Source organism: Musa acuminata, chromosome BXJ3-6 (assembly GCF_036884655.1).
Source record: "Musa acuminata AAA Group cultivar baxijiao chromosome BXJ3-6, Cavendish_Baxijiao_AAA, whole genome shotgun sequence".
NCBI lineage: Eukaryota > Viridiplantae > Streptophyta > Magnoliopsida > Zingiberales > Musaceae > Musa > Musa acuminata.
The window spans coordinates 5,127,644-5,237,106 of record NC_088354.1 but is presented as its reverse complement, the minus strand read 5'-3'; the positions used below and the strand labels follow the sequence as shown (position 1 = coordinate 5,237,106).

At 39.4% G+C, this 109,463-nt stretch overlaps 15 protein-coding genes and 1 long non-coding RNA gene across 38 annotated transcripts; 6 read left to right on the top strand and 10 right to left on the bottom strand.

Moving 5' to 3' along the window:
* Nucleotides 1-268: 268 nt before the first annotated feature.
* Nucleotides 269-2,347, bottom strand: LOC135640612 (WRKY transcription factor 6-like). Its single transcript, XM_065155244.1, has 5 exons — nucleotides 2,024-2,347; nucleotides 1,797-1,928; nucleotides 1,377-1,703; nucleotides 1,170-1,283; nucleotides 269-1,092 (listed from the first exon to the last, which is right to left on the bottom strand). Exons 1-5 carry the CDS (start codon nucleotides 2,240-2,242, stop codon nucleotides 388-390), a joined length of 1,497 nt encoding a protein of 498 aa, XP_065011316.1. The 5' UTR covers nucleotides 2,243-2,347; the 3' UTR covers nucleotides 269-387.
* A 4,187-nt stretch (nucleotides 2,348-6,534) lies between these two features.
* LOC135639354 (apoptosis inhibitor 5-like protein API5) lies at nucleotides 6,535-18,105 on the bottom strand. Its single transcript, XM_065153079.1, has 16 exons — nucleotides 17,789-18,105; nucleotides 17,503-17,667; nucleotides 13,902-14,001; nucleotides 13,746-13,811; nucleotides 12,669-12,751; nucleotides 12,520-12,594; nucleotides 12,247-12,396; nucleotides 10,384-10,449; nucleotides 10,232-10,297; nucleotides 9,653-9,763; nucleotides 9,289-9,375; nucleotides 9,102-9,208; nucleotides 7,340-7,454; nucleotides 7,190-7,255; nucleotides 7,011-7,111; nucleotides 6,535-6,918 (listed from the first exon to the last, which is right to left on the bottom strand). The coding sequence occupies exons 1-16, from the start codon at nucleotides 17,876-17,878 to the stop codon at nucleotides 6,720-6,722; spliced, it is 1,647 nt and encodes a 548-aa protein (XP_065009151.1). The 5' UTR covers nucleotides 17,879-18,105; the 3' UTR covers nucleotides 6,535-6,719.
* A 5,963-nt stretch (nucleotides 18,106-24,068) lies between these two features.
* Nucleotides 24,069-28,880, top strand: LOC103988251 (acyl-coenzyme A oxidase 3, peroxisomal-like). Its single transcript, XM_009406805.3, has 13 exons — nucleotides 24,069-24,575; nucleotides 26,005-26,122; nucleotides 26,230-26,337; nucleotides 26,526-26,698; nucleotides 26,784-26,883; nucleotides 27,025-27,099; nucleotides 27,213-27,343; nucleotides 27,479-27,614; nucleotides 27,699-27,818; nucleotides 27,899-28,045; nucleotides 28,125-28,229; nucleotides 28,312-28,413; nucleotides 28,504-28,880. The coding sequence occupies exons 1-13, from the start codon at nucleotides 24,091-24,093 to the stop codon at nucleotides 28,753-28,755; spliced, it is 2,052 nt and encodes a 683-aa protein (XP_009405080.2). The 5' UTR covers nucleotides 24,069-24,090; the 3' UTR covers nucleotides 28,756-28,880.
* A 2,702-nt stretch (nucleotides 28,881-31,582) lies between these two features.
* Nucleotides 31,583-34,576, top strand: LOC135640079 (probable transcription factor GLK1). Of its 2 annotated transcripts, XM_065154210.1 has the most exons (6): nucleotides 31,583-32,317; nucleotides 32,804-32,944; nucleotides 33,335-33,607; nucleotides 33,682-33,750; nucleotides 33,836-33,961; nucleotides 34,226-34,576. In XM_065154210.1, exons 1-6 carry the CDS (start codon nucleotides 31,883-31,885, stop codon nucleotides 34,373-34,375), a joined length of 1,194 nt encoding a protein of 397 aa, XP_065010282.1. In that variant the 5' UTR covers nucleotides 31,583-31,882; the 3' UTR covers nucleotides 34,376-34,576. The 2 variants fall into 2 exon arrangements, with proteins under 2 accessions (XP_065010282.1, XP_065010283.1); XM_065154211.1 differs by lacking the exon at nucleotides 32,804-32,944 and having other exon boundaries at nucleotides 31,738-32,317.
* A 612-nt stretch (nucleotides 34,577-35,188) lies between these two features.
* On the bottom strand, nucleotides 35,189-38,530 carry LOC135640080 (reticulon-like protein B17). The gene is made up of 9 exons (XM_065154212.1): nucleotides 38,136-38,530; nucleotides 37,849-37,993; nucleotides 37,681-37,755; nucleotides 37,474-37,615; nucleotides 37,316-37,385; nucleotides 37,151-37,216; nucleotides 36,888-37,010; nucleotides 36,124-36,284; nucleotides 35,189-35,328 (listed from the first exon to the last, which is right to left on the bottom strand). Exons 1-8 carry the CDS (start codon nucleotides 38,461-38,463, stop codon nucleotides 36,157-36,159), a joined length of 1,077 nt encoding a protein of 358 aa, XP_065010284.1. The 5' UTR covers nucleotides 38,464-38,530; the 3' UTR covers nucleotides 35,189-35,328; nucleotides 36,124-36,156.
* A 1,867-nt stretch (nucleotides 38,531-40,397) lies between these two features.
* LOC103987069 (beta-amylase 3, chloroplastic) lies at nucleotides 40,398-46,641 on the bottom strand. The gene is made up of 4 exons (XM_009405260.3): nucleotides 46,021-46,641; nucleotides 41,805-42,015; nucleotides 41,596-41,712; nucleotides 40,398-41,471 (listed from the first exon to the last, which is right to left on the bottom strand). Exons 1-4 carry the CDS (start codon nucleotides 46,554-46,556, stop codon nucleotides 40,707-40,709), a joined length of 1,629 nt encoding a protein of 542 aa, XP_009403535.2. The 5' UTR covers nucleotides 46,557-46,641; the 3' UTR covers nucleotides 40,398-40,706.
* A 1,706-nt stretch (nucleotides 46,642-48,347) lies between these two features.
* Nucleotides 48,348-49,501, bottom strand: LOC135639937 (probable aquaporin TIP2-2). The gene is made up of 3 exons (XM_065153960.1): nucleotides 49,278-49,501; nucleotides 48,954-49,201; nucleotides 48,348-48,888 (listed from the first exon to the last, which is right to left on the bottom strand). The coding sequence occupies exons 1-3, from the start codon at nucleotides 49,402-49,404 to the stop codon at nucleotides 48,526-48,528; spliced, it is 738 nt and encodes a 245-aa protein (XP_065010032.1). The 5' UTR covers nucleotides 49,405-49,501; the 3' UTR covers nucleotides 48,348-48,525.
* A 1,605-nt stretch (nucleotides 49,502-51,106) lies between these two features.
* On the top strand, nucleotides 51,107-55,456 carry LOC135639606 (probable lactoylglutathione lyase, chloroplastic). The gene is made up of 9 exons (XM_065153442.1): nucleotides 51,107-51,330; nucleotides 52,268-52,469; nucleotides 52,572-52,696; nucleotides 52,889-52,953; nucleotides 53,583-53,795; nucleotides 53,910-53,957; nucleotides 54,453-54,560; nucleotides 54,699-54,839; nucleotides 55,168-55,456. Exons 1-9 carry the CDS (start codon nucleotides 51,177-51,179, stop codon nucleotides 55,207-55,209), a joined length of 1,098 nt encoding a protein of 365 aa, XP_065009514.1. The 5' UTR covers nucleotides 51,107-51,176; the 3' UTR covers nucleotides 55,210-55,456.
* Nucleotides 55,457-57,089: 1,633 nt separating this feature from the next.
* On the top strand, nucleotides 57,090-61,324 carry LOC135639402 (eukaryotic translation initiation factor 2 subunit alpha homolog). The gene is made up of 6 exons (XM_065153143.1): nucleotides 57,090-57,576; nucleotides 57,691-57,777; nucleotides 57,851-57,997; nucleotides 58,153-58,257; nucleotides 60,736-60,834; nucleotides 60,920-61,324. Exons 1-6 carry the CDS (start codon nucleotides 57,148-57,150, stop codon nucleotides 61,073-61,075), a joined length of 1,023 nt encoding a protein of 340 aa, XP_065009215.1. The 5' UTR covers nucleotides 57,090-57,147; the 3' UTR covers nucleotides 61,076-61,324.
* A 267-nt stretch (nucleotides 61,325-61,591) lies between these two features.
* On the bottom strand, nucleotides 61,592-64,940 carry LOC135586414 (cytochrome c-type biogenesis CcmH-like mitochondrial protein). 4 transcript variants are annotated; one of them, XM_065153376.1, is made up of 5 exons: nucleotides 64,668-64,931; nucleotides 64,456-64,577; nucleotides 63,612-63,772; nucleotides 62,397-62,528; nucleotides 61,592-61,894 (listed from the first exon to the last, which is right to left on the bottom strand). In XM_065153376.1, the coding sequence occupies exons 2-5, from the start codon at nucleotides 64,523-64,525 to the stop codon at nucleotides 61,715-61,717; spliced, it is 543 nt and encodes a 180-aa protein (XP_065009448.1). In that variant the 5' UTR covers nucleotides 64,526-64,577; nucleotides 64,668-64,931; the 3' UTR covers nucleotides 61,592-61,714. The 4 variants fall into 4 exon arrangements, with proteins under 4 accessions (XP_065009448.1, XP_065009450.1, XP_065009449.1 ...); XM_065153378.1 differs by having other exon boundaries at nucleotides 64,509-64,577; nucleotides 64,668-64,929; XM_065153379.1 differs by having other exon boundaries at nucleotides 61,760-61,899; nucleotides 64,668-64,940.
* Nucleotides 64,941-67,193: 2,253 nt separating this feature from the next.
* On the bottom strand, nucleotides 67,194-71,222 carry LOC135639890 (sulfite exporter TauE/SafE family protein 3-like). 2 transcript variants are annotated; one of them, XM_065153882.1, is made up of 12 exons: nucleotides 70,789-71,222; nucleotides 70,519-70,678; nucleotides 70,008-70,208; nucleotides 69,852-69,916; nucleotides 69,732-69,759; nucleotides 69,572-69,648; nucleotides 69,406-69,492; nucleotides 69,260-69,313; nucleotides 68,940-69,161; nucleotides 68,017-68,110; nucleotides 67,797-67,937; nucleotides 67,194-67,638 (listed from the first exon to the last, which is right to left on the bottom strand). In XM_065153882.1, exons 1-12 carry the CDS (start codon nucleotides 70,999-71,001, stop codon nucleotides 67,553-67,555), a joined length of 1,428 nt encoding a protein of 475 aa, XP_065009954.1. In that variant the 5' UTR covers nucleotides 71,002-71,222; the 3' UTR covers nucleotides 67,194-67,552. The 2 variants fall into 2 exon arrangements, with proteins under 2 accessions (XP_065009954.1, XP_065009955.1); XM_065153883.1 differs by having other exon boundaries at nucleotides 69,572-69,645.
* Nucleotides 71,223-80,228: 9,006 nt separating this feature from the next.
* LOC103987062 (subtilisin-like protease SBT6.1) lies at nucleotides 80,229-91,827 on the top strand. 2 transcript variants are annotated; one of them, XM_009405251.3, is made up of 10 exons: nucleotides 80,229-80,936; nucleotides 83,790-83,918; nucleotides 84,942-85,094; nucleotides 86,942-87,058; nucleotides 87,892-88,076; nucleotides 88,445-88,708; nucleotides 88,789-89,860; nucleotides 90,294-90,818; nucleotides 91,217-91,277; nucleotides 91,351-91,827. In XM_009405251.3, the coding sequence occupies exons 1-10, from the start codon at nucleotides 80,388-80,390 to the stop codon at nucleotides 91,440-91,442; spliced, it is 3,147 nt and encodes a 1,048-aa protein (XP_009403526.2). In that variant the 5' UTR covers nucleotides 80,229-80,387; the 3' UTR covers nucleotides 91,443-91,827. The 2 variants fall into 2 exon arrangements, with proteins under 2 accessions (XP_009403526.2, XP_065012430.1); XM_065156358.1 differs by having other exon boundaries at nucleotides 80,796-80,936; nucleotides 83,825-83,918.
* Nucleotides 91,828-93,461: 1,634 nt separating this feature from the next.
* LOC135582052 (large ribosomal subunit protein eL37x-like) lies at nucleotides 93,462-95,126 on the bottom strand. 2 transcript variants are annotated; one of them, XM_065153543.1, is made up of 5 exons: nucleotides 94,994-95,126; nucleotides 94,751-94,886; nucleotides 94,555-94,656; nucleotides 94,404-94,454; nucleotides 93,462-93,690 (listed from the first exon to the last, which is right to left on the bottom strand). In XM_065153543.1, exons 1-4 carry the CDS (start codon nucleotides 94,994-94,996, stop codon nucleotides 94,411-94,413), a joined length of 285 nt encoding a protein of 94 aa, XP_065009615.1. In that variant the 5' UTR covers nucleotides 94,997-95,126; the 3' UTR covers nucleotides 93,462-93,690; nucleotides 94,404-94,410. The 2 variants fall into 2 exon arrangements, with proteins under 2 accessions (XP_065009615.1, XP_065009614.1); XM_065153542.1 differs by lacking the exon at nucleotides 93,462-93,690 and having other exon boundaries at nucleotides 94,243-94,454.
* A 214-nt stretch (nucleotides 95,127-95,340) lies between these two features.
* Nucleotides 95,341-97,534, bottom strand: LOC103987060 (ABC transporter G family member 4-like). The gene has a single exon (XM_009405248.3). It carries the CDS (start codon nucleotides 97,360-97,362, stop codon nucleotides 95,539-95,541), a length of 1,824 nt encoding a protein of 607 aa, XP_009403523.2. The 5' UTR covers nucleotides 97,363-97,534; the 3' UTR covers nucleotides 95,341-95,538.
* A 246-nt stretch (nucleotides 97,535-97,780) lies between these two features.
* On the bottom strand, nucleotides 97,781-98,616 carry LOC135639677 (RING-H2 finger protein ATL67-like). The gene has a single exon (XM_065153541.1). It carries the CDS (start codon nucleotides 98,548-98,550, stop codon nucleotides 97,915-97,917), a length of 636 nt encoding a protein of 211 aa, XP_065009613.1. The 5' UTR covers nucleotides 98,551-98,616; the 3' UTR covers nucleotides 97,781-97,914.
* A 1,890-nt stretch (nucleotides 98,617-100,506) lies between these two features.
* LOC108953049 (uncharacterized) lies at nucleotides 100,507-104,806 on the top strand. 16 transcript variants are annotated; one of them, XR_010497234.1, is made up of 5 exons: nucleotides 100,507-100,742; nucleotides 101,089-101,167; nucleotides 101,294-103,829; nucleotides 103,913-104,086; nucleotides 104,200-104,595. It is a non-coding gene; the product is annotated as an uncharacterized LOC108953049 (long non-coding RNA). The 16 variants fall into 16 exon arrangements; XR_010497232.1 differs by having other exon boundaries at nucleotides 100,507-102,758; nucleotides 102,886-102,960; nucleotides 103,119-103,829; XR_010497236.1 differs by having other exon boundaries at nucleotides 100,507-102,960; nucleotides 103,119-103,198; nucleotides 103,296-103,829.
* Nucleotides 104,807-109,463: the final 4,657 nt, after the last annotated feature.

Genomic DNA, 109,463 nt, shown 5'->3' with positions numbered 1-109,463 from the left:
TCGAGGGGACGCCCATCATGGGTCACGTGCATGGTCGAGATCCTCCACCTTCCACCGACTGCAACGCTCCCAAGGGTTTCCAACCGGATGAGATGGCTGTCGACTTTGATTGGTCGTACGAGCCATCACGATGGATATGGTCTAACGCATCCTTTCTAAGTCCAACTAACTCTCAAAAGTTTGAGCCGAATCATCAGGTATTCGATCTAAAAGTTCGATCCGTCGTCGTTCCTAAGGGATGGGCAGATGCAGATATTTGAGATCGCCGTGGGAAGAAGCACAAGCGAGTTTACTTTGTCCAATTACATAGTAAAATACAAGAAATAATTTACATGCATGAGGAGAAAAGAATCGGTGAAAGCTTGGAATGATTATGATCGAGTATTACTATTTGGTCGCCGTAAAATTGGTATCGGACGGGTTGATGTCTTTGCTGCTGGTGGTGGCGTTGTTATCGTCCTCGTTAATGGTTCTACTGGCAGTGCTCCTGTTGTCATGGTTGTCGCTTGCGGTCGCCGGATGATTCCCGTTGATGATCGACGATATGGCCGCCGCGAGCGCGGCGGTGAAGTTGGGGTCTGCTGTTATGGCCGCCGTAGCAGCGGTCACGGTGTCGGCCAGGGAGGGCGGAAGCGCCGCGTGCTCCTTCGGATGAGGGAACTCCGAAGCCTCCATCGCCGCAGACAACTGCAACCCTGAGAACCTTGACTGGTTGATATGAGTCTGGCCAGAGGCATTCGGCACCGGAAAGTAGCCGGCAGCGGCGGCGGCGGGAAACGGGAACTGGAACTGGGCCGGTGCCGGTCTCTGCAGCTGCGTGGCGTCCGGGCGGTGAGTGAGGTCCAACATCACGGTCGGGAACGGAGCCGACGCCGATATGGTCGCCATGCTCGACGAGAAAGGCAGGACGGTCCTCGCCATGAAGCTGGGATTCATCAGCCCTTCCGGGCTGGACATCGACCCCGAGAGCAACATCGACACAGCGGCCGAAGTCGTCGACGCCATCGCCATGGCGGCCGGGGGGAGCGGGTGGTTGTGCGTGCCCTCGTACGTCGTCGTCAAGATGGAGCGGTCGTCAGCGCACCTCTGCACCTATCGGAGGGCAAAACAATGGATGATCAGCCGAAGGTTGACCTACGAACACGTGATCTGCGCTTCCTGCTCATTACCTGTTTGCGAACGGGGCAGCCGGCGGCCATGGTGCATCTGTAGTAAGCCCGGGGGCAGGGGTTCCCTTTGGCCATCTTCTGCCCGTACTTCCTCCATTGACATCCATCAGCGATCTAAGAAGACATCAACACAAGCAATCGAATCCGTTCACGTAAATTGATCGATACATACAGCAAGCTCTGCGTTTGTACTGAGATCTTAATTACCATGGGTGCATCAGAACGAGCTCGAACGGACACACGGGCTTTCCTCATGATGGCTTCATGAGCTTGCTCGGTGCTACTCTCTTCCCTGTTAGAGTTTGGGTGATCAGGCGGTGGGACAATCTCCTTGTCGGTGCTCCTCTTGCGTCGCTCGGAGTCCATCGATCTGACCCCGCCATTGTCCGGCGGGGGAGAAGGGCGGTCGCGGGTAGCCGTCGACGAGTGGGATGGTTCATCGGCATCCCCAGCTGGGCCGAGATCCATGAACTGTCTTGGCACGAGGACCTCTCCATGTTCATCGTTCTTGGCCCCGACTCTTCCATCAACAACCTGGAGGATCGATCGATCATCCGTCATCCATGGATCAATCAATTCCTTCGATTTATTCAGTTGTTAGTGTATGATCTATCTATTGCATCTTACATCGTGTTGCTGCCTCAGCGCGGTGAGATGCATCTGGAGGGCGTTGTAGTTGCTGATCGCTTGGTTCAGCATCTCCCTCAGCTTCTGGTTCTCCTCTTTCACGCGCGCCAGCTCGTCTCGCATGGCCGCCAGCTGAATCAAGCAGGTGCAGAGTGCAACCGGTATCAGACCAATTAATCGACAATCAAACGAATTCATGTCGGCAAAGATCTCCTTCTTCCGATCACCTCGCTCTTGCTCTCTTTGCGGTCGTCGGCCGGCAACACCGCGTCGTCCACCGTGGACAGGTCGCTGCGGGCGTTACCGATCAGAAGGTTCAACCCGGCGATGGTGAGATCCTCCTTCTTGATGCAAGAACTCGGCACCTTTGGGCCGAGATCGGCCTCCACCCTGCCGACGGCCTTCCTCCTCTCAGCCGAGAAGAAATCCACCTCGTTCACTTCCATGCGACCGTCGCCGCCGCTCAGGGTACGACCGCCTTTGCCTAAGTAACTGAAGTCGAAGCAGAAGAAAGAGAAAGGCGGAAGTCTTACAACAGGTGGGATGGGGTGGACGAATAAAGAGGGAGAGAGAAGGGAGACGACACGGCCGTGGGCATCAGAGTGACATAAGATGATGCGTCAGGAAGGGGCAGGTGGAGAGGAGCGAGGCTCCGCTCACACGGGCTCATGAAAGAGAGAGACAGAGACGGGTAGAACTACCGCCTTCCAATTGGGCCGGTCGATTCGATGCGGCAGAACTGGTCAACAGCGTTGACCAATAAAAGAAGGACGATTTTTTTGGGGATCATTTCCTTGACTATTAAGTCCAGCAATACATCGTGTCAGCTGTTAATACAAGTAATTCTATAAATATCGAGAGATTTTGATGCTTGTGATCATATTCAAATCATCCAAGACGACATATATTATTGAGAAAGAAGACAACTGCGTTTATATGTTTCGATCAATGTGAAAACAATGAAGAAAAATAAATAATATTACAGAATATCTGACAAGATAGAAATATTAGAATATAATACCCTCCTCCCTTGCGAATGCATGCATGACACAACGACACACTAAAACTAGCCATCCACCGGTCAACCCTATTTGGTTGACTAATTGTTTATGTTGTGATAGCAGTCCTCCGATGGCATCACGGATTCAGTAGTTTACTCCGAGACGATGAATCATTCAAGCTCTTGCAACACACATCTCTGATGTCCTATCCTGTGAGAAGAGGAGACCAAGAACAAACCCTAGAATAGTGCACCCTCCGTTGGAGGATGTGATCATGCCACATTAGGGTTTTAAGGCAGAAAATGAATTGCACAAGAGCCATCAACATACTCCACACTGATTTTATTTAGGTTACAGTCTGAATTGCATGTTCGATGGACATCAAGAACAATGATGCTCCTGAGAAAGCATTTAGCTTGGTTAAGTTGATTCTCCCTCCGTGGAAGAACCAACAGATGTTTGCAATTTAGCCATTTTTTGATCTGTAGAAGAAGAAAAAAATAAAAAGTAAAATGAAACTTGATTTCATCCACGAAGATTCCAAGTAAATAAAGTCTGCGGACAACACACGGAGCAGAAGAAGAAGAAGAAGAGATAGAGACCCAGTTGGAATGTGAACTGGGTGTGTTCTTGCGGACTGCAGTTGGGTCGACGTTCAAAGACCTCGGAAGAAAAGTCTGACTGCAGAATAATAAATATACACTCGAGTTGTTTTCATGGCACAAGAACAATTAATGGTGCAGATTTTAGGTCATACAGCTCATGGAGAAGAGGTGGAAGGAGACAGAGAAGAGAGAAGAGAGACCCAAGGCGTTGACTGGGTTGTCGATTACGTGCAGGTGATGCCGCCCCCGACGCTGAGTGGCTACGCACACCGCCGATCTTAGACTGAGCTCAACTCGGTCCGTCGAACGTACGTGGCTACGCACACTGCCACATCTTCATCATGATCGTGTATCAAATCCGACATATCGTCCTGATTCATTCAAGTCGATATATATATATGTATATATATAATAATATTATTTATAAAATAAATACAAGAGATAAAAAAGAAATGATAAAAATAAAAATATTAGTAAAAAATAATAAGATGATAATAGAAGAGAGAGAGAGAGGATAGCGAAAATGATTATAGAACGATTGATTAAAGGAATGAGAGAAAGATGAAAATAATAATATATATATTTCTCTTTCACAATTGTACTTAAAATATTTAAATACCTTTTGAAATAAAGGATCGATATCAATTTTCTTTCGAGGCTCAAACGGTCTTAAATTAGTGAGCGAGACCCAAATCTCAATTTCTTTGATGTGATTCGAAACTCATTAAATTCCAGAAAATTGAAATCGAATCGAATCAACATCGAGAGGTCGAAAGTCCTAAATCAGTGTTAGTATGGGCTAATGGAGTTCTTTGGATCAAAGCTCTTCTCGAAGGGAGGAGGAAAAGGAAGGCGACGTGCTTTCCCGTGCACCATCCTCGACGATTGTCCGATGCTCGAAACGCAATGCGACGTCGTTTTTGGCCATCGCATCCTTCCTGTTTAACACCCTCTTCGCCCCGTCAAAGTCACGCAGCTAAGGAGAAATAGTGGCGTCTGGTCCCATCAGAAGGGAGGTCAGCATGCCGCAATTCCCACGCGCCTATCTTCCCCATTCATATCGCTCTCTCCCCGTTCTGTCGCAAAACCTCCCCACCCTCCTCTCTCTCTCTCTCTCTCTCTCTCTCTCTCTCTCTCTCTATATATATATATATATATATATATATATATATATATATATATATATATATATATATATATATATATATATATATATATATATATATATATATATATATATATATATAAAATTTTAAAAATTCTTGCAAAACATCTATATTGTAAAAAAAAATTATAATAAAAATTTTTCTCTCTCTACATCGCATCGATGGAAACCTTTACGCATAGGGCCCTCTACTCTCTTCTACCATTGATGACGGTGACCCACGCATCTTCACCCTCGTCGTCTTTACTCATAATCCCCTCATTTTTAATCTATTATTTTTGGTCTACTGCCTTTATAATTATCATTGATCGATTGTCTTCGTTACTATTACACCTCTTTTTATTAGTTCTTTTTGAGCAAGAGCTACGATCTATCTCTATGATCTAATTTTAAAATTTAAAAAAATCAAAATCATCGATTTTAAAATTGAGGTAAAATCTATCGAATATGATTTTTTTACCACGACCAACGTTCAGACCTGGGTTTCTTTTGTTCCTCATCGATCTATTCACTCGATCGTCCGTGAATTAGTACCATCAAGAACGAAAAGCATGCTGATATACTAATTCCTCTTTCCTTGTTGTTGTAAGAGGCGCCGAGCTGAGGTTGGCACCTCCCCCATCTTTTTATGGCCATCCTCCGGTCTTTATCATGTTAGTAATCCACATCGTTTTTGCCGTCAATCGAGGCCTTATGTTACAGCCTATCGTGTGCCAAAAGAACGATAAACTAGTTGGAGTACCTATGTCGAAAAAGCGGGTTAATTATATATTAACTTTATAGTTAGTTATTTTTAATATATAGATCATTATATTTTAAAAAATTATATTAATATTTTTATAATTATAAAAGTAAAATATATAGGTCCATTTATCCTAACACCTTCGGAACTGATGCAACGATTCTTTCATTGCTCTTTATCTACATCAGTATTAATGTAGATATTGAGCGGTTTTTTCGTCGCTCGATAACTGCATTGACATTGACACAAATGGTGGTGGTCGTCGATGTGTCTATAGCAAAGATGGTGACTATCTCACCAATAACTCGTTGGGCAGATTGCTCGGCACGAAGTTAGGATCGTCAAAGCTCTTGTCACTCTTGCATCAATTTCGACATGGGCATAAAAAAGGAGAGATGAGGGGCTCGTCGTTGGAGTTATATTCGTTGCGATTATCGTTGACAAGGAAAAGAAGCTCTAGAAGGTGAGTGGTTATCAAGCTCCCGAAGGACATATCTGATGACAGTAGAAACGTATCAGTCTTGGAATTCAACATTGAGTACATTGTTGTATGCGTCGCCAATGAACTTATCGAGCAGCCCTCATCTCTCACCACCGCTCTCTTCATCTACAACAATCACTCGCAACCCCAACGATGCCACCATCTGTCACCACCAATCAAAATATTAAAATGATCTTTTTATCCTTTTGTTTTCGTGTTTCCATTGATAAATCCGATAATATTATGATAAATGAACTTAAATATTTTATTTTCGTAAGATATCGGTATAACTTCTTAAAATATAACAATCAAAATGCTAAAATTAATTACCTAGAACAAATAATCAATAATTAGCCCTCAAATAGCATAGTCAAATCTCTCTACCTGTTGCAGCTATGAGCCTTGGGAAATGAACGCACAATGACCAGATACGGAATCTTAGACGATGGTGATGCAACATTTTAGTCTGATTAACTAATACAGTTGGAAGTTAAGGTTTGTGATATGACACTGAATTCATATACAAGGATAATGACATAACATGGCAGAAACAGAAACAGAAACAGAAACAGAAACAGAAACAAATCATTCAAAAGCTACATTACTTGAAACCAGTAGAAGAAGGGGTAGTTGTTGATGAAAAGCTACGAGAATACAACTCGAAGCAAACAGCCAAAAACTGGGGTTTCTCGTAGGTTACAACACTCGCATGAATCGATAAACAAAATCCCACTCGCACCGGCGTTAATAATTATAGCTGCCAATAAATAAACAAATGTTAGGTTACACAGTGGAATATGCTAACTGTTGTTACAGAGAAGTGCCTTCCGTGCCACATTAAACATTCTGCTACAGCCATGCAAGTGCCTGATCTCGAGAAAAGCCATGGTTGTGTCAAGTACTGTCACTAGTGGGTGATCCATTTGAACTTAACGGAAACCCCTTCCTCTTCCTCGTCCTCGTCCTCCCCAACCCCTTCCGGCCCTTCCGCTTCTCCTACCACCCTGAGATAAACCATCTAATGCTCTGTTAACAAGCTGGTTTTGCATGATTCCCTCGCCTCGAGCCTTCTTGTTGACTGCAGTGCTTGCGCTCGACCCGTTGAGAGAAGCTGTGTTTCTCTTACCCCTGTATGTCAAGTGCCCAAGACAGTCTTTAGGAAGAAAAGGGGGCAGGAAAAACAAGAACAGCAGTACAACGAAGGGATGCCTTTGACACACCCTGCAGCAGCTGTTGAAGCTAGTGATTGTTTCACTGGTTCCTTCCAGGATAGGTTGATTTTGCCATCTCCGATAAATGAAGGTGCTTTCGCATGTAATGGCTGATAAAGAGTACGGGAGCATCAAGTTATGTTTAAGTCAAATAATGTCCCTCTCACAAGGAAGAACCATAGACTAACCTGAGTCATTGCCAGTATATTGTTGCAGATGCGCAATGCTGTTGTAGTTTTCTGCTGCTCTGCTTTCTGCATAGTATGAATTGTCGCCCCAAGGTCAAACCAAATACTCCGTTAAAATCGATCAAAGTCAGCAGCAAGGGGGGAACTCACAATCTTAGACTTAGCCTCTTCAGTCTTTGCAGCAGCCATTGCTTTGTTGTGATCAGCCATCCCTTGGGTTAATTTCTTCATGGCATTCCTCACAACTTCCTCTGTAGAGCTCAGTCTGCCCCACCAAACCAATGTTGTCATTAGCATGTATAACTTTACCATAAACAACAGAAGAAATAGAGATCCTATTCTGCATGACAATATCAAAATACATAGCCTTCCAATAAGTATAAGCTGAAAGTTTAGTAATTTAGGACTTAAAATCATGCTACTTGCAGTCTCTTAACAATGCATAAACCACACTGCTGCTCTAGTATTAGGGATATGAGTTCTTTTGGAAATGCATAATAAACCAAACATTTCTTGCCACCAACAGGAACAATTTCCTTCCAGTCAGGATCTGCGAGAACAATTAAGATTAATGACATCTCAACTCTTACTGTCAATGGAGAGTTCAAACTTTTGGAAGAAGCAGAGAGAAAGGCGATAAAGGTCAATCATCTTCAGATAATTACCCATGAGAGAATCTATGGAGAAAAACATATATCTCGTATCTGATATTCAGGAACTAGGAAGGGAAGAAGCAACAATCAGCAATTTATTTATTAAAAAAACTTTAATACTGCAGTCTTTAAGCAATATTATATGTGAAGTTGTATGACCGTAACCAACATAATCAAAGCCCCCCTTATGATGATGTTTGGACCTGGATGCCTGATGTTCATGGGATTCCCTCATCTCACAACACCTACTGTTTCTTGAGGGACACTATAATTTCTCTCTATAAATTAGACTCTTATTTGGAAGCCTGCCTAAGGTAAATTCTCCACTTATGAATTTTAAGGGACAAACACCAAATCCCTCGTGATAACCGTTGTGCCAGGTACAGAATGACACTCAAAGCTTGTGATAATATCTTCTTGAGATGCCTAATTCAAAGGATCTGGGATCATTTACACAATTATCTTCAAATCTCTCTTGATCTATCTGATGTCTAAATACAATGGCTGGATTCTTAAAGGAGATAATCTAGTCATGGACAGAAACAATGTGCAGTCACCCTTATAGCTGTCATTATATGGACTATATGGAAATCTATAAATCAGGCCCAATTCTCCTGAATCTGGTTCAATGAGGTATGTCTTTCCATGCTAACTGACTACTGACAGTAAGCCACTTACCGAAGGGAGAGAAAAAGTCCATAGTGAGGCTTTCAAGTAGTTCCCTTGTGACCCGTGCTCGTTTGACCTGAAACTCCAATGGATCATTACCAACCAGGATGAAATTGGAGGGGAGGGCCTAATCAGATAAACTAACAAAAAGCCTTGTTTTGCAGGGATGGTAAATAGGAGATTCATTTCTGTTCTGTAAGCAGAGGCATGGACTTCAGAGGAAAGCTAAATCAGGGCAAGATAAGAGGAAATCAGATATCCAGGTAGAGAGGCAGACTCAGTTCAAGTCTGACTCTCATTAACAACCATAAAGTTCAATTGAGGCTTAGAAATATTTTTGACATCACCTTTTGTAATTTGGAAGCTTTTGAAATGCATAGGATACATACGACTGCAAGGAATCAAACATGGTACCGACTGGTTGGCCGACTAGGGCATAAATCATACAGATGACATTTTGTGGCCATGATCATACCGCAGAACCAGCAAACATTATGGACTCAGGCTATTAGAACTTATCTACCTAATTATCCAACTTAATGAAATGATTTCCCTTTTTCAAAAAGAAGGTACCTAATGGTATAACTCACCTCTCAGTGAAATCTTTATAATTCTCCGAAAAATCCTCTCCAAGCCTGTCTGATGGTTGGCCAGTCACAATCTTGTACCCACAAAGGCTATTTGTAGAATTTGGAGTCTGCATAACACAGATATCAGAAAACGCAAGAATCTGCAAGCCAAGTCAAAAACGGTAACAGCAGAAGCCTGTCTAATAACCTTATGTGCTAAATGGTGAAATGAGTACAGTGAGCATTCAAGATAATTATATTTAGGCTCCTCTGTCCTTCTCCGTGACATGTACTTCTGCAAACAACAAAAACAAAAGATCAAAGACCAAAAATTCATGAGAAGGTAGTCGCTGCAGATGTGAAAAAACAAGCTAATAACAGATGAATGACAACATAACAGTCATCCATATAGAAACAAGATCCAATGTTTAGAAAGAAAATAGCATGCAGGGGGTAGCGATGCAAGTATAACAAAATATTTGCAAAGCAGTGTAGGAACTATTATTCCTTTAAAAGAGAAATAAAACTAGTCCTATGTGCTTTCTTGGAACTACTGGTGCAAAATTTTGTACCTTTAAAAGTGTAACAATAGATGGAAGAAGCTGACGTGATTCCTGGGCAGCTGCATAAGGTGAACTTCCAGCAAGATTCTTGAGCAAATCTAACTTCCTCTCTTCAGGTAGCTGAGAAGACCGGAGGATCAATGCACCATCAGAAGGGCAATGTAACATTATACAGCATAGGTATGGATGGTCAACTCCAAAACACACCACGTAGGTAAAAGTAACCCTAAAAACTATAAACAAATATCAACAGCCATATGATACACGCAAAATGATGTGCTTAACTCAAGATAAAATCACATGCATATGCAATCATACAACACATCCATGCAGAGTATGCTGAACAATTAACTCTAATAAACTAAGCACGTAAGAAAGCAATTAAATATTTTGTTTTAGTGTCCAAGAGCTCCAGCATGAAACTACCTACACAGATGTAAGTTATAAAACATTTTAAAGGAGAAAATTGTAATATTCTTTACTCAACAACATCCATTAAGGTTAAAAAAATAGGGAGAATATCCAGCTACCATGATCTAAAAGATAACCACAAAGGAATCATCACAGTCAGCAAAATAAAAAAGGTACCTTATCAAATACAGGCAATATGTGTTTGTTGATGTAGTTGAGAAACTTGCTGCTTGAAGCACCTCTCTGATACAATAAAATATCTTCATATCTGGTGAAATCTTTTAGTTGCCATAAAATGACAAAAACTTAAGCATAACCCTGTCACTTACAGCAAAAAATGGAAGAGCCATGCACATGCATGAAATCAACCTATCTATATGATCAATGTCTTCAACCTGAAGCAGTAGAAAAAAACATTGGCCAGTGAAGTCTGAAAATTCAATGCTGGATTTAGCAAAATTATGGATTTCTAAAGGAAAATTAAACAACAATGCTTGAAAGACTAGCCAATAAATCTGAAACACAAGAAAATGTCAGATGCTTTTTTTTCTTCCAAGAAAAAAAACTCAAATTAAATCAAATGGAAAAATTCTCAGACTAGTAATATCACTGTAACTTTTCACATAAGCGATACTAAATAATTTCTAAATGTTCAGTAAAAATAAAATATGAATCCAGAGTTTATTGTGCATGATAACCAAAGATGAAAAACCCTGAACCAAAAAGACTCAGACTCAAGAAACAAAGGGAATTTTTTTATTTTTTGCCACTTAATGTTTCAACACCTCAAAGGAGACAAACTTTAAACAGTTTGATAATCTAGTTTCCTTTTGAGTCAATAGATATGTCAACAAAATCAGGCACATGAAGCTAAAGATTGCCATAAATGATGAAATGGCAATGGTCCTCGAATCTGGCTTTGGATTATGGTAATGCTTCACAGATAATTTATCACTTAAAAACATCAGCCTAATATGCAGAAGACAAAAACACTTTTTGCACAACTCTTGGAGCCAAACATATAATGATAGGACAAAGCACCTATATGCAAATTGATCCTAGTGGCTCCAACTGTGCAGAATTAGGCTGTTTGTGAATAACACCTTAAATGCCAGCATTTATCCCCATACCAGAATTAATGCATGTGGACCATTTAAAAAACACAATGCAGTAGTTCATGGTACTTTGATAAGAAAATGCCTGATAAATGATATGTTGAGTATGGCTGGTTCACAGGCTACCAGTATATTATTGGACTAGTATTGTACTGTCTATATAGTGTGAAATTTTAAACTATGCTTTTGAGAGGATTGACAACTGAGTTTTTCATCTACATATTTGGACATGAAGAACATAGTGGTTTAATAAGTTGACCTGTTGAAATCTCATATCTTCTTTGGTAACATTTCTGCGTAAAATGTTTTATAAGGACATATGTAATACAGTAGAAGAATCAAACATTAGCCAATGTTCACAAGCTTGGACGGTTGATACATTTGGGTCTCTTTCAAGGGGTTGTGATTCAAATCCAATTGTGGCGCATTGAGCCTGTTCCCTCCTCTCCTAGGTGATGAATGACTAGCCTGTATGGGGCTTGTTTGTGCCATATGCACAACAAAGAAAAATGTAAATTTGAATATTTTCCAAATAAATTTCTGAGGTAAATATGCGATGAACTTAAAGGTGAAATGGAGTAAAGTGCCATGGTCATTAATCTACCTTTTTTATTAATAATATATTTTTCATTCAGGCAAGGCATGTAGTCATATGCATCACAGGGCAGCACATGACATGGAGCAAAAGTAGATAATAAAGTTTTAAATTAAGAATGCATAAAGAATAAGGAGTGACGAGATATTTATATAGCTGAAGGCATGGAACTATTGAAATTTTAAGTTACGAACACATACCAAGTATTTAAGTGCTACTTCATATGCAAAATCATAAAAGGAATAAGGAGTTTGGTGAACTACAATACATGATAGGCAACCTGACAAGATGTTACTACAACAAAAAGATATGAAATGCATTACAGCAAGAATTTGTCTTCATAAGCCTCCACTGAAATGGAGGGACACGTATCCTACTATTTCAGAAGGGAAAAATTGTAGAACTTGTTCTACTGTGCATCAAGAAGGAAAATATTTGAGTTACATCACATGCACACCCTTGATGCCTATAGTTTTACTCACATTAAATTGTGCATCCAGGTCAGCCTGTCCTTCTACAATTTCAATTAGTTCCTGAATACGTTCTGGAGGTACACCATCACCAAATATGCTAAAACTCCTTAGGAAGTCCATGAATAACTTGAATTCAGCCCCAGTCACATCTTGTAAACTCTGGATACCAAATACAAAAAATCATGAAATGACAAATTGCCGACCGAACATCCAAAATATACCATAACTTCTAGGCCAAAGAAAAATCAAATACTATCCAACAAAATAAGATAAAATACCTACCTTTTTCACCAAGTCGGTTACATGTCTTTCCATTTCCTCTTGAGGCTTTAATAGTTCAGCTTTGAGAGGAAACACCTGATAAGGCACCTTTTAGATTCAGAGTAAAAAAAATCTTCAATAGAAAAATAAGAAGATTAATGCAAGATTACCTTATCCTTAAGAAAACAAATGACCTTTTCACGAACATTCTCCATTCCTATCTCAACATGCTTAAACAAAGCTGTCAAAGAAGCTGAAAAACCAGAACCATCAATCAGGCACATGAAGCATAACATTAAAGGACCAACCACACAAAAATTCCTTCTCAAGAAGCCCTATTTTTGTTAAAGTACATAGATGACAAGTTCATTACTTTCAGGAAATAAATAAATAAATAACTAGTAAAGTAAAATGCATTTCCTCTAACTAAATCAGTGCTGCAAGATGCTTGTGCAAAATCGGACAAAAGCGGTTTACTCATAGATATATTAAATGACAAAGATAAATATACCACCAGGTCTATTTAACAAAAGCAGTTTACTTGTAGAAATATCAAATGATAAAGATAAATATACCACCAGGTATACTATTACCATGCTGGTCTTACCAATCATCGAAACTGGTATCGTACTAGTACTTAAGCCTCGGGTCAAACACAGCCTACAGGTGTCTATAAGTGCAATTCAAGAGAGGAGACCAAACACTTTGCGATTATGAGTTACAAAAACCATCTAGGTTCGGAAAAGATTCCAAACAACAATTATTAATTTCCAGTTCTTATTTTGAAAACTTAAAAAGTTTTTTTTCAAGTTTCTTAATACCAAAATTCATTGTTCTTTTTCTTTTTAAATGTCAAGTTTCGTGTTGCTTGGTTTATCAGTAAGTTCAAGAGACCTAAGTGAACATTTTTCCAACCATCTACCAATCTGCACCGACTTGCAGAGCATAAATCTGCATGCCGAAACAATTTTGAGTTAAATTCCGATAAAAAAGAGAGGAAAAAGCTAACTATATAAGAAGATGTCAAATGCATAGTATGTTAAACATCTGAAGACGAATGAATCCATCTAGGGTATTGCAAAGATAACCACCATTACCAAAAAAAATTAAACAAGCATTAACAAAAAGAGTAGCATTGAGTTATGTGCTACTGAACTACATGTTACCACAAAGCTGTTAAACACACATAGAAAGAAGAGATCAGCTTCGTAGGGGGATTGCCACTAATATTGATCATTTTAGATTACCTTTTATATCCTGTCTTAGAAGAGACATTAGGGCTTTATGCACCGCATCACGCTCCACATTTTCCTCTAAGAAATATAGTGAGCGATTAGAATGAAGAGAAGAATAATGCTTAAACATTTAAAACCATACTCCGGTTTTCAAATATTAATATGTACCATATGTTAAGAGTTGTCCAAGAACATCAACAATTTTAGATACATATTCTGGTGTATCTTTGCAGAGAAGAGGAAGGCCACGAATAGCTTGTACTCTGATCTGTTGGCATATAAAGACAAAAGTAAGCATTTACTGTAGAAAACGCAGGAAAAAATCATCTTCACCATGAAATTGAATGAGAAACAACAGGAATACGGAAATGTAAATGTTACAGCCAACAACTAGTAGCAAGATATGAACAAGTGTAAGTTTCATCATGATCGATCATCGCAAAATATAATCGAAGGAAAGGGTTTCTCTCTATGTCAAAAAATGAGGATGCTACTACAACAAGCTTTAGGGTCCCATCTATTTTGGAGTCAGCTACATGGATTGGCACTTCCTCTGCCATTGAGTTCTATCAAGGGAAACATCACTAGTTGATCTAAGTCATCAAATCTCCTTTTATTTTCCGAATATAAGTTCCTCTTTTGTGCAATAGGGGGTCTAAGGGTGAGAAGCTTTATTCACTTATCAAAAGTGAGATACAAACATATAAATTAGTCTTTGTCGATAGGCCGAGACAGAAAAACCAACTAATAACAACCTCCACATAGCTCCCAGTACAAAATGGATTCTCTTAATATCATAAAGATAAAACAAAAGAGAACTCCATGAAATCTATGAAATCTCAAAGTACAATAATACCACCACCAAAACAAACAGCACAGAAACATGAAATCTAGTATTTGTAGCAAGTCCTTGGTAGCACCAGGGGTCAAAAATATTTCATCTCCCATACCTCTATACTCCTTATAACAATGATAGAATCAATAAATTATGTATCTTGAAAAAACCTACAGTTGCATTTCATCCACAAAAACTAGACAGAAGCAGCAAGAAAGCATTGGTGAAATCAAACCCGATGACATGACTTGCTATGAGTTTGAAACTATTTAATCTCCTGTTCAATGATCTATCCAGTTGGATTAATCCTACTAAACCAGCTTTTATCAAATCATGTTTGTTCCTTGAAAGCTGAAGAATAATATGATTTATATTCACAAAACCATTCTGGCAGAAGATACAGAGAGATGGACAAAAATGCCTCTCCTAACTAGGTTGTCTGGGATCAAGAGTCACCTTTGATGGCAAGCCACAAAACAAACACATGCCTGGGAATTCTGTCTTAATGCCAAACCAGATACCTGCATTGTAGTTACACCTGTATCATCCCTAACACCATAGTATAGGGCAGCATTAGGCAACATCCATGGTCTATATATACTGTTTAAATGATCCGGATTTGTTTCCAAGATGGTGGACAACCAAGATTGTTGAGAAATGGATTTAAGTGAAGTTTCAGCCTTTAAAAAGAATCTGGATGCATTGAGAGTATTATATTTGTAATTCACCAACTAAACCTCTAACTAATATTAAAAATAGGTTTGTGGATCTCCCTTCAACAACAATAGACCCACAAACCATAAAGCAATAATATGTGTATAATCAGCCAAAGAAAGCAAGAGACAGGGCTCCTTAGTCTCCAACAATTGGAACCCATATAGCTGAGTTAAAATCACACGCAAAAAAAAAAAAATTGTTGTCCCACAAACTAATGCATTAGAAAATCTTGGTTTTCTGTTTAGTGAATCCTAACTTTCTGAAATCCCACTTGCAAGCAGCCAATTCATGGACTTGGTGCTCCTTGCAGTAATGTAATAGTAGAGAAACAATTTTTAAATTCATGGACTGCATGATAAAATCAAATGGGTGGTTCATGAAAATTGTCACTAGCTGAAAAAATGTCAACCTAGAAGTGGTCAAATTCGGTTGGAAGATGGACACATCTGTTCCCATTGACTTGTTCACATGCATAAAATCACTCTTGCCTTAGAAACCTCTCAGACGGTTGAAAGAGGCAATAAGTCAAAAAAAGGTTGATCAGTGCTTCACATGCAATGGTCAGGGACCCAGATAAGATTGTCATAATGGAAAAGGTAAAAAGCTCCTTGACAATTTATCCTCACATATGGACAATAAACACCCTTTGAAGAATTTGCTCCCACATATGGACAATAAACAATCCTGCTGATCAAATTCAATCATTTAAAAAAGTGTAGGTAGCAAGTAAGGAGTCTAATGATCTATATTTTGAGAGCAAAACTTTATGAATCAGACAAGGTCATGATAACAAGGTATGAAGCTAATCTGAGGTAGAGAAATTAGAAAGTGTTTATCATTAGTAGGGAGTTTATAATTTAAATTTAACGTAAACATCTATAACCAGAAGAGATCATGACAATCGGGTATAAATCTAGTATAAGGCTTGAGATTCAAGGAAAGTTACTAAAACAGGGAATTTGATCATTCAGAAGAGCTAGCAAGCTGCACCTACAAATTGGACAATCATGGAAAGCCCCCGTCTAAGCTGCCGATAATGCAAAATAAGAATCTCCAAACCAAGAAATCAGAGAAAGCAAGTTTTCTATTGTAGGAGTTTTTTGATAGTCAAACTCATTATACAAAATTGCCACAACAGGCAACTTGTGCCTATAGAGGAGGTTGCAAAGCTAGTATAATAACAACAAAGTCATAGACTATAAGTCTCAACTATTTTGGATCGGCTACATGGATCTTTTGCTGTCATTAAGATATAAAAAAATCATATATTTAATTAAGTTTAGAGTATTTAAACTTTTACTTATAGTTTCTATTAAAGTTTTTTTAGGTCTTCCTCTATCTCTCCTAAAAGGACTTTAATAAAAACTATAAATAAAGATTGTAAAGCTGGTAGATGGAGAAAAGCAATATTCTCTGATAGAGATAGAACATAGATGAATAGAGTTGACCCAACAGGCATATTATGCCGACAGAGGAAGTTCTAAAGCTAACAGCGGTATAAAAACAACACTATAAAATAGAAATAGAGGACCATGAAGATGAAGAGGAACATTTTTATATTAATCCAAACTCTCAAACTTGAAATTAGAAGGTAAAAGCAAGCAATGTCTTCAAGAAAAATACAGCATATTAAGTGAAAACTTGTAAGGTGATCATAGATCAAGGCAACTACAAAAACATGGTATACCTGGAGATTGTAGAGAAGCCAAACTTTAAGATTGGAGGCAGAAACACGTGAATTGTAGTTAGTTCATGGCCAAATTAACATAAGTTGTTGCTTGGTACCGTTTTCTTTATAAATGACACACAAAGATCTGATTCCATAAATTTGGTTTCTTTGGAACAAAAATTAACTCTTAACTACCAGACATTATATTGCAAACTAGAAATCAATGGCAGGAAAAGGGCATCATTTTGTCAAAGTGCCACTTCCAAGAACCACCCAGTATTTGCTCCAATGTCCCAAAATTTTATTGCCATAGCATGCAGCAGGCATACAATAGGTTTAACTAAAACTTTCATGCAATGTGGTTTCTGTTACCTTAAAGATGTGTCACTTTCTTCGCGGCAACTAGTAAAACCAAGATATATGTTTGCCAGCTAGTTTTATCAATGGCTTACTTTTGCTTTGTGCTTAAATGGAGAAACCTCACAGAGAATCTTACTTTTGCTAATGAAGCGAAATTAAAAGGGAAAAATATTACAATGGAAACTGACCCCGAGCTCATCTTCCTCGACCAAATCGAACTGCGCCGTCATGGCCTTGCTGGCGAGGGTGGGGAAGGACTTGAAGAACCGCGGGATGAGCTGGGCCGCCAGCTGCTTCGCCTTCACGCTCTGCCCCTTCACCGCCGCTATGATCCCCTCGTAGTCACTCACATGCTGCAAAGACCCAAGGTGCAGGAAAGAAAATAACACAATCAAAGCCACTCCCACGCAAACCCTAAAGTAGAGGACTCCTGATCGAAGGGCAGAGGAAAAGATGGAGAGGAAGGGCAGGCACCTTAGACTTGTCCTTCGCCTCGTTCAGCCGCTCGCCGAACTCGTACAGCTTCTCGACCTCGGCGGCATCGGCAGCGGAATCGGAGGCCATGGCGCCCGGAGAGGAGAGAGGCGATTCTTTCTTCGGCGTGGATGGGTGGAATATTGGATCTCGGAGGCGGAGGAGGATGAGGAGCTGCGGGGGGTGGCCGGAAGAAAGGGGTTCACTCGTTCTTCTGGGGTTTAGAGACAGGCGGCGGCGGAGTTTGCGCTCCGACCCAAGCAAGCGATGATGGTTTTAAGCCGCTTGACAGGGTGGCGGTGAGTAAACCGAGACGGATAAGGAGGTGACCCGAGCGCAAGCGGGTTCGGATTAGGCTAAATACGAGAAATGTTTTTGTATTTCATACGATTTGGAGATGTTTTAGAAAAATAAAAATACTTTTCAACGACGACAACAGTAAGTCATAATTAAATTACACGTAATATAAATATTCCTAATAAAAATTAAGAAAATAGATTAAAATCAGTTTCTATTTTATTCGCTTTAGTTTTTAACTGAATCGATCTTACCTGCTTTATAATCGATTGGGGTGCTCGGATGGGTCCCGCTTGCAGTCTTGTGTCCACCTCCAATTAGAAGACAGGTAGATCGGGGGATATAAAAAATGGGGGATATAAAGTTGTAGAAATATTATTTTTCAATGTATGTGAAATCAAAAGAAACAAAATGAAAAAAAACTATATAATATTAAAACTTTTGTTCTTTGAGTAATGATAGAATATTGTCAATCAATCGTCCTACGTGGCATTTGTGAGATGTCCATACTGAAAAGGGAAAACGAATTTCACCTTTCATCTCTCTGCCTACATGAAGAAAGGTCCAAGGCAGGGGTTATAAGCTCTCTTTGTCTTATTATGCATATGAATAAAAAGCCAAGGAGAGGTTGTTAAAGACGGTTAAGGATTGTCTATTTACATAGTATTTCATATAATATTCTACTCTTGATGATCAAATATAAAACCTCATCTTAAACACAATTGAAAGAGATCACTTTGGCCACTCATGTTTACACTTTCCTATCTGAGGTTACTAATTTGGGTATTGGATGGATCAAGTTGGGAAATCTCTCCCGACCTCAATCAGGTGATACCTCAAGAGTTTAATGTTTTTACCTTGGAGGCACCTTAGGCATACCATATACATACTGGTCCAAACCACGGCAAGCTAACTACGATGTCAACGACCTAGATGTCTCACCCCCAGGGATGACCCTTAGCAACTAACTAATCCATATCAAGATGTTCTTAAACCTCACTCAACAATTGCATATGCTAATAGGCATGATACAAGTCGTCACTTCACTTTTGCCTTAATTAATCCAACAGGTGGTGCCACTAACTTAGTCGTGGTCCTCAACTCAACCGCCATGGCACCCATCGAGGTTTTCTTACCCAACGTGGTGTCGAAATCCTAGGAGCACCTGAGACCTATTAAACTGCAAGCCGAGAGGGTACTTTGATCTCCAACCATAATATTTAGTGGACCACATCACCACTTTGCCTTGCTTGACTCGAAGATAGATCGACATTTGGAGAAGATGTGACGAGAGCTCCAACAGTTAAAGTGGGGAAGCGTTGGTCGATCTCACCTCCGGTCGATCACTGTTCACCTAGAAAATTCAAGAGGAATCAATCATAGCAAACTTTTACCTCTTGTCCCTAGAGGCATTCGATGATAGTGTCGATTTGATGGAATACATTATAGCTTTTTATGCTCAAATGTATACTTCGGATATCCTGATATGTTATACCTTTCTGACCATATTAAGGGGCTCAATACAAGAATGGTACACCTACCTAAAGTTGTTTTTGATCAGTTCTTTTGCCTAGCTTGCAAGAGAGTTTGAATTTCAATTAGGAATATACGCTCATGGCTTTCAATGACAACACTCTATAAACTTGAGTAAAACGAGGAAGACTCATTTGCAAACTTTATTATTCACTTCACAAATGAGATATGAGGTATGGTAGATACTTATCTGTCACTCATAATATAAACTTTTATGATAAAGCTCATGCCCTCTCGCTTTTTTTGGTCATCGATAAAGAACCCATCGTTGATTATACTTGAGACAATTCAAATGACCAATCAATACATTATCATCGAAACAATGGCCTCGGACAAGCATGAGAAGTCACACAAAAGGCTAAGGTGGGAGTGACCAAAAAATCATCCCCAACTCTACAGTCATCATGATGGAAGAGAAATAAACAACTCAAATTACCTTGTTCAAGGTCCGAGCTGACCCCTTTAGACAGGATTAGAACTAAAGTTTTTCTTTAGATAAAAGATATGAGCTTTTAAAAGACCCTTACTTGATAAAGACCTTATTGGTGGAAAGAGATAGGCCAAAGTACTATTAGTTCAAGATTATAATTACAACATGAAAAATTATCATAACTTGAAAGAGTAAATCGAGAAGCTCATATATCAAAGACACCTTAAGTAGTTTGTTCACAAGCACCAAAAACTCTCATCATGACCTTAGAGGTCGATGGAGAAATAGATTGGTATTCTCATCGGTGGACCTACATCGGGATCGTAAAACTGTATATCACATTCAGAGATAAGCTTGCTCCAAAATAATACTGGCTAAGTTCATGGTGGTGGATATCCCTCGATAAACAACTACGATCATAGACCGACCCACATCAAATAAACTAAGAGTGATGGTGTCAATATATCACATGATGATGAAGTTCTTGATGAGAATCGGTATTAGAGAGTTGAGAAGCAAAACTCAATGGAGTCACGCTAGTGCTAATTGATGACGGTCTAATTCAAGACCTAAAAAATTGATTTGCTACGAAGAAAGACCTGTTAGCGAGGAACAACCTGTTATCGAGGTCATCGATTCAAGGTGTAAGTTGAGCACCCCAAATCCGATCGACGTTGGTGAGTAGATATAGTATATTATTTTGAACCCGGGTGTTTTTAATGTTTTTGAGAGTACCAAAATTAGAAGCCATAAAAAAAAAGTTTAATTATATGAAGAAAAAAAAAAGGTTCGGTCCCGTCAATCACATATGTTATGGATTTAAAAAAACATCGTAGATATCAAAACCATCAATCGGATCGAGGCTCACTACATGTTGTAATTTCTAACGTGGGATAAAGATGAGTCCGAGTAGAATATGTTTCTTTCCAAGTTTGGCTCACCTAAATAAATCGGATTCGCGTACATTTATTTGTAATTGAGTTCTCGTTCTAGAAAACGAGTTGGGATCAGCACATCACTAGTCGCTAAAATCCTATAACATATGCTACTATTGTTGGAACTTTTCAGGGCGTATGGGTTGCATGCAAATTGTCACGTAAAAAAGTTTTGATTTATTGAAAATATTTTTTTATTATTTAAGTAATGAATACGATGTTATTTCGATGTTTTTATAAACTAGCTAAATTAGTACAATTCAAAATATGTTGAATCTGAATCGTCAATATTTGATAAATAGGTCTAATTTTATTTATTTATTTTATGATCTTCATCTTTTGGATAATTCATTTTCCTATTTGTTTACTGTATTGATACTTGAATATCTTCCACGTAGATGTGTGAAAAGATCGATTATAACTTGGGGTGTCTTCCTTAGACCAACACTAGCAAAGGATCGAGGAACGATTTTTGTCTTAATTTTTATATTTATTACATGTTTAAAACATAAATCTAAATTGGATTTGTCATATATGTAGTTGATTGGTTATTGGCCCGTTGACTTCGTGGCCGTTCGATAATCCATAATTATTCGATCGTCGATTCATCGGTGATCGGTCAACGATAACTCCGATTGACTAACTTGCCGTCACAAACCACTGTATATTCGATCGACCAGCATTTATGTCCGACGAAGGAGTCATCGTTCGGTCATCAATTGCAAAGTCAACGTCAATTAATATCCAATTCATTGTATATATATTAAAAACACTCTATCATTAATATTTTAATATTTGTAGGATGTTAATATATTTTTAAACTTTTAAAAATATCCTATAATTTTATCTAAAATTATAAAATTATTAAATGATTTAGTGAGAAACCAAAAGATTTCTATTTTCTATGAAGGTAAAATTTATTTTATTTATTTTTAAATATTATATATATGATTATATTTTTATTTATTATATATATGGGTCATATGAAATTTTTATAAGATTACATGCATGCATTCATTTACTTATTTTATTTTTATACTTATTCATTTAAAATAAAAAAAACTATATATTTATTTTAAATAAATATTAAAATATTAGAAGGATAAATTTATCATAAAATATTCAATAGACTTTTGAAATATAATTTTATCAAATAAATATTTAAGATAATTCATATTTAAAATATAGTCTTTATTTTATTATTTATTAAATATTAAAATATTTCATAATGGTACATTCATTCAAATGTATATTATAAATATTAATGTGTTCCAAACACAACTTGAATATAGTTTCGTTTAATATTAATAATAAATACTTCGTTACAATCTTATCCGATGACCCCACCTTCCCATGAGTACATCATCGATCGGCCTTGGCACGTTTTAATCGCATGACAATGCGAACACAAAATATTGAGATTGCTTGGGTTTTGAATTTGATTTGGGATAATTTATTTTGAAAATTTCACATTGATTTTTGAGCAATTATTGAGAATATATATTTTTAAAATGAATAAACAGGTATATCCTTATTCTTTTGGTTGTCATTTTAGTTAACAACTATTAATTATGTAGTGAAGTGTGTATTTTAGTTCAAAATGGAGTTTTTTTTTTTGTTTGGAAGTTTGTCTAAAACATCTCTATTAAGACATGATATTAAGACATTTTCTGATTTTTTTACTTTTTTAAGGATTTTATATTTATATTCATTGAATTTGATAGGTTTATGTGTGTATTTGAGTATAAATCAAATGTACTTTGATGAACTTTGTTTAAGAGGATCTTAAAAATATTTATTTTTTAAATTGATATATTTCAATAAGAATTATGAGTCTTAGTGAACTCTATCTCAAACACATTAGGGTTTTACATCTATATTCATATGATCGTAACACTCATTCATTTTTTTATTTTTTTTTAAATAAAACTATTATTTATTAGCTTTTAGAAGTATTGTTTGAGAAGGAGACGAAGAAGAAGAGAATAAAAAATTAAAGAGGTTCGACGGAGGATTAGGGTTTGAAGAATTCTTAATGGATTCATTGTTTCTAACGGAGTTTAACGAATTTAAAATAAAAATTATTATTTAGATTAGAAGGATATAATTAAAATTTTAAAAATATATCATCAGATAATTTTTGAATAGAGCAATGCTTTATCATAAAAAGTGATTATGAGTTTTTCTCTATAAATTACCCATTAAAGTTTTCCTTAGATAAATTACATCCGTTACAAAAGATTCATGCATCAAAGATTAAATTAGAAGGATATAGTTAAAAACTTAATTAAAATAATTAAGAGTTTTTTTTTCTATAAATTATCCTTTACAATATTTCTTGGTTAAATTACCCTTTTAATCATAAAGTAATCTAAAACGAGACTAATTATCCTTATACTTTAAAATATTACATTAGTATCTTTATAATTATTAAAATAAAATATCTAGATCCATTCATCAGAAAATATAAAAATAAAAAAAATAATTTTAATGTTCAAATCAATGATAACGAATGGTGGCACCGATGCTAATACAATTGTTGAACGACGTCGCTCGACACATACATTGGCGTCGATGCAGTTGTCGATCGATGAAATAGTTATTGTATAACTACGTTAACATCGATGTAGATGTAAAACAGTCCTCACTTCTTATCGTCACTCTCCTCGTCTACAACAGTTATCCATAACTTTCAATATCATCGTTCTTCATCACCATCGATATCGTATATCATCATCAACTCAAATATTAAATTTTTTTTATTGATAAAAATCGATGATATTAAAATAAATAGATCTAAATGTTTAACTTTTATACTTATAATAATACTAATATAATAATATTAATATATTTATTTAATATGTAAAAATCGAAATATTAAGTCGTAGTTAACTACTACTACATGGGTTAATTAACCCTCTTAAAATGAAGCTATTTTCTAACAGGTTCATGCATCAAGCAGACCCGTTCAACGTATGCTTGCCTCCAAATCTATCTTACACGCTGCCTCCGTCGTCGCAAACTATATAAACCCTCGTCTTGTCCGCCTTCGCTCGTCCCTTTTCTGCACGTTGAGTTCCTGAACCTTATTCCTCATCGGCGAGCCGATGGATCCCCACTCCTCCGCCGCGCGCCGCACCGCCGTTCTCGCCGGCCACCTCCTCCGTGGCTCCGCCCCCGCCGACGGCCTCTCCTCCGCCTTGATCGAGCCCGCCGCCTGCCTCCACTACTCCCCTCCCGAGCTCTCCGAGCAGCCCCCGTCCTTCGACACTGCATCGCTGCGTCGCGTCCTCGATGGCCACGACACCGAGGGGCGGGACTGGCTGTTCCGGCTAATGGAGGAGAGCTCGCTCTTCTGCCCCCGCCGCCGCGGCAACAGGACCTTCGTCGCGCCGGACTACAACCAGACCATGGAGCAGCAGCGGGCGGTCACGATGCAGCGGATTGAGTACCTGCTCGCTCACGGCGTGTTCGAGGGCTGGCTCACGGGGAGCGGCCCGGAGGCGTTGATGAGGAAGTTCGCCTTCTTCGAGTGCATTGGAATATTCGATCACTCCCTCGCGATCAAATTAGGTGTTCATTTCTTTCTCTGGTGAGCCTTTGACCCCCTTTTTTCCCCCTTCTTTATTTCCATTTCTTGAGTAAATGCCACGGAACGTTGGAGAAGATGTGATTTTGATTGAAATTTTGGAGGTTATTCGAGGATGTTGGAGAAGGTGTAATTTTGACTGCAAATTTGGGGGGTTGATGATTCGAACGATAGGATTTAATCTGAACAAATTTAGGATTGACTTAAGCTGTAAAGTAAGTAGAAATGGAGTTTATGTAAGTGCTCAACAGTTAGAAAGGGTAGACGATGAGGAATGTACAAGATGATAAATTAAGGAAATTACGGAGAAATACGAGGATAATATAGAGCGTTCCAGTAAAAGATGGTTCTTCTCAAACCAAGTATTGGAACCCTTAGGACTCTCAGTTCAAGTTGAAATGAAGTTTGCCGGACACAGACTAAAACTTGGACTACATTTATGGTTCATGGTACGCTAGATGTCATCCCTCGCTCATATAAGTTAACCCAAGGCAATCAAATTAGTGATAGAATTCCAATTAACTTGAGCTGCACCATATGCCTTATCTGTCAAATTTTCTGATAGAATGAATTGTTAATTGTAAATTTGATCTGCTGAGGGTTCTTAGGTCGAGTCAATTGGCATTCTAATGTGGACACATCAACTTCTTTTTTTTGTCTGAGATAATGGCAAATCATGTGCATCTTGGATGACTGTTTTCTTCTTATGGTTTTGGCTTCATGACCTTCCAAGAGGAAGAAGCATAAGTTGATGTATCTATCTTTTGTCCTTAAAACATGCTTCTTCAGACATGCATCGACGGTCATCATATTCTTTTTTTTTTGCCCTTCCAAGCCAATTACGGGCACCTTCTTCCCTTGAACCAAAATTTTGACATCTCCTTTTTGTTCTTCAAGAAGACTTGGTTTTCATGATTTATTAGATATGTTTCTAAATCAACAAATCAATCACCATTTTTAATTGAAAAGTCCTCAAATTGGAGCAATTCGCCCGGTCTCATCATCATTGATGGTCATGCTAGAAATCGAGGGATTAGTCTGACCAACTTATGATTGGTTAGACTTGGGATTAACCTGGAAAGTAAAGCTTAATAGTTCAAAGAGGAGAGGCAAGGGGGAAAGGGGGAGGGTGGGGAGTGGGGGAGATAGACCAGACAAGCCAAAAGATAATTTACTTCTACTCAAGATGAATATTATTTGCTTCTTTTACTAGTTGATGGGACCTGTATTAGTTTGATTTGGATCTCTCCATAATTTATGCATGTTGTTAGTCCCTATTACCTTATCTATGTTGTAATTGTGTAGCTGCTTTTGCATGAAAGCATGATGGGCCTTTTGCCAGCAATAACCTGTGTCACTGGTGCCATAAGATCTGTCGTACTTAAAAGTCTTAAATAAGTAGTTAATGTTCTCAAATTTTGATGGATCACAGGGGGGGGGCAGTCCAAATTTTTGGCACAAAGCATCATCATGACAAATGGCTGAAGGCTGCTGAGAATTATCAGGTTCAGGGCTGTTTTGTGATGACCGAGTTGGGGCATGGAAGTAATGTATGTTTCTGTATCTTAGTTGAAGTTGTTTATTGGAACTTGGAACATTTATTTATGTTGTTTCTGTTATTACATCTTTACACTTGAAATCTCTTAAATATTTCAAGGTCAGAGGACTTGAGACTATCGCGACTTATGATGCAAACGCAGGAGAGTTTGTGATAAACACTCCCTGTGAATCAGCACAGAAGTATTGGATAGGAGGAGCTGCTAATGTAAGAAGAATTTTCTTATAGATTATATATGTTGATGGTAGATCACGACGTGGTCTATGGTCACAAGAAACTTCTATTTCACATGTTGTATACGACTTCCATATTAGTTATATTGTACTCATTGGACATGCACATAGCTATATGTAGCTCCATCTTGCACTGAACTTGTAACTCTGTCTGTGTCTCAGGATGCAACACATGCAGTAATCTTCTCTCAGCTCCTTATAAATGGGACCAACCAAGGGGTGCATGTATTTATAGCACAAATCAGAGATGCAGAAGGAAATGTTTGTCCCAATGTTCGCGTCGCTGATTGTGGTCATAAAATTGGCTTGAATGGTGTTGATAATGGCCGGATCTGGTGAGGGCATTGGTTTTCGATGCTAGTGTTTGTTATTATGCTTCAGAATTGCCATTCGATGCATTTGTTATTATTACTTGTGCAGGTTTGATAATTTCAGAGTCCCTCGGGAGAACTTGCTAAACTCAGTTGCTGATGTATTGCCTGATGGGCGATATGTGAGCCCAATAAAAGACCCAGATCAGGTTCCTAAAGTCGCTAAGATCAGCATATTTGTTTATCACAGTTTGTTTAAATTCTGTGAAGATAGTATATGATGATTTCAATCGAACAATCTTCTTGACATTTCCTGTTGTCTGCCTGAATAATATACATTTGTATTGCAGAGGTTCGCAGCTCTTCTTGCGCCGCTATCATCTGGGCGTGTGAATATTGCAGCACTTGCTGTTTGTATATCAAAGGTATCTTGCACTTGCTTTCGATGCTTAATATGCTTTTCAGCTTGTTAATAATTATAATGTGCCATGGAAATTGAGCAAATTTGTTTGGTAATTCATTTTTGAACTGTTGTCAGGTGGGTTTATCAATTGCTGTGAGATATGCTTTGACAAGGCGGGCTTTTTCCATATCAGCTAGTGTTCCTGAAGTTCTGTTGCTGGATTATCCTTCTCATCAACGGCGCCTCTTACCGCTGATTGCAAAGACGTAATTGCGCTAATTATCTCGATCATAAATTTTAATTTGATTAATCATGCCTAGTATTTTCAGATTTTCATATCAACTACCTGAGGAAAAATGATTCTCTTATGTTTTGTTTTGCTCTTTCCTCCCTGTATGCAGTTGCGCTATGAGTTCCACGACCAACTTTTTGAAAAGATTATTCACTAAGAGGACTCCAGAAAGCAACAAGAGTATTCACATATACTGCAGTGCTTTCAAAGCTACACTCTCATGGCATACCATGAGAGTACTTCAGGTTCATGCATCTTAGCTGAAATGTTTCATTTTTTGTTGTCAAGGATTCCTTTTGCTCAAGTTAGGATGTTGATGCGTTTTTCAGGAGTGTCGTGAAGCCTGCGGTGGCCAAGGCTTGAAAACAGAGAACCGTGTTGGTATCTTAAAAGGTGAATATGATGTTCAGTCTACCTTTGAGGGAGATAACAACGTATTGATGCAACAGGTACTGTGCAATTGTTTCTTTGATGGGATCTTTTATTAGACGCGAGCACATTGAGATAAGATTAACTACACATGAACCAGGTGAGCAAAGCACTTCTTGCAGAATATATAGCAGCACATAAGAGGAAGAGTCCATTCAAAGGCTTGGGATTGGAACACATGAATGATCCTTGCCCGATCATTCCATCTAATCTAAATAGCTGTACCCTTAGAAGCAGCAAGTTCCAGGTAGCAAGTCAGCTTCATTTTTTCTACCTCACTTTATCAACTTTTAAGCTGAAGACATATAATCGTTTCAATCGTTCAGCTCGACCTGTTCTGCTTGAGGGAAAGAGATTTGTTTGGTCGATATGCTAATGAAGTGTCTCAATATCAAGCTCAGGGAGAAACCAAAGAAAAAGCAGTTCTCCTGGTAGACACTCGGCACCTGAATTGTTTTGTTTCTTTCATCGCGTTCCTTTTGTTGATACTATTGAACTTGTTGAATGTATCAGAGCTATCAACTCGCCGGCGATTTGGCAAGGGCCTTCGCTGAACGCTCAATATTGCAAATTTTCATTGATGATGAGATGGCCCAGCCTGCTGGACCACTAAAGGTATATACATGCAATATATATATACCTTTTCTACCGAGTTTCTTGGGTAAATTTATGCATCATCATTGTATAATATAAATCTCTTTTCAGGATATATTAGGGTTGTTGAGATCGATGTATGCCTTGATCTGTACGGAAGAAGATGCATCTTTTCTTCGTTATGGGTACTTATCGCTTGACAATGCTGCTGTTGCAAGGAAAGAAGTCATGAAGCTGTGTTATGAGTTGAGGCCGCATGCACTTTCTGTGGTTAGCTCCTTCGGGATCCCTGACGCCTTCCTGAGCCCCATTGCTTTCGACTGGATTCAAGCCAATTCTTGGTCTTCCCTCAACGAGGAATAAGATTGCAGTCATCCTCTTGTAGCATAAACTGGCAATAATCTAGGGATGAATAATGTAGCATAAATATTGGTTAAGGAAACCCTGATGCTAAAGAAAGTGATTAATCTGTATTCGGCAACTATATAGTTTTTTTATTGGAGGCCATTGGTTTAGATTCTTTCTGAAGTATACCTTTATGATGTTTTTGATGATATTAACATAAATATCATATTCCTGACTAGTTTCCATCCTAGTGAGAAGATCCTTTATATCTTGTTGTCATGAAAGAACAATAATGGGGATGGATAAGAGCTACTAATCCTGTCCTTGTAATACTTTGATACGGGTTAAAACTTGAATGAATTTATGAGCGCCAGTTGAATCTATTACTACTAATATTTTTGTGATAAATGATATTAGAGTCGGTCTAACAACTCAAGTAGGAAAATATTGTGCCTCCAGCATTGTTACTTTAAAGAAATTAGAGTGCTCAAAGTAAACCCACGCTCTGGATACATTAGCATGGGATAACATCACAGGATTTCGATCCTATTGTGGTGGCCTTCGGGATCGGAGTAATGATTAAGAGGGATAGTCGGGGGCGTTCGTATTTCTCAGAGGTGAAATTTTTGGATTTATGAAAGACGAACCATTGCGAAAGCATTTGCCAAGGAGGGAAGGTGCTGCCCCTTGCTTCGCTCGCTATCCGTCGCTCGCTGCTCACTTGCATAGTAAAAAATAGTCAGTTTTGTTCTGTTTTTGGGCTGTTTTGACCTGTTTTTGATTGTTCTTGAGTGCCGCAACAATCGTCGTAAGCGGAGCAAAACGTCAGCCATCTCAGTACCCTGGAACCCCCCGGGTGACACAGGACTGGATGAGGCTTTCGTATAATAGGAACGGTGCTGCCTCTCGCTTCGCTCGCTATCCGTCGACTTCGAACGAGTTAAAACTTATTGAGTTTACGTTTAAGTATTTTTTATCAGTGGATTGATAGCGGATAAGGACATGAGCGTACCTTATCTCAGGAAGCTCTCTGTTCCTGAGTGATGATTATACAACTTAAATCAAGAAGAAAACAACAGCTTGGATTCAATGATCTCAAGTTCATGCATAACCCTCTTGAAAATGCTCACTTCATCTCCCCCTCCATTTCTTGTGTGTGTCAAGAGTTGACCAGCCACCAACAGACAAACAATTGGTCCAACCAAACCCATCGACAGCTCCCCTGTTTCGGTCCACACGGGGTTCAGACTTTTCCACCAACGAAAAGAGAGTTGACTCCATCGGTCAATGGCCGCAAGCGTGGGAAGACCCTGAACCCTGTCGGATTCGGAACATCAGCTCCCCGACGTTGTCTCATTCCAACAGTCGACTGAGTACCCTCCTCCGTACCGGTGTTGCGACGATGGATTTGAGATGACACAACGCCAGTGGGTGAGTCGTACCGCTATGCGTCCTGCTGTTTCCCTGTGGCTCTTTGTCATTGGCTTGTGGATGAGAGCCACACAATTAATGGAGCGGCTACAGTGGTCGAGATAATCCCCGGATTCTCTGTCCGCCTATGGCTGGGAATCATTTGTATTGTTCTGTGAGAGAGAGAGAGAGGAAAATGGAGGGATGATGTCTTCTGTCTCGTGGCATCTCTCTTCCAAATGAGCCTTTCTCTCTCTGTCTCTCTCTTCTTCCTTTCTGCACCGGACAAAGGACAAACAGCGAGAGAAAGATGGGTGATGAGACAATGAAGACCTACATTGGCTGAGACAAATACAAATTTAACAGCCATAAAAGCTTTGTAGAAAGATAGAAACATCTGTATGTGGATGAGAAATGGCACAACATCGATGCTTGCGATAGCAGACGAAGCACGCATCGGTAAACATCGCTGTTGATCGATCATGATTATTGACTCCATTTTGTGAGGGGCAAAAAAATCACTTTACCGATACAACAATGCAAACAATTAATAATAAGGGTATAAATTTCAAAATAATTAATATGAATTTCTCATTATCTATTTAAATGGATAAGAAAAAAATTACTGTACGAGAATAATAAAAAATGTGTATTCATAGAATATATACATATATAAGTAAATTTAATGGGAATATTAACATTGATACATTCATAAGTAACTATAGATTAGTTCAGGGATAAATTAAAAAAAAAAGATTCTAGTTTTGATAAATTCCTAGATAGCATTTTTTTTCAGAAAAGATAATTTTACTCTCGTGTCTTCACTATTGGTCGCCTACGCCTGAGCCCTTGGTCGTCGCCCATTGCCCAGGTTCGTCTCTAGCAACGATTGAGGTTCTCAGTCGACATGGGTTCTCGATTGAAGAGGTCATTAGCTAGTGATCAATTCTCGACGATCCTTTTTCGTCTTCTTCGACCACTACAATCATAATGAGCGAAGGTGTGGGGAAACGTGCACAGAGACAATCAAGAACGAAGACGATGGTCGGTCTAATGAATGCAGGAGTAAAATAATCTTTTTACATAAAAAAAATGAGGGTAATCAACAAGAATTTTTTTGAAATGAGAGCATAGGGAATTTTTGGAAGCTAAAACTAAAGATATATTTTTTTTCTTAAGGGAATTTGCCCTTACTTCAGTTCTTCGACTTTTAATATGGTCTTACATAAATCATATACATACTTAGTGCTTTAATATTCGCGTCTCTATCCACAACGGGTATTTTGAGAACCCTTTGCTCTCATCCTCGCTGCGTTGCCTAATCCATCTCTCGCCAAAACAAATGGCCACGATATCGGAAAGAGACACTGCTGCTGCCACAAGTACCCCATTTGCATGCGGCCACTGTTGTCTCTGTCGCTCCCCTTTGCTCTTCTTCTAACCTTCTTCTGTCCCCTCTTCCTCTCAATCACATGTTTGATTTCCAAAGCACATCAGTTTTACTCTTCACCAATGCTTTCTGAATTATTTAGAAAGCGACTGACAAGTCTGCCGAATCCCCTAAAGAGAAATCTCGCGGAAGAGTTTGTGGTGGACGTGCAACCTCTCCCAGGTTTAATGCTCCCAAGGGTCGAGCTGAGACCATTCCCTTGTCGATCTGCTACTAATCTCATGCAGCCGTAGCTAGCATTTTGCTACAGAACGTCGAGCTTTGTCCACGTATTGGAGCTTGGATATGCTGGCGGTCGAACCCTTGAGAGGCTCCAATGGAGATGAACGAGAAGGGGCGATGGGGAGCCTCGCTGTCGTCGATGACTTCGTCGATGGGAGCTTGTTCGAGGACATCAGCTTCGGCGACCTGTTCGTGGGAATGGATGACGGCGACGTCCTGCCGGACCTCGAGCTGGATCCGGCTGAGATTCTTGTGGAGTTCTCGGGCGCGGCGGAAGGCCTGTTTCGCGTAGATGGCGCAACGCAGGATGTGGTAGAGGAGGCGGAGGAGAGGAACGCAAGTCATGGCGTGGCGGTCGCGAGTGGGATGGCGGAGGAGGATCCGATATTGGTCACAGCGACTGAAGTGTGGTCTGCTTCACCGGAGGGAGATAGAGGTCGGAAGTCCTCAGCCGCCGCGGCGTCCATGAAGGGCTCACAGGGGAAGCGCAAAGCAAAAGTAAGTATAGCTTTAGTAACCCTAACAGCAATCTTAGGTCATCCTCATCTCTCTCTCTCTCTCTCTCTCTATATATATATATATACACACACATATGACTTCACATAAGTTTCTGTAAAGGCATCAGAAGAGTCACGAATGCAGAGGAAGATTTAGAGAGTAGAAAATAATGATTTGTTCTAAGGTTTATCTGAAAGATATGAATCAAAGTCTTCATAGGCATCCTCATTGAGTCCTGCTATAAAAGTGGAAAGAACACTAGAAAGATGAGCATTATTGAACTTGCGGACAAGAAAGCTTGAAACAGATCTATGTAAAAAGGAAAGGAATCACGGGCTAAAAACAGAGAGAGAGAGAGAGAGAGAAGTTGGATCTTATCTTTTAGCCGTACTTTCTTTGTATGGTTGCTCACAAAAAGTTGCAGCTTTATCTCCTTTCCATGTCACTCAAGGGTGGGTGTGTGTGTGTGTGTGTGTGGTGGGGTAGGTGGAATGGACGCCGGAGCTGCACCGGCGATTTGTTCAGGCGGTGGAGCAGCTGGGGATCGACAAAGCAGTGCCCTCAAGGATTTTAGAGCTGATGGGAATCGACTGCCTCACTCGGCACAACATTGCCAGCCATCTGCAAGTACTACTACTTTTGCTTCCCACCTAAATCTCTCTTCTTTCTTGTTCAGGGAAAAGGAAGATTAAGCCTGTGGCATCCATCCGAGAATGCTACGTATGCTTGTCTGTGTTCCTTCTTGTCCTTGTCTTCCCAGTGGAATCAATAATGCAATCATGTCATGTACTTTTGCTCTCTCCTGAAACGCTGGGAAGAACAAACACATGCTTTCAATATTCTTTCCCATGCATCTCATCTAGCTTTGCATCATTCTCTTCTATTTGATGGATTGAGTAACCCATTCATGGCAGATAGATATACTCCTATACTATTCTTTGTAGTGCAGCCATGGCGTCATCCATTGGCAAGCGTGAATAGAGTACCACTTACAAGGAGACTTTTACTTGGGTGCAGAAGTATCGATCGCACCGGAAGAGTTTGCTTACGAGGCAGGCGGAGGCAGCGAGCTGGAGTCAACGCCGGCAGATGTACGCGGCAGGCACGGGCGCGAAGAGGGGCGCCAACCCGTGGCTCGCTCCTACCGTCGTCCTCCCTCCTCCTCCAGCCCAGGCTTTTAGGCCTCTGCATGTCTGGGGCCACCCTGCCGCGGCGGAACCACCGTTAGTCCACATGTGGCCTTTTCCGCCACCGCCTGACCCCCCTTATTGGCACCACCATTTCCAAAGGGTACACACATCTCTCTCTCTCTCTCTCTCTCTCTTGGCGAGTCTTTAAGAACTGTTTCAGCATTCTCCATGCAGGGAAGTAGAGAAGGATGGGTCACCATGACGCAGGGAACTCCTTGCTTGCCTCAGCCAATGGCGGCAGCGGTAATCCACACTTGGCTTTGCGGCAGTCCGATGATGACGTTCACCTGATATAATAAGTGTGATGACAAAAGTATTAATGTTGCAGGGGTTTGCGGCTCCACATCTCGCCGGCATTGTTCCACATCCCATGTACAGACCAGTTCCTCCACCTCCTCCCATGTCGAAGCAGCAGGAATCCACCTCACAGCTTCAGCTTGATGCTGCTCATCCAGTGAGTCCCTCTCCATCCTCTCTCTTAAAACTTAATTCTGTCGTAGGTTTTTCCGTAAGAAATGATTTCTACTGCAGTATTTTTCTATGCACAAACTTTCAGAGCTCATCTGCTGACTTCAATTTTAGATCCAATTAAAGAGTATCCAAACCCAATTAAAACAAGTTTGATCGGCATAAAGTTCCAATTAGAAACCAAGATATTGTTCTTGATCGTCTCTAGTATTTCTGACAAAAAGTTTTCTCTATCTGGTCACTGCTTCAGACAAAAGAATGCATTGATGCAGCTATCGGAGATGTTTTGGCCAAGCCATGGCTACCATTGCCACTCAGACTGAAGCCTCCTTCACTGGACAGTGTGTTGGCAGAGCTACAGAAGCAAGGGGTATCAAAAGTGCCACCTGCTTCTGGTTGATCTCGCCACAACACTAAAGAAGAAGAGAAGTCATCTGTCGACACCTCATTCTAGTTTGCATTCTTACAGACTAATTCTTTTCTTCTTCCTTTGAAATCAAATTACCACAGCAATTGCATATGCTATGTTGTATCTTTTAAAACTTATTGATTTGATTATTAGATATTAGCTTATTATGAAGAGAGAAAATTTCTTTTTGTAGATGATGGTAGTGCACTGAGCAAAAAGAAAGGAAAAGAAAGGTAATAAACCTGCCGTGGTATGTTCGTCACAGCCACAAAAAAAAATGTTGATCAGCTGCACCTGAAACAGAGAACTGACATCTACAAATTGAGTTGAAAGTGAAACTGCTAGAATTGGACTCAGAAAATAAGTGTGTTAATTAACTATTTCATGATCAAAGAAAAAGGAAGTACATATGAGGAAGGAAAAGAAGTCGATCATGCATACACCAGACAGAGAACTGATATCTAAAAATAAGATTGGGTTGAGTGTAGCAAACCATTGGTAACTTAAACGACACGACTCCTTCGCATCATCAGAACAGGAAGAGAAACCAAAAATAGTTTTTTGGTTGATTTTGGTCGATGAATTCCTTTACCCAATCGCCACACGAATTGAGAAGCAGCTTCTGCTGCATGAGATGCAGACCCAAAGGAACCTTCGCACCAACACGAGAGTTAAAATTTGAAACAAAACAAACCATATCATAGAATAGTTCCTCAATATTTGAAGCATTGATTGCAAATCTAGCATCAAGCACTTCACTGGTATGAAAACTTGTGTTTTGTCCTGGTGTTTCAATCGACAGAGGTACAAAAGCCGCAGCACCTTCATCACCAGGTTCGAGTGTATTCACACACCTAGCTCGAAACCAGTCCTCATATATTGACGACCAAATCAGTTGCTAGGAGAATCAAAGTATGATTTATGGCCAGCCTCTTAATCTATACCTGCAGAGAATGCCAAATGTATTTTGCATTAACCATCTGTCGTTCACAAGAAGTTTCAAGATTTAATTCTAGTATAATTTCTACAATATATATTCATTCATATATGCATGCATGTATATCAAAATTAAGGTTTCAAATACCATATCGATTGATACATCTTCATAGAAATTTACTGATCCCACAAGGATCGATACCGGACCACATAGCTTGATATTGTTTCTTCATTACTTTTCAGTTATCTCAGACTTCAACATGCCATCTGGAGTACCGATATCACACCAGTCAAACAAGATATTGAGACTTGTACCGCACTGAGATTCTAAACTTCAAGACTTTCTTACTTCCCAATTTCATCACTTAGGTACTGTTGAGCATGGCCTCATGGGTCAGTGCAGAGGAATAAAAAAGTAACCTTCCATATCCATTGGCCAATGCATCAAATTCAAAAAATTGACGGTGTCAATAAAACTAGTACACAAATTGTTTATCTTCAGAGCTGTTTCAGAGCAATTTCAGAGCTGTTTATCTTCATCTATATATCTTAAACCACATGTATAAGAAAAGAAAACCAAGCTGACTGGGAGGTTCTAGACTTATGGACCAAGACCTTATAACACAATATGGAGTCGGAAGGTTAGTGTACTTAACCTAACCCTTGTTCAAGTAGAAAGACGATTCCATGACTCTATGTATCCTAGTTCAACTCTACGTGTACAAAGGAATTTCACAAAAAATTTCTTGAATGATTTTAGCAAGAAAGTAAGTTATCGTACATACTGAGCATAAGTGGATTACTTTGTCTTGCAGGATCTACTCAATCGAGCTGCATCATATACGGCTTTTTTCAGATACCACTGTTCCTTTCTGCTTCTCTTCTTCCTTGCTCTCTTTACCACTTTTGTCTTCCACTACACGTCGTTCATGGCGATAGCAAAGCATCACTAAAAAGATAAATGCTGCATAAAGAATTGACTTTGTGTCAGTAAAGGAAAATCTTCTCAAAGCTTATCAACTTCATATAATACCCTCTTGCTTATTTAAAATTCTAAAAAATATTTGTTAGATAAACCAAGAATAGCCTATGCCCACTGGAATTTGATTAAATCATGCAATTAGAATTTAGAAATACTACCATAATGATAATTTTCTTTTCTTCTCTCTGGAAGATTACTGCACATAGGTTTGCTATCCTACTTTTCTGTTACTACCATCAAAAGGAAGATTCGGAAGATGATATATATGTTTAAAGCCAAGACATAACAGATGGAAATATTAAGATCAGCAAAATTCAAAATAAATTCTTACTAGTGTAGATATTGCATAGTGAAACCTACAAGGGAAACTTTTTCTTTTGGACTCTAGGATGAGCACATCAACATTAGATGTCACCAACTTGTAAATATACCTTTGCTAAAAACTTCCAAAATAGTTGCCAAACTATTCTTCAGTAATAAAAAGGCATGATGCATTTATTGAAATAAGTATCGATGCTAGGATGCAATCAATATATGCTTATACAGCAAAAAAAATATTTTTAGCTGCAGTTTCATTCAAATTACCGGTAAAGATGCGTGTCCTTAAGCTAAACACGTTCCAGAAAATTGTGGCTGCTGATGCGGCAACTAATCTCTTGAAACGGCAAGATATCCATGATTCTTGAACCCAGTGCATTGCATTCTCAGCTGAGAAATGAAGCATCCCAGACATACGATCCAAGAAGAAAGCTTGAGAACCCATCTTTGACAATCGTCATAATTAATATGATAATAATTACTATTGAAATATGGTCCCAGTATTATGGTTTATACTATAATGTCAGTACCCGTTCTATGTATCTGCTGTGAGTAGGAAAGGTAGAGTTTGGGTACAGTGAAGCTCACAAAAAAGCCTGCACAGATGCACAAAATCAGTCTTACATAGAGTCACAGAATGACTAGTAGCATTTTACCAAATGTGAAAGGGAGAACAATATCTTATTAATCTATACCAGTTACCAGGAGCCTCCACAAGGTTATTAGGTGGCCGTAGTTGGCCCCAAACAAGAGAATTGGTGCCACCTGACATAGTAAGTGAAAATACATGAGTTGAGAAGTCTCCAAAGCCTCACTGTTGAACAGGAATAGATGAACCAAGTCTGAAATTTGCCTTAAGAGTTATCGATGCATCGCCAGAGAATACATCCTGGATATTCGTTAGAGCTTCATTGACAACAGGCAAAACAATCCGTGCGGCATGAAGGATGTCGTCTTCTGTCAATTGCAATTTCCATCTCAAGTTGTGTTGCTTCCTACCAATATTCCAAATCATTCATTCAATTTCTCAAACATAGGCTGAATGGACAAAAACAATCACCTTCGAGTGACCGTATTCTTGACGAAGGCTGTGCCCAAAACCAACAGACCCATGTGAGACATGGCCGAAATGATGCTGCAAAGATCAAATCCACAAAGAGACAATACATGATCCACAGTATGATAGAATATGCCTTCTTAAGGAGATAATTATGAGGATTAGACGTACCTGAAGTTCGATTCCCTTGAAAAACAAGAGGATAAGAAGAACGTCGAACCAAACCCAAACAACAAGGTTGATTTTGCTACATTTTTCCACATAATCAAATCGATGATCTGCTCCAATGAAGCACGTCGATCGTTCACGGAGATTTCTGCACCTCAAGATTCCAAAACGATTTGATTAGCATCGGAACACGCAGAAAATGGATTACTATCTCAAGAATCGACACGTCAAAGCGCACGCAATCAGATTTCAAGAACATAAGGACGAGAAGGTGGAACGACGCGGAACACCTGAAGGCGGCGGAGGGTTGGACGAGAGCACGAGAGACGCCGATGTCTGCTTCTCGGCGGAAGCGCCCCTATGATTGACCCGCTTCCTCTTCCTTATCCTATCAAGATCATCGTCGGGAGGACCGATCTCCTCCTGCGCCTCCTCCGGTTTTCGACGAGTCCTCCGAGTATTCCTCGAGGCCGCCGCAACGGCTCTACTCCTCGCTTTCCTAGGCGGGGCCTCATCCGGGCGCGCTTCGACGATCTCTTCGACGACGACTGGTCTCCTCCTCGTCCTCCGTCGGGGCGATGTCGACGGCGGAGGAGCGGAAAGCGGTGACGAGTCCATTGGAGCGTAGCAGGGCAAGACTGCAGCCTTTGGGAACGAGGCGGCAATTCACCACTAATTCTGAAGTTTGGGCAAATTCCAATTGGATATCTAAAGTTTAATTTGTGCCGATGAATTTTTTGAATTTTAATTAAACATATAAATGATATGAACATATCATCCAATTTATTTTATAAGCACATAATACATAAAATTTAATTTTTCTTGATTTGCCAATAGTGTGACAGATAATTAATGTAAGTTGGCGAGTAAGGACTAGATTAATTTTCTTTCAAATTTTAAGAATGAATGTTGATGAAATGTTAATTAAAATATCTAATTAGAATCCACCGGTCTTCGTACTTCAAAATTAGCGGGCTAATTATAAATTATTCCTATGTAGTTAATTATTTTTAATTATTTGATTTTTATACTTTAAAAGTTACATCAGTATAGTTACAGGTGGCTATTGTGGATGAAGAAAATGGTAACGAAATGTGAAGGCCACTTGGCAACTGCGTCGACGATGGGTATGATGATATACTCGATGCTGTATTCTAGGGCTCATATTTTTCTATTGTCACCGAATACATTCATCGGGAGCTCAACAACCACTCACGTGTTACCCGTCCAGAGCTTCTTTTCTAGTCGATGACAACCATGACGAATAAAACCCCTCCTTCAACGAGCCCTCCATCCCCTTATCTTCATGCCCATGCTAGAATTGACATGGCAGCGAGGGGAGCGATAGGAGCTTCGACAACCCCAACTTCGGGTCCAGCGATCTACCCAATGTATCAGCAGTGAGGCGACCACCATATGCATCAATGTTGATGCAGTTGTCAAGCGACGAAAGGGCCGCTCGACATTTGCATTAACGCCCTTTTGTCGCTTGGTAAGTGCGTTGGTGTCGACGTAGATGGTGGTGGCCACTGCGGGGTCTACGATGAAGATGGTGGTTACTTTACCGTTGACCCATTGGGTAGATCGCTCGACCCAAAACTGGGGTTGCTAGAGCTCCTACTGCTCCACCCACTGCCACGTTAGTTTTGACCGAGAAATGAAGCTCTAAAAGGTTGTTAGGCAAGCAATTGTCGAGCTCTCGGTAGACGTATTCGGTGACGATAGAAAAATGTGGGTCTCGAAATTTGACGTCAAGTACGTCATCGTACAAGTTGTCGATGTAGTTGTCGAGCGACCCTCACCTATTGTTGCCACTCTCCTCATCCATAATAGCTACAACCCTTAATGGTGTCATCGTTTGCTAGTACCAACGCCACCTGCTACCATCAACTAAGATATTAAAATTATATTTTTACTCTTTATTTTTAGGGATTTGAATAATAAAAATTTAAGAATGGAACAAGGGAACTTCTACGCATGTCATTTCTCTACCAATTGGGCTAGGAAACGTAAAATGTTACAAGTATTAATAGGGCCCTTAAGAACTATTTCAAATTTAATTATAATTTTTCTTGTTACTAGAATGTTAATTTTGAGATCAGAAACAATTTATTTCAGGAATCCTCCCTATATGATATAAATTGATAATTTCCCTCGTGAAAGGATCAACCTTTCATTCTTAAATTTTCCTATACATGAGAGCATATCATGCTGGATGAAAAGAGAATTTATCTGATCAACACAAAAAATCTCGCCGTAAAACACCTATCTGGTTGGTCTTTGTTTTCAGTCTTATTATAAACTTGGAATTTGTTAAATACTTTATCCTTTATCCTCAATAAAGAAATATATATCATTTTTCAATTATTTCTCCATGGTATAAAGTATTTATGAATTATGACCCATCAAGAAGTACCATTTGTCGTTGCAATTGTATGCGCACACATAGCTACTTAATAAAAACAATAATGTTCAATATTTCTATAATTCAGAAGGAACTGTTTGGAAGCCAAGACTATAATATAAATTTCATGCATACTGAAAGATTCGCATAGACGGCAAATCCCAAATAATTTTGAATGACGGGAGTATCAGAATACTATATTCTAAATTTTTACAAAGCAGTTGAATCAGATAAAATACAGGTTTTGAAGGAAAAGAAAAATACAGAAACCATAAGAAGAAGCAGTGATATAAACATAAAACCTACATAGATGAATATGTGGGAAAGCATACACTTTTTTTTTTCCTGTGGCATAAAAAGGCGCCATGAGTGTTCAATTATCTGTGCTCCATTGATATTTGATGCTGCTCGCTTCTCAGAACAGTTTAAATGAATAGGTGCTATAAGAAAATCCCTCTCAGAGAGCAGAGATAGAAGAAAGAAATGATTCACTTCCTCTAGAATCTAATCTGGCCTGAAATGTTTGGTTATTCGACATCCGCCTCATGAATCTAGTAAAGCGATTCCAGTTATGAGAGTCGAATAGGTTTCTGTTCATTCTGACATAGTTAAAAGACAATGAAGTCTCATAAGCACCGCCATAGTAAAGCCTGGAGTTATAAATAACCTGATTCAGAGATGCATCATCCAGCCTAGCAAAAGAGTTTTCACCGGTAAGTGGCAGGTTGCACATCCTAGCAGCACAAAGAAGCTGTCTGAGAAATGTTTCTGGACTGCTCCTTGAATTATTCTTTTCCTCAGAATCTAACAAATCAAAACATGTGCAGCACAGCGTCATTCTATGCCGAGCGAACATGCGGAGTATTGGAAGATAACCATCTCTAATGACAGTATTGTAGTAACCAGTGGTGGTTGCTTCAGTGGGATGTGAGTTTGTGCCATACTGCCAGTGCATACCACCAACTTTTGCAGAAATCTTAACACCAGTACCCAAGAAAATTGCACCAGTCGTGATGCATAACCTCTCTCCATGATGAAGAAGCAAACCCGAGTACCACTCGAGGAAAAATGGGCCATAAGGTGTGTTCCAAGATCCATCACTTCTGAAGAAACCTGTTTCCACAGGGTTCTTCAGAAAGTCACTAGCGTCAAGAGGGGTACCATATCCCCACACACGCATGCCAATATTTCGTGCACAAGCACTGAGTGATGCCAGCATGTACTGTTAATAGAAAAGATAAGTCATCACAAAACCATATCCCCGACATCAGTATGAAAAACATTGATGTACATATGCAACAAATATTGAATACTAGCCTTAATGAAAACTGAATCTGCTCTCTGACCTTATCATAACACTGAAATTCTCCAAGTTCAGCTGCAGTGCTTGCTCGTATCAGCTTCTCAGTGGGGCAAAAAGGATACGTAAGTTCGCCTGCAGGACCCATTCCAACTTGAATTTCCTGCGAAGCACAGAAATAAGATGAACTGAACTATAAATCTATTGAGAAAATGTCTAGAAGTAAGCACATACAATTCAAAGTTGGAACCTTACCGTTACTACAACTCCTAGGAAGTCCTTGAAAGTATCCCTGAAACTCCTCATAAAATCTGAATAAGCCTGGATTGGAGATCGTCCCCTTAGAACAGGAAGAACATCACATCCCAAAGAAATATATTCCTTATTCCTTCTACCAAACCTGTCAGAGAAAGCCAAATCTGGCTCTTTGTCCATTTCTTTAAGCACCCATTGTGGGAGAGGTATCCTTTATAAAAAAACAAATTTTAGTAATTTAACAGAAAATAAGGTTGATTTTGATTAGAAAATATGTAAAAATGCTAATTAACAACAGATTCATCAGAATCTTTGAAGAAAATACAGTCACACGTCAGTTTCACTTCGTATATAGTCTTTCACCATTCGTGCAACTTCAAATGAAACAAATGTTATATATCTCATCTGTGTTTTTTTACTCTCCTCCACCTTATATAATATATATAACCTATTACCATCCCATTTAAAATTATGGTAGTTCAGCAAAGAGTTATACAAGACCTTGAAAACAATTCATTTGACATTGCCCAATTTAAGCAAAAATTTCTCCAAGACAGAGACAAGCAACTCTGAGCAAAAACTCCCCCAACTAGGGGCACAGCTCCAAAACATGTTGCTAAAACTGCATTTTATATAATAATAATAATCAGATCATTGTCCAATGAGATAAGAAGACTTGGCTCCAAAGAATCTAACACATGCGTATTAATTTTCAGTCTAATTCTTTTTGTCTGGCCAAGCTATATTTTATAGGTGGAAGCATGACTCAGTAACATATTTCTATATATTTTATTCAATAATAAGTTCTTAGACTGCCATGAGCAGTTTTAATTGTGTATGACAGATAGCTTGATAGACCTCCCAAGTTTAACTTAGTAGAAACGCCACAAGTCAAACATGCACAGCTCACTTGCGTAAGGATGATTTAAGCTCAAAACACTTGAATGTAATGAAACAACATCTGCAAATATAAAATCAGCCATCAAACATATCTAACTTTCTTTTTTGATTTTCTTTAGATTTAAAATGGAAAAATATCTACACAAAAAAATGAAGTCTCACCTGTACTTAAAGTTATCTAATCTTCTTTATCAAGACATAGTTTCAGTCAAAGGGATAGAGTTGGCCAGTCGAGTGCAGAACAGGAATTGGCCGTCTCAAACACAAGCTGAATCATGTACCCAATTGTCATGATGAATACAACAGTGAGGCACAAACATAACCTATTAAAATCATGTGCTATGGAGAAGGGCGAAAAGACATCCTCGTTAAAAAGTTTACTCTATTGATAGCAAAAGTTATGGAAAATTATTGGGTAACCATGATTCCCATGTCACATTACTATAGGGTAGTCTTGGCCATATTCAAGGCTTTTCAAGTATCACTTTCATGAGTAATTCTATTCAACAACAACAAAGCGGTATTACATAAGCAATTCTATTAATGACTTCAACTGAAATTTGTCTCTATTACATAAGTATGACAAGCATATTATAGAAAAGAAATTACATCAGGTGCATAAATAACTAGTCAGTATCTGATTTTAGAGGCATATACAATAGAATCAAAGAGAAGTACAAGTCCTAGACTCCTTATATTGAAATGTACTTATACCATTGACAACTTCCACAAGATATTGCAGTACTTATATATGGATATATAGCCCCTTGTACATTTTCCAATCTTAACACTACCCCCTCTAACTTTAGTGCAAAATTTCAGGCATCAACAGGGTTTTCTTTCCTCCAAGAGAGAAGTTCAATCTACAATCAGAGCTTGCTAAAGCATAATTAACAAGACTAGAGTGGTTACATGTCAAAAATTACTAAATTAATGAAAAGCAAAGAGAAAATGTCTTTTGTATCCATGTCACTAAATAGGCCATATCCAAATTACATTCAAAACCTCTAGGAACCTCATGCCTGGAACTTTGCAATTTCTCTATAGAAACGTACATCAACAGAAGGTATGATATCTGACTCCCAGAATACAGCAAGAAAAGTCATTCAAGAGTTGTTCATAATCATGTATCATGCACAACAATGCACAGGGTCCCATCTCCGTGACAACCCATTTTTAACCTATGTTAGCCTATTCTCACTCGGCTCCTTAATTGCCTTGTTAAACACCAAAGACCCTTCAACATTTATTCAGTCTAGCATCCCATCAGATATGATGATAATTGTTGCTGATAAAATATCCAATTTTTTAATACATTCAAATCACAAGTTTTCCGATATCATTGAAACCCGTTACTAATGAGAACCTCAGACATAATCTTGAAAGCTTTTCATTTACTAGGTAGCATTACTAGAAGTTTTTCTCAAGTAAACGTAAAATTCACCTTGTATTTGCTTTGCCAATTGTACTAAAATAAATTCTCGAGAATTGAAATTTCTAGAAACTAGGACTGGGATGAACCAAAATGACAGCCTAAAGTTAAAGAACTGTTGAAATCAAATTTCTGGAACAGTAAATTTATTTTTTACATTTGCATCACAGGTTTATTGTTGCATTTTAAATTATTTTCCCCACGTACAATGTAGTTATACTGCTTGGTTTCAACTCATGTGAAACAAAATCCACTTAGTGATGCTTGATCAATAACTTTGAACATCTTCCCATTGTTTGCCATTACAATAGCATACAATTGAAATTATTGATCATCTGCTTTAGATCTTAAGAGACAAACCATGTAAGTGAGGTTTTCAATAGCTAAGAAGGGAGATAAAGGAAACTTAAGGGTTTTTTTTTAATTATTAGATCATAGTCTACATGCATGTATGTGATGAATGACCTAAGTATTGAAGAAGACTAATTATAAGTAAATTCTCAACAAAAGAATTGCAATTTGTCCCGCCTCACCATTAAGAAGTCTAACATTATTATTATATCATAAATGCACACACAGATGTGCATACTTATAAAGGTTCACCATACTTAAAAATGAGATTAATTATATATTACCCTTATAGTTAAACCTCTTTAGCATCCCAGTCCCTAGACTTAAAAAATTTATATTAGAATCTCAATAGTTATGAAAGTAAAATATTTAACTTCATTTACCCTAACGCCATCAGTTGTACCGACGGAAGCACAAAAACAATAGGCAAAAAAGTAATTTCAATATCTTAGTTATGTTTTTTGTGGTGGCAGATGACGACGCCGTTGGGGGCCGTTAGTGATTATTGTGGATGAGGAGGGAGAGTGACAACGAGGGGTGAGGTAAAGGGAGAAGAGAAAGAGGACGACATAGATGCCAACGTTCTACATCTGCATCGGTGCCAATACAAATGTAGAGTGGCGAAAGGGTCACTCGGCATCTGCATTAGCGCCGACACAGATGTAGATGTAGAGCGGTGCCACTTTGCATCTAAGCAGTGTCGACACAAATATAGAGCAACGCCGCTCTGCATTGTCCTCTTCCTCCTCTCTCTTTGACTCACATCTCGTCACCGCTCTCCTTCCCCTTCCACAACAGTCACCCACAGCTCCTAATGGCGTCGCCATCCACCATCATTGAAAACGTAACTGAGATATTGAAATTACATTTTTGCATATTGTTTTCATGCTTTCGTCGATAAAACCAATGGTGTTAGGATAAATGGAGCTAGATGTTTCACTTTCATAACTATAGAAATTCCAATATAAATTTTTGAACTCTAGAGACTGGGATGCTAAAGAGGTCTAACTACGGGAATAATCTATAATTAGCCCCTAAAAATGAGACAAATATATTACACCTTTTCTATAAAGTACAAAATAGGCTTTCACCACCAGCTTAAGCTTTTTTCTGCCTTTTGAAGAAGAAGGAACACTTGAATTACGTTAAAGCAGGTTCACACAAAAAGTTAGGAGCTACTTCTCCAGGCCAAAAAACAGGAGATCTATCCTCTCTGGCCCTCTTGGCCAAACTATGAGCTATAGTATTGAGGCATCGGAGTAGATTAAGCATATCAACTAGCATTAAATACATGAAAATAAACACCAAATATATTAAATGCAATAAACACATACCACTACTGCTCGATTGCACAACAAAGACCACTAGGTTTCTAATAGCAACTAATTTGATCAGTTCAATGGATTCAATTTTACTTGTATATATGTCATCACACCTCCGCGTCTAATTGATGTTTCTAAATACCATGTAAAGAAGCAAACAATTGGGAGGCGAGACCATGATTCCAAGAAAATAGGATTGAAGGAGATATACCAGCAGGGGTCTCCAGGGCCCGTCCCCCACTGATGGAACGCAATGATCGCGCGCACCTTGAGCCCGCATCTCCGCGCCATCATCACCAAATCCATGTACCCGCCCCAGTCGTACACCCCCGGTGCCTCCCTCTCGACGATCCCCCACCAGCACTCCACCGTGATCCCCTCCACACCGGCCGTAGCGAGCGCCATGAAGGACGCCCCCATCGTCTTCCTCCGCGTCATCCGCCCCGACGGCGTTACGGCGTCCGCGGGGAGCGTGACGAACACCGGCACCCCTCTGCCGGATCGCGTCGGCGGGGGGACGGCGGGGTGGAGCGTGCCGCCAATTCCGGGGCAAGAGGACGAGCCATCGAGTGACTCGTCGGCGCCGGAGGAAGACTTGGAGGAGTAGAGGCGGGAAGAGACGGAGCGGTGGCGGCGGAAGGGCAGGCGGAGGGCCGGCAAGACGGAGACGGAGGCAGGGGCGGGCCAGGCGCAGGATGCTGGGACGACGGCGGCAACGCTCGACGGAGGAGCGGCGATCGCTGCCATTCGAGTTGGTTCTCGAGGGAGAGGAGCAATGATCTGGCAAGAGTTCTTTTCGCCCCCCTCTCTCTCTCTCTCCCTATCTCTCTCCAACTTCACATTTCTGTTGTCCTCATCGACGGAGAGACATTTATAGCCGCCTTTTTTGTCTTATTTTTTTCTCTTTAAAAAGTTTTCTTGGTTAATTTAGAAAAATCCATGTGGCACTCATCATACAGCGTTTACATTGGTCCAGTTAAATTGTTCTCTGTCACGCACAGACAGGGAACAGGGTCCTTCGCAACGAGGAAAATAAAATACTTATTTGATGTTATACGTGTCAGAATATTAGTCGCATTGTCAGCGGTCCAACCCTGAACTTTGGGCATATTAGGACAGGAAATCCCTCGCTTGCACGTCGTCTCCTACGTTACTCCACCAAGCTGGGAAGGCACCCCATGGTCACCACATCGGTCGATATGGGGAGTCAACCGCGTTGCTCTGCTTCATAAGACGACAGTGTGGCTTTGAGATCCACAGTTCGGCTGATGCAGTGTCCAGTACTCAAAATGGAAGTTTCTTATTCTTCTTCTTCTTCTTCTTCTTCTCCGCTTACAAGGACTGAGTCCATGTTATTGCTTGCATGCATCTAAAACTGTTCTTCAATTATCCCAGATGTAGTTGGTCAATCCGAGCTCATCTCAAATGAGTCAAAACACATTGTGTTTCATTGTATTTGTAAGCAAATGTAAGTTCTTCAGAGAAAGCATCAAACATAAGAGATCAAATTTGACGGAGAGGTGTCTAGAAGAATGTCCCTCAGAAATCTTCTTCAGCAGTCAGTGGGTTGAGAGTGACATTTGGAAGACCACCGGTTGATGGACTTCCAAACAAGTCGTTCTCTCTCTCATGCAGTTCTGAAGTGACAGATCAGTACAAATCATAGTTAAAATGAGGCTTCTCTAAAATAGTCTTTAGGTTGAAGAACGATGAGATAAGTATGAGAAAAATGGGGATGGCCACTCTCTTGATTCTCTTTATCCATAGCGTTGTTTTGTCATGTATCTACGTTGTTTCTTCCATCATATAATAGAACACATTATTATCTGCTCACAACTTAAAAATCATGTTTATAATACATGACAGTGAGATGAAGATTTTTTTAAAAAATAAATTGTTTGACACGATTTGAGTTGATCGTTAAAATGGCCGATCATGATTGACCTCGACAAAGATTGAGGTTAGATAGATTTTTCGACTTTGTCTCTCTGATACTCAAGTCAATCTCGAGGAGAATGAAACAAATTTAATAAAAAAATTTAATCTTAATTATCATATTTAGGTATCTTTTTATAGTGGGTTAATAAAAAAGAATATTCTATGAAATATTCATGGACAAAATATTTCTTAAACCCAAATTATCGATAAGTATGTCTTCTCATTGTTGATTGTACTATCATATGTATCACTATGAGTTGAGAGGAGGAAGAAGGAAAGACTAGCTAAGGCTGGAGAACGACGACGTGGGCTCCAAGCTCGACCTACATTGAACCCAACGTGAACTTTGACCGCATAATATTTGATCTGGTCCAATCCTACCGAGAACCCGACGCACCCGATCTCGAATTTTGAACGCACACGTTTCTTGATCTGATCCAACCCCACCCAAAAACCCGACCTACACGATACGAAACCCGACAGGAATTCCAGATTCGTGCGTGAGTTAGGTTCAATCGGATCAACTCAGACCCGATTGGATCGGGCGAAACTGGTCTGGTTTAGATCTGCTATGTTCATCTAAAGTGGACACTTCCTTCATGAAGAACATGCAAACCTACTTGACAAAACATTGACTTCAAAGAAGAAAACAGTGGAGATACTAAAAAGACTCGATGCAATACACAAGGAAATGAGCTTCGAACGTCAAAGAGACAAAGCAAGTCACACCATCGCAACAAGACGACGCTGTTCACTCTTATTCTGCAGGGCTTACGAGTCACTGCGGAAGTGGCTGGTGGTCGTGTAACAAGTAGGCGTAGGTGTACACCAACCCTGCGAGGCCGCCGCCAATCAGGGGGCCGACAAAGTAGATCCAGAGGTCGGAGAAGTCCCCGCTAGCGACGGCGGGCCCGAAGGAGCGAGCCGGGTTCATCGACCCGCCGGAGAAGGGGCCGGCGGCGAGGATGTTGGCGCCGACGATGAAGCCGATGGCGATCGGGGCAATGGTGCCGAGGGAGCCCTTCTTCGGGTCGGCTGCCGTCGCGTACACCGTGTACACCAGGGCGAAGGTGATGATGATCTCCATCACCACCCCTTCTCCTGCTCCCACTCCTGCTCCCAGTCCATGGGTGGGGGTGTCCTGCAAGATCAGAAGAGGATTTAGCTTCTGTCTCGTGTTTGATGGCTGTGTGCGTCAGCCTTTACCAGTCCGGTTGAGAACTTGAGGAGGAAAGCTCCGACAACAGCTCCAAGCAGCTGGGCGATCCAGTAGAAGATGCCAGTGAGGATGGTGATCTGCCCTCCAAGAGCCAACCCGAAGGTGACCGCCGGATTCACGTGGCCGCCGGAGATGTTGAAGCCCACCGATACCGCCACGAAGAGCGCAAACCCATGGCAGACGGCGATGGCGACGAGCCCCGCAGGATCCAGAGCTGCGCTCGACGTCAACTTGTCTGCAAAAGACACATAAATACTTATAGATCGAGACATAAGAATCGACATAGAAGGTTAATGAACGAGGATGTTAACTGTAAGCTATAGCTGATCCGACGCCAGCGAAGACGAAGAGGAGCGTGGAGATGAACTCGGCGAGGTAGGCCTTCAGTGAGCCGACACTGAAAGAGTCATCGAAGCGGCCGAAGGCGATTCCAGCCATGGTCGAGAAATGGGGATGGAGAGAGGATTAACTACACAAGATGAAGGGTGGTATGCATGTATATATACAGACACTCACACACACACACACACACGATCAGGGTTGCGGGTGGTGAAAGAGAGAGGAGGATGAGGAACGAGGACTATAGCTTATCAAATGCCAACATGCCAACTGTAATCAACATGCAATGAGGAAATGTCGAGAAGCTCATCAATGATTTGAGGAGACCCTGTGGCCGACCAACCTTTGGTGCTTCTGCATGGTGGGGCACAACCTTGTCTGGGAGGAGGAAGAGAACAGAAGTGTGTGACAAAAATTGTGACTGTGTGCATGGTATTGTGGTTGTTCATTTACATTTTGGACTGTGGGATTAGGTTACTCTCTCAAAAACCTTCATACATGATGAAGACCACAATTTTCATTTGGATCCATGTTGATCGGGTGAAGGAAACAGTGACTGAAACGATCTGGAAAGAACGCCATTGCCACATGATATTGTCGACCACAAGGGACTGGTAGAGGATGAGAGGGAATCGTCTCTTCTGAGGGTGGGGCAGCAGCTGAGAGGCCAAAGGAGTCGATCATCTCCACTCAACAATACATGTCTATTTTTCCTACACAGTTTCTTGAATTAAAAGTATCTCCTCCCTGTAATGACTTGTTCTTTTGGGATTTGAGATGCCAAAAGAACACGACCAAATACTGTTCTTAAGAACACAACCTTGAAGGAGCTGGAAATGATCCATTCCACTGGTGCTGAGCTCAGAATTAAAACAGTGATGCATGCCTGGCACTCACATGGTGAGAAAGAAATGTAGAGGATTGTAACATGCCAACCACTCAGCAATGAGTGGGTTTGCCGCTGACATGAACATGAACTTAAGGTGAAGATAATCTTGATTACTCTGGATGAGTTCTGACATGTTTCTGCATGGTTTTGCTGCTTCTCTAAAAATATATATTGTTTTCCTTTCATATTTTAGGAAAGAAGATAAGGCTGGTGATCTGGAAGCAAGAGTACTAGATTTATGCATGCACCAGCGAAGCTGATCTCTTCAAGCATTTGAATCCATTCTTAGAACAGGAAGCTGTTGATTCCAAGTTCAGAAACAATGCAATAATTTCTGAAACAGTTTGCTAGACATGTTCTTTTCTTTCATTGTTCTCGCCAACACTGAAATTTGTGGTTGCATCTGAGTGGGACAATCAGTAATGTTAGATACTGCAGTAGTTTATAAAGTGAAGCTTTCAATCAAAAACTATATATATATATATATATATATCACGTCATATAATGTGCATTATTTCTGCAGCAGTGTATGCACGTATTTATGCGGACGTACGCGTGTTCGTTGTGTGTACGAACGTGTCATTGACTTCACGTGCGTGTATCAGGGGAGAACTGCTTTGAAATGTGTGCGTCAAGCAACGAGGAAGAATCTCTACCGTTAATCTGCAGCGGACACGAGATCGGAGTCGGGATCCTCTCCGACTCGTGCGGATCAAATTCTCATCTCCAGCGGTCCCATCTCAACCGTCCACTTGAACTCGTGTAGGTTATGAACCGTCCACCTGTACGGCCCAGTCTCTCCGATGAATGGGCGGTCTAAATGAAGAGTTTCAGCGGAGCCGGATTCGCACCAGTTGTAGAGGATCCGACCCGCACTTCAGCACGTGACTAACCGGTTGTTGTCAGGTGCTCAGATAGAAGCGGATTCGAGCTAAGGGCGAAACGTCCACGAGAGCGAGAGGGGGATTTCGTCCGCCGGCCGATGGCGAGGATCGTTCCCATGTTCAACGCCACCTCCTTCTCCTCCAATTCCGTCCGACTTGCGGCCCTCCACGCGCCGCTCTCCTCCTCCGCCGTCGCTCCCGCTGCCCGGTTCGCCCCCAGCCCTCGGTCCGGCCTCTGCTCCGCCCCTCGCGGTATGCTATCTCCCTTGGGTGCCAGCTGCGTCGAGCTTTCGATTTATGTCTTCATTACGTTTTTATTGATATTATCGTAAATCCCGATGTCCTTTCTTTTGTCTTTGTTGAGATTTAATCTATTACTGTTCATCGCAAACCGCTGTAATCAGAGTTCTGGTTGAAGTGTAAGATTTGGGAATAGTGCTGGAGTGCTACTATCTGGTCAACTACTTCATGACACCCATTATATTCTCTTCAAGATTACGTCTTTTTGCTAAGAAAACACATATATTAGTAGCCAGCATGGTAGCCTGGTAGATGGAGTTAATTATGTCGTGCTTTCTCTTTTTGCTTTGCGGCCAACGGACTGTTACAGTTTCTTTGGAGCTATACATTTATTTATTAAATTAGGTATTTCACTTATTTTTAGCCTGGTAGAATGACTTAATTGCAGTTACTGATTTCTGTTCAAGATTACATCTTTTTGCGAAGCGTATCTTTTTTATTTGGTTTGGGGATTTATGTTATTCTTTTAGTGGAAAGCATCACTATCAGGTGGAGATAGCTCGGCCCTGTTTTTTTTTTTTTTATGTTCATTATCTGAATGATAATTCCTCTGAAGTGGTTTTTGTTAAATTTGACATATTTCATTTGCTGCGTCTATCTTTTAATTTGATTCTAATGGACCTGCTCACTCAGTTTAATAGAGGTTGCGGGCTTGTTTAAGTGACTGAGAAGTCTTTTTTTAAGCTTATACACCACTTGTGGCATCACAACTAATTATTATTTTAAATCTAATCTGATATGTTGTTGATACTGGAAGTTTAGTTTTTCTCATTTTCTCATGCTACTTCCCGACTATGTCCATGGTAAAATGTGAACAACTCGAGTCTTTGTATAATCTTATTTTATAGACTCTAACTCTCCTGGCTCTTTTTTGTCTGTTATTCCTCAGCTATACATCATGAGCAGTTATTTGGAATAAAAACTTCTAGATTGATGAGAAAAGCAAATTGTATAAAGGCCAGTGCTTCCGGCAACATGGCACAAGCTAGCACAACTATTAGTAAAGAAGAGGCGTTTGAGTGGGTGAAAAAGGATAATCGGAGAATGCTTCATGTTGTTTATCGTGTTGGTGACTTGGAAAGGACGATCAAGTATTATGTCCTCTTTATTTATATTTCAGCTTTAGTTGGAAGATCTGTTTTAGACATTATAACACATGCCTTTGTCTGAGTTTGTTTACATGATTGGTGAAGATTTTACACGGAGTGCTTGGGAATGAAGTTGCTGCGGAAGCGTGACATTCCTGAGGAAAAATATACAAATGCTTTCCTTGGATATGGACCCGAAGACTCACATTTTGTCGTTGAACTTACTTATAGTAAGTTACATGGATAATTTTTTCACGATGTCAGTGAAGCATTTATCCTAGACTTTTTTGCACATGTTCTAATACTACATCTCTTGCTAGTTGGGGATTTAAAAATTCACTATAGTTTTGTTTGTTTGGTAGGGCAAAGTTTTTTTCTCCTACTTATCTGAATCTAACTCTGTATTTTGCAATTGTTGCCAGACTATGGAGTTGACCAGTACGACATTGGAGCTGGATTTGGACACTTCGGTATAGCAGTTGAAGACGTAAGATCTCTTTTCATGTATCATCAGTTTATGCAATCTTCTGCTGAGCGGGAGCATCAGTTGCACACATTCTTCCATGTGTGTATGTGTATGTGGTACTTGTGGTGATTGAGACTTGTTTTTGGTGACATATAGACTAAGTCTCCTCACACATTACTAGATTTTTGTTGAATCTGGATGTTAATTTCTTGAAACAATCCGTAGTCATTTTATTTGTTTGCTTAGCCTGAGATTATGCCGCCTTGAGATCATTCTCTTTATACTGCATGAATAAAATCTAGTGTCTGAAAAATGGATAAACATTGTGTGTCATTATTTGATGTTTCCTCTCACATAAATAAACTGGAACATAATTTATTGTGTATTAACTATGCAATTTACTGTGTTAATGGACAGATACTATTTCAATTTTCAAATGCTTGCTTTCTTACAGTATGCAAGAATCAGAAATAATCCTACAATGGTCCAGTGAGGTCACCCTCTTTCCTGAATGAATAGGCTTTTGATAAAATCTTCAATTTGTAAAAATTGCTGTGATTCGAGTAGCATGCCACCAGCTTTCATCTAAATATTATCATACTTATAAGATGTGTTGCTTGAATGATAATTTCTTAATTTGTTGGAAAAAGGTTGCCAAGACAGTGGATCTTATAAAAGCCAAAGGAGGAAAAGTGACCAGGGAACCTGGTCCTGTAAAAGGTGGCAAAACTGTAATTGCCTTTATCGAAGATCCTGATGGTTATAAGTTTGAACTTCTGGAAAGGGGCCCGACACCAGAGCCCTTGTGTCAAGTGATGCTTCGTGTAGGAGATCTCGACCGTTCTATAAATTTCCATGAAAAGGTAGTTCTCGTTGAAACGATAGATTATTTTATATCATTTTTCTACTTTCATTTAATGAAAATGGTTTTCCGTCATTCTTTGTGTTCTAAATTTAATTTAATTGCTTGTAATAAGGCATTTGGTATGGAACTTCTCCGCAAACGAGATAATCCTGAATACAAGGTACTTGTCACATCTGAATACATATTTTTAAAGTTGTTTAATGCAGATATACATTCCAGTTTCACTTTCTTTCAGCTGTAACAACATTTCTGTTGTTTACTCTCCCATTGGTGGGAAAATGGCCATCCTTGATAAGGAATTGTGTAGTTTCATAAATCTTTGAGTTCTATTTTCTTGGCATCATGCTTGCAAATTATGAACAAAGCCATCTTGGAAACTTCTATTTGTAGAAGGCCAAGATGCATGCCTTATCGAACCTCTGCTGCTATGATACAATTGGTATATCCTAGAATGCAGTGTATCTCCAATTTTCCTGTTCTTATGTGATTGATACTTGGGAGGGGCGTAGTTCAACAGAATACATAACTTTGTAAATTCTTGTTGTAAAGGCTTTGTTCGAGGACTACGCTTCTTCTTGTCCTTATTTGTGTGTGAATATTTTGACATCACACGCCTGTCATGCATACTGTTACTAATGTGTAAGTTCATTTTTAGTACACTGTGGCAATGATGGGATATGGCCCTGAAGATAAGAACACTGTATTGGAGTTAACCTACAATTATGGAGTCACAGAATATGACAAAGGGAATGCCTATGCACAGGTAGTTTTTATTAGTCTATCTATTATTCTATTTAGTATGTCAGTGATTATACTTGTCATGGATGATCTATGCATTAATGTGCTTTTCCTATTAAGATCATTTGGAGTTGATAGGAATTACCACTTTCTATTATTATAGATTGCCATTGGCACGGATGATGTTTATAAGACAGCAGAGGCTATAAAACTGCATGGAGGAAAGATTACTCGTGAACCAGGCCCCTTACCTGGCATTAATACCAAGATCACTGCATGCTTGGATCCAGATGGTTGGAAAACTGTATGTATCTGCATCTGACCTTTGATAATGTCTTGAATTTGCTTCAAGATTCTTGCAGACTTTAATTATGATGTGCATATCTATGATGAACGACATGTTTACAATCCTCAATCCTTCCATAAGCTCATCATTCTTGTAGGACGATGATAAATTACATTCTGTAGAAGTTATATGCTCCAAATCTACTGAAAGCTACAGGCATCATAATGCTACTGATCTATGCAGAGTGGAAATTTGCTAAACTATGGAAATTTCCACTCTGCCTAAAAAAGTCACATCATGCTATGCTTATTAATTTTCATCATTCTACGGCATGCTCTTTTTGCAGGTATTTGTTGACAATATAGATTTTGCTAAAGAGCTGGAGTAATCAAGCATAAGTTACCTTCTGCTCAAAGTGGCCTTTGCCTGACTAATCTTATAAGATGCCTGATCAGATCTCAGTTTGTACATAGGCCAGTTTTGCCTGCCATTTTAGTGGAAGTATGTAACATGTGTCCTCCACACTGGTGTAGTTTTAATATTTTTTAAAATTTGTTTTGAAGTAATATCAAATCAATCCTGTATTTTTCGGCATTGACATTTTTGCTTATACAAGTACTATATTTTTCGTATCAGCTTCTCTAGCATTTGTCAGAATCTTTTTTATAATCTTTCTTTTTTTGCATTATCTTGCCATCTAATTTGTAATGTTTGAATGTCGTGTGATGATTGGACGCAGAAAATAGTTAAACTTCTGTTGTTTTGCTCATCAAGAGAAGCATTGCTTTTGAAATTGAGTTTCTTTTCAAGTTTGTTGGTAGAGGAACTTTGTGTTGTTGTTTGTTCTTTTTTCAAGTACTGAGTTGCATGTGGAGGAAAACTAATAACTCCACATATATCTTTATGAAAGGTTCTGTATCTTCCTCTTTATCTGGTTCTCTTGGTGATGCTGTACTACCCAGAGCTTCATCATTTGTATTTGCTAGTGATGACAAATCCATGAATTCTTTTCTTGTGCTTCCCTAAACATCTCAGCTGAATTAGATGAAGATGACAGAAAGAGAAACTGTCATTTAATCTAGTGAGGCATGAAATGATATATGAAATCCAATGTGAGTCAATCACCTTATTACAGAAATCTTATATTGCTCATTGAGATCAAAATACACAACCTTACCATATCAACATCAATAAATTTACATGGTTAACATCATTCGTATCCCAAAAATATCCCCAAAAAAAAGGACGGAACTTTGTCTCCATTTAGAATTCCATGCATCGATTTCAATGAGAATGCACATAAATTATATATATATATATATATATCAAAATCATACATGTACGTGGAAATCATAGCATTCCAAATTTTAATATTGAATTTTATAATTTAAAGTCAATGCTAAATTAACTAGATAATTTTTCAAACATGAGTGTTATTTTAAGTTAGTCCTTAATATTTTTTTTTTCAAAATTGATAATTTAAGTATTGAATTAGTAGCCATTAGAACTTGTTTTGTCATATTCCAGCAATATCGATAATAAAAACATGAGTTATAATATTTCTTTATGAATTTATATTATCTCCTCATTTAATTTCTCTCCCAAAAAATAAAGTTAATCATTTTTAGGCGTGATTTACATATTTTACAAAATATATAAAAGACAAACTACTTAAAAAGCTCTTTTAAATGATATATATAGGATAAACTCTGAAAAATAACATCATAGTTTTGAAAATTTATCATAAAACACTCTATTTAAAAAAAAATCGACAACATCCCTTTTTTCATAAATAATAAATTTGTCTTTAAATGAGACATCTATGTCTATACTTTTGTTGACCCTTAATTGTTTCCATCGTCGATCGTTTATATTACGGGTGAGAACGATAAGGATAAGGTATCGTTGGTCACCTGTGTTTTCATCGTTGTTAACTTATATCATGGAGGATGATAAGAGGCTAGACATACAATTATAAGTTAGCAGGAGTCGAAATTATTGACTAACGAGAGCCCATATAAGTAGGGTGAGGGGCAGGAGTCGAAATTATTGACTAACGAGAGCCCATATAAGTAGGGTGAGGGGTAGAGGCGATAACGGGTCAATGAAACGAAGATACAGAAAAAATAATTTTAAGGAGTGGAGCTCTATAAAACAAATATTTTATAATTTTTTAAAAAACTAGGTTTTTTTTTCCCCGGAGAATTTAACTATATATTAAATAAATATAATGTAATTTTGTGACCTATAAATGTGATAGAGCGCTGCCTCCACGAAACCGTATCCCAGGAAGAACCCTAATTGTGGATCTGCGTAGTCACCGAAGATGCCGAACTTGGAGTGCCGGATGTACGAGGCCAAGTACCCGGAGGTGGACATGGCGGTGATGATCCAGGTGAAGAACATCGCCGACATGGGAGCCTACGTCTCTCTTTTGGAGTACAACAACATCGAGGGCATGATCCTCTTCTCCGAGCTGTCCCGCCGCCGTATTCGCTCCATCTCCTCCCTCATCAAGGTCGGCCGCCAGGAGCCGGTCATGGTCCTCCGCGTCGACCGCGACAAGGGTTACATCGACCTCTCCAAGCGCCGCGTCTCCGAGGAGGACATCCAGGCCTGCGAGGAGCGCTACAACAAGAGCAAGCTCGTACACTCCATCATGCGCCACGTCGCGGAGACACTGGACATCGACCTCGAGGAGCTCTACGTCCACATCGGCTGGCCCCTCTACCGCAAGTACGGCCACGCCTTCGAGGTGTCATTCAGCGGAACAGACCATTCGATTCTAGTTCTTCGTTAATTTCTCTGCTTGGTTCTTGGCTGTGCATTTCCGTTGAATAAAGATCGGTTTCTTGGTGATCTTCTTTAGGCTTTCAAGGTAGTTGTGACGGATCCAGACTCGGTTCTCGATTCGCTGACTCGGGTGGTGAAAGAAGTTGGGGCTGATGGGCAAGAGGTCATCTTCTGGTTTCCTAGTTATTGAACTTTCTATGATGACTTGTTGAGGTTATTAATCAGGTTGGCTGCAGGTGACAAAGGTGGTGCCTGCGGTGACACCCGAGGTGAAGGATGCGCTGGTCAAAAACATTAGGAGAAGGATGACGCCACAGCCGCTGAAGATACGAGCTGATATTGAAATGAAGTGCTTTCAGTTTGATGGAGTACTTCACATCAAGGTATTGAGTCCTAAATTTTGTTCATTTTTTTATTTTCTTGTTCTTACATAGACATTACTTATTTGAAGTGCTACTTTGATGTCAAATAAGCTTTGTGATGTAAAAAATGATGGAGGCATTTAACTTGAAGTAATTTGGAACCATTTGTGGTGCAGGAAGCTATGAGGAAATCTGAAGCTGCAGGAAATGATGATTGTCCTGTGAAGATCAAGTTGGTTGCCCCTCCACTCTACGTTCTCACCACACAGACTCTCGATAAGGTGCTTGACAGCCCATTGCTCTTTCTAACATAACTTGCTTAGGGTTCTTCATAACTTATCGAGCACAAGTAAATTTCTTCTTGCAAGCGTTGCCTGAAATGCTTTCTCAACTCATCAAGATGGCATTCCTGTAAGAAGATGTGTTTTAAGCTTTCTTTTCCTCTATTTCTTTTTTTATGAAGAGGTTTTACTAGTTAAAGAGGGGCCAATTGAATGAAAGAACTTTTCTTGATGGTGTAATCTGATAGCTTATGTTTTACTTGGTTGTTTTTTGTTTGCTTCTTTGTTATATTTCTTTTTTAAATAATGTAAAGGGTGGAGTAATAGTGTGGTTTTTTATTTGAGCTATGATTTTCTATACTCTATGACATCTTTTACTAAGACACTTATGAATTATGTTGCCTACCGCATTTGTGTGCATCAGTTTAGATTGAGTATCTTTAATTTTGCTGGCTTATTCTTAGATTTACTTTGTTTTGTTGTGAATAAATTGTTGTGTTTAATGAGAATATGTACATGCCAAGTAGCCATATAATTTTGCTGTAAATAAATTGTTATTGTACTTCTATTGATTGTTGCATTTACTCAGATTATGTACATGCCAAGTAGCCATATGATATTTTTGTCTGGGACTAATTTCTTTACTCTCCATGCATTCTACTATGTGATGGTCGCTACCACATGACATCCTCACCGAGTGCGATAATTCGTATAGTGTTCCAGTCTTCTATGTGCACGTGTGGCTTCCAAGCACTTTACTAATTGATTTTCAGTTCTTATCGTGGTTGTCTTGTTAATTTTGAACATAGTTCAGGCTTAATTGAGATATGTGCTAGTGTAGAACTCCTATATTTTGTAAACAAGCAGAATCAAAATCTAATTATCATCCTAGGCTGACATCCCTTTTCCTTAGAAGGTCCCTTATCAGTAGGGTGAAGGAACCAAAGGGATCTTTTGTACCTTCTCTCATGCAGAACATATTCACCTTGCTTTTTCTCTGTCTGGGATTGCAACTTTGACATTCCACTTTATAGAGCCTCCGTGAATTTAGTCTCTATGCTAGAGGATCTCATTTATGTGGAAGTCTATAGATCCTACCTTACTCTTGGAGGTCCTATACTTGGGTTCTGCATCATGAATTGATGAAATTAAGTCCAATGTCATACAAATATTCCATTTATTATGTATAAGCATACTAAAACAAATTAATTTAGACATTGCACCAAAAGACTATACTACAACACAATGACAACAGGCCATAATGTATTTGAGATTGGCTATATGGATCTTTTCCTGCAATGGTGTTTTGTATCACAATAACTCTAAATTATATTACATTTTTGACAAAAAAATAACTGCCACTTTGAAAATAATCTGAAAAAAATAAAGGATTTAAATCTCTTATTTTTATATGAATTAAAATTTGTATATTTTTGAAAATTGACATAACAACAACAATTTGGAGTTGGCTATAAGGATCTTTACCCTCCATTGAGATTGAGTTCTATCGATGGCAAAATATTTTGTTTGTTCTGAAAGGTATAGTTTCATGCTTGCCACTACCATATCAGTGCCTAATTCACCTTTTATCATCAAATTTTTGTAGTCTCCCACCAGCATGCGTTCAGGAATTTATAAGGTCGATCTTTGCAGGAGAGTTATAAATAATAATAGAGCTGGCAATCATGGTATAATAGAATACCTATAACTAGATTTAGGCAATATAACGTACTGTAAGTTAGTTTTTGATGGCATCATGATAGTGCACTTATGTGTTCAAAACCATTAAATTGAATCTTATATTGGCATCGATCATATGAATTTGATATATGCTTTATTCAAGTCTCTCTAACTTATAAAACTATTCTTCCAGTAAAATATGTTTGAGGATGTGAGTGGACCTCTATTCATGGGCAACTACTGCTTCGTACTATTTGTAGATCACCGTTATTGACCCAGTATCTCTCTCTCTCGCTCTCCGTTACTGTTCCTGGAATAGGAGTATGTGTAGCTTCAGAAATTATTCGATTTATATGCCTATCTGAACTTTAGAGGAGTGCTATCCCAGATTTAACTAATAAAGTCAAAATGAATGATATATGAGGCCGATGATTCTCTGGCACGTAGTATCTACATTCTCTTCTTGGTAACTAATATTGGAGAAAGAATTGTTGTTACTTGTACTTTTGACTTCAACTTGTCTTACCATATTTCGACAATGAGATATCAGATTGGGAGATGTCCTTTCTGTCTTAAATATGTCAGTTGCTAAAAAGTTTATTTATTCAACTGTTCTCTTCTATCCTGTTATTATTCTCATGTGATTCCTTGAAAAGGGGTTTTGAGCTATAGAGGTTTAGTGGTGATTATATTATGTTTTATTGTGCATGTATGTTTGTGTTAATTCACTTGGTATTACTATAATTTCTATTTATTCCCTTATTTGCATCTCTTAGTGTGCCTTGTGGCTGTTTACAGGAACAAGGGATTTCGGTTCTCAATAATGCAGTTAAAGCTTGCACTGAGGAGATTGAACTGCACAAGGGAAAACTTACACTGAAGGAGGCACCAAGAGCTGTAAGTTACATTTCCTTGTAATTATTTACTCGATAGACGTCTAATACTCATCCTGAATTTTGAATTTTGAATGCTTTTTCTATAGGTGAGTGAACGAGATGATAAGCTGCTTGCTGAGCATATGGCGAAACTGCAGTCTGCTAATAATGAGGTTGATGGCGATGAAGGCAGCGAAGAGGAGGAAGACACTGGAATGGGCGACTTGGATCTGGAGAACTCTGGTGTTAGCGTGGCCGATTAAAGAAATATTGTCAGGGAGATCCAAGTAGGAAGGTTTTGTGTCTGAGATATTAGTGTGGAGCCAGATACCATACTATGTTGTTGAATTCTGTCGGGATGCATATGAGATATTAGTGTGAAGCCAAGTAATATACTATGTTGTTGAATTCTATCGAGTTACAGGAAGGAACTAGCGTTTGTTAGAATCAAGTGGCATCCTTTGTTTTCTTTTCCTTTATAAGGTTAATAAAAAGATTTCATTGACACTTTATTTCTATAATATGTGGAAGAGCATGATTCATTTTGGTCATTTGATGCATCTTGAGATCGTAGTTCTGCACTTTGCTTGACGACTTCTGTGAAGTTGCATGAAGTTACTACCACAGCTGTTGATATAATGCAGCTCATAAACAGTTTCTTAGATCCAAGTTTTAGATATATGCATTCAAGAACAAAAGTTCCTTTCACAGCTTTCAGATGTGGCGAGTAGGCTCTTTCCAAACTCATGAAGCTTCTATTTTGACATCAATTCTGTATGTATGGAATAAGGTGTTTAACGACCAAACTTTTGCATCAATCGTATGATTATTTCAGACAGGATCTCTCTGGTAGCAAAATACACACTTGTAGATAAAAAAATGTGCAGATATGTTAGCTTACATCAATTCCACCATTTTCTTCTTGGAGATGGAGGTGGTTTGAGGAGGTCAAGCATTGTCTCCTTCTCCGTGGGGGTCAAGGGAACACCTCTAACAAGGTTCAGTGCCATTATGTGCACATTGGTCTTCTGTCTGTACCTCCTATACGCCCATGCTCCGGCTGCAGTCCCAGCGATGAGGAACTGTGCTTGATTACATCAGGGTTAGTGTCAACAAAATTTTTCTCACAATGCATGTTCCAAGATCAAGTGGTTCTTGACAACATTAAGTCAACTAAAGCTAGAGAGCACCTCTAGAATTTGCAGAGGCATAACAAACAGAATCATCAATTTCCTATGCAATGGTGTAAAGATGGCTTATAAGCAGGAGATGAATTTAGTGCAACTGTGATAGAAGATATCTTTAGGTTTGAGAATGCGACATAAAAAGCTTATAGCAAGGCTGGCAACTTCAGAAGCGGAACAAGAGATTAGAACAAAGAAGATTTTCATGAGAGTCATGAAACCCGAGTTCATCAATGGCTTGGTCGGTTTCAGTATCAAGTATAAAATGATAACAACAGATGTTTCACAAGGACATTTGTAGTGTTAATATGACCTGATATGCCACAATATTAATGTAAAAAAATAGGTTTCCAAGTCAGGATGAGTGAAGGTCAACAAAAAGATATTGTAATCAACTCACCGGTGACAACCATAAAGCAGCAGTTTGTAGATCAAAACGAGGGACATAGAGTACGGACTCGCCAAAGTCCTCTCCTAGCTTTTTATATATCTCCTTGTCAGTTTTGCCAGCCCGGACCTCATCTCGAATCAGCTGTTAAATATCACAAGAAAATTCCTTACAAATGCAAAGTACTGTTTCGGTCTTGTTTACATAATACAAAGAATGTAGACAACATCAAATATCTATTCATCAATACTTCAGTATTAAGATTAAATAAAACACTACAATTGTAAGTTCATCACATGAGAAACAAAAATTAATAGAAAGTTGGTCATGGTACCGTTCCAATGAATGAGAACAGTGAACAAGATTTTAGAAATCTAAATGTCAGATCAAACAAGCCAGCACAGTAGCTAACCAGTAATACAAAAACTAAAGACATGGATGTTCTAGATAGAACAACATGGCGACGATTGGCTAGAAACTGCAATGTTGATGCAGTTGATGTGGCTCATTCAAATGAAAACTAGAGAGTCAAAGGAGAGAAATACAGTAGTTCCTCTGCAAGTAGTGGAAAAGAACGACAAAGATTTGAGGAAGATGATGAAGTCTAGCCGCATTTAACACATTTTCTCAAGAAAGAGTTAATTTATTCACAGACAAAAAGAATAATATACTGCTGAGATTAGTGCCTCACTTAAATGAACAGATTTACACATCCTAGAGTATCCATTACTTGTTTGTTAAAATATTTATATTAATGAGAATTCTACATGTGAAAATGTTTGCTACCAAGAAGGTACAGTAGTACCGTGAAGACCTTTAAATGATGAAAATTATTAGGGTGAGAACAATTAGTCTCATAGTCTCAACATAATTATAACACATGCATAAGTCAGAATGAGTCCAACTTGTGGCTTTCTGTGACCTGGAATCCTCTTCAACATTCCATGCGAAAGCACAATACAGCCTCAAATCCCAACCCATAAATACTATAGGATACAAACTTGCTCTTCTTAGGTTATTTGCATTTCTTATAGGTGGAACTCACTAGAGTCGTTATGCCTTGGTTTTAAAGGCTTTATCTTTTTTATATCAGCATTTTCTTATAGGTTGAACTAGCAAAAAACATTCGCTAGCTTTCTCTAATCCAAAGTAATGGATGATACATCTACCTCATATATTGTTAGATAAATCACAGAGAGAAGCAGGAAATTAAGACAAGTAGTTTACCTTTCTGAGCAAAATAGCAACATCTGCTTGTGAATCTTCAATGGATTGGCTGCCACATTCAGTACACCTGACATTGTGGCTGATATTCCTCGCACGAGCCTCCACAGTTCGAGCCTTCTTCAATTCCTCATCACTCGCCATCACGGAGAAAATCACACAACCTGCGATTGCAAGATCCCCAAGCCATTACAAATTTCGCTGGCACACACCAAGTCATGTAACCAATAAAGAGACAGAAGCTGATTCTCCTCGACATTTCGTCAAACACGTGGTGTGCAAGAAAGGAAAAACACCTTACACAGCCCGATGCCAATTTCAGAAAGAGAAAGCACATATGCAACTAGTAAAATACCATAACCAATCAAAAAACATTTCGTCAAATTTCACAGGAACGCACCAAATCACATAACCAATCAAGAAAGAATCAAATAAAATAACGCTGCAAGAAGTTTCAAAGAATAACCTGGTTCTCCTTGATATTTCGACAAACAAGTCGTGTGCAAGGAAGGAAAAACACCTTACAAAAAGCACGGATGCCGCTGCAAGAAGTTCAAACACAAACCTGGTTCTCCTCGACATTTCGTCAAACAGGTTTGTGTGCAAGGAAGGAAAACACCTTACACAGTCCTAGTGTCAATCAATTTCAGCAACAGAAAGCACATATGCAACAAGTAAAATAACATAACCAACCAAGAGACGTTTCGTCAAATTTCACTGACACGCACCAAATCACATTACCAATCAAGAGACAACCAAATAAAATAACGCTGCAAGAAGATTCAAAAACCTGGTTCTCCTTGACATATCGTCAAACCAGTCGTGTGCAAGGAAGGAAAGATCTTACCCAAAGCACGCATGCCACAAGTAAAATAACACTGCAAGAAGTTCAAAGACAACCTGATTCTCCATGACATTTCGTCAAGCAGGTTGTATACAATGAAGGAAAAACACTTCCAATATCAATTTCTGAAACAGAAAGCATGCATTCAAAAGTAAAAAAAGAAAAAGAAAAAGGATCAAATTTCACTATAAGAAGAAGAATCTAAGACGAATTACCTCTGATTTATGTAACACGCACTTGAAACGCTTCAGGTTTATGGCTACACAAGAAGTGTCCAAGAAATAGCAGGGAATTTTTAATTTCAATTGACGGATTCCACGATCCCAGAACCATAACAAATAGAGCGAGCGCCAAAACCCGCCTCTTGACCCAACAGTAGGATGCAGCTTAGACGACGACGAGGCCGCGCCGCCGCCTCAACGCTCGCCGAATCCGCGGCTGCGATGAAACAACCCGACATGTATGTATTCTGGACTACACATAATCAAATCTAGTATTTAATAATTTATCGTAAGATAATTCGAATCTCGTATATATGTATATATATAATAAACAAACATTTATTGTCTTCTGCCATAAAATGTCATTTAATCCCAAATCGATATAATGTACATCCACTTGCATTCTCTCTCAAAATATGACCGCGAACACAAGATTTTGGGTTAATTATATTTTATCTTCTATAATTAGTTATTTTTAATGTTTTGATTCCTATATTTTAAAAAGTTAAAGATCTTTATAATTACGAAAATGAAACAGACATCATTAATTTTACTAATAAAAATAAAAAATTAATATTTTAATAGATGGTTACATACGTTCGTGTCGTTAGGGACCATGGGTGACTATTATGGATAAGAAAAGCAACGACGAGAGGTGAGGACTGCTATGAATTTATGTCGACGTCGATGTAATTACCAAGCAATATCGCAATGTATCTATGTTGATGTTGACGCAACTGTCGAGCAATACTGTTTGACATCTGCATCGACAAACCTTTCACTGTTTGACAATTACATCGGCACTAACACATATGCAGAGTGACGAAAGGATTGCTTGACAATTATGTCGGTGTCGACGTAAATATAGAGTAACACATCTCTTATTGTTGCTCTCGTGATCCACAACATCCATGGCTCACAATAGTGCCATCATTTGCTACCATCGATGTTGTCCGTGACCATCAATTGAAACAATAAAATTATTATTTTATTTTTATGTTTTTATCGATAAAATCGATGATGTTAGGATAAATGAATCTAAACGTTTCACTTTCGTAATCACAAGGATAATTATGATGTTAAAGATAGTTAACTATAAAGGATAATATTAAATTATACCCAAAAAAAATTGATAAACCAATTGGTCAGCCCAAATATTATGACACCATATTATATTATGTTCCATAATGCATTGTGAGAGAAATTGCTTCTTGCATTTTATCAGACCTAATAAAAATTAACACTTTTGTTTCGACCAAAGTAATGTAACACCTTAAATTATAGTTTCATATTCACCTAAATGTTATCCTTCATTTGAGACATTAAAAGGTATCTCAGAATTAAATGGATGGATCCACTTATCCGACTTATCTCAGAATTAAATGAATGGGACCCATATCAACAACTTTAGCACATGAGAGGTACGTGAGGCGAGTCGAATTGCTTAGGAGCACAGAAGTGCAAAAGGAAACCCTTTTCAATTGAATTTAATTACCACAATGCCATCCCCACGAATCCTAGGATCGATCAATAGCTGGCTATATGGTGATTTTAACCTACACGTGGGGTTATTATTGTCAAGTGGGCGGATTTCAGAACCCATTGTCCGCACCCCCACCCGTCGGTCGTGGACGAGCCAACGCGGCGTCGCAGCCGCCAAGACGGCGGACAGTAGTCATTTACTTTTGTTTAGGGTTTATAAATATTTATTTTTTGCTTGCTAATGTGCTTCGTGACGGGGCAGTAATACACGTTTGCTCGGTATGTTTTGAGAACTCGAATGTGTTCTGGTAGTGGTACTGTGTGGTAGGAGTTGTGTGATTATTTCAGTTCTTGTTCATTTATATGTCATCCATTTGTTTTGCTTTGGGATGATGCTGTCAAGTCATCATTAGGTCTTTCATTTGTAGGTTCGAGTAATATGAATCTTAAAGATGATGATGTGATATGTATGTGAAGTGATATCAATGCTGTGACTTTCATGTTTAATATCGAGTTCAAGTCTTTTGAGCTTCCTAATTTGCCAAATTGAGAATGAATCTTGATGTTGTCCTGTCACAGTTCATGAAATAAACCTCTCTAGCTTGGGTCAATGATTGGTAGTGGAGGATCATTTCAAGGCCTTTTGGTGGCTGTAGATTGCGTAACATATACCAATGATGTCTTGGAGACCTTAGTGGGCCAAGAATGAAAGGAAGAATATTCTGTGTTCATTGTTTGAAATGGTGTTCATCAAATCTGTTAGTGATGTTGATGATAGAATGACTGATAAATGTGCAGAAGACCTTATGCTAAGCATGGCATGAGTCTTTGTTGCTTTGTCTTCTCCATCTTTAGTCATGCATGTCAAATTAGTGTGCAGAATGAGTATCCAAAAGGCAAAGAGTAGTCGATCCAAGTATCAGTAGTGTGTTTTATCTTCTCTTTAACCTAAAACAGTATCAAATGGGAATAAAGCAAGCAAAAAATGTGAATCATAATTCATGATCAGAGTTCAAATAAAGCCACAACAAGAGACAATGAAGACTCCAACAACATGCAACACCATTACAAATGTAATTTTACAGATTATAACCCTACAGCATTCAGATTACAGCATGAAAGACAATTTGAGAGTAAAAGACTTGTGGCTTAAGTTCTTACTGAGATTACTGTAAAGAGAGTCTGATTTAGAACTCTTTTTTGAAGCAGATCAAGAGGATTCTTGAAAATATACTACAAGACTTATTCTCAAGAGCTTTATTGAATGCAAATTCTGATATTAATCGGTGCAAGAGCAAGACAAGGCAGTCTGTGGTCGTCGAGGATTTAACACCTTAAAGAAGCTAGGGAAAGTTTCCCTGATTGTCTGTGAAACATCTTCATGCTCGGTTTTGAAGCTATGCTTCATACTTGCAGAGATTATCAAACCCCATGTACTCGTGATGCTGGATCTTCTGAACCATGTTTGAAATGCCAACTCCACCTGTTTGAGAATATTAGAAGACATGCTTTTAGTGATTGATGATAAGAAGAGAGTGCAGAGTTTAGAATAACACAATTCGGTGACCACCAGGCATTTTTTTGTTTCATCTTTTTCATATCGGAAATGAATTAGATGAAGAAGTGCAGATGTCTGCTTACCCAACGAGATCGCACTAACAAAAATGGTGAAAGCAAGGATGAAGATGATGAGCGAAGCTCTCCCAAGTATTTCAATCAGCCTCTTGACAATATGCTGCCCCACAAGGGCAGCAACTAATGCCACTGCCACAAAATACAATGCTGCCCAGATACAAAAGAATATTAGTCGAGTACACTTCAGTGCAAATGGGGGAAGCAAATGACAGGCGAACAAGATTACCATAAGGGATGGGGAAACGCTTCAAAAGATAATACTCCACAACAGACATGGATGAAGAAAATGTCATTGCAAAAGTTGCTGTGGCACTTGAGACCTGGAGAAACACTTTGAAGCTGAGTTGATCTTGAATGAGATGAGAGCATGTCAATCCAGAAAAAGTAGATTCACATTATTATATTAATATTGATGAACCATGAGTTGTTCACTGCCCACTTCACAAATCAACAAGCATTGTCAAATTTATATCGGCGAGACATACATTTTTTGCATGCCCAATTCAACATGTATAACCTTTTTAAGACCAGAGACCTCCAGATGCTAACCTAACTTTCAATGAGTTCATAAGCCTGTTTATCCAGAAACAGTAGTTTCACAAAATCATATCGATATCAATAAATCATGAGCCTGTTTGTACATGCCCAATCTGAAAAATGTATGAACCTTCTAATCCAACAGACCTCCAAACACCGACCTATTTAACAAATGTTATCATATCAATATCAATGAGCCATGCATATGTTGCACGTCCAATTCAACATAGGCATAACATTTTAAACCATAAGATGTTTAAAAACTAACCGAACTATCCATTAAATCACTAAATCATACTTAAATCATTGAGGTGACCGTGGTTGTGAGGACAATGAATCCAGTGGAACCGATTATCAATTGCTATATCATTTTGAGTTAAGCCACAAGATCAAAAGAGAACAAGAACAATATTCTCTGACTCATGTTAGAACCGTTGTCACATGATTCTTGATGATCCAAAATTATGTTGATCTAACATAGACATAGCATCACACTTCATAAGCAAGACTTTCAGAATAGTGTGCTCTCTTTATAATCACAAGTGCAATAAACAACTACAAGAAATTTCAGAAATTGGATAGCAGTCATAAAAGGAATAAAGATGCAAGCACCTGTGGAGGAACACCAAGCTCCAAGAAAACAGGGCCCAAAATAAACCCTCCTCCGAGGCCAAGCAGCCCTCCAACTACACCAGCAAGGATACCAATGCAGCAGTAAAAAACAAGATGAAGAACTGTAAAGCTTGTTCCTTCCTCCCCCTTTGATGAAATTATTCTCTTTCCTTTATATAAGCTAACAGCTTCATAGCCTGATACTCCCAAAGATACAGGAACCTGCAAAGCATTTAGCAATATAGGTGTAACAACAGAAGTCGTCTTTAGATCACCACTAAACTTTACTCATTCGTTGTATGCAAAAGCATGAGACTAACCTGAAGCAAGTTCAGAATCCAGTACCACAGAGAACAGGTCGATGTGTAATTTTGCTGAAGAGAGATGAAAACAAGGCGTGCCACTCATCAATCTCATATATGTCGTAACAGCATTGATTTTACATGCCTAGGATCAGATTTATCACCTTTAAAACCTGCAGGATAAGGAAAGTTATCCATACAAAGGAAAGAAGACCAAGCTCCTTCCAGCAGACATTCTCCATGACAGGGACCTGCAATGTTTGTCTAATTATCTTAGTTCTCCGTAGGTCATGGTACAACCAAAAAGAGTGCTGCCTGCTGCATATATACCTCTTTGCGTCGAGCCTTTGTACTTGAATTTCCAGGACCAGAAGGTAGAGCGTTGTATTCTATTTCTTCTCTTCCTGCTTGAAATAGATGAGCAATTGGATCTTATATCTTTTTTTCAACACTTTCATGGACTGTAAAACAAATTGATCAGCTTACTTACCATTGGACTCTTTAAGCATCGCTGCCTCCTAAAATTCAAAAACATAGATCAGGCAATTTAGTATACAACTGAATTAGGATCATCAATTTAGCTTTAAGATGAGCTAGAAACAATCAGCACCTTCTTCATTATTGTCTCTTTCTTCCATGTCTCTACACCCTTCAAAAATGCTTTACTTGATGTACCTAACAACAGCAGCCACATACAATAAGCATCCAAACCTTACACCACTTGTGAGAAAAAGAAGAGTCACATTAAAAAAAATGACTTAATTACCAATGAAGAGAATAATCAGAAGGACAGTGACCATCCAATCAGCAAAGATGACATTGAATGCGACCCCAATGCTAATCCCCAGCATTAGCATTGGTTGGAAAAGCAAAGCCAGATCATAGTCAATGATGGGCATATCCAGAGTCGGATGCCTGAGCTTCAGATTGTACCAAACAGTTGATCCAGCTGCGCCCATGATCATACCTGTCCGAGGTTTACACTTCGACTTCAGCATATGAACATATATAAAAGTTACGAAGAAAAATCTAAGGAACAAGAACTGGATCCAAACTGTGAGAAACACAAGATAGATGTGCTACAGATTAAAATAACTAGAAAGAAACAGCAATAAACAATACTAATAGAAATGTGTGATCTACTGCAGAACAGACTATATACACCAAGTACCAAAAAGGCCCTCTTTTGTTTTCTGCATCTCCCTTAGCTTCATTGACGTGGATGTTTGCACAAAATTAGCAGAATCTACCAGTATATGCATTGTACAGGGTCTCACATTTTGACATAGCAGTCGAAGACTTCGCATCGAATCCAATGATAAGCGTGAGCATGGGGACGTAAATCCCACCCCCACCGACACCTCCGACGCTACCAAACGCGGATCCCAAGAACCCGATGATTGTTCCGACGACGATTTGCCACCCTAATTTCATGGGCTTCACAAAAAAGGGGGAAATTTGAAGTAAATGCATTGGCAATAGACAGAAAGGTGACCCAAAGAGATCGGAAAGAATGAAAAGTTCAAGGCTTAAAATGTCATCTTTACCGGCCAAACGTGTTGGTAGGAAGATTTATCCGGCTGCCACAAGAAGTCCACCACCTTCAGCACGTAATCCGACAGCCCAACCTCTTCCACGGCGACGACGTCAGCAGCCGCCTCCTCGGGCTTCAGTCCGCGGTCCGCCACCACCACTGCTGCCGCCACCAACGCGACCAGAACCGCCGTCCACAACCATCCGGTGCGCCACTGGAGCCCCATATCCCCGTCTTCCTCCCCCCCAAAAAGTCCAACCTTCGCTCACTTCCTCGGACCTCCGCCGGAGAAATCAAAACTCCGGGGTTCAAATCCCCAGTAGCAACCAAAACCAAGGACCACTACGAGGTCAACGCTCCGGAGTTCCAATCCCCCGTTCAATCGACCGGAGCCGGAGGAAGAGCGACGCGGCCGATATCGGATCGTGCGGAGACTCACGGATCCGAACACGATAACGGCAGCCATCGTTGAGGCGGCAGCGCGGCTTTTAATATTTCTCAATAACAAAATGCCCCTCTCGTTGCCGATATTTACGACCAAGGCCATACTGTCCATGAACCTTTGGATACTATTCACCAGTGTATATAATTAAGCCTCGGATCTTCATCAACAACCCTACATGTGAAGATTGTGATCATGTTATTGTGATCTACGGTGTACGTTCACCCCACGAAGCTTCATGGAGTTCTCTGTGATAATTATTTTTTGGTATATTATTAATTGGCATTTTTATTTTAGAGCATTGTTTCATATAGTAATTTCAGGAAATAATTAAATGCCATATTTGCCTTCCACACATGACATATCAGTAAAATAAAATATACTGGGGAATGCAACTAAATCAGGTCAATAGAACTTTGACTAAGTTTATGTGGAAATAATTTAAGTCACTTTGATTTAGTAATTTAGCTCAAACAATCCAGTGGGAATTCTCATTGGCTATCAAGAAAGGGTTAGCTGGAATTAGCTTAGCGATCATATTTTGGGTTGACAGCCATGACAAAAACTTGTGGCGCACGGATCGTGTGCGGCAAGAGTCTTGGGATCCTCTACAATTCATCTCATCGGTACGTCCAAGCATCAATCATCGGTCAATGGCGTTAATGGTAAGGACGCTGTCGGAATTGGAAGAGGACGGAAACAGTCATAATTGCAGAGGATCCCTTACCCTGGTGCGGCGTGGCCGTAATTATGGCATGAACGTAAGGGTAGCTTCGGATTCTAAGGCAAACTTGTTATTGGTGGGATGGAGAAAGGTGGTGGGGGCCAGCTCGGGATGATTGCTCGCACCTGACATGCACGTGAGTCTGAGTCTAATAAATGACTTCCATGCAGGTCGTGAGGCGATAAAGGACTCTGGAAGGCTTTCCCCTCATTGGATGGGAGATTTCTTGTCCGGGACCAGACAGGATCCAAGATTATCCACTGACGACGTAGACGGACGCGCGTTACCCGCATTCAGACCAGCGGCTTGGCATGTAGATGAACCTGAATCGTAATTGGTATAATCATTGGATCCGGAATGTTCGGGGTCCATGAAGGCCACCTGCAAGTTGGGTTCGGTGGATTGGATGCGTCGTTTCATATCTTGTATAATCCTCCAATTCAATGAATTTTGCATTTGCCTCTTTAAATTTAAGTTATATATATATATATATATATATATATATACCATCGATATATTATTTCATAAGTGAAATTAAAAATAAAATTAATACCTCTATGATATTAATAAATATGAGGGTCACTTAATTGTTAAAAAGTAAATAATATTTTATGTACTCAAATTTTAATTTCAGATTTATTATATATTTATTAAATTTAAATATATATTTTTTATATTCAACTAATAAGCATGAACGATATTCATCGATATTTTGAAATGCATGGTAATCAAGATATTGAGAATCCATGAACATTATTTTTGAATCTTTATATGTCTTTTTTGGCTAAATTATTTTTAAAGTAGGACTTTTGAGTGGTAATATTATCCTCATTATGAAATAAGTCTATTTATTATCATATTAATTTATTATTTAATTAGACATTGGGGTTATAAAGATAGTTATCTTGATCAATTAATTATTATTAGATCATTGATAAGTTATTTAATTTATATTTTTAAATCGGTGTAATTTTTTTCTATTACGGTGATGGTGAATCAATATTACTTCGTTTTATCTTCTTTATATTCTCGATGATTTTATTGTTTGAGAGTCTAAAGAACTCCTTTCTCTATAATATAAAGTAATACATTAGTATATTAGATATTATGGAGCATGAAATATTTCTATAAAGGTGGTCGAGCCTCTCAAGAGGAACCTTCACTCTTTAATCAATCAATTGGTGAACATAAACGTCATACCTCCTTAATTGGAATATTTTATCTACCTTCTTTTTTCTTTTTTTCTTTTTTTCTTACCATCAAAATTTAATTGTAATATATTCATTGACATTTTATAGTAGTTTTAGATAGATAATTGGTGGTTTCCTAACAATACTAGCAAATGACATAAGGGATAATTTCTCTCTATTAATTGAGTTAAGTGAACCGGGTAGGAGAGAAATATTAATCTAGCCAATGCTTGGACCTATTAGATTAGGATAGTTGATAGGGAATATACTGTCAGCCAATCATCATTCGACATTATCATTATATGGTGTCCAAGGTGGAAGGAGAAGAAAGAGGCTACTCATATGAGCAAAGCTCAAAGATAGGTGATTGTAGGTTATCCACGCATTGTTGCTTGTGTTGAAAAGATGCAAAATGGAGGCGATTAGAGGCTACCTTCTCATAGAATATTATATAAAATATTCTACCTCTTAGGACCATATATAAAAGCTCATCTTCAATATTATAAAAGAAGGGGGATCACCTTTTTTACTATTCACGTTCATACCCATATACTTTGGGTTACTAACTTGGGTGTCGAAGGGATCGAGTCGAGAAACCTTTATCGGTCTCGGTCTTTATGTAAGTGGTACCTCGAACAATCCAATGCATATAGGTCTAAACCACTTTAGTTTGAAGGGAAACCTCTATCGGTCTCAGACTTCTTTCCTTAATACTTTTTTTGCTAGAAAGAGGACATTAAAAAACCCAAGGACAACCCTGAGGCATGGAGGTCGGGAAATCTGATCCTCTCCTTGCCTACAGTTATTGTTGAGGAGTAGAGGTCGAAAAATCTGACCCCTCCACTACTTGAGTTGTGGTAGTTGATAAACCCGACCAGGTCGAGAAGAGACGTGGAGGTCGAAAAACCTAATCTCATTCAACCAAGATGCATCCCTCAACAATACGAGACATAGATCAATGAGTGATCATCACCAGTAGTGCTCACGACCCTCCACACTTAAAGGAGGGTTAGGCTCACATCGACATGGATCTTTCCTCTACCAAGGAGGGCTTGTTGACAAGGAGTGACCTCTTGTCGATGGACAAAGCTCATCAATTCAAGATATAGGTGCCCCTTGACCTATCGGCCTTCGCCTAATGCATGAAGTTGGAGCACTAGTCAAAAAGACATAAGCTTAATGTATCAAATGAATTAGACGTTGCACTTTGAATCCCTCTCATGAGAATCTCAAAGCACACCATGAAAGGGGGACAAATGATATAGAGCACACTATTAGTCAATCGTCATCTGATACATGACCACCACTTAGGTGTCCATAGTGGAAGGAGAAGGTGGAAGTCATCATTTATCCATCTGTCCATGTAAGGCTCTAAGGTAGATAGTTATGAGCTATCCCCCTCTTATTATCTGTGTAGATAAGAGGCCAAGGGGAGGTTATTGGAGAGTTAGAGGCTATCTCTCAATTATATATTTTATAAAATATTTTATCCCTTTATGACTAGATATAAAGGCTCATCTTCAACACAATAAAAGAGTGGGATTACCTTTTTGACTACTTACATCCACGCTTATATACTTTAGATTACTAACTTGAGTGTTAGAGGGATCAGATCGAGAAATCGCTCTCAACCTCAGTCTTCGTGTAGGTGATATCTTAGGAACTCGATGTTTCTACCTCAAAGGCACCTTTAACAACTCTACGCATACAGGTCTAAACTATATCGGGTTGACTAAGACATCAATAATTTCTTCTCTTAATAATAGTAAGGGCTTTTGTTGGTAAGGTGATGAAGAGAAGCTTATCATAAGTTATTTGACCCGTAGTTATTGAAGAAGTTTCAATGTCGAAGTAATGCAAGATGTTGAACGAAAGGTTTTTGGATCGAGTTTGGGACAATGCTACGGGATCTTCATTACGATTATGTGAAGTTTCAACGTAATTATCTTATAAAATATTAGCCCTTGTTTTAACATCCATATGTTCAAACATATTTTGATTATCCAATAAATTTTTTTTTGATATTAAGTTAATAAAGAATATTCGAAAGTTTCATGAAAGAAAGAGATAACCCAAGTGTTACCTGATGTCATTTATCATAATTTTTTTATTAAAGATCAAGTGTCATATATTATATTAATACATTGATCAATATGTTGAGAGGTATATAAGTCAAAATCCTTTCATAAAGAGAATATAAAAATAATATTACTATTGGGAGTACAAATATGGTATTGTCATGGAAAATCACATTTTAGGAAAAAGAAAAAGAGTACATAAGCAAAATAATTGGCACAGACTTCTTTTTATTTAGAAAATATAGATCCTCAATCAAGTTATTGAAATAGTTTGAGATATCTTGTTGTGGGTGGAGCCCATGCCACGTGAGGGAAATTAAAAGCGGGTAGTCCTGTTGAAATGTTATCATTGAGTCACAAGAGGAAATGGGACCCGCTTCAGCCTTGCTTTGATTCGTATCATTTTTTATGTTTGGCTTTTTGTTCTTATTGCTGCTGCAATCTTCTCCATTGAACATCCAAGAAATAATAATATGTGAGAAATAATAATAATATATGAAATAACAAGAAAATCCCCCTTTATTTATGAGAAAAATATTGGCTTTATTTTATTTTATGTGTGGAGAAAAGCTAAAGGTAGTGAGACTCTTATGTATCAAACATCAAGTTTGATCATTTAATGTGCTCCCTGGAAACAAATTGAAGAACTTGTGGTCTTCAGATCCAAGAACTTTTGAGCACAACTCAGATAGGAGCCACTTCCACAGCCTCTCCAACAGCAAGTGTGGGAGGCCATGGATTCCTCAGACAATGAGATCCATCAGATGAGTACCAACAAGAGATGAATCTGACCTCAGATAGCTTATCAACATTGGAGCTTATCCTGCAACTTGCACAACAACAAGTGTGGCAGTGCCCTACAATCTTCAGACAACAGAATCCTTCAGAATCCTCAGTTGTCTAAAGGTACCACCAAACCACAACTCTAAGGCTTAATGATCATTTCCATCACAGAGTTAATCCCATATATCCCAGTAATTAAGTAACAATATGCATCTAAGACAGATCAGTTTGCACTTAATAGGAAACTGCAACATTATTGTTGCATCTGATGTGATGGTATGGTGATCTGATTGTGACAACACTGATCATGATATAAGAGCCAAGTGATTGGGGGTGAAAAGAACAAGACCACACTATATGTGGCTCAGATGGTAATGTCATCAAAAGATTGGACCATGGTGGATCTCTTTGAGCAGGGAGCCTATCATATTAGTTCTGCAGCATTTAACTGATGGGAAAACTTTTTGCTGCCTCTTTATCTATTCCAAAATTTGGATAGAAATGATGTTTAGTCTTTACTTTATGTGCAATATTTAGCATAGCAAAATCCTTCTTCCAGAAAAGAGAGAAACAGGAAATCAAGTCAATACTTAGAAATGATTAATTGGGTTAAAGATCCTGTCTTTGACATAATTCTTTTGTTTATCCTATAGAAGGATACATGTAATAGAAGAAACTAATTGATAACTTGCACTTGATTGTGTCCACAATTATTGTCATTCACTTAAACTTCTCAAAACATACTTTATTGGAGCACTGCCATCAGTAAGGTATATAAGAGTACATGACAATGACAATTGGAAGGACATAAAGGTTCAACAGTCAACACTCATTAGCATTAACTAAAAGGGGAGGACCATGCCACTGTCAACCATCTTATGCTCCTGATAAAACCCCCTTGATGATTCTAATTAAGTGATGTGAGTGAAAATTAATTGGATTGAGCAGCTGTATTCTTTTGTTCACATGGAAATATATCTGGTCCCTTATCATTGATCAGTTCAATCAGTCACATAAACTAAGTATTAGTTAGGGTTTTAAAGTAGTAGGATTATGGAAGAAAACATTCAGAAGGTTGTTGTAATTTTAGATTCAATGAGAATAATTACATATTATGTCTCTTTTCTCCTCTCCTCTTAGAAATCAAACCTAATATATGTCTCACAAATCCAATATTATTTATCATCTAGTATCAGAGCTTGTTAAATGCTCAAGATCTAAAAGAGACAAGACAAATGTTAGATGAAGCAAGTGAGAAGTGTATCTTTTTTTATTATGCATCACAGTCTAAAGGCTACAGTTTTATAGTTTAAATAACAAGCAAGAAAATTATAATTAGCAGAGATGCTATATTTGATGAAATGTGCTGCCTTGAATTGGAAAGGACACTGAGAGAAAAAATATGAATATGTTGAAATAATACTACTTGGACAGGTTTAAATCATGGAAGTTCATCATCCAACACATTAATTCTGTTACATAATCTAAGATAACCTTGTGAAAGCTGCTACTCCTCTTTATATGTAGTTTGAGTATAAATCCAAATTGGCATGAGCAATCCCATCAATGAGGCTGTAGATAAAGATGAGACCTAAAGACAATTCCATTTAGTGGGGACAAACTTTGATTGAAGCCTTACACAAACCAACAAAATGAATACCACTTTGTTAAGATGGTGTCGCTCAAATAATTGCTAAAGACAAGAGACTATATACATCTATTATTGTGCTCCAATACAGAAAATAACTTGAAAAAAAGAGAGAAAAATTCAGAACATATTTTAAACTTTCAGTTTCCTTTTGAAGGTCTACCGGGACTATTTTTATGGTACTATCAGCAGAACTCATATTTGCAGAGGAGATTTAACAGATGATTGTGTTAGATAAAGAAAGATGAAACCATCATTGCAAATTATTGAATGTGGTGTTAAATACCTGCTTTGTTCTTTAAGTTTGTTTAGCTTTATGTGAAACCATGTTTTCTGAGTGCCTAAGATCCAATACTGCTTCTGTTTCCATGTTTTCACCACCTGTTTTTTCCCTCCCTACTTCTGAAGTCTCACTGTTACTGATACTTCTGATTCCATGAGAGTCAGTATGAGTTGTTTAGAACTTCTGGTATTGTAAAATAGGCTTCAGTGGATATATTATCAGCATTCCACAATAAGCACTTGCAGCTCTTTGGTTTAATTTGCATTAGCATGGTGTTGGCTTTGAATTTTCATTCATATTAATGATTATATGGTGTGCATTAGCTTAATCATCTCTATTATATATTTCAATTGATGGTTGTTTAATATAATGCTCTATTTTTAGTTCTTGTCACTATCTCTGAATAATCTGTTGATCTGAGTTAATCATTTCTTACTACAAAAGCTTCAATTTAATTATTTTGATAAGAAACAAAGGATGGAGGAGATTTTTTTCTTTATTTTATTTTAATTTTTATCTCTTTTTCTTGATCTTCACTTCCAGAGTATATTGCTCTGCTCTAACAGCTCTGGAGATCTTCACAGTTCCTCATTCAGATGTTACCAGGTCTTCAATCCACAGATAAGCACAGCAACAGCTCACTGCAGTTATCAGGAAACCTCATGACATCCTAATCAATATCTATAGACTTCCTTGCCAAGTCCTCAGCTTTTTCCTTCAAGTCTCAAGCAGTTCCTTCTCCTCCAGGATTCATCAAGGAAACTTAGTCAACATAAGTTCTCATTGGTAACACATGTCTCTGCATGTCCTTTTTCTCTTTACTGTTTGTGTGTGTCACAGTGGCAGGTCATTTCTCCATACATCAGAGAAAAAAACAAAAAGGATTTATCTGTGGCTATTAATCATCTAAACAATTTTTGGTGGCCTTTTGTCACTTTGAGAGGTATCACCAGATTAAGAAAACATATGTTTTTGTGTCCAGGAAATTGTCTTTAGATGTGATCATCTTTCCATTTTTTTGCATGCATTAACCATCATCTAAAAGCCCAACTGTTCTCTTTGTCCATTTGAATTGAAAAGGATAATAATGGCTAGTGTGTTTGGAACTTTGGACCATGTGATTGAAGTCCACTAAAAGCTTCCTCTGCATCTTGTCACATAGCATTTCCACTCTATTCCAAACATACATTAAACAGATGTAGCTGACCATCTTTGGCCTCCAACAAAGGATGTCATCAGTTCTCAAGCATATAAATTATTAGGCAAATGCTTTGGGGGGGGGGAGAGAGAGAGAGAGTCTGAAAGAATATGAAGGATTACATGCTGCTAATATATCTGATATGGCTTAGAAATGATATGTTCATGAACTTAATTTCTTTGATACAAAGTGGTAAATATATGGAGCTAAACAAGCACAGGTATTTCCTTTCTTGCAGGAACTGGAATTGAAAAAGCACAGGCAAAGCTCTTTGTGCTGACAACTGAGTGAGATTGGTGTGTTTCATCTTTCTGTTGTTCTGCACTTGTTTTCAAGTAAACATGATCTTGATCACCTTCCAATATAATTCTCATTTGAACTGATCTCACCATGCTTCTGCCACAACATTGGGCTTCCTTAGCTACACTCAATCAAGAGCAATACACAACTATTGGGCAGCCAAACCATATAATTTGCATCAATCTTAGTCTAATAGATTTCAACTCTGGTAGCAAAGTTCAGACAATCCAATCACATAAATACAGATTTTTCTTAGGTGATCGAATGAAGTTAGATGATGACTTCATTGATTTAGATGATTCTTAAAGAATCAAAAATAAAAAAATAATTATAACTTTCATAATATTTCATGATGTCTCTCTTTCATGCTTACATTTTTTTTTTATTTTTATCATATTTATTTATTTTGGAAATAAATTAATTCTCTTGCTTTCTTTTAGCACTTACTTCATAAAAAAATAACATTCTTATATTTTTGAAAATTTGAACTACTTAATTTTAGGTTAAGGAATTAACTTTGAATTTCCACTATATGTTGCTGTCCAAATAGCAAAAATTTCTTATGCAATCAACCAAAATTGTCGAAATTTATAATAATCCACACCTAATTTTGAATTGTCATCTGTCACTTCCTAGAAGTTACCCAAAACTTACCCAACAAAAGTGCAGTCACAGTAGATCCAGTTACAGCCGTCGATCCATCAAAACCACATTGTTCTGACCGTCGGATCCATCAGCGGTCTTGTCCGCTCCTTGTTCGTCGCGCTGCTCTTTCGCACGACATAAGAGGCAACCACGGACAAGCAATTCGTCCTACTTTTTATGTCGGCCGTTCGATCTGTTGGTCCTCTCTCTTGCATCACTAGGAGGCGATCGCGGTAGTGGCGTTAATGGGGCGGCCGCCGGCGAAACCCACACGACTTCTCCGGGAAACCGCTCCCTGAGCCGCCCCCCTCGCTGGCCGCGATGGCCGATCGAAGCCGCGCCTCCCACGGCTCCTCCGCCCTCCTCGCGCCGCTGTTCCTCGCCTTGATCCCCTTCTCCCTGGTTCGCCCTGCTTCCGATCCGTCGGCGATCGTCACCGGATCGAATTACGGAGCCCTCGCTCCTGCCCGGAACCACGTCGTCAGGTTTCTGGAGTACCGGATGGCAGAGGATCACCGGGCCTACCTTGCTGAGAATCTTGGATCCCGGAACGGGTGGTGGTGGGTCGAGCGAAGGAACCCGGCGGCTTCGTTTCCTACGGATTTCGGAGTTTTGGAGATTGGGGATCTGTATCGGGCTTCGCTGATCGAAGAGCTCCGAAGGTTGGGGCGGGTGAAGGATGTATACGTCGATACGAGTTATTCGAGGAGTTTGTTCGTGGAGGAGAGTCCCAAAGGCGGTAACTTCTATGATTTGGAGAAGCGGCCTGGGAAGATTTTCACATCGATGTCTTTTGAAGAAGGAGAGGAGGTGGTTTATAGTCCGGTTAGCAATGCTTCCATTAGCTGGAGAAGAAAGCTCATGATGCAGGTAACTGTCTTATTAAATGGTGCTGTTGGTTTGTTGAACGCATCAGTTGAAAATGCAATATTATGATGATATTTCCATGGTGGAGCCTGAAACTCTAATATTATTTTGATCATTCTTTAATTGGATATATTTTTTCACATTGCTAACAAAGGCCAGGAAAAAGAGTGAAATTAAAATCATGGATAGGGGTTATTGTATGAATTACCAGAAAATTCATAGTCTAACTGTCGCCCAACTGGTCTGTCTATGATCTTTAGCCTTGTAACTTCTCAATTTTCTTTTATGGCTTCTAAATTGAGCTTTAGAAAACTCTGTTGAGCTTTATAACTTGCAGGCTGATGCACGATATTAGGGGATGATGAAAGTTATTTAATCAGACACATTCTGGAACTTGGAATGTGTTAATACAGTCATAAAGAAGAAAATCATACGTAAAGCTGTACAGTAATTTTTGTTAATTATAACAAAGAGTGAAAAAAGGAAATAAAGATGTCGAGAGTATTGCTAACTTACTGTTTCAGTCAGCTGTAGATTTTTTTTTTATATTTTCAGTCAATTAAATGAGTAGTTTAAGTCAACACAACGAGCTTAATTCAGATTAATTTGCTGTATCCAGGGTCTAGCTAATTTGAATTTGTTTATATGTTTGAGCTGGGGCCTAACCTAGAAATCGATCTGTCTACTTGTGTCATAATTTGTTTGATATTTATGAAGAATTTAATCATTTAGATGAACTTTTCCCTCTAATTTGTACGCAGCCACAATTTTTTAGGTGTAAATTTCTTTGAATTCTATAAGAACCGAGATTTTCATCAAATAGGAGCTCAAGTTGGTCGGAAACTGAAGAAACAGATGCAGGGTTTGACCATATCTAGAAAAATTATTTATGATTGGTGATATGGGCCTGCTACGTTTCTAAAGGGGAGCATGTAAGTCAACAGGAGAAAGTTAAATAAATTTTGATTAAAAGGAACTGATTCTTCACTGCTAACAAACCTGTTTTTCATTCCTCTCACTCCCTTTTTCCATTTTTCTAATCGTCCGCTCTACTTTTTCTTTGGCATCTGTGCTTGGTAACTATTGTACAATTGCAGAGAGCAGTGTCTTAATATTCTCTGCCATGAATCTCAGACCACACACTTTTACTGTCCAGATATGATTAATTATTTATTTGTTTAACCTCAGGTTGTCCTCTTTTAGACTAAGTATTAGATTCTACGTCCTCATGCTTTAGTAAGCTTGTTCAGATATTCACTGGTCCTACTGTTAAGTGGCGGGAGATACTTGTGAGCTAGAAACCATAATCATGAACCATTGAGTGGTTCACCCATAAAGAACATGATCAGTAAGATTATCCCTCTAATTCTATGATGGATGAAAAGAGAAGTTGCAAGTTCCCCAATTTATATTTTCAACAATCAAATAAACTAGCTGATCTACATTCTAACAGTGTGAATCTCTGGTGTTTTAAGTGTTTAGCTACTTAGGAACATTAACCTTTATGGAAACAAACCTGTTAGATTTAGCTTGATGATAGTCTGTCCCCATAATTTGAAATTTTCTTTCAGTGGACCCCAGTGGACACTGCTATTAGAATCTGATCACCTGTGTCACCAAATGAGAGCATAATACGAAGATCAGTACTAAACTATGTTTGAGACATCATAGGTACATCAACTATCTATTTAATTATAAAAGCAACCTTGGCTTTCTAACGAGAAATCCTATGCAGGTGTTAAACTCCTAGCAAGTCCATAATCTTATAGATAGACAAATTATGAAACGCTGATCTGAGTCCTTTTTATGCATTAAACAAGTATTCTTTTGAACAGTATCATTTTCCAGACAAAAAGCAGCTATAAATATCCTTTGATAGCTTAATAATTGCATATAAGCAACCACTATCTTGTACATCCTATAATATGTGCATGAAAATATAAGACAACGAAATCTAGTTCTAATTCTAGCTATTTTAGTTTCTATGAACAAATTGTCCTTTTTTCATGGAGGTGCTGTACCAAAATGGATATATGGCTTCATGGAATATAGCAATTCTTCTACTGCAATTGTATCCCAACGAATAGTTTTTGGTACATGGGAAATTAAATGCAGCAAAATATGCATGAAGGCTGTGCTAGTTTTCTTGTCAATGATTTTCGTGAAGGTCTTGCCTGGTTATATCATGTGCCTAGGCATGTGAACGACACACCATGGTAAGGCACATGGCAAATCTTGTTTCTTTCAGTATTGCACGTGCGCATGCGCGCGCGCACACACACACACACACGATTACATGCATGTCTGTGTGTCATATTCTTCTTGCCTAGACGGCTATGAGAGGACAAAGCAGATAAACTTTCTACCTTTTTTCTTTTTTTTCCCTCAAAATTAGTGTTTGAAGCAACTAGATAATGGTGACTGTTTTTGTGATAGAATAATCGATCTTTTATTCTCTTATTGTGAATATCCAATGAAACAATATTTATTTTTTCTGTATGTTGATTTATCAATTAATATTTGACAGGAAATAGTAACTACATTTGCTTAGTTTACTAGAATAAATAATTCTATGACAATCCATTTTTAAGATGGTCAAAAAACTATAATTTTCCAATTAATAAAGGGTCATTGAAGTGGCAGTCTTAGTGAATTTTCTTCCACTTAATACGAAGGTGACTGAAATATTCCGTATGATGAAGGAATGAGCATTCCTTGAGTGCTACTTTTCCCTTTAATTATTTATGTTTAAATCTTTTAGTGGCTCGGGATGCTTAAATACATATCTCTTAGACTGCATTGAGTTTTACATTAATTATTTGCTAGGCTTATGTGACATTAGTTATCTTGTGGCAGAGATCTCAAGTTACTTCTCTTTTTGGAGCTGACAGACTTTGGACTAAGGGTTTCACTGGGAGAAGGGTCAAAATGGCAATTTTTGATACTGGTATTCGAGCAGATCACCCACATTTTCGTAATATTAAGGTATATTTTTCTTCCTTTGCTAAGGTCGAGTAATCAATTGCACTAAGCATTTTTATAAATTGTTGTCGTGGGTAATATTTTGATGCATCAAAAAACAATATCAACATGATCTTAAGGCTCACATCTAAGTGATAAAACTGAAATCAAATGACTTGAAGATGATTGTGGTCTGTTGGATCAGGTTCTGAATATCGCTTGTCAAGTTCCTGGACGTTGATATAGTACCTTATGTGATAGATCCAACTTAACTTTGTTATATACTAGTGACTGATTAAGTATCATGTTACCTGAACTTATTTATTTTAAGATGATAAATTTGTCCTTTTCTAGCCTATAATATGTTGGAGCAAACTCCTTGTACTTTCATGTTCCACGAGTACTAAAGGTAGGAGTTCTTTAATGTCAAAGTTAAAGACGGCATTTTTTGAATAAAAATTTGGGACTATGTTTTATGTGTTCAATGGATCAGGTTATTGTATGGGCTTTGGTTTATATGACTTTACTGAAAAATTAAATGCATCACATGATTCTTTCTTTAGATTGACCCAGAGGGCGAGCCTTGCTACCATGTAAGGTTCCATTTTTAACTGGGTGGCTAAAGTTTAAGTCACGAAAATAGTCTCTTTACTGGAAAAAAAGGTAAAACCTTGTCCATTGACCCTCCATAGATCTGTATTGGTGGGATCTTCTTGTGTCCGACAGCCCTGTTTTTTTAAATTGACCAATGTGTCCATTATTTTACATTCTTAGGAAAAATTTTCTTCTAAAAAGCCAGATAAGAATCGTAAGATCTGTGGTCTTTTTCAATCACCCTCCTTTATTGCCTATGATATTGTTGTAAATTTGCAGTCCTTCCGGCAGTCACAAAGAAAAAAAAACTGAAATGACATATTCCTTTAGCTTAAATATTGTGAACTGTAACAGTCATGGATCATCTTCTGCTAAAAATATTTTTCTCCTCCTTTGAAGATATATTATTTTAAACTTTCAGTAGTTAGAAAAATTTTCATTTTGACTTTCTAGGAACGCACAAATTGGACAAATGAAGATACACTAAATGACAACCTTGGGCATGGCACCTTCGTAGCCGGAGTTGTTGCTGGTGAAGATGCAGAGTGCTTGGGTTTTGCTCCAGACACTGAGATATATGCTTTTCGTGTATTTACAGATGCTCAGGTGATGCATAATATTCTGGATGAAAGTGATTATCAGTTCTAGCAGATTGCCTTTCATGGCCCATTTCCCATTTGACATGAAATAAATATTATGTATCTCTGTACATCTTTTGTCTTGGCATTGACTGATATATAAAGTTTCAATTCTAGGTGGATCTTCTCCATAGTTGATATTATATTTATGGTTTATGTTATAAGATCCCAAAAGAATTTAGGCCTTTTTACTTGGTAGGAAGAAAGTAATTTTGCAAGACTTTGTGGTGCCTTTTGGCAATATATCAGGACATTGGCTTGTGCTGATTTTCAAAAGATCAATAAAATCACCAAGTTATTAATATAATAATATTATGGCTGTTCTAGTAAATAAATATAGAAATTTAAAAGTGCTGCCAATTTAATAAGCATGATTTTCTTTGTTTACCTGTAACTTTGTGGTTGTGAACTTTCACGTTATGCTCTCCTGAAAACAAACTAATGATTATGTTGCTTGGTTGTAATGGCCACGTAGAATATTGGTTCAAGAAGACAATTTTCATTGGGGATTGGTTGATCTTGTTGATGTCAGTTGATTGAGAACGGATATGGGGAATCAGAAAATTCTGCTTTAGACATTTTTTACTGCTGCAATTGCTGAAATGGTTGAAACTGTACCCATAATGGCTAACAGTGCTTCAACTGTTAGAAGTGCTGATTCAGCCAATTCATCCAGGGGCTGAAACAAAGCTGAACTGGAAACCTTGTGTGGTGCATTATATGCATCTCACCAGAACATATATGCATTATCTGATGCAAGTCTTGTGCACAAGTTGTTAAATTATTAATGCGTAATGATTAATACTAGCCCTGACCACAGTTGGGTTCGAACTGGAACCGGATCGACCTGACAGTTTGCCTGTTCCAAACTGAACCGGAATCGGACCTGGGCAGTCCAATTGCGGTTCTTGGTTTTTGGGAACTGGAATCGGCGGTTCCGGTTCTGGCTCGAATCGGTGGTTCACAATTTAAAAAAATATAGGTTTTTTTCTATTTTAAATTATGATTTTTTTTATTTTAAATTTAAAAATTAAAAACTGACGGTTCGAACTGGAACCGACCCCTATATGGTTCGGTTTTGGTTCCCAAAATAAAGGAACCAAACCCACTCTTCCAACTATTTCATCTTTGCATACTCAAATGTCATGCTTTTTCTACAACATGATGACTTTTATTTTGTTCAATTTATCTTTGTACTTTCTGCACCATAAGTTTTTAGTTTAGATATATTGACACAAATATAACTGCAATATGAATTTGCTTCTCTTTTAGTGCATGTTAATATTTGTTTTTTTTGTACTAATACATTAGCTACTGCATCCTGTCACCAAAATTGAGTATCATGTTCCCCCAATACCTGCCCCTCCTAACTAATAGAAAATCCCTGTCCCTGTTGCTGATATGGTAGCAAATTTCTGCCCAAGTAAATGAAGGGTTTACTGGTCGACTTAGAGATTTAGATATGTTTTAAGACTTCTGCAGTTGGTCATGCCATTTTAAGTGAGGCATTAATATAGCAACCTTCCATAGTCCTAAAAGCTGGGAAAGTAACCAAAGACGGGAAATTAAGATTTGCCACAGGACATATTCATCGTACAAAAAGTCACCATTTTATTAATGAAAGTTTAGAAAAAAAGAATAACTTTGATGGCAACTTTACTTGTTTTTAGGTAACATACTTTCTTTTTATTTTTTCATTGTTGAATACATTTTTTTTCAAAACATTGTTGAATAACTACTGTTGCGTCACCACTCCATCTGCTCCCAACAAGTGTTGGCAAGATCATGATAATTTTTCATTCAGCCTCATTGCAGGTTTCTTATACATCTTGGTTTCTCGATGCATTTAATTATGCTATAGCCACCAACATGGATGTGCTAAATCTGAGTATTGGTGGACCTGATTATCTTGATCTCCCATTTGTAGAGAAGGTATTTTCTACTTATTGTTTAATTATTATGAAATTTGACTTATGTGGAATTTTACTCCATGCAACTTTGAGCATTTTGCATCCTTTTTCTTTCCAAGAATAATATGGAAATGCCAGAATTTATTTGTTATATATTTGAGGTCAATAACAAATATGGTTTCAAGAGTTCATATTCTTTCTTTTAACTGTATACATTCATTGGTTTTAACCCCTTCACATTGTTGACAATGAAATAGATCTCATCCAGAAAGTTGACCGATAAATGCAGTAATGCATGTATTGACCACAATATACATCTAAATTAGATCTGCAACTCATCTGCAACTCGTGAACAGTAGAATTTTTTTTTGTTGTTCTGTGGTTGGTACTTCCATTAACCAGAAAGAAAGGGTAATTTTATATGTTCGTCCCAAATGTGTAAAATGTTGTGTATGTCATTTTAATGTTGCAAATACCTCACTTATAAACATCTCTTTGTTGGAAGGGTATTCATAGAAGTTAGTTAACTTTAGAATGTTATCTATGATATCTGTAACATAGCAAGGGTTTATGTTTTACGAGTGGACACAGTTTGCCTACTTTTCATAGAATGTGGAATAATTCATTTAATTGATTTTGAGACAACAAATAACTTCTTAAATTATTGTTAGCATTTCACTTGTCATCACCAACTGGACAATCACTTTTAGTGCTTGTACATTCCAAGAAAACTGATCCCAGTAATTTAGTTCTAGAATGAGTGAAGCAACCAGTATGAGTTATATTGTGGCACTTCTATTCTTCAAGTACTAAACTAAGACTGTAGTTGTATATTTAATTGAAATGGTTATTCAGGTGTGGGAGCTCACAGCAAATAATATTATCATGGTGTCAGCTATTGGAAATGATGGACCTCTGTATGGAACCCTTAATAATCCTGCTGATCAAAGTGATGTTATTGGAGTCGGTGGTATTGATTACAATGATCATATTGCTTCTTTCTCCTCACGTGGCATGAGTACTTGGGAGATTCCTCATGGGTAGGTGATTCATTTACCTTCCAGTGTTTTCATCCTGGAAAGGTGTCTTTTGGCATCCTCTGCATTTTATGAACCTGTAGGAACAAAAGTATATCTTCCATTGTCTTGGATGTTTGCTAGTTTCTTGTCTAGGTTTAAATGGACATCCTACATTGAATTGGCATCCTGTTGCTTTTCTCACCCCGGTTAATCCTTTTTATTTAATATCTATACCACCTTTTGTTTTTATCCATTACAAGAAATCTATACCACCAAAGTCATCTTACTTGCCAAAAGCAGAAGTTTGGACAAGCAAACTTATGCATGATCCTGTGTTTATGGATTTTAATTAGCAATGGCTTTTACCAATCTGTTGGATGTTTGAACAGTTATGGTCGCGTCAAACCAGATGTTGTTGCCTATGGTCGTGAAATTATGGGATCTAAGATCAGCACTGGTTGCAAGAGCCTGTCAGGTACTAGTGTTGCAAGTCCGGTTGTTGCAGGTATTGTCTGCTTGCTTGTGAGTGTCATACCCGAGAGCATGCGAAAAGATTATTTGAATCCTGCAAGCATGAAGCAAGCACTAGTTGAGGGTGCAACCAAACTTTCTGGTCCTAACATGTATGAGCAAGGCGCAGGCAGAATTAACCTGTAAGTTTTATATTTCAGTAGTTTTTCTATTTACTTGCACTGCAGATTATAATAATGTTGTGCCATTATCCTTGTTTTAGTTGGGAGTCATATCAGATCCTGGAAAATTACCAACCACGAGCTAGCATTTTTCCCAGTGTCCTTGACTACACAGATTGTCCTTACTCCTGGCCTTTCTGTCGGCAGCCTCTTTATGCTGGGGCTATGCCTGTTATTTTCAATGCAACTATACTGAACGGCATGGGTGTGATTGGTTATGTTGAGACACCACCAACATGGCATCCTTATGATGAAGTGGGCAACCTGCTTAGCATTCATTTCACCTATTCTGATGTAATCTGGCCTTGGACCGGATACCTTGCACTTCACATGCAGATTAAGGATGAAGGTGCTCAGTTCTCTGGGCTAATTGAAGGTAATGTGACACTTAATGTGTACAGCCCATCACCTCCCAGAGAAAAAGGGCCACGAAGTAGTACGTGTGTGCTATATCTGAAACTAAAAGTTGTTCCAACACCTCCTAGGTCAAAAAGAATTTTGTGGGACCAGTATCACAATATAAAGTATCCACCTGGATACATTCCAAGAGACTCCTTAGATGTCCGAAATGACATCCTTGACTGGCATGGTGACCACCTGCATACAAATTTTCATATCATGTACAACATGCTAAGGGATGCAGGATACTATGTTGAAACACTTGGGTCACCTCTGACATGTTTTGATGCTAGTCATTATGGAGCACTGCTTATGGTGGATCTTGAAGATGAATACTTCAAAGAAGAAATTCAGAAACTTAGGGATGATGTTATAAATGGAGGGCTCGGTATTGCTGTCTTTGCTGAATGGTATAATGTAGATTCAATGGTTAGAATGAGATTTTTTGATGACAACACGCGGAGTTGGTGGACACCTGTTACTGGTGGTGCAAATATTCCAGCACTTAATGAACTTTTGGCTCCACTTGGTATTGCTTTTGGGGACAAAATCTTGAATGGTGATTTCTCCATCAATGGAGAACAGAGCCACTATGCCTCTGGTACTGATATTGTAAAATTTCCACAAGGTGGTTATTTGCATAGTTTTGAATTCCAGGACAATTCAGAAAGTGGTGCAACACAGAACATTCTTTCGGCTTCTGGGATGACTAAGGTTAGAAACCTAGATTCCTTACCTTTTTCACTTATCAATGATTAATGTCTGAAATGTCAATGGATGATTTGTGCAAGGTTCTCTATGTTACCAATGTACATATCAATATTTGTTTAAGTTTTTGCTGTTTAAATAATTGTTTGTGGTTGAATTCTGGGATGACTAAGGTTGGAAACCTAGGCTCCTTACCTTTTTCATTTTTCAATGATTAATGTCTGAAATGTCAATGGATGCTTTGCGTAGGGGTCTTTATGATACCAATCGACATGTCAATATTTGTTGAACTTTTTGCCATTTACGTAATTGTTTGTGGTTGAATTTGCCTATCTAGTTGATATTTGGAATTAATCTGAAGAAAGATGTTTCGCGATTTCTAACTTTTGCATTCTGTATTTTTTTTCTTTTTTGTTTCACGTAATTTTTGATATTGCAGGTTTCCCCAATTCTTGGTCTTGCGGAAGTCGGGAAGGGGAGGGTTGCAGTGTATGGAGATTCAAATTGTCTTGATGGCAGTCATATGGTAACAAACTGCTATTGGCTTCTGAGGAAGATACTAGATTTCACTAACAGGAATGTCAAAGATCCTGTGCTTTTCTCAGACTCTGCTAAAACTAGCAAGCCATTGCATGAAGAAGAGAGCCGGCTACCATTACGCAGAACAGATGTAAATTTTTCTTCATATTCCTCAGTAGTGGGCAAAGATTTGATCTGTCATCATGACTCTAGGTTTGAGGTTTGGGGGACAAAAGGATATGGTATTCACCAACTCACTGGTAGGAATAGAAAACGGTATTCAACTATTGATATGGTTAATGATTCGAACAATACGGTGATAGAATTCAATGTGGAGGTTGATGAAGCAACAACACATAAGGGCTCAGGAAATTATTCTGGATTAGTTGATCGAAACAAATCCAGGAACAGCATTGATTTCTTAGGGCTGCTCAACCATGATGAGGTATGAAGAGTTTCCTTCTTTGAGTTTCTACTTAAACATCAGAGATGTCCTCCTAAATAATAAATTGATAATTTCTTAAATTCCAGATCTGTCTTACAATATTTGTTCATGTTTAGGCTTGTTAATGTAGATTCATATTCTAATATAGTTCTTCGCTAATGTCTCTAACTAGCGATGGCAGGAAAGCTGTGTTAACTAGTGAGGAACCACAAGTATATGGAACTGTGTTTATACTTCAGCATGAATAGGAACCACAAGTCCCTATTCATTAAATAAGCCAATTTAAGATTCTTGAGCAACTATGTTGATGCACCATGATGAATACTGTTTTGTCGTCTCCTCTCCTAGGCCGCATTACTGAATGTATCAATGGGCAACTGACCTTTTAAAGTTCTCAGGTTGACATACCTATGCTGATGGCAGGTCAATGGATTATTCCGTTATTGGTTGCTTTGGCTTGTAAGTACACATACCATTCTTCAACATGAAACGATTTTAGTTCTTGGTCTCTGATTGATGACTTCCTTCTCAGGCCTTCTATCATTCTTAAGCTGGCGAATGCGACAGAAGCGACGAAGACGAAGGAAGGGGTCGGCATCGGGTCGGCTGATGAACATGGTGTAGTAGCTAGCCACGGTTTAGTAGCGTTGGTTGGAGGATCTCTGTTTTACTGGTTGCGCATACACCGAGACGCTATCCAAAAAGAAATCAATGCAGTAGGAGACTTCAGGTATAGTTTACGGGGTCAGACATTCTTGACAGGTTGAGTAGTTCATTTTTGTGAGGTTGTACATGAAACTGATGCTCTGCCTTTAACCCTGAAAAGAGAGAGAGAGAGAGAGAGATTGGTCGAGAAGATGCGGAAGTACGTGGTGTTGTATCATCATCAATTATTTATTTTTCTTATTACAAATATTTGCTGTAACTTATATCATAATTTATTTTTATTTTGTCTTTTGTTACATTTTTCCCATATAATTTTTGGTCTATAATGAATAGATGTTTTTCAGACTTCTTTTCTTCAAATTTCTGTTTTATCCCCATTGCCTTGAAATATTTCCTACAGTGGAGAATTATTAAATTAATTTGAGTTGTTTTTTTTCTTCTAGAAACATGTTTTTGCTTTCTTGATTTAGAAAATGATGACTATGGAAGGTTAATTATATATTATTATTTATAATTAGATTTTTTTTATTTTGATTCATAAATTTAAAAAATTTGTATTAAAATTATTATAGTTATGAAAGTGAAACATCTAATTTTGTTTATTATATCGTCATCGGTTTTATTAATTAAAATGTAAAAATGATAAATAAAAAAATAATTTTAATATTTTAAATATATTTTTGTGGTGATGGATAATGTTATTGTATGATGAGAGATGAGACAAAGGAAGAGGAGAAAGAGGATGATATATTACATCTGCATCTATATCGACACCTATCTCATCCTCTTTCTCCTTGCCATCACTCTTCCTCGTCCACAATAATCACTCATCCCGTAACGATGTCATCGTTCGTCATCACCAAAAATATAACTAAGACGTTGAAATTATGTTTTTGCTCATCGCCGTCGTGTTTCCATCGATAAAATCGATAACATCAAGATTTTCACTTTAGGAATTTCAATGTAAATTTTTTTAACATAAAAATTGAAATACTAAAAGGTCTAATTAATTAGCCCTTAGGAGGAAAAGGTCATTTGAACATAACATGTTAACCATGGGCAAGCAGCAATATTAGATTCCAATGCAGAACCTCCATTATATTAAAATTTTACCATATATTATCAGCACAATGCAAGTTAAAAATAATAACAATAAATCCTATTTCATAATTCGAACATAATATTTTGTGGGGTTTGAAAATGACACTTTTGACTTGGGATTTATTTTTCTTGCATGTAGACATCCTGGATATATAATTGTAAGAAACTTGGTGGGATTTGAGAGAGCTGTAATCTGCCATATTGGACAGAAACATATGCTATTAATTGGTTCATATCATCCCAAAGCATGCAGGAGAAAATATATAGAAGGTTGAATTTGAAAGCCTTCACCAAAACATTGTATAGTGCTAGTAAGCTACTGAAGCTTTTTCTAAGTAAAGAATTCAAAGTGATAGACAAATTAAACTACATAAAAACTGCATAGCAAATGATAGAAACATAAGATGATACAGATGCTCATCCAGATCAACATCATGACATCAAATTCCAAAGACAGCACTTTTAAGCTCATATATAGAGGAATTTCTACTGCCACCTACAAGATTGTTCACTTGCATAAGGCAACACAACACGCAATGAAATCAATTCATTACCCAACAAAAATCACTGTTCACTTGGTTCCATCTAATTAATATATATGCATTCAGATATATAGAAGAAGCCCAACTAAAACCATTCCATGTCAACATTTGTTGATTCGTCAAATATATATGCAATCAGATATATAGAAGAAGCCCAACTAAAACCATTCCATGTCAACATTTGTGGATTCTTCAAATATATATGCATTCAGATATATAGAAGAAGCCCAACTAAAACCATTCCATGTCAACATTTGTGGATTCTTCAAATATATATGCATTCAGATATATAGAAGAAGCCCAACTAAAACCATTCCATGTCAACATTTGTGGATTCGTCAAATATATATGCATTCAGATATATAGAAGAAACCCAATTAAAACGGAATACACAACTTTTTTCCCAGAAAATAGTAATCTTTTCTATTTCAACTCAAAGTTCAATAATAATCTGAGATTGAAAGTTTGATCCAACACCTAAGAAGAGAGATCAATTTGCATCAGTTTCTACTTGGAAAAAAACTCCTGAGCTCCAAGTCCGAAGCGACTCACTGAAGGTTGACCTGAAAAAAAGAAATAAAAGACAGGGAAAAGGAGTTCATTTGCAAAACAGGAGAAATGATAGCAAAGAGGGAAATGATCATTTGCAAAACAGGGGTGGCCAAAATCGATCCGATTGAATCTAATGCAAAAGGGAAAGTGAGGAAATGATAATTTGCGAAACAGGGGAGATATCAAATGTATAATGATCTAATGGAATCACTATAAGCATCTCGGCGAAACAATATCCATAAACTAAAAGGTTAGAGATACAACATCCCTTTCTCCCTTTTTCCAACTCATTAGAATAAACTAATACTTATCCTCAGTCACCAACTTAACCAATTATGTTATATATAACAATATTTTATTGCAAAGTCCAGTGTTCCCATAAGATTTTGGAACCAAAAGGTCTAAGCAAACATTGTATAGTGCCAGTAAGCTACTGAAGCTTTTTCTAAGTAAAGAATTCAGCAAATAACATTGTATAGTGAGAGTAAGCTACTGGAGCTTTAAACTACATGAAAAATGTACAGCAAATAACAGCATACAAACGCTCATCCAGATCAAGAAAATAAAATTCCAAAGACAATACTTTGATTTCACAACACAATATTTCCAATGAAGTTCTCATAAAAAGAGATCTAAAGAACCCATTTCCAGCATCCAAAACAGATATCTAGAAATTGCAGTAGAAGCACAATATCATAAACGAAAAGCTCACTCTTCCCCGCACATTAAAATTAAGAGCCAGCCACGTTCTTCTTCCTGGGAGCCGCTTGAGTACCTAAACACAACCAAGAACAAAGAAAGAAGAAAATAATTCAAGCAATCAACAGATTTATCGCGACAAAATCTAGGGATTTCGAAAGGATCCAGATGACGACCTTCGCGGAAGTTGCTCTTGAAGCGGCGTGGTACGTGGCGGAGGTACCGCATCCTCCCGGTTCCCGTCGTCTTCCTCTGGATCGCCTTCACGCTCCAGTTATCTAATCCAAGAGCACCAAGAACTCATTGTCAGAGATCGAACTCCACAAAATTAAACCAAAAAGGTTGACCGAGGAGTGAGTGTACGGGGCACACATTTGCGGATCCGGCTAGAAGGGTAGCCGCAGGCACCGCAGCGGCTCTTCTGGAGGTGGAAGCTGCGGCGACCGCAGCGGACGCAGAGGGTGTGGGTCTTGTTCCTCCGCTTCCCGAAGCTCCCGGTTCCCTTCCCCTGCAATCAAAAAGAGGAACAATTACCCTACGGATCAGCAAGGGTTTGAGATGAATCGAAGACGACAAAGGGAAGGAGCACGAAAAGAGGAGGGGGGAAACGCTTACCATTGGAGTCGCCCTCCGCAAAACCGTAGCCGCGACCGAAGAGGAAGACGGTGGATAGGTTAGGCTTATAAATAGAGATGTTATATTTACATATTGGTCCCTTACATTTCTATCATCCTTGAACACCAAAGCAGTGGGCTATTGGCCCAAATCTTAGCCCATATATATATATATATATATATAAACGATGGTGAAGGCGCTGCCAGAGTTCACATGAGGAGAAGGATACACCCAAAACCCGTGAACACTGGCCGGGCACATCCTACCACCCCAAGGACAGACACCAACCCCCACCATAGTTTTAGTAGTATAATCCAATGGACCCAACACCACCATTTGGTGAATGATGAGGAGAAGAACTTGTTCTTGAATGCAAGTCATCAGCATGCAGTTAACAGTGACACAAATGAGTTGAGTTGAAAGAAGAGAAAGAAAGTAACGAAGTGTAATCCGTTGGACACATGCGCGTATTTGAGCTCCTCTTCTCTCATGCAACATATACCTCGTCTACTGGTGCTAATCCGAGCTTTCCGTAGCTGTTTGCTTCATTTCTTGGATGCCGAGGCTCTCCTGCGAAGAACAATCCAATAGAGCAGGCGGTAGAAGACGAAGAACCCCCACAGCACCTGCAAGTTCGCCCACCCTTCTCCTTCCTTCAATCCCCGCCGCTGTAACACGTCTCTTCCTGTCACCAGACACGCCCCTCCCATCTCCTGCCCCGCCCACGCGAAGCACCGGTTCGCATGGCAGCCGTACTCGTTCGCGAGCAGTGCGTCCAACCCGTACTTGAATGGGGAGAGGTAGTGCGCGAAGGCCCAGTACTCCGGCATGTTCTCCTTGGCTATGAAGTAGCCAGAGAAGAGGAAGAACCCCGCCAGGGATACCGTCACCAGCGACGTCCCGGCGATGTAGTCCGGCGCGAGGGAGCTGATGAACAGGACGAAGGAGTTGGCGGTGAGGACCAGCGCCCACACGATGAGGACGAAGTTGGCCAACGCGGACCAGGAGGCGCACAGCCCGGTGAGAAAGTAGACGGAGACGGAGTAGAGGAGGGATATGGCGAGGAGGTAGGGTACGAAGACGAGAGTCCCGGCGATGAGGTGGGAAGAGAGGCGGTAGAGGCCGGAGGAGGTCTCGCGGAGCAGGATGGGGCGCTCCTCGACGAAGATTGGGAGCGTCTCGGTGGTGGTGGAGAGCAGGAAGGTCAGGGTGAAGGCGAAGAGGCCGAGTCTCTTCGCCATGCCCTCGTCGTCGAAGCTCACGTTGATGTAGATGGTGCCGAGGAGGAAGCCGACGATGAGGGCCTCGAGAGTGTTGGCGAGGAGGAGCTGCTTGGTGCGGTACACCAGCTTCCAGCAGCGACCGTAGAGCGTAACAATCTCTCGAACTCGAGAGCTGGAATAGTGGACGGAGAGTTCTTCTTCTCCTTCGATCTTTGATTCTTTTAGCTTAGCGGCGGAAGCTCGTTGTGCTTTAACGGTAGCGGTGGTTGGGTGGGGGAGTTGGTGGAGCACTTCCATGGCGAACTCGAGGGGGTTGATCTGGGAAGGTGCAGAGAAGCCTGAGGAGAGGAGGAAGCGGTCGAGGGAGGAGAGAGAGCCGTGGTGGATGACGGAACCGTTGGAGAGGAGGAGGAGGGAGTCGATGGAGGAGAGGAGGCGGGAGCTGGGCTGGTGGATCGAGAGGACCACGGTGGTGCAGCGGGACGCGGCGACGCTGCGCAGGGACTGCAGAACGAGGTGCGCCGACAAGCTGTCGAGACCGGAGGTGGGCTCGTCGAGGAGGAGCACGGAGGGGTCGCGCAGGAGGCTGAGGCCGATGGAGACCCGCCGACGCTCGCCGCCGGAGAGGTTGCCGGAGAGGCGGGTGTGGGCGACGCGGGAGAGGCGGAGGTCGGCGAGTAGGGAGGCGATGATGGCGGAGGCGTGGCAACGGTGGAGGAGGAGGCGGGCGGCGAAGGCGAAGGTCTCGAAGACGGTGAGGAGAGGGAGAGAGGCGTCGTGCTGGGGGACGTGGGCTGACAGGCGGCGGAAGGAGGCGGGGTGTAGGGGAGAGGAGTTGAGGCGGAGGTAGCCGGCGGTGGGGGCGGTGCGGGCGGCGAGGACGTCGAGGAGAGTGGACTTGCCGGCACCGCTGGGGCCAACGATGGCAAGGATCTCACCGGGGCGGGCGGTGAGGGACACGTCGCGGAGGATGTAATGCGGCGGAGGGGAGGGCCGGCACGGGTGCAGGAGCAGCTTCAAGGGGTGGACGGCGGTGGGCTTAGCATAGAATATGGAGTGCGCGGCTAGTTCATATGTCTTCGTCTTCATCTCTTGTGGTGGTGGTGGTGGCGATGGTGGCGGAGGTGATGAATGCTGTTCAGCCATAGCAATGGTGGTGGCGGCGGCGGAATAGGTGTGTGTGGGAGAGAGAGAGAGAGAGAGGGAATTGTTACTGGTGGTGGTGAGAGAAGGAGAGCACAGAATGATGCTGATAGAAGGGAATATTGTATGGAGAACAAAACAGATCTGTTGTTTGGCTGTCAAGAGAAAATATATTAAAGCTTTAAGAACATTAATACTCTGTTAAAACTTCTCATCATCATATTTTAAATATTTTACATTTTTTTAAATACGAACCGACATCAGCTTACTAAAATATATAACAATTATGTAAACATCAAACTGTTACAAATAAATCTCTGTATAAACTATTGAAAAAGGAAATAGCTAATGAGACGACAAATATGTAAACATCAAATAGCCATTAACCTCCAAAAAAAAGAGTTAATAGCTAATAAGCCGATAAATATTGAAGATTTTGAAGTCCAGTCTATATGATATGGATCTCATCAGAGGTGATTTTGGAGCCCTACATCTCTGGAAATAATAGATGGTGGGAGCAAGCAAAGATCAATGGACCTGATTAATTTGCAAGGCTCATGCCCTCCGCCTGCGATCCGCTGCAAACTGGGAGAGCGGGACGAGCTCCGACAGTGGGGTCGAGGTTGGAGTAGACACCGGTGTAGGCAACGGCGAAGTCCGGCAGACCGGGCAGGATGCATTGAGCCGGAGCCAGACATCGATACAGAGGAGGTGAAAGTGGTGGCGGCAATCGGGCATCATTCGGAGCATCTCCCCTTTCCGGTACTCGCAAAGGCAGATCGAGCAGACGGTATCCCCGCCCTTGGCTGCCGAGAACGGAAACTTAGGGTACGAGCTGATGGCAGTCTGGTCGAGTCCCGAGGCTTGACCGCCGCCCCCGCCCTCGCTGCCGTCCCCATCGTCATCCTCGGGGACGAAGATTATACGAGGGGGGGCCACGATTCCATCGGCGGGAACGGCGCTAGGGTCGAGGGCAGTGCTCTGGGGTTGGCCGCGGCAGCAGACGTAGGAGGCGAGGAGGAAGGCGGAGAGGAGGACGAGCAAGCCGAGGGCGACGGCGACGGCGAAGGGAAGGGCGAGAGAGGTGAAGATGGAGGAGGAGGGGGTGGTGGAAGGGGCGGCGCCGTCCGAGGAAGCGTAAGTGGACATTCCTGCGGAGGGAAGGGAGTGGGGCCAGAATGGTGGCCACATTGTGGCGAGGAGGTCGAAACGGCGGAGGGCGTCGGTCCCTTTAGGGGTGGGTGGAGTCGCTCAGGGTGTGCATTTAATGAGAAGAAGGGGGGTGGGGAAGGGAGGGAGGAATGGATCAAATAGATGGCGGGCGCAAAAAGTGCATTTAATGAAGGGGAGGGGGGGTGGGGTGGTGTGTGGGGGTGGAGGGTGGAGGGAGTGGATCAAACAGATGGGCGGGCGCAACTTTTTGATCACGCATGGAAAGGGACTCTTCGAACCCAGCGGCAAAATATCTAAATTCATTTATCCTAACGATATTAATTTTATCGATAAAAATAAAAATAAAAAATAATAATTTTAATATTCGGTGATGGACTCGATAAGGACGGATGAAGACAACGTCCTTTTAAATCTCTCATATCGGTCTCCTCTATCCGCTACCACAGTCGTCATCATAGTTGATAGAGTTTGTGCTAATGCTCGTCAACTAATCGTCAAATCTCCTAATGTGACTGACGACTCTCGAGTATGTCACCATACTCGGCCTCATAGCCGATGATGAGAACCTCATTGTCGTGAAAGCCACCAACCACGACAGGGCCAACTCATCGAAATTGGCTACATTTGTGGGTACTAGGAATCGACAACTGATGGGCACCGACGTGGACTCCACCAGTTGCGATGACAGCTATGTGTCATATGGAGAGCGATTGACATTACGGATTTGGAGCATGTGAGCTGGGGGCGGTGCTGCCATCCGTCATCACCAAGTCTGAACGTTACAAAGAAGATGGTGGTTGCCTTGTCGATGACCCATTAGGCGGATCCTAGTCTCAACCTCTCCCCTTTTACATTTGCGTTGGCATCGATGCAATTGTTGAGCGACAAAAGGATCGCTCAACATCTGCATTAGTGTCATCACAGATGCCGAGTGACATGAAACAGGTGACAATGAGGTTGATGGCATGCTCTCTCGTGGAGGCCAGTGAGTTTGTTGGGCAGATTCCAACTTCGACCTAAATCTAGGGTGCTAGAGTTGCTATCGCTACCCCCACTACCATGTCAATTATAGCACCACCTCTCATCGAGTGACTCTTTTGTCGTTCTACATCTACGTTAATATCGATGCAAATGCTAAGTGGCATCGTTGTGTAACTGTGTCGACGCTAATGCAGATGTCAAGTTGTCATTTCGCTGCTTGGCAACTGTGTCAACACTAACACAGATGCAAAGGGGGAGGGGTCAAGGTTGGGATTTGCCTAATAGATTAGTGGCGAAGGTGGCCACCATCTTTGCCGTAACATTCGGTGGCATACAGTGACAGTCGCACCCAACTCACATGCTCTAAATCCTCGACGTCGGTTGTTCTCCATCCGTCGCTACAGTCGTTGTCGCAACTAGTGAAGCCCGTTAGCCGTTGACCCTCGGCACCCACGGATGCAACCAATTTTGATAAGCTAACCCACCCCCCTGTCGTGGTTGAGGGCTTTCATGATAATGAGGCCCTCACCATTGGCTATGAGGTCGAGTACGGTGGCATGCCCAGGGGAGTTGCTGGCTATGGCAAGAGTTTTGGCAATCTATTGAAGGGCACTAGCACGAACTCCTCTAGTTGTGATGACAGCTACGACGGTGGATAGACGGGGTTGGCATTGAGGATTTGGAGCACGTGAGCTGGGGGTAGTGTCACCATTCGCCACCACGGAGTCTATCATCGAACACTAAAATTATCTTTGTATCTTTGATTTTTCATGTTTCCATCGATAAAAATGACATCGTTAGAGTAAATAATCAATATATTTTAATTTCTTAAATAATCAATATATTTTAATTTCCTAATTATAGGATGTCGATATAATTTTAAAAATTATAGGTATCCGTTAAAAATATCTAATCACATAATTATCCCGTTGATAATTTTCTTTTATCTTAATTCCAACTCCGGCCAACCCAATCACCCGGTTGGACGCGCAAAGTGACCTCACTTTGGAGCCCGCAGTCGTGTCCACTGGCAACGCAGGGTCGGTGCCGAAGAGCATTGTCGACGGATCGCCGAAGCGGCCCCCTCTCTCTCCTGCCTAAAGCCCTAGAGACGAACATCTATATCGGCCCTTGGAAGAGGAAGGAGAAGTCGGGTAGAGTACTCATCGTCATCCTCGCCAACATCGTCTGAGTCTCAAGATTCCGCGGTGCGGTCGTGAGATCGCAAGGTGAGATGTCAGGTGATTGCTGATTGTGTGATGATAATGGGTTCGTCGAAGACGTTCCTTGTCTCCTGTGGTATTGATGCTTGTCATTGTAACCTTGATTGACATCGGGGAGGAGGGGTTTAGGGAACCGTGGGATTTTATCGATTCATGGCTTACGACGAGCATTCGCATGACGTCTGCTCTTTCTTTTGAGATCGGCTGACATGTATGTTGCAATTGCTAAAGCAGATCCGTATTAGCTCTGTTTCTGGCACAATGCAGCTGTTCTCTTCCCTTTCAGTTGCTTTTTGTTCCCCTTCTATTGTCTATGACCACGGCGCGATACTTATCCGGTGCGACTCCTCAGATTCCGGCATGGAATCTTGTTCGATCTGCTCCCGCATTCTTCTGGCAGTCGGAAGATGCCGCGTTACCATCTGAGGAAGGTGAGAAAAACTATCGATCTTGCAAATGCGTTATACGTTCTCTCACCTTCAAAGTTCATTGGAATTTTTGGCTTTTGATTTCTTCTCCAAGTCGATGCAATTGCGTAAATTCCCTCTTGCTGGCAGAGAGAGCTAGTGTGAGAAGATCAAGGGAGCATGATTCTGAAGGAGTTTCCTTATTTTTGGATTGCCTATCAGCAAGAGAACTGTTGCCATCTTCTACTGTCTCCGTTTCTACTGTTGTTTGAGACTGACTTGGTTATTCAAACTTTTCGGTTGATCGAAGCATAGAGAATTAACCTGGTTGCTCAAGATTGTCTCTCGATGGAGGCAGCAAAGTCAGTACTTTCGACTCTAAAATGTCAATTTGGCCCTCTTAATGTCATCACAAGTCAAGCTATACCATGGGGCAAGATTAGATTTACTAATAAGCTAGTCCAAGGGCATCTAGCTGTGGAAGAAAAGAAAGAGAAAACATGTTGCTGGACTAGTACCCAAGGTTGTTCAAAACTATTTTGTGAGAGTAGTATAATTTCTATCTGTTCTGCGGGCTTCTTGATAAGCCTGAAGTTATTTAATTCGTTGTGGTGCCAATATTAAACAAGTTGTAGAGCTGCTTCATGTTCATGTTATCTAATTCTTGGGCTGATATTATCTTCTGAAGTTGCATGAAGATTATGATAGAGCTGGCCAGGATACCGATGAATGGAAAGCCAGGGAGATTGTGAAGGACATAGCAAGCCAGGGAGTTATTATTTCAATAGTTCACCGTCTCTTTTTTGCATGATCTTTCAATGATTCTCCTAGCAATTTTTTCTAGTGCTCTTTTGATGTGATTTGAATTGTTATCAATATGTAGCTTTAGGGTTACCCAATTCCATTTCTTTTTCTCAGGTTAGAAGAACATGAGATGCTTATAATAAGCTTGGAGGAAGGCCTATGAAATATTAATATCATACTTGTCTGTGTCACAACATGCTGACTTTTTTTTGCTAAATTAAACTGAAGTATTATTTTAGTTGTCGGGCACCTGATGACCTGAGTTTCTCCCTTGTTGGACTTTGAAGCTTTTGCAAAATGTTAAATAATTAATAGTGTTTGATTTACAAGGTCATGGATTTTATTTATCTTCTTATGTTTTGTATAATTATTTGATTGGGGAACACTGGAGTATTCTCCTTTGATTAGGAAGTCAAGAGGTTGCAGACGTTAAGCAATGTCTTCATCTTATTGCCATCTCCTGAAGATGACGAATTTCAATATTTTGTTATTATTGTTCTTAGCTGTTTGATTTTGTCAGAACTTGGAAGGACAAGATTGGCTTGCATTGATTGCCAGCCGATTTTGTGTTTGTTATGGCACTGACTGGTTTTATGCTTTACTAGTATGACTTCGGTGGTGTTTCTAATCTCATCATCTCATGTGGGTGAATTGAGTAAAAAGACCTTGCAGCATGTTTATTGTTTTGGAAGTTTTGAATTCCAGTTTCTTCCTGTGGCTACCTCTGGATGCAGACGGGTGAACTGAGACACTGAGTGCAGCCATCACCGCCTGGAGATGAAGTCTGGGCATCAGACCTCATCCAACCGAAGTAATGTATTTACAAGCATTATATGCCTCATCTTGCCTCGTGTGAGAAGGGTGTGTAGTCTTCTTAAAAGCTTGAGATGTCCAATTGTGCAGTTTTATTGAAGCAAGCTTATTTCTGATATTTCTAGCATGTTAACTTTGAGAAGGCAATAGAAATGCATTTTGACGTGCAATTTGCTACATTGTAACAGCATTTTGAGAAGGTAACTAGCAAAATGTTATGTAGCACTGCATATTGGATGTGTTTATATAGATGGAAAATAGAGAGAGAGAGAGAGAGAGAGAGGGATTAGTTTTTTTTCCTTCGATATATTTTGCTTATCAGCAACTGATATATTACTAATTTCTTCTCGTTTACAAGTGGCTGACACAAACAGCACGGTAATAAAACTAATGACACGAGGAGTTGAGCTTGATGATCCCATTATGGTCCTTGGCGAGGTATGTCTTCCAACCATTAATCTGGTCACTTGATTTTACAGGTAGCTGCCTTGCAATACCTTGATGAGCATATGTTGCGTCTCTTTGAATCTGCAAGAGAACTTGTACCAGTTCTTGTTTGCAACCACAATGTAAGCTAGTTGAATGTTTGAAGAGGAGAGCTTCTCAGCAGCACCAAGATGGTTGATTCAGGACACCGCATCAAGTTCTTTTTTCTCAATATATTGGAAGCACTCGGGAATCTTCTTCGTTTGGGTTGCATTGCAAGATAAGGATTGTTCCCTTATCCCGATCAATCAAAGCAGTGCAGAGAGTGTGACGTGCAAACCTGTCATTTTAGCCAATCAAACGATTCAGAAATGTGAGAATTTTTCTCTGCAGCCTAGAGTTGGAAGTGCTGATGCTTGACTTTCTGATAAGAGTTATCATCTTGAACCTTCATGAAGTAGCAGACAAGGTTACGTGGAAACATGCACTTGTAGCTTGATGCACCAACATGGTATAATTCATGCTTTAATTAGTTGTCTGCCCTACCACACTTCTATGATGCAGAAACATGTCATGAAATTATAGCTGTGTCCAATAGAAATGTTGCATCTATTCTCCATGGTGACGCACCATGTCAGCCTCGGTAAGCAACTAATACCATGGATTCCTTTCTTACTCATTTACTACAAAACCAGATCAGTATCTTACATGCAATGCATCTTTCAGGTGAGTGGCTCCTACATTTCTCCCAAAGCCTTCGGTCGAGATTTCCTGACCCATTGAAGGTATGGCATTAAGCATAAATATCTGTTGCAATATTTGCATCCTCAGAATGCTTCAGCAGCTCTCATATGAAGAGCAGGGCGAAATGGATGATTTCACAGTGCCATCGCTGATGAGGTAACCAAATGCTGTCTGCTTAGTAAGCTAAAGAGTGTGTGTCACCGTTCATGCTGAGAAGGCTTGTTGTCTTCTTGCGACCAACTAAAACCAATGTTATTATCTTCATATAGGGCAGGGATGGCCATGGAGTTATCAAGAACACGTGAATCATCGTCATCAACCTCCTTCAGAAGGAACAGAATTGGCAATATCATCTTTTGAGGGTATGTGCTTATGTATACAACCATTGCCAATGCGTTGGACTTGAGATCAGACAAAAAAACAAGTTTCATGCGTCAGAACCCTAATCACTGTGGCCTCTATTCTTCAATGCGCAACCAAAAAGGACTACAAGCCTCGTTTCATACTTTTCCCATTTGGGAACTTAAACTGTATATTGTATCAGTGAGATCCAATAGGAACCCTGCGGTTCTGTCATGTCGTACTATTGCCACTTGTTTAAGAATATGACACAAAAGCCAATGTAACTGTGGCCTTCACGATCTGTCAATCTAGTTTTTACCCTACATTAAGTGCTAGATTTCAAGAAGGCTTTTAATATATGTTTCCCATGTTGCTTAGACCTGTGAGTGCAGCACCACCGAGGACCAGATTGGGAAGATCTGGAAACAGAGCTCTCTTGCACAAAATATGCAGCAGTGTGGCTTCCATGATTGCATTGGAAAAGGAAGTCTTTGCAAGCTAAAGCTCAGTTTCTGCTGCAAGTTCATTTGAATATGAAACTCTTGCAGCTGTTGGGAAGACAAAGTGCCAACACACACATTTAGGGTCTGGGTTTTCACCTGGTGCTGTCTCTTCTGTTGATCAGTACACTACTTGGCTCTAAGCTCGTAGAATAGTAAACATTTGTACGCCACATTGAGATCATGCACAAGTGTTTGCTGTGACAAAATAATGCACTATTGATGAATGCCTGCAGACACACCACAATTGCTCTTTTGTACATTTACTTCTTGGTTTCAAGTACAGTACTGGATGTGGCTAATTTTGTAGCCTTCACAATCGCAAGTGCACTTGCTCTTAATAAGAGATCCATGTATAATACATTCAATGGGTCAATAGGACTCGAAGAAATCAAATCTAAGATGCACAGACCACAACTCTAATGCTACACCACATCAAATTTGCCTCAACCCCAACATTAGTAACATAATGAGAGTTCATCTAAAGCTAGCAACAGAGAGAAAAAGCAAAGAGCACATTCTCATTTGAGAGACATGTGATCTTGTAGCCAAAAAAGCCAAAATGTAATGAACAAATTATAACCAGTTTATACCTGCACAGATAACTACACATTAACACGGAAAAAAATGTATTGGAATAACAAAAATACAAAGCTGAAAGAGTAGATCAAGAAGTCAAAACAGTTCAGATAGAGAAAAAAAAAAGGATCAAAAAAGTTACTGGAAAAGTAAAGAAGAGAGAAATGTATTTTGTTAGGCTTCATTTAAACATAGAACTCCAAAAAATAATCAAAGAAGGGAACTCCAAACATCCAATTTATATGGCATTTCCAGTCACCAATTCAAACATAACAAGTACATTCATATCATAAAGCTTATAGTGAGATTTCATCAAATAGCATAAGTATAATGTGCTCTTAATCATTTGGAACCATATCATAAGAAAAAAGTTGATCAAACATATACAGTGACTATTTACAATGCTCCCTTCATTTTTATGGTGATGACAAAAGAAAATAATTGAAAGATTTAGCCATTTATTCTTACAGAAATACAAGGACCCTGCTGCAGATAGTCAAAGATACCAATAGAACTTCAAGGAATCTATGTCTAAAATTTGCTACTAGACAACCAAAAATCATGGATGACAATAAGACTATCTATCTTGCTCCAAGGGGGAAGAAATGCTACAAAGAAACATAGCATGATCATCAAGAAAGCAGAAGTCAAACTTAGAATCAAGATCAAAGAGGTCAATTAGATTCAGGTATAACAAGTGAGATCTTGGGCTCCATCCTGCAACGAAGAACAAAGGCTTCATGAATGTAAACAAACCCTAATGGCATTTACGAACTCGAAGCACGAAAGCATGCATGGCCACAGATAATTAATGTTGAACACTTCCTCATGCCAGCCTCATTAGGGTTTACAAGAACTGGACTGAGCATGATAAAGTGGATGAGTCAATGAGAGATCCAAGTAACGGCAACTCTCTTCTCTGCCACTTGATCCTACGAAGTCGGTGGCCAAAGTAGGAGTAAAAGCTGACATCCTGCACGAAAAAAGGTGATGACACTGACATAATGTTCAGCACCAAACAACATGATCAGTACAGACACAAGATGAGCATAAACATCCATATCTGATGTCACAAGCTGCTCTATCTAGCTCAAATGAGTTAGTCTGAGATGTAGATTTTGTTGAGCTCACTGTAGAGAATGCAGAAACTTGTACACCCAACCAAAATGGAAACAAAGAGTTTCTCTCTGCAGAAACTTGTATTGTCTGGTAAGGAGGAGTATGGCCTGACAACGAATGCATTTCAAGTCCAGAGTTTCGCTCAGACAAATTAGTATGGTCATGAAGCATCAGTGGTTTAAGTACAGCATGCAGGGAGACCAAACAGGTGAACCATTTGAATGGGGTCGGAAGATAAGGGAGCTCCCTTCAGTCCAAGCAACGATGGCATGGGATCCGACTTACCTCCCGCATCATTCACTCATCTGCCAAGCAAATCGCTCACCTGCTGCTAGGCATGTGGATGAATGAGTCGGCAGCTAATAAAATCCCATGGTCACCCATGAGTGGACTGGAGGAAGCTCTCTTTGCAGATCCCATGTCAATACGACCGTTCAGAGGAACACACAGAACCAACAGCAAAGGAAGAAGAAAATAAGAGAAGCCAAGGATCTAAAGAGGGAGACAGGGGAAGATGAGATCTAACTGGTGACCATGGTTTCTCTCCATCCACATCTCCTTTAAATAGCTAAAAATCCTGCTTTGACATCACATCAAGCAATAAAATAATACTCGTTCATGTTCTCTTCTTGTTATCACTATAGCCCTTTTGCCTTTACGTGATATCTCAACTTTACTCTCATGTGTAATGCAGCTCATGTACAGTGATCGCTGCAGGAGCATTGTGTAAGGGTAGAAGCTGTTCCACCACCGTCGTATCGACTGAACGACTGTGTACAACCAGTGCCACCCTTGTAAGCTTTTCCACGTATTGGTCCTTCGAATCTAGCGTGCGTACTTCAGGAGCAAAACCCCTCTCTCCCTCTCTCTCTCTCTCTCTCGCTGTCTCATTTTTTATCTCGCCTGCACTGTGAAGGTCGACCAAAGGACTCATGAACAGACGAATCGAGCGAAGTGGCAACACTGTTCCACGTTGAGGGTGCTGTTTGGTGCAACGCAGTCTTACTGAAAAGTCTAAACATGGATAACCATGAAAGGATCAGTCGTCTCGAAAGCTTTGCAGCCCGATTTGATTCCGGTTGTCTGCCACAGTTGCTTACAACTCCATTCTCTCCGTGCTTGTTATCCCAGTTTTATCAGTTGTTTATGTTCTCTTCCACGTTTGGATGTCAGAAACCCCAATTAAACTACTATATTACAAACTGATGTGATCACACCACATGATCCCAAAGCTTGCACCGGACAAGTACCACTCATCAGACATTTGCATGAATGATGTTCCTTGCGTTTTCGATTGGGTGTCCTCCGTTTTATGTTGAATTCTTTGAACACTGCACAACAAACTACAAGTGTTTGCTGTGTCTCAACAAGACTCGATGCTCGACTTAGCACATCAGTTGTGGCCTTGTGCATGTGACATCCATCCAAAAAGGACGAGGTTGGAACTGAAGAACGAGACAGCGTTTCCGAAAGATGAATGCGACTGCATGCGCCCTTCACATAGAGTGCAGATAACTAGATGTGCCTCCACATTGAGTTGCAGAAAACTAGGTCTGTCACTGTGCTTCGCCTTTGTTCATCGAGATTGCAACGTTGTGTAGCTCATTCTCTAGCTCAGTGTAGCTTGCCATCACCTAGATGGACTCGCACAACATGGATCAAGAACAGTGACTTAGAACCCTCGAATCTTCTGTGCGAGTATTCTTGCTGGCTAGGCATGCATGCTCATCCGTGATGCATGAAATAAGATACGTAATCGTCGTCGTCATTTATGTAGAGGTGAAAAACCTGTCTCTAACGAAGAAGGAGATGACGCAGAGCTCGTAGCTACATACATCATCATCACTACTACTAAACAGTTTCCGATTGGACGTGCTGCGTCTCTCTCCTCTCAGGCTTTTTGGTTGAAATGACCCCTTGGCAGGACGGCAGAGGGAGAATCTGAGAACAAAAGCAACAAGGAACTGCTCTTTTCTCGCCAGGGTTTAACCATCCTGGCATCAGTGTTCGGAATCGATCGCATCAACACCGCTAACTCGTCCTTTTCCCGAGGAAAACTAGCCGCTGTTCACGCCCTCGAACCTGTAGGGTTTGCTGTCCTTTGCTCTCCCCAGGAAAACACAACTCATGGATCACGCCTCCTCGGGCTGTAGACTTCGCTGTCCTTCGCTCTCCCCACGAAAACACCACTCGTTTGGATCACATACACCCCCCCTCCCCTCCCCTAAGCTCGCTGTAGGGGATGACACGTCCGATGGAACGGTGAAAAGACTGCGATGGGTCAAGTCTTTGTTCCCTGCGGTGGCTGCGTTAACACGAGAACACTGTCTTTTAACCCTGTTGTCTTCTTCCTCGTTGATGCTTTCATCGGATAATATTGCCCATGTAAACCCTAGACGACGATACCTGATGAATCATCTCTTTTGCCATAACTCAAACCTTAATTTGCCTCATCAACCAATGATCGAAATTAGAGCCTTACTGCATGCAATCAACCTCGTCCGTTTCTAGAAAAATCTATACTGTAACGATGCAACATGTCCTCCTCCCTTTATGAACAGTATATAAGCTTTTGGTGCATGCAACACAGATCCAACTCCATAGCCCATCACTGGGATCTCCCTAATTCACCAAACTTTCCTGTTCTTTGATGCCGATCGATGCATGCATTGAGAATTACAGTTCAAGATGAATTATATATATATATATATATCATGGGCCAATTGAGTCTCCTCTCCGATGTCGGTCAACTGGGCTTTATATCTTGAATGTCTATGGGCTTAGCAAGGGAAACTTTATGGCCCATTATGCCAAACCCGTTAAATCTAAATTGGAGCTCCAATATGCTCCTGACAAAGCCATTCCCTTTGTTGTAAGGATTGTACATAATGGGCTATTATTGTGAGATATATATATATATATATATATATATATATATATATATATATATATATATATATATATATATATATATATATATATATTCTTGAATT

What these genes read in the sequence shown, in the direction of transcription:
- LOC135640612 (XM_065155244.1), bottom strand. Translation starts at nt 2,242, where the DNA reads ATGGAAGTGAACGAGGTGGATTTCTTCTCGGCTGAGAGGAGGAAGGCC. An exon ending in GCAAAGAGAGCAAGAGCGAG is followed by an intron (nt 1,929 to 2,023) that starts GTGATCGGAAGA and finishes TGCTTGATTCAG; the next exon opens with CTGGCGGCCATGCGAGACGA. An exon ending in CTCGTTCTGATGCACCCATG is followed by an intron (nt 1,284 to 1,376) that starts GTAATTAAGATC and finishes ATGTCTTCTTAG; the next exon opens with ATCGCTGATGGATGTCAATG.
- LOC135639354 (XM_065153079.1), bottom strand. Translation starts at nt 17,878, where the DNA reads ATGGCCTCCGATTCCGCTGCCGATGCCGCCGAGGTCGAGAAGCTGTAC. An exon ending in TCGAGGAAGATGAGCTCGGG is followed by an intron (nt 14,002 to 17,502) that starts GTCAGTTTCCAT and finishes ATATGCCAACAG; the next exon opens with ATCAGAGTACAAGCTATTCG. An exon ending in TGGCTCTTCCATTTTTTGCT is followed by an intron (nt 10,298 to 10,383) that starts GTAAGTGACAGG and finishes TTATTGTATCAG; the next exon opens with AGAGGTGCTTCAAGCAGCAA.
- LOC103988251 (XM_009406805.3), top strand. Translation starts at nt 24,091, where the DNA reads ATGGATCCCCACTCCTCCGCCGCGCGCCGCACCGCCGTTCTCGCCGGC. An exon ending in GGATAGGAGGAGCTGCTAAT is followed by an intron (nt 26,338 to 26,525) that starts GTAAGAAGAATT and finishes TCTGTGTCTCAG; the next exon opens with GATGCAACACATGCAGTAAT. An exon ending in TTGCTGTTTGTATATCAAAG is followed by an intron (nt 27,100 to 27,212) that starts GTATCTTGCACT and finishes AACTGTTGTCAG; the next exon opens with GTGGGTTTATCAATTGCTGT.
- LOC135640079 (XM_065154210.1), top strand. Translation starts at nt 31,883, where the DNA reads ATGCTGGCGGTCGAACCCTTGAGAGGCTCCAATGGAGATGAACGAGAA. An exon ending in GGCACCACCATTTCCAAAGG is followed by an intron (nt 33,608 to 33,681) that starts GTACACACATCT and finishes TTCTCCATGCAG; the next exon opens with GGAAGTAGAGAAGGATGGGT. An exon ending in AGCTTGATGCTGCTCATCCA is followed by an intron (nt 33,962 to 34,225) that starts GTGAGTCCCTCT and finishes TCACTGCTTCAG; the next exon opens with ACAAAAGAATGCATTGATGC.
- LOC135640080 (XM_065154212.1), bottom strand. Translation starts at nt 38,463, where the DNA reads ATGGACTCGTCACCGCTTTCCGCTCCTCCGCCGTCGACATCGCCCCGA. An exon ending in AAGAATACGGTCACTCGAAG is followed by an intron (nt 37,616 to 37,680) that starts GTGATTGTTTTT and finishes GAATATTGGTAG; the next exon opens with GAAGCAACACAACTTGAGAT. An exon ending in ACAGCAGATACATAGAACGG is followed by an intron (nt 37,011 to 37,150) that starts GTACTGACATTA and finishes TTCATTTCTCAG; the next exon opens with CTGAGAATGCAATGCACTGG.
- LOC103987069 (XM_009405260.3), bottom strand. Translation starts at nt 46,556, where the DNA reads ATGGCAGCGATCGCCGCTCCTCCGTCGAGCGTTGCCGCCGTCGTCCCA. An exon ending in TCCTAGGAGTTGTAGTAACG is followed by an intron (nt 41,713 to 41,804) that starts GTAAGGTTCCAA and finishes TGTGCTTCGCAG; the next exon opens with GAAATTCAAGTTGGAATGGG. An exon ending in AATTTCAGTGTTATGATAAG is followed by an intron (nt 41,472 to 41,595) that starts GTCAGAGAGCAG and finishes TTCTATTAACAG; the next exon opens with TACATGCTGGCATCACTCAG.
- LOC135639937 (XM_065153960.1), bottom strand. Translation starts at nt 49,404, where the DNA reads ATGGCTGGAATCGCCTTCGGCCGCTTCGATGACTCTTTCAGTGTCGGC. An exon ending in CGGATCAGCTATAGCTTACA is followed by an intron (nt 49,202 to 49,277) that starts GTTAACATCCTC and finishes TGTCTTTTGCAG; the next exon opens with ACAAGTTGACGTCGAGCGCA. An exon ending in TCAAGTTCTCAACCGGACTG is followed by an intron (nt 48,889 to 48,953) that starts GTAAAGGCTGAC and finishes CTGATCTTGCAG; the next exon opens with GACACCCCCACCCATGGACT.
- LOC135639606 (XM_065153442.1), top strand. Translation starts at nt 51,177, where the DNA reads ATGGCGAGGATCGTTCCCATGTTCAACGCCACCTCCTTCTCCTCCAAT. An exon ending in CCTCTGCTCCGCCCCTCGCG is followed by an intron (nt 51,331 to 52,267) that starts GTATGCTATCTC and finishes GTTATTCCTCAG; the next exon opens with CTATACATCATGAGCAGTTA. An exon ending in CTATAAATTTCCATGAAAAG is followed by an intron (nt 53,796 to 53,909) that starts GTAGTTCTCGTT and finishes GCTTGTAATAAG; the next exon opens with GCATTTGGTATGGAACTTCT.
- LOC135639402 (XM_065153143.1), top strand. Translation starts at nt 57,148, where the DNA reads ATGCCGAACTTGGAGTGCCGGATGTACGAGGCCAAGTACCCGGAGGTG. An exon ending in ATGGAGTACTTCACATCAAG is followed by an intron (nt 57,998 to 58,152) that starts GTATTGAGTCCT and finishes TTTGTGGTGCAG; the next exon opens with GAAGCTATGAGGAAATCTGA. An exon ending in TGAAGGAGGCACCAAGAGCT is followed by an intron (nt 60,835 to 60,919) that starts GTAAGTTACATT and finishes CTTTTTCTATAG; the next exon opens with GTGAGTGAACGAGATGATAA.
- LOC135586414 (XM_065153376.1), bottom strand. Translation starts at nt 64,525, where the DNA reads ATGTCATGGAGAATCAGGTTGTCTTTGAACTTCTTGCAGTGTTATTTT. An exon ending in TTGTGGCATGCGTGCTTTGG is followed by an intron (nt 63,773 to 64,455) that starts GTAAGATCTTTC and finishes TTGCAATCGCAG; the next exon opens with GTTGTGTGATTTTCTCCGTG. An exon ending in TTGCTATTTTGCTCAGAAAG is followed by an intron (nt 62,529 to 63,611) that starts GTAAACTACTTG and finishes GATATTTAACAG; the next exon opens with CTGATTCGAGATGAGGTCCG.
- LOC135639890 (XM_065153882.1), bottom strand. Translation starts at nt 71,001, where the DNA reads ATGGGGCTCCAGTGGCGCACCGGATGGTTGTGGACGGCGGTTCTGGTC. An exon ending in GATGCTTAAAGAGTCCAATG is followed by an intron (nt 69,649 to 69,731) that starts GTAAGTAAGCTG and finishes ATCTATTTCAAG; the next exon opens with CAGGAAGAGAAGAAATAGAA. An exon ending in AGCTTGGTGTTCCTCCACAG is followed by an intron (nt 68,111 to 68,939) that starts GTGCTTGCATCT and finishes GTGTTTCTCCAG; the next exon opens with GTCTCAAGTGCCACAGCAAC.
- LOC103987062 (XM_009405251.3), top strand. Translation starts at nt 80,388, where the DNA reads ATGGCCGATCGAAGCCGCGCCTCCCACGGCTCCTCCGCCCTCCTCGCG. An exon ending in ATCTCCCATTTGTAGAGAAG is followed by an intron (nt 87,059 to 87,891) that starts GTATTTTCTACT and finishes ATGGTTATTCAG; the next exon opens with GTGTGGGAGCTCACAGCAAA. An exon ending in GTTATTGGTTGCTTTGGCTT is followed by an intron (nt 91,278 to 91,350) that starts GTAAGTACACAT and finishes CTTCCTTCTCAG; the next exon opens with GCCTTCTATCATTCTTAAGC.
- LOC135582052 (XM_065153543.1), bottom strand. An exon ending in TTCTAGCCGGATCCGCAAAT is followed by an intron (nt 94,657 to 94,750) that starts GTGTGCCCCGTA and finishes CTCTTGGATTAG; the next exon opens with ATAACTGGAGCGTGAAGGCG. An exon ending in CAAGAGCAACTTCCGCGAAG is followed by an intron (nt 94,455 to 94,554) that starts GTCGTCATCTGG and finishes GGTTGTGTTTAG; the next exon opens with GTACTCAAGCGGCTCCCAGG.
- LOC103987060 (XM_009405248.3), bottom strand. Translation starts at nt 97,362, where the DNA reads ATGGCTGAACAGCATTCATCACCTCCGCCACCATCGCCACCACCACCA.
- LOC135639677 (XM_065153541.1), bottom strand. Translation starts at nt 98,550, where the DNA reads ATGTGGCCACCATTCTGGCCCCACTCCCTTCCCTCCGCAGGAATGTCC.